This window comes from Zingiber officinale, chromosome 4A (assembly GCF_018446385.1).
Source record: "Zingiber officinale cultivar Zhangliang chromosome 4A, Zo_v1.1, whole genome shotgun sequence".
In the NCBI taxonomy this organism is placed as follows: domain Eukaryota; kingdom Viridiplantae; phylum Streptophyta; class Magnoliopsida; order Zingiberales; family Zingiberaceae; genus Zingiber; species Zingiber officinale.
In genome coordinates this window covers 62,843,690-62,987,868 of record NC_055992.1, presented here as the reverse complement: position 1 = coordinate 62,987,868, position 144,179 = coordinate 62,843,690, and the positions used below count along the sequence as shown (strand labels likewise).

The following is a 144,179-nucleotide window of genomic DNA, read 5'->3' as shown; positions in this document are numbered from 1 at the left end:
GTTCTCTTAAAGAATTGCATGTTGAATATTGCTAGAAATTCATGAACTCTTCATTAAGATTTTCGGCCATGTTAAGATGGATAGCTTAGGAAAGCTTAAACAAAATTTTAACATGCTCAAGACCTCTGTGATATTAAGATATGAACGTGGTTTAATGCTCTCATGCTTAATTAGGGTGTAGAGAATTTAGTTACATGATATATGACTTGTAAGGTCACAAGGGTCCTAGCTTTTTTATGAACCAAATTGGTATATGATGTTCTTAGTAATTTTTGCCATGAAACTTACTTAGGTTTTCCATGCTTTAGGCCACTTAAAACCTAGTTTAGAGAATGGAAGGTTTCGGCCATGAGGAAAAATAAAAGAAAAAGGAAAGAAACCTAGGAAGCCTAAGACACAATGCACATGTATGTTTATTATGCTTGTCTTTATACATGCTATGAAACTTGTATGACTTCCTATGCTTTTAGGCTATTTGAAGCAAAGTTAACCACTGATGGGTCTCGGCCAAGTAGGGTTTAAATGACCTAGAGGCCTTAGAATTGAAACCAATTGTGTTAAAAATGCTTCTTATGGAAATATGATAATGTGTTGATTGTGTCACATGCTTGTATAATTTTTCCATGACCTAAATGGACCATTGTAGGTCTCGTCCATGAAGGGATAGATGCCCTAGAAACCCTAGAACAAAATTTAAATATGCTCATGTCACTCTACATGAAATATGATAAGTAGAAAGCCAAAGTTCTCATGATATATGTTGCTTAATGACCTAAAATGAGGCTAGGGTAAGTTTGGGTCATACCCTTTGTATGATACCTTATTATGAATTTATACATGATGTTAGTTCAAGTTCACATGCTTGTATGCTTGTTTTTAGCCCTAATGAATACTTGTGAAATTTTGGCCATGACATATGTTAAGGGCTTGAAGAACTTAGGAATTAGCTCAAATATGATTACTATGTTACTTGGAAGAAAAATGCTATAAATATGGTTTAAGGTTTCCATGCTTTCATGACATTTGGGACCTTGTTTCACACCTGATAAGGTTCGGCCACATGAAGTTTAGGGACTTGGAGAACTTAGAAACCAAGTTAATCATGCTTATAATGCTTCCTATGAAATTGATGTGATGATAATTTAGGTTCCACATGCTTGGAGGTTATTTTTACCTAAATTGAGATCTAAGGGGGTTCGGCCATGATAAGAACCCAAGGGATTAGGAAGCTTAGAATCCAAGTTAACTATGTTACCATGTTTCTTATGATAGTATAATCACATGATACACCCTTATGCTTAAACATGTATGCTTGTGATTCATACTTTCCATGATATGTCATGTGCTAGAAATATGCATGCTTTTATGATATGCTATGTGGATAGAAATATGCATGCTTTTATGATATGCTATGTGGTGAAAATATGCATGCTTTTATGATATGCTATGTGGTGAAAATATGCATGCTTTTATGACATGATGTATGCCTAAGTGATGCATACTTTTATGACATGATGTATGCCTAAGTGATGCATACTTTTATGATATGATGTATGCCTAAGTGATGCATACTTTTATGATATGATGTGTGTCTAAGTGATGCATGCCCTTATGATGTGTGATATGTATAAGTATGACATGTACTTTACTTTATATGGCTTGTACCAAGGGTGGGCTCCATAAGCGCCCCGAGGTCGATGGAATAAGACTCGGGCCTCGTTAGGGATGGGCTCCGAAGTGCCCCTAGGTCGATGGAGTAAGACTCGGGCCTAGTATGTTTGCCTTGTAGGGTTCAAGACATGCTACCTTGGACCTACATAGGTTGCGCGCAATATGTAAGTGGTACATAGCCGGGATCCCCTTTAAGTTGATAATATGTTCAAGTATATATGTAAGAAGAAATGGTTTTAAAGATCATGAGACATACACATGTTTTTCGGATACATGTTTTCAAAATCATATTGCATATACCTTATGATCATGTTGTGATGATGCTATGATTTATGATATGCCATGATTAGATATGATTATGTTATGTTTCATGCTATGCTTTAAGAGCTTGATATGCCATGTTACCTTATGATGATGCTATGATATGCCATGATTAGATATGATTATGTTATGTATCATGCTATGCTTTAAGAGATGATATGCCATGACTAGTTATGATTTTGTTATGTTGCATGATATGCTTAAAGAGTATGATATGTTATGCCATGACTAGTTGAGATCATGTTATGTTGAGATATTCTTTGATCATGTGATGATTTTCGGTTTTAGTGAGTAGGAAAGAAACTTACTGAGCCATGAGTGCTCATAGCTTACTTTCCTTGTACCACAGATAAAGGAAAAAGCTGGATGAGCTAAAGGAGCAGCAGGAGAGGCAAGGAGATGTGTGTGACGGTGGCTAGGCAACCAAATAAGAACCTGCTTTAAGAACTTTTAAGAATTACGCTTTGGTTTCGTAAATTGTAGTACTATATGGGTAACTTGATGTTATGTTTCTATTTATCTTGTTATCATGTTATGGAAACCATATTAGTGTAGTTCGGATTTGAAAACAAAAGAAAAGTTTTATTAAACTAAAAAAAAAAATTATTTCAACTCTTCCGCTGTAATATGTACATAGAGTATCGTAGCCCCGTCCCTTAGGGTTAGCAGGGAGGGCGGGCGTTACATCACAACCCCAAATCCTCATGAAAGACACCTGGGCATCTCTCCCAGTCCATATCCTATATGGTGTCTTTATCACGGCCTTGGATGGAACTCGGTTGAGTATAAAAGCTGCCGTGTCTAGAGCAAAGCCCCAAAGGTATGTCGGAAGATCGGTGTGACTCATCATAGATCGTACCATATCTAATAAGGTACGATTCCTCCTTCCGGATACACCATTCCACTGTGGTGTTCCAGGAGGAGTGAGTTGGGATAGGATCCCACACTCTGCTAGAAAGTCACGAAACTCATGGCTAAGGTATTCTCCACCTCGATCGGATCGAAGTATCTTAATACTCTTGCCAAGCTGGTTCTGTACTTCATTCTTGAATTCTTTGAACTTTTCAAAGGATTCAGACTTATGTGTCATCAAGTACACATATCCATATCTACTGAAGTCATCAGTAAATGTGATGAAGTATCTATAACCGCCTCTAGCAGCAACATTGAAAGGGCCACATACATCAGTATGTATGAGTCCTAACAAATCAGTTGCTCTCTCGCTATGCCCACTAAAGGGAGTCTTGGTCATCTTGCCTCGTAGGCATGACTCGCATATCTCATATGATTCTAAATCAAATGAGTCCAGCAAACCATCCTTATGGAGCTGGGATAAGCGCTTATCATTTATATGACCTAAGCGACAGTGCCAGAGATAGGTTTGGTTCAGGTCATTTGACTTGAACCTCTTGGTATTTATGTTATAGATAGAGCTCTCAAGGTCTAGAATATAGAGTCCGTTTATCAGAGGTGCACTACAATAGAACATTTCGTTTAAATAGACAAAACAACATTTTTTCTATATTATAAACGAAAAACCTTTCTTGTCCAAACAAGAAACAGATATAATGTTCTAAGTTAAAGCAGGCACATAACAACAATCATCTAATTCTAGTACAAGCCCAGAGGGCAGAGATAGATGGTAAGTTCCTACAGCAATAGCAGCAACCCGTGCTCCATTGCCTACTCGTAGGTCTATCTCACCCGTCTTCAATGCCCTGCTATTTCTCAGCGCTTGTACATTAGTACAAATATGCGAAGCACATCCGGTATCTAATACCCACGATGAAGAAATAGAGAGGTTGACTTCTATAACATGTATACCTGAAGTAGAAATCTTATTTCTCTTCTTCGTAAGATGTTCCAAGTATTCTTTGGAGTTCCTCTTCCAGTGCCTTGCTTGTCCTTGATATAGGTGACAAAGATGTTCAACCATATCGTAAGCGCCCATCAACTCATGTTGCTTCTGAAGCTCAGAGTTCATGGTCACGAGCCTAAGACAGGACACATCTAATGCGTCATCTTGATGCTTCTTGTAAGCATCTCGGTCTGCTCGTGTGGCAGTGGCAGGAGGAGCCTCCGGAATGGGCTGCTCCAAAACGTACAGTTTATGTTCTTTGGTGAGAACTATTCTCAGGTTCCTGTACCAGTCCAGGAAATTTTCTCCGTTGAGCTTGTCCTTCTTAAGGATAGATCGCAGAGAGAAGGTGTTCGTATTCGACGTTATGGTAATCTACAACAGAAATAAATGCAGAAATAAATATCATATTCTTAATCATTTAATTAGGCCTTTAACTAAATGATGCCCCCACTGAATTCTATAATTCATGTGGGACAAGATCCACATCATACTAACCCTTGAGTTAGCTTTGGCTAAAACGCCCAAGACTTAGTCTGATCGGTAGGTAACGATTACCAATTACATCTCTATGCAACTCTTGTTTATAGGATCAATATCCGCATTTATATTAAAACTCGAGTTAGCTTTGGCTAATACGCCCGAGAGTTAATATATATGTGATTTTGACCTATCTTTCCAACCGTTGGAAGAATGCCTATAGTTATACTTGATCCAACTGAGTTAACTAGGAACACTCAATCTAATTGAGTTGTACTCACCCATGCGTTGATAGGCGGGACCAAGATTGTCCCTCCGTACCCTACCAAGATAGTATGTGTTGCTCTGCTTTGGCAGATTCAACAACAACATGCGATCGAGGTAGTGGTAGGTATCACGGCATGGTAGGCATTACGAGTTGATGTGATTTAGATCTAATCTAAACGATGATGCGTATCATATACTCGATAGATCTAATCTAATCGAAGGGTGCATCATGTGCACGACTTAGATCTAATCTAATCGTATGACACTAATTAATTACTTAATTAACTAGCATGCATCACATACACACAAAATAATTAATTAAATAATTAATCAAATAATTTTGTGATTATATCATGGCCCTACTACGATCTTCTCAAGCCAATGAGAAGATCGGATGGTCAACCTAAGGTCAACAGCTTCTCAAGCTTCTTCGTTTGACCACCTTGTGTTGCTTGCGCCCTCCTCGTAACTCCGTCTCGAGTGGACCTTCCTCAGCTCCAATTTTTGTACATTACAATTTTAGAAACTCGAGTTACATTCGAGTCTAAATCTAATTTACAACAAGAATAAAATAGAAGGCATGACGCGCAGGTCGCAAATCAAAATACAGCACACACATCACATGACGGCACGCAGGCCGTATTATGAATTACAACACAAATCCAATCACATTGGGTCTTTTTGGGCCATGACTATCACAAAATTAAAATATAATTCAAAATTATATATTTTCATAATTTTCTGTAATTTTTTTTATAATTTTTACAATTTTATGAGTAAATTTTTCCCGGCGGTCCCGTTTAGCGTTTTCGGGCGCAATCGCGGAACGAATCCCCTTGCGGGGCCAGGGGCAGCGCCCCTACCCGCGATCTAACCATCGCGAGGGTTCCTTTGCGATCTAACAGTGCCTAAGCCCGCTGTCCCAAAAAATTTTGGGGCGAAACTTTGTCGTTTTGGAAAATTCTTCTCGGTAGTCGAAGCCTACAAGTGCCGAAACACTTGTGCTTCGCTTCTACGAGAAAAATACCCATAAAAACTCTAAAAAGCATAAAATTACAGAATATCACAGAACTGAATTTTTTGTCATAAAAACAAAAACTAAACTCGTATAAGCTTCGCACGTGGCTCTGATACCACTGTTGGATTTTTCGGGCCGCGAAAACCGCTTTTCGCGTCGCGGAAACCCTAAAACCCCCTAGCCATTGGATCCGTGCGAAGAAAATTTTCGAAAATATGAATATGAGTTTCAAACTATGATCTACAGTAGATCTATAAAGGAAAAACATTTTATACCTTTGAAGCTTGCCCTCGCAAATCCCGCTCGTCCAACGGTACGCCGGATCTCGAAGTTGTCAACGTAGACAACTCTCTAGTGATATCCACACGAACAAGAAGTGTTTTATAACACTCAAGGATGGAGAAGAGAGCACCACAAGTGTGCTAGCACTTCTTGAGCTCTCGGGTAGGATTTAAAAGAGAGAAAAGAGAGAAAGCAAAAAGGAATCTTATACACTCACTAGTAGTATCCTCCTTTGTGATCTTCACTTTCTCTTATTCTCTTGGAACACAACTCACACACCTTCTCCTTCCATGAAAGCTCACGGCAACAACAGCAAGGAGGAAGAAGCTAGGAAGAAGGAGAAGCAATTACCACACTTGATTGCCATGGAAAAATGAAAACCCCCATCACAAAATGTGGCCGGCCACACATGTAACTCCCATTCCATTTAATGTGGCCGGCCACATTAAATGAAAATGGGATTTGTAACCTCCTTGACAACTTGGAGATGATGTGGTTGCCATGTAGGATGAGTCATCCTCCATGAAGTGGCAATACATCAAGTCAAACTTGATGTTTTAACTTCCCATTTGGTCACACTAAAGTGGTTGTTGAATCTCGTTCACATTTTAATATAGCCGGCCCCACTTTCCCTGACTGCCAGAAGGTTTAACCGCCGACTGTGCACAAGAGCTATGGTCTGATTGAACCATGTGGTTACAATATTGACCTCAAACAAAGAAAGTGGGGGCTCCTATATTCGGATCAAGAGGACCAGACACCAGGCAGGAAGTCCTAGTTGCGGCTAGGCAAGGAAGTCCTAGTAGGTCGGGTGGACCGAGGGGCAGGAAGACATGGTGGGTGCACCAGGCAAGAAGTCCTAGTTGCGGCTAGGCAAGGAAGTCCTAGTAGGTCGGGTGGACCGAGGGGAAGGAAGACCTGGTGGGTCGAGGATCAGACGTGGGAAGCTCATGGTCCTTTGTTTGAGGGGGGGATTGTTGGGGTTGCAAGGTTGCAAACATAGTCCCATATTGGAAACACATGGGAAAGATCATGGGTTTATAAGAGAAAAGATATCTCCATTGGCATGAGGCCTTTTGGGGAGAGCCCAAGAGCAAAGCCATGAGGGTCTAGGCCCAAAGTGGACAATATCATGCTATTGTGGTGATATCTAAATTCTTTTCGATCCTAAACAGTGGTATCAGAGCCACGTGCGAAGCTTGTACGAGTTTAGTTTTTGTTTTTATGACAAAAATTCAGTTCTGTGATATTCTGTAATTTTATGGTTTTTAGAGTTTTTATGGGTATTTTTCTCGTAGAAGCGAAGCACAAGTGTTTCGGCACTTGTAGGCTTCGACTACCGAGAAGAATTTTCCAAAACGGCAAAGTTTCGCCCCAAAATTTTTGGGACAGCGGGCTAAGGCGCTCTTGGATCGCTTAGGAGCAACTCGCGATGGTTAGATCGCGGGTAGGGGTACTGCCCCTAACCCCGCAAGGGGATTTGCTCCGCAATTGCGCCCGAAATCGCTAATCGGGACCGCCGAGAAAAATTTACTCATAAAATCTGTAAAATTATAAAAAAATTAGAGAAAATTATAGAAATATATAATTTTGAATTATATATTAATTTTGTGATAGTCATGACCCAAACGACCCTAATTGAATTTGGAAATGTGTTGTAATTCATAATACGGCCTGTGTGCCGTTATGTGATGTGCGTGCTGTATTTATCTTATTTTTATTTATTTTATTTTTCGCGACCTGCGCGTCGTGCCTTCCTTTTATTCTGGTTATAAATTAGATTTAGACTCGAATGTAACTCGAGTTTCAAAATTGTAATGTAAATTTTGAAGCGGTGGAAGGTCCACACGAGACGGAGTTGCGAGGAGGGCGCGAGCAACACAAGGTGGTCAAAGGAAGAAGCTTGAAAAGCTGTTGACCTTAGGTTGACCATCCGATCTTCTCATTGGCTTGAGAAGATCGTAGTAGGGCCATGACACAATCACAAAATAATTTAATTAATTGCTTATATTTATGTGATGCATGTTTAATTAAGTAGTTAATTAGTGCCTAACGATTAGATAAGATCTAAATCGTGCACATGATGCACCCCACGATTAGATTAGATCTAAATCAAGTATTTGATACGCATCATCATTTAGATTAGATCTAAATCATGTCAACTCTAATGTCTACCGTGTCGTGATACTTACTACTACCTCGATCGCATGTAGTTGTTGAATCTGCCAAAGCATAGCAACACATACTATCTTGGTAGGGTACGGACGGACAATCTTGGTCCCGCCTATCAACGCATGGGTGAGTATAACTCAATTATATTGAGCATTCCTAGTTAACTCGGTTGGATCGAGTATAACTATAGGCATTCTTCCAACGGTTGGAAAGTTAGGTCAAAATCACTTCGCTTCTTCTTAAAATCCTCCAAGTTGACAAGCCACTGCCCGAGCTGCTTAGCATGTTAAGAACTGCTGAGCTAAACCTTAAGAAGGCTAAGCCCAACACTGTTCTGATGGTTCAGAAACATAAGGGCAAGGGCAAGCCCAAAGGCAAGGGAAAGTCCCAAGCCAAGGGCAAAGGCAAGGCACTGAAGCCTAAAGGAGGGGTCGCCAAGGATGCTACCTGCTTCCACTGTGGTCAGACCGGGCACTGGAAGAGGAACTGCAAGGTATACTTGGAGGATCTTAAGAAGAAGCGAAGTGAGACTTCCACTTCAGGTATATATGTTATAGAAGTCAATCTATCTATTTCTACATCATGGGTATTAGATACTGGATGTGCTTCTCACATTTGTACTGATGTGCAGGCGCTGAGAAATAGCAGGGCATTGACAAAGGGCGAGGTGGACCTACGAGTAGGCAATGGAGCACGGGTTGCTGATGTTGCTGTAGGGACTTACTTTCTATCTCTGCCCTCTGGGCTTGTACTAGAGTTAGTCGATTGTTGTTATGTGCCTGCATTAACTAAGAATATTATATCAGTTTCTTGTTTGGACAAGAAAGGTTTCTCGTTTACTATAAAGAACAAATATTGTTCCGTCTATTTAAACGATATGTTCTATTGTAGTGCACCTCTGATAAACGGACTCTATATTCTAGACCTTGAGAGCCCTATCTATAACGTTAATACCAAGAGGTTTAAGTCAAATGACATGAACCAAACCTACCTCTGGCACTGTCGCTTAGGTCATATAAATGACAAGCGCTTATCCCAGCTCCATAAGGATGGTTTGTTGGACTCATTTGATTTAGAATCATATGAGATATGCGAGTCATGCCTACGAGGCAAGATGACCAAGACTCCCTTTAGTGGGCACAGCGAGAGAGCAACTGATTTGTTAGGACTCATACATAGTGATGTATGTGGCCCTTTCAATGTTGCTGCTAGAGGCGGTTATAGATACTTCATCACATTTACTGATGACTTCAGTATATATGGTTATGTGTACTTGATGACACATAATTCTGAATCCTTTGAAAAGTTCAAAGAATTCAAGAATGAAGTACAGAACCAGCATGGCAAGAGTACTAAGATACTTCGATCCGATCGAGGTGGAGAATACCTTAGCCATGAGTTTCGTGACTATCTAGCAGAGTGTGGGATCCTATCCCAACTCACTCCTCCTGGAACACCACAGTGGAATGGTGTATCCGAAAGGAGGAATCGTACCCTATTAGATATGTTGCGATCTATGATGAGTCACACAGATCTTCCGACATACCTTTGGGGTTATGCTCTAGACACGGCAGCTTTTATACTCAACCGAGTTTCATCCAAGGCCGTGATAAAGACACCATATAGGATATGGACTGGGAGAGACGCCCAGGTGTCTTTCATGAGGATTTGGGGTTGTGAGGCTTACGTTATACGTCAAGTCTCTGATAAATTAGGACCCAAATCTAACAAGTGCTACTATATTGGATATCCCAAGGAAACTAAGGGATATTACTTCTACATTCCCAGTCAGCACAAGGTAATTGTGGTAAAGACTGGGGTCTTTCTAGAAAGGGACTTTGTTTCTAGAAACACTAGTGGGAGCGCGTTCGATCTTGAAGAAGTTCAAGAAGCGAACAATAGCACTGATGCCTCGATGGAAATTGAACTGGAACAACAAAGTGTTGTGGATGATGTTGTTCCACAAGGAGTTGAGGAACAACAACCAGTTCAAGTAGACATACCTCTTCACAGGTCTGATAGGGTACGTCGTCAGCCTGAGAGATACTCATTTCTCTTGTCTGATCATGATGACGTTATGCTCATAGAGGATGAGCCTACCACCTATCAGGAAGCTGTGATGAGACCAGATTCCGAGAAATGGCTAGAAGCCATGAGATCCGAAATGGAATCCATGTACACCAACCAAGTATGGACTTTGGTTGATCCACCTGAAGGGGTAAAACCCATTGGGTGTATGTGGGTCTTTAAGAGAAAGACTGACATGGATGTACTAATCTATAAGGGTCGCTTGGTAGCTAAAGGTTTCAAGCAGATTCATGGTATTGACTCTGATGAAATCTTTTCTCCAGTAGCGATGTTTAAGTCCATTCGGATCATGCTTGCTATTGCAGCCTACCATGACTATGAGATAAGGCAGATGGATGTCAAAACCGCATTTCTGAATGGAAACCTTCTCGAGGATGTGTACATGACACAACCTGAGGGTTTTGTAGATCCACAGCATACTAGCAGAGTATGCAAGCTGCATAGGTCCATTTATGGACAAAAGCAAGCTTCTCGGAGCTGGAATCTTCGATTCGATGATGCAATCAAATAGTTTGCTTTCATCAAGAACGAAGATGAGCCTTGTGTCTATAAGAAGGTTGTAGGGGACATAGTTGTCTTCCTCATATTGTATGTGGATGACATACTACTCATTGGGAAGGACATCCCTATGCTTCAGTCTATCAAGACTTGGCTAGGGAGTTGCTTCTCAATGAAGGACTTAGGTGAGGCATCCCGCATTCTAGGGATACAGATCTATAGAGATAGATCTAAGAGATTGCATGGCCTAAGTCAGAGTACATACATTGACAAGGTACTCCTTCGGTTTGCCATGCAGAACTCCAAGAAGGGATTTCTGCCGATGTCACATGGCGTGAGTCTTTCGAAGACTCAAGGTCCCTCTTCGAGAGAGGAGAGAGACCGCATGGATCAGATCCCTTATGCCTCAGCCATAGGATCGATCATGTACGCCATGCTATGTACTCGACCAGATGTCTCGTATGCTTTGAGCATGACGAGCAGATACCAGTCAAATCCAGGTGAAAGTCACTGGATAGTGGTCAAGAATATTCTTAAGTACTTAAGAAGGACTAAGGAATATTTCTTGATATATGGAGGCGATGATCAGCTAGCTGTAAAGGGTTACAGTGATACTAGCTTTCAGACCGACCAGGATGACTAGAGATCGCAGTCGGGGTTCATATTTTGCATTAATGGTGGTGCTGTGAGCAGGAAGAGTTCGAAGCAGGACACAGTAGCTGATTCTACGATAGAGGCCGAGTATATTGCTGCATCAGAGGCAGCAAAGGAGGCAGTTTGGATCCGCAAGTTCATCACTGAACTTGGGGTGGTTCCTAGCATTGCTGACCCCATTGAGCTCGATTGTGACAACAATGGAGCTATAGCACAGGCGAAGGAACCTCGCTCACACCTGCGGACCAAACACATACTACGGCGCTTCCATCTCATTCGAGAGAATATCGAGAGAGGAGATGTGAAGATTTGCAGAGTACCTACAGAGGCTAACATCGCAGATCCCTTGACCAAAGCTTTGGCACAGAGGAAGCATGATGGTCACACTAGGTCATTTGGGCTTAGAGCCTACACTGATTGGCACTAGTGCTAGTGGGAGATTGTTAGCTAGAGCCCTAGAGCCAATCATTTGATGATTGTATTTTGGACTTGTTGTATCATATTCTATCTATATAAATAAAGGCATTTGGATTTTGGTTATTATACTTACTTGTATTGGTGCCAAATAAACTAAGTATAATAATGTCATTGAGTAGACGGTTCTCACCTATATCAATCGGTTAGTTGAACTGATAGTGAGATAATATAGGGAACACTACTCTTAATCATTCATAGTCGAGTATTAACATTCAGGGACAATGTTAATGCAATAAGACTAGCATGTAGGTCAACTCGATGACTTGATCTCACAAGTCATAGATATAGAGATATCAAGTTGACACATGGGTATACATTAGAGAATGTATACTGATTGACCCGCTATGAGAAAGTATCATGGATCGTTATATGAGTGTCATATACTTTCTCATGTGGCTATTAGTATGACTACTAGTCCTTAGACCTGAAGTCACCATAGATCCCTACATAAGGAGTTATGTACTTTGGTTTTGTCAAACGTCACCCGTAACTGGGTGGACTATAAAGGCGATTACTGGGTATATAACAAATTATGCAGAGGGATGTGAGTGATGTAGATGGGATCTATCCCTCCTATATGACGGGAGAGACATCGGTATTCTTGATAGAGTGAGACCACGAAGTGCATGGCCATGCCCAAATGAGTCAATATAGGATATTGAGCTCATTTGATTTAGTGAGTCTACTTGGAGTTCAAGATTTAGATTGGTCAGAGGATGACACGGTCTATGCCTCACATTGACCAATATAGATGTCTAGGATAGAAGGACACTTGTCATATATTGTGAGGAGTCACAATTAGTATTCACAAGGTGATGTTGGATCTCAACATTCTTGTAACTTAGGTAGTAATGATGTGTTGCTAGATACCGCTCATTACTTATGCTCCTAAATGAGTTTAGGGCATTGCCAACGTTACAAGAACCTATAGGGTCACACACTAAGGACAATTAGATGGAGATTAGATTCATATGATGAACCAAGAGGATTAGATTCATTTGATGAATCAAATTGGATTAAGAGTAATCCTAATTGGGCTAACTTGAGTTGGACTCAAGTTGATTCATGTGTTCAATGAGTCTAATTTAGATTATGACTCATTGAATCAATTTAGTTAAATGAATTAGATTCATTATATTAAGTTGGCTTGAATCAAATGGTTGGATTCGATCTACCATGGAAGAGATTTGGTCAAGTTTGACTTGACTTAAGAGGAAGAGGAAGAGTCAAGTTTGACTTGACTAATTGCCACATCATTAGTGAGATGGCAAGATGTGGACTAATGATGATGTGCCACATCATCATAGTGTGCCACCTCATGGGAGTTACAACTCCATTCTCTTTAATGGCTATATTTAATGAGAATGGGGGTTACACCTTGGAGATGTGGCCGACCACTTATCATTGTGAATGAAATTGATTTTTCATTCAAGGCATATTGATTCCTTCTTCTTCCTTGAATTCTTCTTGCTCTCTCCCTCTCCTCTTCTTGCCGTGACCTATCAAGGTGCTAGCACACCTTTGTTTAGGTCTTCTCCACCTAAGTTGTCTATGTGGATACTTCTAGAGGACCGTACGCTTGACGGTCTAGAGATCCGGCATTTTGGACGCGCGGGATATGCGAAAGGCACGCTTCAAAGGTATAAAAATGTTTTCTTCCTTTGTAGATCTACTGTAGATTGAAGCTTTAAACTCGTACTCATATTTTCAAAAATTTTCTTCGCACGAGATCCAGTGACATGGGTGATTCGGGGTTTCCGCGACACGAAAATACGGTTTTCGCGGCCCGAAAAACCCAAGATTCATTAAATCCATGAATCAACTTGAGTCCAACTCAATTAGCCCAATTTGGATTACTCTTAATCCAATTTGATTCATCAAATGAATCTAATCCTCTTGGTTCATCATATGAACCTAATCTCCATCTAATTGACCTTAGTGTGTGACCCTATAGGTTCTTGTAACGTTGGCAATGCCCCTAAACCCATTTAGGAACATAAGTAATGAGCGGTATCTAGCAACACATCATTACTACCCAATGTTACAAGAATGTTGAGATCCAACATCACCTTGTGACAACTAATTGTGACTCCTCACAAAATGTGAAATTGTCCTTTTATCCTAGACATCTAGATTGATCAATGTGAGGCATAGACCGTGTCATCCTCTAATCAATCTAAATCTTGAACTCCATGTAGACTCACTCGATCAAATGAGCTCAACATCTCATGTTGACTCATTTGGGCATGGCCATGCACTTCGTGGTCTAACTCTATCAAGAATACCGATGTCGCTTCCGTCATATGGGAGGGATAGATCTCATCTACATCACTCACATCCCTCTGTATAATTCGTTATATACCCAGTAATCACCTTTATAGTCCACCCAGTTACGGGTGACGTTTGACGAAATCAAAGTACATAACTCCTTATGTAGGGAACCATGGTGACTTCAGGTCTAAGGACCAATAGTCATACTAATAGTCACATGAGAAAGTATATGACACTCATATAACGATCCATGATACTTTCTTATGGCGGGTCATTCAGTATACATTCTCTAATGCATACCCATGTATCAACTTGATTTCTCTATATCCATGACTTGTGAGATCAAGTCATCGAGTTGACCTACATGCTAGTCTTATTACATTAACATTGTCCCTGAATGCTAATACTCGACTAGGAATGATTAAGAGTAGTGTTCCCTATATCATCTCACTATCGGTTCAACTAACCGATTGATATAGGTGAGAACCGTCTACTCAAGGACGTTATTATACTTAGTTTATTTGGCACCAATATAAGTAAGTATAATAACCAAAAACCAAATGCCTTTATTTATATAGAATATAATACAACAAGTCCAAAATACAATCATCAAATGATTGGCTCTAGGGCTCTAGCTAACAGTTTAAATAGATGGAACAACATTTGTTCTTTATTGTAAACGAAAATCCTTTCTTGTCCAAACAAGAAATTGAAATTATGTTCTTAGTCAAGGCAGGCACATAACAACAATCATCTAATTCTAGTACAAGCCCAGAGGGTAGACATAGATAGTAAGTTCCTACGGCAATAGCAGCAACCCGTGCTCGATTGCCTACTCGTAGGTCTACCTCACCCTTCGTCAATGCCCTACTATTTTTCAGCGCTTGTACATTAGTACAAATGTGTGAAGCACATCCGGTATCTAATACCCACGATGAAGAAATAGAGAGGTTGACTTCTATAACATGTATACCTGAAGTAGAAATTTTATTTCTCTTCTTCTTAAGAACTTCCAGGTATTCTTTGGAGTTCCTCTTCCAGTGCCTTGCTTGTCCTTGATATAGGTGACAAAGATGTTCAACCATATTGTAAGCGCCCATCAACTCATGTTGCTTCTGAAGCTCAGAGTTCATGGTCGCGAGCATAAGACAGGACACATCTAATGCGTCATCTTGATGCTTCTTGTAAGCATCTTGGTCTACTCGCGTGGCAGTGTCAGGAGGAGCCTCCAGAATGGACTGCTCCAGAACGTACAGTTTACGTTCTTGGGTGAGAACTATTCTCAGGTTCCTGTACCAGTCCAGGAAATTTGCTCCATTGAGTTTTTCCTTCTTAAGGACAGAACGCAGAGAGAAGTTGTTCGTGTTTGACGTCATGGAAATTCTACAACTGAAATAAATGTAGAAATAAATATCATATTCTTTTAAATCATTTAATTAGGCCTTCAACTAAATGATGCTCCCACTGAATTCTATAATTCATGTGGGACAAGATCTACATCATACTAACCCTTGAGTTAGCTTTGGCTAATACGCCCAAGATTTAGTATGATCGGTAGGTAACGATTTCCAATTACATCTCTATGCAACTCTTGTTTATAGGATCATTATCCGCAGTTATATTAAAACTTGAGTTAGCTTTGGCTAATACGCCCAAGAATTAATATAAATGTGATTTATGTCCTATCTTTCCAACCGTTGGAAGAATGCCTATAGTTGTACTCGATCCAACCGAGTTAACTAGGTACTCAATCTAATTGAGTTGTACTCACCCATGCGTAGATAGGCGGGACCAAGATTGTCCCTCCGTACCCTTCCAAGATAATATGTGTTGCTCTGCTTTGGCAGATTCAACAACACATGTGATCGAGGTAGTGATAGGTATCACGGCACGGTAGGCATTAGAGTTGATGTGATTTAGATCTAATCTAAACGTCGATGTTGTATCATATACTCGATATAGATATAATATAATCGATAGGGTGCATCTTGTACACGATGTAGATCTAATCTAATCGTAAGGGTGCATCTTGTGCACGATTTAGATCTAATCTTAATCGTTAGGCACTAATTAATTACTTAATTAAACATGCATCACATACACAAAGTAATTAACTAAATTTTGTGATTATGTCATGGCCTTACTACGATCTTCTCAAGCCAATGAGAAGATCGGATGGTCAACCTAAGGTCAACAGCTTCTCAAGCTCCTTCCTTTGACCACCTCATGTTGCTCGCGCCCTCCTCGTAACTCCGTCTCGAGTGGACCTTCCACCGCTTCAAAATTTACATTACAATTTTGAAACTCGAGTTACATTCGAGTCTAAATCTAATTTACAACCAGAATATAAATAGGTAGGCATGACGCGTAGGTCGCGTATCAAATATAGCACACACAAACACATGACGGCACGCAGGCCGTATTATAAATTACAAGACAAATCCAATCATATTGGGTCTTTTTGGGCCATGAGTATCACAAAAATAATATATAATTCAAAATTATATATTTTCATAATTTTCTGTAATTTTTCATAATTTTTACAATTTTATGAGTAAAATTTTCCGGCGGTCCCGTTTAGCGGTTTTCCGGCGCAATCGCGGAACAAATCCCCTTGTGGGGCCAGGGGCAGCGCCCCTACCCGCGATCTAACCATCGGGAGGGTTCCTTTGTGATCTAACAGCACCATAGCCCTCTGTCCCAAAATGTTTTGGGGCGAAACTTGGCCGTTTCGGAAAAATCTTCTTGGTAGTCGAAGCCTTCAAGTGTCTAAACACTTGTGCTTCGCTTCTACGAGAAAATACCCTTTAAAACTATAAAAATCATGAAATTACAGAAATTCACAGAATGTTTATTTTTCATAAAAACCAAAATAAACTCGTACACGCCTTCGCACATGGCTCTGATACCACATTTGAGTTTTTCGGGCCACGAAAATCGCTTTTTCGCGTTGCGGAAACCCCGAAACTCCCTAGCCAACGGATCCGTGCGAAGAGTATAGAACAAAATTTTACATGTACGAGTTTACTAACTAGATCTACTCTTAGATCTATATGTTTAGAAAATTACCCTTGATGCGTGCCCTTTTCGAATCTCGCTCGTCCAAGGAAGTGTCGGATCTCAAGATTGTCAACGTAGACAATCCTCTAGAAGTATCCACATGAACAAGATGTGTTCTCTAACACACAAGGATGGAGAAGAGAACACCACAAGTGTGCTAGCACTTCTTGATGCTCTCGGATGGGATTGGAAGAAGAAGAAAGAAAAAGAAGAGAACACACTCCTCTAAAAATCTCTATGTGACTTTCACTAACCTTTCTTCTTGGATTAGACTCACTTTCCTTTCTTCTCCCTTGCTTGAAACCCACGACCAAGAGAAGAGAGGGAGCAAAAAGAGAGCTTGAGGAAGAAGATGATGTGAATGTGAGTGAATGAAAAATTCATTCTCATTCAAAACCAAAAAGGTAACCCCCATTCTCATTAAATGTGGCCATTAAAGAGAATAGATTTGTAACCCCCATGAGGTGGCACACTTTGATGATGTGGCACATCATCATTAGTCCTCCTAATGCCAAATCACTAATGATGTGGAAACTAGTCAAGTCAAACTTGACTCTTCCTCTTCCTCTTCCTCTCAAGTCAAGTCAAACTTGACTTAATCTCTCTCATAGTTGATCTAATCCTACCATTTAATTCAAGCTAATTTAATATAATGAATCTAATTCATTTAATTAAATTGATTCAATGAGTCATAATCTAAATTAGACTCATTGAACACATGAATCAACTTGAGTCCAACTCAATTAGCCCAATTAGGATTACTCTTAATCCAATTTGATTCATCACATGAATCTAATCCTCTTGGTTCATCATATGAACCTAATCTCCATCCACTTGTTCTTTGTGTGTGACCCAATAGGTTCTTGTAACGTTGGCAATGCCCCTAAACCCATTTAGGACCATAAGTAATGAGCGGTATCTAGCAACACATCATTACTACCCAAGTTACAAGAATGTCGAGATCCAACATCACCTTGTGACTACTAATTGTGACTCCTCACAATATATGACAAGTGTCCTTCTATCCTAGACATCTAGATTGATCAATGTGAGGCATAGACCGTGTCATCCTCTGACCAATCTAAATCTTGAGCTCCAAGTAGACTCACTAAATTAAATGAGCTCAATATCTCATATTGACTCATTTGGGCATGGCCATGCACTTCGTGGTCTCACTCTATCAAGAATACCGATGTCTCTCCCATCATATAGGAGGGATAGATCCCATCAACATCACTCACATCCCTCCGCTTAATTTGTTACATACTCAGTAATTGCCTTTATAGTCCACCCAGTTACAGGTGACGTTTGACGAAACCAAAGTACATAACTCCTTATGTAGGGAACCATGGTGACTTCAGGTCTAAGGACTAGTAGTCATACTAATAGCCACATGAGAAAGTATATGACACTCATATAACGATCCATGATACTTTCTCATGGCGAGTCATTCAGTATACATTCTCCAATGCATACCCATGTGTCAATTTGATATCTCTATATCCATAACTTGTGAGATCAAGTCATCGAGTTGAACTACATGCTAGTCTTATTGTATTAACATTGTCCCTGAATGTTAATACTCGACTAGGAATGTTTAAGAGTAGTGTTCCCTATATCATCTCACTATCGATTCAACCAATCGATTGATATAGGTAAGAACCTTCTACTCAAGGACGTTATTATACTTAGTTTATTGGCACCAATACAAGTAAGTATAATAACCAAAAACCAAATGCCTTTATTTATATAGAATATGATACAACAAGTTCATAATACAATCATCAAATGATTGGCTCTAGGGCTCTAGCTAACAGATTGGCACTAGTGCTAGTGGGAGATTGTTAGTTAGAGCCCTAGAGCCAATTATTTGATGATTGTATTATAGACTTATTGTATCATATTCTTATATAAATAAAGACATGTGTTTTTGGTTATTATACTTACTTATATTGGTGCCAAATAAACTAAATATAATAGCGTCCTTGAGTAGAAGGTTCTCACCTATATCAATCGGTTAGTTGAACCGATAATGAGATGATATAGGGAACACTACTCTTAATCATTCCTAGTCGAGTATTAACATTCAGGGACAATGTTAATGCAATAAGACTAGCATGTAGGTCAACTCGATGAATTGATCTCACAAGTTATGGATATAGAGATATCAAGTTGACACATGGGTATGCATTAGAGAATGTATACTGAATGACTCGCCATGAGAAAGTATCATGGATCGTTATATGAGTGTCATATACTTTCTCATGTGGCTATTAGTATGACTACTAGTCCTTAGACCTGAAGTCACCATGGTTCCCTACATAAGGAGTTATGTACTTTGGTTTCGTCAAACGTCACCTGTAACTGGGTGGACTATAAAGGCAATTACTGAGTATGTAACAAATTAAGCGGAGGGATGTGAGTGATGTTGATGGGATCTATCCCTCCTATATGACGGGAGAGACATCGGTATTCTTGATAGAGTGAGACCACGAAGTGCATGGCCATGCCCAAATGAGTCAATATGAGATATTGAGCTCATTTAATTTAGTGAGTCTACTTGGAGCTCAAGATTTAGATTGGTCAGAGGATGACACGGTCTATGCCTCACATTGATCAATCAAGATGTCTAGGATAGAAGGACACTTGTCATATATTGTGAGGAGTCACAATTAGTAGTCACAAGGTGATGTTGGATCTCGACATTCTTGTAACTTGGGTAGTAATGATGTGTTGCTAGATACCGCTCATTACTTATGGTCCTAAATGGGTTTAGGGGCATTGCCAACGTTACAAGAACCTATAGGGTCACACACTAAGGACAATTAGATGAAGATTAGGTTCATATGATGAACCAAGAGGATTAGATTCATTTGATGAATCAAATTGGATTAAGAGTAATCCTAATTGGGCTAATTGAGTTGGACTCAAGTTGATTCATGTGTTTAATGACTCTAATTTAGATTATGACTCATTGAATCAATTTAATTAAATGAATTAGATTCATTATATTAAATTGGCTTGAATTAAATGGTTGGATTAGATCAACCATGAGAGAGATTAAGTCAAGTTTGACTTGACTTGAGAGGAAGATGAAGAGTCAAGTTTGACTTGACTTTATGCCACCTCATTGGTGAGTTGGCATTGAGTGGGCCAATGATGATGCTGGACATCATCATGGTTGCTTAAGTGGGATGCCACCTCATGGGAGTTACCAAGAGTTGTGACTCTTGGCATTCCATGGGAGTTACACACCCATCTTAATGTGGCCGGCCACATGAATGAAGGAATAAGTTTCATTTTGTGATTATTCTCATTCATTCTATCATCTTCTTCCTTGCTCCATTTTTCTTCTCTCCCTCTCCTCATCTTGACGAACCTAACTAAGGTGCTAGCACACTTTAGTTTGGTGATCTCCTTCTTGTGTTCGTGTGGATACTTCTAGAGGGTTGTCTACTTTGGCAACCTTGAGATCCGGCACCATTGGACAAGCGGGATTCGCGTAGGGCGCGCATCAAGGGTATATTCTTTGTTCCCTTTGAAGATCAATGTTTAGAAACTCGTATTCGTAATTTTTCGAAAGTTTTTACTTCGCACAGATCCGTGGCTGGGGGTTTCGGGGTTTTCGCGACGCGAAAAGCGGTTTTCGCGACCCGAAAAACCTAACAGAGTATATAAATTGCCAACCAATGTACCAAAACAGATAACTACCCTATTTTTCTTGAAAACTACTTTATCATCAAAAAACGAAATAGAATATCCATTCATAAATAGTTTAGAAACTGAAATCAAATTCTTTCTAAAACTTGGTACATAAAGATAATTTCTCAAAATCAATGTTTTATTCCTATCAAAAGATAAATAAACATCTCCCACTGCAACAACCGCCACTTTCGTAGCATTGCCCATGTAGACAGTGATTTCCCCTTCATATAGTCGTCGGGTTTCTAGAACCCCTGCATTGAATTGCAGACATGATCAATGGTTCCCGTATCTACACACCAGGTACCGGTAGATAACACCGCTAAATATGTTTCAACAACTAATGAATAAGATACACCATCATTGTTCTTGTTTCTGCGAGGGCAGTCCGTTAAATGAGCCATCATCTTGAGGATATGATCCCATACGGGTGTCCCCTCAGTCATGGTGGTCGTCATTAAGTTTCTCATGGGCTCCTACCTGGCAGCCCGATTCTGGTGTCCAAAGAGTTTCTTGAGATTGAGCATCATGTCATAGGCAGTGGGTAGGGCCTGATGTTGATGTTGCAGCACATTTGACATAGAAGCCAAAATGTAACACTGCGCCATTCATCTGCCTTAACCCATTTCTTATACCTTCCAATCTCCTCTTCACTAGAATCGCTATTAAGCATGCTAGGACAGACCTCAAGAAGTACGAACTTATAACCTTCAGCAGTTAAAACAATGTCCAAGTTTTGTTTCTAATCAATGTAATTGGGACCAGTAAGTTTGTTTTCTTTCAATATCACAACAAGAGGATTGAAAGTCATTTAAAATCCTAAGAATCACAAAATATTTGGTCAAAACTTTAAAATTTAAAATAATATTGATTCCTTAAATAATATTATTTAAATTCACCAACACCTCAAAATACCGTGAATTTTATATGTCACGATATTATGGACATATACAAATTTAAACATTTGTAAGAGGGGGTATTACCCATTAATTTTATTATCTTGTCAACCTAACTTTATAACAAATAAAATTAATAGTTGATTTTTCTTCGGTCACATAAATAATAGCAGTGACTCCGATGGGGAAGATACTATTAAATGCGCCTAAGTGTATACCATTACTTGATACTTAGTCCATTAAACAGGATTGTGCCCCTTCAGATGGAGAAGATCACACAAACTTAAATAATTTCCTATAATCATCCATAAAGGAAGTTTGATCTAGTGATCCGCAAGCAAACTCATCCGGTGTGGAGGAAGGCACTTAAAGTCAACGCGTAAGTTTGAATGCATCACTTATAAACTAGTAATGGAGACCATGGAATTTAAATAATTCCTCTCCCACTTAGTTATTTAAAATGAGGAATTTTAACATGCCCACACACAGCACATATAAACAACATAAAAGGAAATAAATATGAAAAATAATTTTCCAACTATTATGGCATCATCCATAGCTGTCCTCCGTGTGCCACTAACCCTAGCCGCCGCCAACGGGTCATGTCGTCGCATATATCTTGCTTCCTTTTCCGCTGCACCTCTGGTCCTCAAATAGCACCATGCCTTGCAAGGATATGATCCACGACAAAAATAAAATTTTATATTTATCGATCTTATATTCCACAAAGGAATGTACATGTAATTTAGATCGAATAGAATGTAAAATCCTAAAACTAATACAGCTCCTACTGTATTTAATAATTACAATCATGCACACACATAAAATGCCCTCAACATGCTCGAGGGTCCAATCACACACAAACACAATAGAGCCATAATAGTTGGAACTAGGATGTCTGCAACCACAGAGTTAATCTATTTGCACATCCTACTATTATCCTGCCTAAATTTATGTATGAAAAGTGCATAATTTAACTGAAAACCAAACACACAGAGGCAGAAAACTAGCTCTGATACCAATTGTTGGGTGCTACTTGGAATTCCGTTTTGTTTCCCTTGTTCAAAAAATTTGTACAAGAATAGAACTTTTCCTAACAGCTCATGTGCTCTACAGAAGTTACACTTGGATTGCAAATGAAACTTAATATTTTTAATCCAAGTTGTTCTTCAGAAGTTAAACTTGGATTGGAAACGGAACTTAACATTTTTACTCCAAGTTCAACCCATGTGTTCTTTAGAAGTTAAACCATATTACAGAAGTTGATTAAATATCTATTTCAAAGATTGGCTTCTAGGTTAAAAAAGGCGAGACACTTGACCTTCTTGAGTATGGGATCATCCACCACTTCCTAAACAAAGCCTTTCAAAAAAATTGAATATTTAAACTTCTTACAGTAATCTTAGGTTTAACTATAGAGACCACAATAGAAACACAAAATCGATAGCCTCTTGTGTTGGTATTTCAAGATCCATACAAAGAAAAACTAAACTAGTTCGCAGCGGAATAAAGAACTAGTTGTACCTTTCCTTATAGCTAAAGACCTCTTGATCTTCTGCTATATTCCTCTCCTCCTCTTGGATGTCATGTGGGCGACGATCTACCAAGACGAAAACACCTGACCTTCTCCTTTTCCAAGCTTTTAGCCACCAAAGAATACAAAGTGAAGAGGCCTCCTCCTTCTTCTTCTTCTCCTCCAAGCAACCAGCCACAAGGTGAAGGTCCTTCTCTAAGTGTCGCTGGCTGTTATGAAGAGGAAAGGGAAAAGAGGGAAGAGTTGGCCATAAGAAATTAGAAGAGGAGCCTTGGTTGTGTTGTTAGGGAGCACCTCCCTCCTTCTCTTTTATAATCTTTGCTAGTGGCTAATAAGGAAAGTTTTTAATAAAATTCCCTTTTCTTTGCTATTGTAGATGGTTACAAAAAAGGAAAGATTAAAATATCTCTTTTAAACCATTGTAAATAGCTATAAAAGGAAAGATTATAACAAAATTCTGTTTTAAACAAAATCTTCCTTTTATTCCTATAATGATTGGTTACAAAAAAAGAAAAGATTTTAATAAAATTAAAATATCTCTTTTATCCATTGTAGATAACTACAAAAAAGGAAGATTTTAACAAAATTAAAATCTCTCTTTTAATCCATTGTAGAAAGCTATAAAAGGAAAGATTTTATCAAAATTTTGTTTTCAACAAAACTTCCTTTTCTCTTCTTGTATGGTTGGCCCCATGCTTGAGCACCAAGCATGGCTTGGCCATCCCACATCTTGGGCACCAAGAGGGCTTGGCCAGCCCCTTGCTTGGGCACCAAGCAAGGATGCAGCCGACCCCTCATTTGGGTAAGAAGGAAAATCAAAACGGGTGAACACGAGACTTTATAGAGGCTACAACAGGGACCAAGAGGAGGAATTGGTTTTGGCCTCCCGATGAGCTTGAGCTTCCTGTGTTCGACCTGAACACTCAACTCAAGTTCATCAATAATAACCCATACCACTAAAGAGTTATTATTGAACTACCGCACCAATCCCATATTAAATTATGGGCTCCTTCTTATCATGAGTGCATTAATCTCCCTGTGTTTAAGATATCGAATGTCCATTAATTAAATGAGTTACTGACAACTCACTTAATTAATATCTAGCTCCAAGAGTAATACCACTCAACTTCATTGTCATGTCCGACTAAGTCCACCTGCAGGGTTTACATGACAATCCTTATGAGCTCCTGAAGGGGACATCATCAACCTAGATAACTAGGACATAGTTTCCTTCTATAATCAACAACATACCATATAAATAATATTATTTCTCAACTTATCGGGCCTATTGATTTAAGAATAAATCTCATCCATTGATAAATTAAAGAAATAAATACTAAGTATATGTACTTGTTATTATATCGAGATCAAGAGTACTCACATCCATAATAACAGAGGTTATGTTCTTTTATGTAGTCAATATAAAAAGAACAACCTCAAATGATCCTGCTTAATACACACATAGTATCCTAGTGTAATTTTATAGTTAAGATAAACTAGTACCAAATTACACTACAACCATTCCAATGATTTGTCCCAATCCATCTTGGTTATGAGCTACTATTTATAATTTATAAGGAACTAATAACATGATCTTTTGTGTGACACCACACACCACGTTATCTATAATATAAATTAAATGGACAACTGCATTTTACTAAATGCAGACATTTGACCAATATGATTCTCATTTCAAAATAAATGCTCATACAAAAAGCTAGGCTTTTAGTATACATCCTAACAGTCACTAGGGTCCCACGACCATATAGTCTAGATTACATAATCCACTTTCTAACACTAAATTGGGAAAAACTCATTAACCCTTTGAAGCAAATTAGCCTCCTTTTAGGAGGATCGCTCTAGAAAGTTCACTTAAAGGGGTACCCTCTATGACTAAAGGCTCCATAATCATATAATAAGAGCTTCTCCTATTAAGGTGACAAAATCCACCACAATCCATAACACACACAATGCACACATTCAATCAAACAAGAACAAGACATAAAGATATTATAGAATAAGAAAATGACTAAATACATAGTTTACACATCAACATCACATCATAGTTACTTCCTACTGCTAGAATCTAAGAAAATTACTCCATATAAATGGAGATACAACTAAAATACATTGAGGGAAGCATCAAATAACTCCAAATGGAAAAAGGGAGAAGAGAAATCTTAGCGAGATGGTGTCGATGTCTTAGGGAGGATATCCATGCTCTGAGGGTGGACAGATCATCGATGGATCTTGGAACAGAGGATCTAGGGTTTCTCATGGAAGGGAAAACCCTTCTTCAAGGAAGAGGGCGGAGCCCCAAACCCAAGATGAGCCAAAGAAAGGTTTTCTTGACCCTTTTATACCTCCCCAAGCATTCTAGATCTGCCAAATTTGTTAGGTTCAATCAAAATGAAATTTTCTCCTCTTAGATCCAATTTTCTTGGGTTAGACCCTGAATTAAACTTGTAGAGACTAAAGTTATCTACATTTTGATATATAACATGCTCTGTAAATCTAATTGAGCCGAAAGTTATTACTATTTTAAGATTAATCTGTGTGTAATGTAGTCCAGGATGCGACATAGCCGTGCTTAAAAGGCACGACCGGGTTGTGATCAGTGTTGGGGCCAAGGGGAGATAGAGGGGGGAGGGGGATAGCTCACTCGCTTCCTTGATGATGAATTTCAATGAATATCTTGAAGCGAAGACTTCTAATACTAACACAAGGATTTACTTGGTATCTACCTCCTTGAGATAACTAATCTAAGGATCCGACCCTCTCTCACACATACACTATAAAATATCTCCTTCTTAAAAATAATCTAGAGGCGGGTTGGAGAATCCTCGTACAAACTCAAGAACAAGAATATAACTCAAAACAAGGAAACAAATACAAATACAAATTGAAACACGAATTAGCACTTTGAACCTTGATTTGCTTGAGCTTTTCTTGCTTAATAATGTCTCTTGAAGGTGGGAAATGCAGCAACATTTGTCTCCCCCAAATCTCAAGAACCGGTGTTGAAGAGTAGTGTGAGGGATCCTCTGGTCCACAAATTGTGGACCAGGGTATGGTCCACTGCATGAGGACCCTTGATTTGGATGAACCCCACCTTTAAGTAGGTGGGGTCCATCCAAATCAAGGGTCTAAAAAAATGGATCGTCCCTTGGTCAACATAATTTACGCACATCACCTATAAAAGAAGGCTTGATCAGTGTCTTCAGCACATCAATTCCTAATCTCTCCAACCCTCATCTTGTGTCAAAGCAACATCATTGCACCGTTGTGACCTCCGAAAATCAGAGCTTCATTTCAATCTCTCTCATATTGTTAATAAATTAGTTTTTGTTTCTTTACATTCGTGCATTTAATTTCTAAAAGGTCAGTAAAGTGTTACGGTACCTTTACACTCTATAAGAATCCCCTCTGCATCTCCAAAAAGGTTTTTCGGAAGGAGGCCTGCACCAGATCACGAACAAAGTGATAGTTAATAGTCAGATGCTTCATCCGAGAGTCGAAAACAAGATTAGCTAAAAGATACGTGGCACCCAAATTATCAGTAAAAAGCACAGCATGCGTGGTGTCCGGAAAAAGCAGATCTGACAAAAGTGACTTAATCCATTGGATCTCAGTTGCTGTAGAGGCAATGACATGATATTCAGCCTCAGTCGAAGAGCGTGCAACCGTACGCTGTTTGGTAGATTTCCAGGAAATCGGATTAGCACCTAGAAAAATAATAAATGCACCCGTAGAACACCGATCATTTGGATCTCCTGCCCAGTCTGCATCGGAGAAATCATGAAGAGTAAAAGGTGTATCCGCAAGAAGACGAATGCCAAGATCCCTAGTACCATTGAAATACCAAAGTAGACGCTTCACAGCACCCCAATGTGTCTCTAAAGGAGCATGCATAAATTGTGAAAGCTTGTTGACCGCAAAGGAAATATCAGGATGAGTCATATGGAGATATTATAAGCCTCCAACCACTTGTCGAAACTTAGTCGCATCAAAAGATGAAGACCCACCATGCAAAGTAAGATGAAAACCAGCAGTAATAGGAGTGGAGATCGGCTTGGAGTCAAGCTTGTTGTATTTGGAGAGAAGATCAGTGACATACTTTTGCTGAGACAAGAGAAGACCATTTGAGGTTGGGTGAACTTCAATACCACAGAAGAGGGAATGAGCCCCAAGGTCCTTAATCGCAAATTTTGCATGAAGTTTACATACTATGACGTCAACAGAAGAAGCATCACTCCCTGTAATGATTAGATCATCAACATATACAAGGAAATAGATAACAGTATCATCCCGAGAATAAATAAATAAGGAGGTGTCAGCTCGGGATGCGATAAAGCCAAGAGAGACCAAGAAAGTGCAAAGCTCCAAATACTAGGCGCACAGAGCCTGCTTCAGGCCATAAAGCGCCTTATGCAAACAACACACATGATCCAGAAACTCAACACTGCGCATACATGAAGGTTGCGCTATATAAACCTCCTCTGCAAGGTGACCATTAAGAAATGCATTGGTTACATCAAGTTGGCGAAGACACCACCTCCGATTCACAACCAGACTAAGAACAATGCACATTGTTACTGGATTAATAACAGGGTTGAATGTATCATGAAAGTCAACACCAGGGCGCTAATGAAAACTCTTGGCGACAAGGCGAGCCTTATACTGATCAATTGAACCATCAGAATTAGCTTAATGCGAAACACCCACTTATCACCCACAAGATTTTGGTCTGGCGAAGGTGGGATAAGAGTCCAAGTCTGATTACGAAGAAGAGCATCATACTCTTCATGCATGGCATGTACCCAATTCGGATTTTTGAGCGCCTGCGTGACATAGGAGGGTTCACAAGGTTGTGGAAGACTAGTATGAAGAAGATATTTTGGATTGGGTTTGTAGATGACATTTTTGGAGTGAGTTTGCATGGGATCTTGGTTTAGAGAAGCGAAAGGAGGAGAAAGAGTCGGTGGGCTAGAGGGTCGGTTGCCACCAAATAGCGTGGACGACCCAACAACAAGAGGTGATGATGGCGGAGATGATGGCGGCGATGATGACAGCGGTGAAGAAGTTACTTGCGGATGGCTACGGTTAGTGGCAGGTTGCGACATCGGTGTTGGAGGGTCCCACGAGAGAACTGGTGCAGTAGAGAGCTCAGAGTCAATGTCTAATGCTATGGAATCCAAGGAGGAGGTGATGGCAAATCGAAAAACATGCTCCACAAACTTAACATGATGAGATACAAAGACTCTTTTGAGAGCTACATCATAGCACAGGAAGGCACTCTGGGTGAGAGAATAGCCAAGAAAGACAGAAGAGGTTGACTTGGGATCAAGCTTGTGGTGAGAATAGGGGCGCAACCATAGAAAGCATAGACACCTGAAAACTCGAAGCTTAGAAAGATCAGGAACGGTGGTGAATAATTTTTCAAAAGAGGACATATGGGAGAGACCGACCTTAGGCATGCGGTTAATCAAATAGACTGTCGCAGCAAAGGCATAAGGCCAAAAGTGAGAGTGGAATAGATGTTCTGTACAACAAAGTGAGACCAGTTTCGACTATATGGCGATGACGATGTTCAGAGTATCCATTATGTTCAGGAGTATGTGGAGGAGTGGTAAGATGACTAATACCATGTAACACCCCTAGAAAGCCTAGATAAGAAAGTAAGGATAATGAGAGTTTGAAGATAGTGAAAAGAAGGTGTAAATATTCTAAGTTGAATATTAAGATGGGAAGGATTTAGATGATTAAAACTTTATGAAAGAAAATAAAGTTGAGAATATAAATCATCTATATTTATAATACATGGAATTAATGTAAACAAAAGGAAGGAATATGAGATAATATATATGTGTATGAAATATTTATGCATAATGCATAATATGGTGATATATGAATTATTATGTACAAAAGAATATCAATAATATGTTAGAAGAGAAATAGGATTGAACCTTGGACCTCTTGTAAGGAACATGTATAGGATATCAAAGGGGATAGGAGAATTATTGATAAGGAGAGAAAGGACTAAGTAGTTAAGAATAAGAAAGGATTCTTTTTACTTAAAAGGAAAAGGAAGTAAAAAGAAGTAAAAATATACATAACCAAGTTTTGATCCTTGGTTGTATTGTGGATGCATGCATATGTTAACCAAGTGTGATAGGAGAGGATATTGTAAGAGGAGAGATAGGAATTTTAATTAAAGGAAAGAAAAGAGAGAAATTAAAGGAAAGAAAAGAGAGAGCTCAAGAAGCATTTCTCTAGAATATTCTTATCATTAAAGAGGAGAAATAAATAAGGAAGATGAATCAAGTCAAGTTTTCCTCCCCTCATTTTAGTATAAATAGGCATGGAGGGGTGGCTTCATCCTCAACTCACTCTCCTCCTCTTCTCCTAGAGGTGCCGAGACACTCCCTCTTTTCTTTCTTTCTTTTTGTTGCCGAGCAACACAAGAGGAAGAAGCCTCCTCTTCTTCCTCCTCCTCTCCACCAAAAGACCTAGCCACTTCTTCCTCCATTGGTGCCGAGCAAAGCAAGCAAGGAAGAAAGGTCCACAAGCAAGTTCTCAACTCTAGGAAACTTAAGCAAAGAAGGTAAGCTTCCCCTCACCTGTGGTACAAGGCTTTTATGTGATTTTCGGATTTATAAGGATTAGAAAACCTAGGAAAGAATTTAAGAAAATTCGGCTAAAGAAAAGGTTTTCAAATCTAAGATGATTTAAACAAGACCTCATTTCATGATAAGATTTTCTATGCTATGTAGAAAGATTCTTTTCCATGATTTTATACTGATATGATGTATGATCAGAGGAGTATCTAACCCTAAGATTTAACCAAAAATATTTTAAAGAGGCTAGGAAGATTATTGTCTAACCAAACTAGTGCAAGGTTCCTTCTATGAAATGCTAAGGATCTTTCTATAGTTTTCTTGCTTGGAAATTAATTGGAACCAAAAGAAAACTCACTTGTATGCTTCGGACCAGAAAGGTTAAGGGTTAGAAAGACCTTCAAAAAAAAATTTTCCTATGATAGGATATAAAGTTTCTTAAAGGGTGTTCACATTGCTAGAAACTCATGAACTCTTTTTAGGGTTTTTCGGCCATGATAAAAGGGATAGCTTAGATTAGCCTAAATAAAAATATTAATATGCTCAAAACCTCTGTGATATTATGATATGAAAGTTGATTAATGCTCTCATGTTTAATTGGAATGTAGAAAATTAGTTACATGATATAAGACATGTAAGATCACAAGAGTCCTAGCTTGTTTATGATCCAATTTTGTGTATGATGTTCTTAGTAACTTTTGCCATGATATTTACTTAGGCTTTCCATGCTTTAGGCCACTTAAGAAACCTAGCTTAAGGACTGGTAGGTTTCGGCCATGAAGGAAAATAAAAGAAAAAGGGAAAGAAACCTAGGAAATGCTATACATAATGAGAAGAAATGAAATTATGTTATGTAATATGTCATGATATGTTATAGCATAGGAAATACTATACATAATGAGAATAAATGAAATTATGTTATGTAATATGCTATGATATGTTATAGCATAGGAAATGCTATACATAATGAGAAGAAATGAAATTACGTTATGTAATATGCCATGTTATGTTATAGCATAGGAAATGCTATACATAATGAGAAGAAATGAAATTATGTTACGTAATATGCCATGATATGTTATAGCATAGGAAATGCTATACATAATGAGAAGAAATGAAATTATGTTACGTAATATGCCATGATATGTTATAGCATAGGAAATGCTATACATAATGAAAAGAAATGAAATTATGTTACGTAATATGCTATGATATGTTATAGCATAGGAAATGCTATACATAATGAGAAGAAATGAAATTATGTTACGTAATATGCCATGATATGTTATAGCATAGGAAATGCTATACATAATGAAAAGAAATGAAATTATGTTACGTAATATGTCATGATATGTTATAGCATAGGAAATGCTATACATAATGAGAAGAAATGAAATTATGTTACGTAATATGCCATGATATGTTATAGCATAGGAAATGCTATACATAATGAAAAGAAATGAAATTATGTTACGTAATATGCCATGATATGTTATAGCATAGGAAATGCTATACATAATGAGAAGAAATGAAATTATGTTACGTAATGATATGTTATAGCATAGGAAATGCTATACATAATGAAAAGAAATGAAAAAGGAAATGCATGAAAGATTGTTAGGGACATGATATGATAGTTATGCATGATAAGTTATTTTTTGTATGGTTTGTACCAAGGGTGGGCTCCGTAAACGCCCCGGGGTCGATGGAGTAAGACTCGGGCCTCGTCAGTAATGGGCCTCTGAATGCCCTAGGTCGATGGAGTAAGACTCGGGCCTAGTATGTATGCATGGTAGGGTTCAAGACTTGCTACCTTGAACCTACCTATGAAGCGCGCGCATTATGTATGTGGTACAAACTGGGATCCCCTCTAATGATGATATTAATTTCAAGTACTTATAAGTATAAGTTTTCAAATTCATGATGCATTGCCTACATATGTGCTTGAATTATCTGATGATTAGATATAATGTCATGTGATATTATATGAATATGAATATGATACCCTTGTATGTCGTATGCTTATGATACCTCGCATGATATTGATATGCAATGATATGAATTCGGTTTTAGTGAGTAGGAAAGGAACTTACTGAGCCATGAGTGATCATAGCTTACTTTCCTTGTACCGCAGATATGGGGGACGGATATTCGGAACGACGGAGCAGCAGGAGGAGCAGATAGTGATGTGTGTGGTGGTGGCTCGGCAAGAACGATTCGGACAAATTAATATTTTTAGTTATATGATCAATATATGCACATTCGAACTAATCAGAATATGTGATATCATGCTTATTTAAATAAAAGGAATGATTTAAAATTTTCCGCTGTTATAGTATAACTAAAGCATGTACGTAAGTAGTATAAGATCGTAGCGCCGCCCTTGGGTAAGAAGGGTGGGCGTTTACATACCATGAGTAGTAAGAAAGGAGCGAAGGGCTAAGAATTCACCTCCATTGTCAGTGAATAGTATTTTGATAATCATTGAGAACCGATTTTCAACAAGAGTTTTGAATGCAATAAAGGTAGAGTATACATCCAATTTATTGCGTAAAGGATAAAGTCATATATACTTTGTAAAATGATCAACAAAGATAATATAATATTTGAGTCTATCAAAAGATGATACAGGAGATGTCCAAATATCAGAAAAGATAATATCCAAAGGAGCACGAGACGAAATACTAGATTTATAAAAGGGCAATTTATGACTCTTATTAATATTGCATGAAGTGCATGAAAAATTAGACAAAGTATTCACAGGAAACGAAAGACCCAAGGATAAAAAAAATGCTACAAAACATCTAATGACGGATAACCTAAACGACTATGCCATAAGGAAATAGATGACGAAACAGACATAGAAAAGGCGGAAGGCGATGATAGCGTAGACATAAATTTTGGCTAGTAATAGACACTATCTCTATCGACCCCGCTGACCAATGTCGCTCTCATACGACGATCCAACACTTGAAAATAGGAATCAAAGAAAAAAAATGTAATAGGATTAGTAACACAAAGTACTGCGACATAAATCAAATTTTTTGACATTGATGGCATAAATAAAACATTGGAGAAAACTAAAGGAAAAGATGGAGTAAATAAAGAGAAAGAACCAGTGTGTGTAATAGGTAGTCTAGATCCATCACCAATGATGTCGCTATCATTCCCAGAGTGAGGCTCATGCAATGAGAGAGTAACAAGATCAGTGGTGACATGATGAGAGGCGCCAGAGTCAACCACTCATTCCTGAGAATCAGACGAAGGTGTATAATAAACGACAGTGTGCGCAAATGACGCACTATACGTGGGACGCGGAGCACGCGGAGGAGTCGGCAGAAGCATAGCAAGCATCGAGGCAGTCATATGACCGCATGTTGAGAAGTTCGGGCAGCAAAAACCGCTTTTTTGCGTTGCGGAAACCCCAAACCCCAAGCCACCGGATCCGTGCGAAGTAAAATAAAACAAAAATTTACAAGTACGAGTTTCTTACATCTAGATCTACACTAGGAGAAGGAAGTTACCCTCGATGCGATGCCCTTCGCAATCCCGCTCGTCCAATAGTTCGTCGGATCTCGAGATCGTCAAGCGTACGATCCTCTAGAAGTATCCACATGAACAAACTAGGTGGAGAGGCCAAACAAAAAGGTGTACTAGCACCTATGAAGTGTTCGGCCAAGGAGGAGGAGAGGGAGAAGAGAATGAGAGCAAGAGGAAGAAGATGGAATAAAATGCCTTGAATGAAAAAAAAATAAATTCCATTCATCACAATAAGTGCCCGGCCACTATTGTAACCTCCTCTCATTTAATGTGGCCATTAAAATGAGGAGATTTGTAACCTCCATGAGGTGGCACACACATGTTCTAAACATGATGATGTGTAACACCATTATTGGTCACTTAATGTCAACTCACAAATGATGTGGCATAAAGTCAAGTCAAACTTGACTTTTCCTCTTCCTCTCAAGTCAAGTCAAACTTGACATTATAACTACCATGGTTGATCTAATCCAACCATTTGATTCAAGCCAATTTAATATAATGAATCTAATTCATTTAATTAAATTGATTCAATGAGTCAAAATCTAAATTAGACTCATTGAACACATGAATCAACTTGAGTCCAACTCAATTAGTACAATTATGATTACTGTTAATCCAATTTGATTCATCACATGAATCTAACCCTCTTGGTTTATCATATGAACCTAATCTCCATCTAATTTTCCTTTGTGTGTGACCCTATAGGTTCTTATAATGTTGGCAATGCTTCTAAACTCATTTAGAAGCATAAGTAATGAGCGGTATCTAGCAACACATCATTACTATCCAAGTTATAAGAATGTTGAGATCCAACATCACCTTGTGAATACTAATTGTGACTCCTCACAATATATGACATTGTCCTTCTATCCTAAACATCTAGATTGATCAATATGAGGCATAGACCGTGTCATCCTCTAATCAATCTAAATCTTGAACTCCAAGTAGACTCACTAAATCAAATGAGCTCAATATCTCATATTGACTCATTTGGGCATGGCCATGCACTTCGTGGTCTCACTCTATCAAGAATATCGATGTCACTCCCATCATATAGGAGGGATAGATCCTATCTAAATCACTCACATCCCTCCGCATAATTTGTTACATACACAGTAATCGCCTTTATAGTCCACCCAGTTACGGGTGACGTTTGACGAAACCAAAGTACATAACTCCTTATGTAGGGAACCATGGTGACTTCAGGTCTAAGGACTAGTAGTCATACTAATAGTCACATGAGAAAGTATATGACACTCATATAACGATCCATGATACTTTCTCATGGCGGGTCATTCAGTATACATTCTCCAATGCATACCCATGTGTCAACTTGATATCTCCATATCCATGACTTGTGAGATCAAGTCATCGAGTTGACCTACATGCTAGTCTTATTGCATTAACATAGTCCCTGAATGTTAATACTCGACTAGGAATGATTAAGAGTAGTGTTCCCTATATCATCTCACTATCGATTCAACCAATCGATTAATATAGGTAAGAACCTTCTACTCAAGGACGCTATTATACTTAGTTTATTTGGCACCAATACAAGTAAGCATAATAACCAAAAACCAAATGCCTTTATATATAAGAAATATAATACAATGAGTCCATACAACAATCATCAAATGAATGGCTCTAGGGCTCTAACTAACAATCTCCCACTAGCACTAGTGCCAATCAGTGTAGGCTCTAAGCCCCAATGACCTAGTGTGATCATCATGCTTCCTCTGTGCCAAAGCCTTGGTCAAGGGATCTGCGATGTTAGCCTCTGTGGGTACTCTACAAATCTTCACATCTCCTCTCTCGATAATCTCTCGAATGAGATGGAAGCGCCGTAGTATGTGTTTGGTCCGCTAGTGTGAGCGAGGTTCCTTAGCCTGTGCTATAGCTCCATTGTTGTCACAATAGAGCTCAATAGGGTCAGCGATACTAGGAACCACCCCAAGTTCAGTGATGAACTTGTGGATCCAAACTGCCTCCTTTGTTGCCCCTGATGCTGCAATGTACTCAGCCTCTGTCGTAGAATCAGCTACTGTGTCCTGCTTCGAACTCTTCCAGCTCACAGCACCACCATTTATGCAAAATACGAACCCTGACTGCGATCGATAATCATCCTAGTCGGTCTGGAAGCTAGCATCACTGTAACCCTTTACAGCTTGCTCATCATTGTCTTCATATATCAAGAAATATTCTTTAGTCCTTCTCAAGTACTTAACAATATTCTTGACCGCTATCCAGTGACTTTCACCTGGATCTAACTGGTATCTGCTCGTCATGCTCAAAGCATACGAGACATCAGGTCGAGTACATAGCAAGACGTACATGATAGATCCTATGGTTGAGGCATAAGGGATCTGATCCATGCGGTCTCTCTCCTCTCTAGAAGAGGGACCTTGAGTCTTCGAAAGACTCACACCATGTGACATCGGCAGAAATCCCTTCTTGGAGTTCTGCATGGCAAACCGTAGGAGTACCTTGTCAATATATATACTCTAACTTAGGCCAAGCAATCTCTTAGATCTATCTCTATAGATCTGTATGCCTAGAATGCGAGATGCTTCACCTAAGTCCTTCATTGAGAAACAACTCCCTAGCCAGGTCTTGACAGACTGAAGCAAAGGGATGTCTTTCCCAATGAGTAGTATGTCATCCACATACAATATGAGGAAGACAACTATATCCCTACAACCTTCTTGTAGACACAAGGTTCATCTTCATTCTTGATGAAACCAAACTGTTTGATTCCATCGTCGAATCGAAGATTCCAACTCCGAGAAGCTTGCTTTAGTCCATAAATGGGGACCTATGCAGCTTGCATACTCTGCTAGTATGATGTGAATCTACAAAACCCTCAGATTGTGGCATGTACATATCCTCGAGCAAGTTTCCATTCAAAAACGCAGTTTTGACATCCATCTGCCATATCTCATGGTATGCTGCAATAGCAAACATGATCCAAATGGACTTAAACATTGCTACTGGAGAAAAGGTTTCATCATAGTCAATACCATGAATTTGCTTAAAACCTTTAGCTACCAAGCGACCCTTATAGATAAGTCCATCCATGTCAGTCTTTCTTTTAAAGACCCACTTACACCCAATTGGTTTTACCCCTTCAGGTGGATCAACCAAAGTTCATACTTGGTTGGTGTACATGGATTCCATCTCCGATCTCATGGCCTCTAGCCATTTCTCGGAATATGGTCTCATCACAGCTTCCTGATAGGTGGTAGGCTCATCCTCTATATGCACAACGTCATCATGGTCAGACAAAAGAAATGAGTATCTCTCAGGCTGACGACATACCCTATCAGACCTGCGAAGAGGTATGTCTACTTGAACTGGTTGTTGTTCCTCAACTCTTTGTGGAACAATATCATCCACAACATTTTGTGGTTCCAGTTCAATTTCCATCGAGGCTTCAGTGCTATGTTCCGCATCTTGAACTTCTTCAAGATCGATCGTACTCCCACTAGTCTTTCTAGAAACAAAGTCCCTTTCTAGAAAGACCCCAGTCTTTGCCACAACTACCTTGTGCTGACTGGGAATGTAGAAGTAATATCCCTTAGTTTCCTTGGGATATCCAATAAAGTAGCACTTGTCGGATTTGGGTCCTAATTTATCTGAGACTTGACGTCGAACATAAGCCTCACAACCCCAAATCCTCATGAAAGACACCTGGGCATCTCTCCCAATCCATATCCTATATGGTGTCTTTGTCACAGCCTTGGATGGAACTCGGTTGAGTATAAAAGCTGTCGTGTCTAGAGCATAGCCCCAAAGAAATGTAGGAAGATCTGTGTGACTCATCATAGACCATACCATATCTAATAGGGTACAGTTCCTCCTTTCGGATACACCATTCCATTGTGGTGTTCCAGGAGGAGTGAGTTGGGATAGAATCCCACACTCGGCTAGATAGTCATGAAACTCATGACTATGGTATTCTCCACCTCGATCTGATCGAAGTATCTTAATACTCTTGTCAAGCTGGTTCTGTACTTCATTCTTGAATTCTTTGAATTTTTCAAAGGATTCTGACTTATGTGTCATCAAGTACACATAACCATATCTACTGAAATCATCAGTAAATGTGATAAAGTACCTATAACCGCCTCTAGCAGCGACATTGAAAGGGTCACATACATCATTATGTATAAGTCCTAACAAATCAGTTGCTCTCTCACTGTGCCCACTAAAGGGAGTCTTGGTCATCTTGTCTAGTAGGCATGACTCGCACGTCTCATAAGATTCAAAATCAAATGAGTCCAGCAAACCATCCTTATGGAGTTGGGATAAGCGCTTGTCATTTATATGACCTAAGTGACAGTGCCAGAGATATGTTTGGTTCATGTCATTTGACTTGAACCTCTTGGTATTTATGTTATATATAGGGCTCTCAAGGTCTAGAATATAGAGTTCGTTCATCAGAGGTGCTCTACAATAGAACATGTCTTTTAAATAAACAGAACAATATTTGTCCTTTATTATAAAAGAAAAACTTTTCTTGTCCAAACAAGAAACTGAAATTATGTTCTTAGTTAAAGTAGGCACATAACAACAATCATCCAACTCTAGTACAAGCCCAGAGGGCAGAGATAGAAAATAAGTCCCTACAGCAAAAGCAGCAACCCGTGCTCCATTGCTCACGCGTAGGTCCACCTCGTCCTTTGTCAATGCCCTACTATTTCTCAGCGCCTGCACATTAGTACAAATGTGAGAAGCACATCCGGTATCTAATACCCATGATGAAGAAATAGATAGATTGACTTCTATAACATATATACCTGAAGTGGAAGTCTCACTCCTCTTCTTCTTAAGATCTTCCAGGTACACTTTGCAGTTCCTCTTCAATGCCCGGTCTGACCGCAGTGGAAGCAGGTAACATTCTTGGCGACCCCTCCTTTAGGCATCAGTGCCTTGTCTTTGCCCTTGGCTTGGGACTTTCCTTTGCCTTTGGACTTGCCCTTGCCCTTGTGTTTCTAAACCATCAGAACAGAGTGGGGCTTAACCTTCTTAAGGTTCAGCTCAGCAGTTCTTAACATGCTAAGCAGCTCGGGCAGTGGCTTGTCAATTTCGTTCATGTTGTAGTTTAGAACGAATTGACTATAGCTATCCGGCAAGGATTGCAAGATCAGGTCAGTGGTTAGCTCTTGGCCAAGCGGGAATCTCAACCTCTGTAGGTTTTCTATGTACCCAATCATTTTGAGTACATATGGGCATACGGGAGCCCCATCTGACATCTTGCACTAAAATAGTGCCCTTGAGATCTCAAATCTCTCGTGCTGCGCTTGTCCTTGATACAGTTGACGAAGATGTTCAACCATATCGTAAGCGCCCATCAACTCGTGTTGCTTCTGAAGCTCAGAGTTCATGGTCGCGAGCATTAGACAGGACACATCTAATGCATCATCTTGATGCTTCTTATAAGCATCTTTGTCAGCTCGCGTGGCATTGGCAGGAGGAGCCTTCGAAATAGGCTGCTCCAGAACGTACAGTTTATGTTCTTGGGTGAGAACTATTCTCAGATTCCTGTACCAGTCCAGGAAATTTGCTCCGTTGAGCTTATCCTTGTCAAGGACAGAACGCAGAGAGAAGGTGTTCGTGTTTGACGTCATGGTTATCTACAACAAAAAAATACAGAAAATAAATATCATATTCTTTTAATCATTTAATTAGGTCTTTAACTAAATGATGCTCCCACTGAATTCTATAACTCATGTGGGACAAGATCCACATCATACTAACCCTTGAGTTAGCTTTAGCTAAAACGCCCAAGACTTAGTATGATCGGTAGGTAACAATTTACCAATTACATCTCTATGCAACTCTTGTTTATAGGATCAAGATCCGCATTTATATTAAAACTCTAGTTAGCTTTGGCTAATATGCCCAAGAATTAATATAAATGTGATTTTGACCTATCTACCAACCATTGGAAAATGCCTATAGTTAAACTTGATCCAATTGAGTTAACTAGTTACTCAATCTAATTGAGTTGTACTCACCCATACGTTGATAAGCGGGACCAAGATTGTCCCTCCGTACCCTACCAAGATAATATGTGTTGCTCTGCTTTGGCAGATTCAACAACACATGTGATCGAGGTAGTGATAGGTATCATGGCACGGTAGGCATTTGAGTTGACGCGATTGAGATCTAATCTGATCGAGAGGGTGCATCTTGTACACGATTTAGATCTAATCTAATCGCTAGGTACTAATTAATTACTAATTATGCATCACATACACTCAAGCAATTAATTAAATTATTTGTGATTAGTCATGACCCTACTACGATCTTCTCAAGCCAATGAGAAGGTTGGATGGTCAACCTAGGGTCAACAGCTTCTCAAGCTCCTCCCTTTGACCACCTTGTGTTGCTCGCGCCCTCCTCGTAACTCCGTCTCGAGTGGACCTTCCACTGCTCCAATTGTGTACATTACAATTTTGAAACTCGAGTTACATTCGAGTCTAAACTAATTTACAATAAGAATATAAAAATAGAGAAAAGCACGACGCGCAGGTTACGAATCAAATATACAACACGCACATCACATGACGGCACGCAGACCGTATTGTGAATTACAACATATTTCCAATCAGATTGGGTCTTTTTGGGCCATGACTAGCACAAAATAATACATCATTTTAAATTATGTATTTTCTATAATTTTTTGTAATTTTTACTACAATTTTTAAGAGTAAAATTCCCGGCGGTTCCGTTTAGCTGGTTTTCGGGCGCAATCGCGGAACGAATCCCCTTGCGGGGCCAGGGGCAGCGCCCCTACCCACGATCTAACTATCGCGAGTGTTCCTTAGCGATCCTACAGCGCCTTAGCCCGCAGTCCCAAAAAGATTTGAGGCGAAACCTTGCCGTTTCGGAAAAATCTTCTCGGTAGTCGAAGCATACAAGTGTCGAAACACTTGTGCTTCGCTTCTACGAGAAAAATACCCATAAAAACTATAAAAATAGGAAATTTACAGAATATTACAGAATTGCTATTTTTCATAAAAATATAAAATAAACTCGTACAAGACTTCGCACGTGGCTCTAATACTAATGTTGGGAATTTCGGGCCGCAAAAACCGCTTTTTCGCGTTGCGGAAACCCCGGATCCCAAGCCACCGGATCCGTGCGAAGTAAAATAAAACAAAAATTTATGAGTACGAATTTCTTACATCTAGATCTACACTAGGAGAAGTAAGTTACCCTCGATGCGATGCCCTTCGCAATCCCGCTCGTCCAACGGTTCGCCGGATCTCGAGATCGTCAAACGTACGATCCTCTAGAAGTATCCACATTAACAAACTAGGTGGAGGGCCAAACAAAAAGGTGTGCTAGCACCTATGAAGTGTTCGGCCAAGGAGGAGGAGAGGGAGAAGAGAATGAGAGCAAGAGGAAGAAGATGGAATAAAATGCCTTGAATGAAAAAAATGAATTCCATTCATCACAATAAGTGGTCGACCACTATTGTAACCTCCTCTCATTTAATGTGGCCATTAAAATGAGGAAGAGATTTGTAACCCCCATGAGGTGGCACACACATGTTCTAAAAATGATGATGTGTAACACCATTATTGGCCACTTAATGCCAACTCACAAATGATGTGACATAAAGTCAAGTCAAACTTGACTTTTCCTCTTCCTCTCAAGTCAAGTCAAACTTGACATTAAACTCCCATGATTGATCTAATCCAACCATTTGATTCAAGCCAATTTAATATAATGAATCTAATTCATTTAATTAAATTGATTCAATGAGTCAAAATCTAAATTAGACTCGTTGAACACATGAATCAACTTGAGTCCAACTCAATTAGTACAATTAGGATTACTCTTAATCCAATTTGATTCATCACATGAATCTAACCCTCTTGGTTCATCATATGAACCTAATCTTCATCTAATTGTCCTATGTGTGTGACCCTATAGGTTCTTATAACGTTGGCAATGCTCCTAAACCCATTTAGAAGCATAAGTAATGAGCGGTATCTAGCAACACATCATTACTACCCAAGTTATAAGAATGTTGAGATCCAGCATCACCTTGTGAATACTAATTGTGACTCCTCACAATATATGACATTGTCCTTCTATCATAGACATCTAGATTGATCAATATGAGGCATAGACCGTGTCATCCTCTAATCAATCTAAATCTTGAACTCCAAGTAGACTCACTAAATCAAATGAGCTCAATATCTCATATTGACTCATTTGGGCATGGTCATGCACTTCGTGGTCTCACTCTATCAAGAATATCGATGTCACTCCCATCATATAGGAGGGATAGATCCCATCTACATCACTCACATCCCTCCGCATAATTTGTTACATACCCAGTAATCGCCTTTATAGTCCACCCAGTTACGGGTGACGTTTGACGAAACCAAAGTACATAACTCCTTATGTAGGGAACCATGGTGACTTCAGGTCTAAGGACTAGTAGTCATACTAATAGTCACATGAGAAAGTATATGACACTCATATAACGATCCATGATACTTTCTCATGGCGGGTCATTCAGTATACATTCTCCAATGCATACCCATGTGTCAACTTGATATCTCCATATCCATGACTTGTGATATCAAGTCATCGAGTTGACCTACATGCTAGTCTTATTGCATTAACATTGTCCCTGAATATTAATACTCGACTAGGAATGATTAAGAATAGTGTTCCCTATATCATCTCACTATCGATTCAACCAATCGATTGATATAGGTAAGAACCTTCTACTCAAGGACGCTATTATACTTAGTTTATTTGACACCAATACAAGTAATCATAATAACCAAAAACCAAATGCCTTTATATATAAGAAATATGATACAATGAGTCCATACAACAATTATCAAATGATTGGCTCTAGGGCTCTAACTAACACCGCACTGGCGAGCAGAGTGACCTTGGACACCACAAATCTGACAGCGCCCAAGATAACGATTGGGACTGGACACAGCTGGATGTGCATGAGGATGCGCAGACATCCCAGGAGTAGACATGCGTGGCTGATGGGATATAGGCGGAACTTTCTGGTGACCACCACAATAGTTTGAATACCGATCACAAGAATTCCTTGTTGGAGCCACAAGAGCAGTCATTGGCGTCGAAGATGGTGGTGAGACTTTTAACTGGGCTTCAGAGCTGAGAAGCTGCTCGAATAGCTCATCAAAGGTAATAGGGACGTCACAAACTTGCAGGGCATGTGAGATATTGCAGTAATCTTTGCTAAGACCATTCATGACATGAATAAAGAGCTCATCAAAGTCAACTTTGACATTCATAAGTGCAAGAGCGTCAATATTTCTTTTGATGTCCTGCATATAACTCGTGATAGACCTGTTACCCTGTTGAAGGATGGCAAGATTTTGACGATGAATCATAATCCTGCCACGTGAGGGAGTAGCGTAGGTTCCCTCCAGCATCTGCCATGCGTCTCTAAATGAAGTTGATGATGAAATAAATTGCACAAGAGTAGGAGACATTGAACCTATAATAGTGTTGAGGAGAAGTTGATCATGGCGGAGCCAGAGAATATGATCAGGATTCGCCTGAAGGAGCATGACATCTGTAGGCATTATCTGCGCAGGGGGCAGGGACGTGAGCCATCAACAAAACTCAGTAAGTCATATCCAAATAGAAGAGACGCGAACTGCAAGTGCCAGGCAGAATAATTGAAGGTGGTGAGTTTCAACGGTGCTTGAGCATTGACGTTGAGAACCACAAGAGCGGTAGAAGAATCAGGAGTATTTGTGAGAGATAGTCGGCGGGTGATATCATCGGTGGTAGCCATTGTTGAAGGCGGCTGATAGGTATTGTGGAGAAAAGAAAGAGAAGAAGAAAAAAAAAGTTGTTGTTAAGCTTAGAGTTTTGATACCATATTGTCGATAGAATTCACACACATATTATTAATGATAGCATATGGTGTATATAAATACCATTACAAGTGACAATAGAAAAATACATAAATTAGGAAAATAATAAGTATTTCCTAATACTAATTATTCTCTAATAATTAGAAAACAAATAATTATTTTCTAATAATAATTATTCCCTAATAATTAGAAAATAAATAATTATTTATTTATAATAATTATTTTCTAATAACTAAAAAAAAATTATTTTAACTTAAGCAGCTTGACTAGATATATAATAAATAAGGTCCCATAGGTATGGAATCTGAATCATCTAAGGCCCGAGGGGAATGGGAGAGATTATAATAAGATATGAGTCGATTATTAGAAGAGTGAGGATGTTGTATCATTTATTTTGAAGAGCCTGGAGGGTCGAGGTGATAGGGTAGGAGGCTTGATCATTCTTTATGTCTGGAAAGAGTTTTTCTATGTAGTCGGTCAAGAAAGTGAAGAAGGTAGTCGGTCGGGCAAAGAAAAATAGATTTTTTTTTTCACCCTTTGTTGGGGATAGGGCATATGTTGGTTAGGATTTGATAGTCAGGGCAGACCATGAAGTAGAAAACCCCGATTCTTAGTTGGTATAGATAGTGGAAGAGGATGGGGATAAGGGGAGGCTAAGATACTTGAAGACAATAATGGTACCAACCAAGATACGGAAGGAATTGAGTGTGAGTTGGTTTAGGGGTATTTTGTAGGAGGCAAGGATCCGGATATAAACCGAAAGAATGGAGAGACAAAGTCCTCTCTCAAATTGACCAAAAGAAAGGACATGGCATCAGAAGTAGGTCGATGAGGGCGGTCACTAGGCTTAGGAAGGATTAGTTTGATACCTTCAGCCATGTATTCATCATTGTGTGCAGCAAAAGAATGTGATAGAGTTAAGCAAGTTTGAATGGTTTTGAACTAAGAAGGAAAGGCAGAGGAAGTTTTGGTGTTCAGGACCGTGTGGGAAAACCATACCATGGGAGCTTGGATGGGGGAAGAATACTTACTAGGGTTGAAAGAAAGGCAATTGTTGAGGGAAAGACAAAAATCGTAAGCTGGCGACAAAGATCATAAGCTGGCCAAAGAGTTGAGGAAGGGAAGAAGGTTAGGGTTTTTGGTATTTGAAGCAAAGATGAGTGTGAGTGTGGGGGGAAGGGCAAATGATGTGGAGGGGTGTGGATGTCGATGGCATCGAAGGACAAAGATTTATAATGGTGAAATGTGAATAATAAGGCAAGTCAGGGATATGTTGGATTCGAGCTGCCATGAGCAAATGAATCTGTTAAATACATGTTCATTTGAATTTTACAATTAGACTTGATTTATAATGCACTGTCTGGCTAGTGAAAGGGCAACTGAAGATACTCATAATAATATGCAACCGAGTCGAGAAATCCAAAAAGCTAGGGGGCATGGGTTGGGGCAAAGGATGGGTCCAACTAAGCTAGGTCCGGAAGAAATGGGGCATGATGTTCAACCCTATATGTGAATGCTCAGGATCATATGGTGTTCAGGGTTCGGGCATTGGGCATTGGTTAATATTGGGCACTTGGGACTAGAGCTCAAGAGTGTTTGGTGCTCAGCACTTGAAACTTGGTCTCGGGGGAGTTCGGTAATGACGTGGGCAAATATTTTATCTAAAAAAGTGTTTTGGGAAGGAGTGACCGATAATAAAGGTTACTTGTAACGACGAACGTTAGCAGTCACAAGAGGAGGTGACTGTGAGGATTGTTACAAGAGGATGGACAATAATAGCAGCTGGCGACCGTTGAAGAGGGGTATCAGGATGAGAGCTACTACTCGAGATGAAAGGTATAAAAGGAAGGATATGTTTTTTCCTCACCAATGACTTTTTCACTCCACAACATCTTTCCTTGAACCAATTCTTGCTTGAGCATTGGAGGTAAGCATGGGAGGGGTCACGCCAGGACAAGTCGGGCGCTCTTTGACCACATGTTAATCTTGTCAGGAACGTGTTCTCAAGACTCTGAGACAGCATGGGTATCCAAATTCTACACTCTACAAAATTAGTACCCTGTAGGTGAATAATTTGGCAATGGTATAAGCTGCATGATGATTCCAATACCTAGGAAACATACAACTGTAGAGTAACTTCTTAAGCGAGTGGATGACCACATACCAAATAGGTGCATAACTCAATTTCCTTGGAATGGGGTGAGGGTACATCCAGGCTCAGGCATTTTTAACTTTTACTTTATTAATCTTCCAGTTCCTCGAAGAAGAAGGTACCTTGCTATGAAATTAAAGTTTTTGCCTTCACAAATTGTCACAGTTAATATGGTGATCATTGAAGTTTTAGATCAATTTTTAACGGATATAAAATATACATAAATATCTCTGTAGTTTATCTCCTTTTAGATAGTGTGGAACTGAGGTAGGGACTTCAGCTCTTGCTCTAATATGAAATTAAAGTTCCATTCATATGCAAATTAATATAAATTAAGACGATCTTGCAGCTTTTATCAAAAATAAGGAAATCCTGTCGTTCAGACAGCAGCAGCTTTAAGGGTAATAAAATCGGAGATCTTGTTTGTGTAGAAATCTGGTTGTACGGAATTGTTGGGACTTTGAAGCATTTGCAGAGTTGTGACACCTAGAAACAGTTGTGTTTAGTGTGAAAATATGGTGACAAGAAAGAAGGGAAAAAAAAAGGATGCACTTAAATCACCTGATAGAACAAGAAGAGTTTTGCAGCCACCATTTTGCCCAAATAGTATATCAGTGTCCAACCTATCTCCTACCATGCAGATTTGAGATTTTAGAATGCCGAACCTGCAATGATATAGCAATATCAGGCACCCTCTTCTCAGTGAACCAAGCTAATGTGCATCGATGCAGTAGGTTAGGTATGTCTTAGAGAAGATCAACTGCGCAACAGATGGAACTAATGCAAAAATCACTATGGACCATTTGACAAACTTTTAAAGGTGTCACCATTTCCCATGGAGTCTAATTTTTGTTGTTCTAATTTAAAACATAAAGAATTAGATAACTAATAGAAATTTTACAATCAAAATTCTGAGTTAAAATTTAAAAAGAAACAGCAATCAACTACAAAATTAGCAACAATATGATATGCAGTTTTTTTTTAAATTATTTTTATTATTTATTTTAACTCCACCCATGACAAATAAACTCTCTCATATCCCCAGCTCTGATAAAGGAGAAGGATTATATTAAGTTGCCAACTAGCATAAAACAAAGACAAATATTATATATGAATTTATCAAACTATTATGTTAATGTTAGCTTATTTCCTGAATGAACACAGACAACAATATCTATAGGACGGCTACATTTTTATGAGGATTTAGATATAATATTAAATATGCAAAAGCTCTCACACTTGAATAAAAACATTATAAGAATACCGATTATTTTAGATTTGAAATATGGAATGTAGAAACACTCACTAGAAAGTAATAAAAGTAGTACATACGATGATTACGTATGTTACATAAGAAAGAGTAAAATGAGAAATAAAATAATTTTATTGTAGATAGTTCGTTAAGAGACAAAGTAATAGTAGTTAAAAAGGGAGATAGATTTATATCTCTCAAGATAGCGTAAAAGAAACTATTAATCTAATTAGTATATATGCACTCAAAAAAAAAAATGATAATCCCAGTTAGCCTCATTGACTATCTCTAGGGGTGACCGGCCCGGTCTCACGGAAGTTTCCCATCGGCCACCAGGGTAAATCGGGAAGCGCATGCGTCGGCCAGCCTAGAAGCCCAGCATCCTTTGATTACGCCCCCCATTTGGAGGAAAAATTCCTACAAATACGTCGTAGCTGGGGTTCGAATCGCGGGTGCCTGGGAGACAACCTGGATGTCCTATCACGGTACTATGACCCCGAGGACTAGTATATATGCACTCAAGAAGAATTAGATGAATACATCAAACATAGGTTTTAGAATAATAGTAGTTAAAAAAGGAAGATAAGATTAAAACTCTCAAGATAGTAATAGCAAAAGAAACTATTAATTTAATTAGTAGGAGATCGAAATTGACATATAACAATAAAAAATGAGGAATGTGATAGGCTACAAAAGGGATATAGAAATAAAGAAGGAAAAACTATATTAAATTTTACGATAACATATGAACTTATAATAGCTAATATGTATTTCAAGATGGAAGAACAACTAGTTACATTCAAGAGTGAGAACAATAAGTCATAAACTGACTTTCTTATGAACAAAATGAGGGATAGAAAAATTTATACAGGTTACAAGGTCATCCTAGAGAAAACTTAACCATCCAATATAGGTTAGTGACGTTAGATACACACCTCAAGTATAGTATCAATAAAAGAAAAATATGCATAACTCCTATCATCAAGTGATTGAAGTGAAATGATGGAAAATAAAGTATCTTTAGAGAGAGTCAAGAGTATACTAGCAATTCGAGTACATGGCAACTCGAATATAACATGAGATAAGATGACAAAATTTGAAAATGATGACCAAGAGTATACTCAGTAAGTACGAACACTACCAAATAAAGAATTTTGATAGTGAAATGAGAAAACGTTGGAAAAAGTGACAAAAATGAGTAGCTTATAAGTTAATGTACACTTATAAGAACAAAGAAAGCTTAAAAAAGTATGCAGTGACCAAGAAAAAAGTTGAACAAAAATAGTAAGTAAAGCCATGAATGAAGCTTTCAAACATTTTATATCAACAACCTGATATAAGAAGGGGGAAAGGATATTTATATAATAGCTAAAATGAGAGAGGAAAATAAGGAATCCTACCCAAATAAAATGCATTAGTGATGAATCTAATAGGGTACAAGTGAAGGAATTAAGATGCGGGAAAAAAAACGACGAAAGAGGTATTTTTATCAATATTTTAATGAAAATTTATGAGACTAACTTAGCTTAAAAATTTTCAGTAGGTCATAGAAGTATAAAAATTTAAATTTTTATCAAAGGAATCAAAGTTCAAAAATAAAAATGGGGTAGAAAATTGAAAAGCATTTAAACTAAATGATATTTCAATATAGGTATGGAAGTACTTAGGGAAGTAGGGTATTGAATGATTTACAAAATCATTTAACCTAATATTGAGAATGAAGAAAATATCTAATAGTGGAAGGTAAGTATTTTAGTTCCTTTATAAAAAACAAAAAAGACATAAAATTGTGTGAATTATAGGGACCAAGAGTGATAAAAAAATAAGAATACCAAGGTGACCAAAAATTAATTTTGAATTCATACCTAAAAGATTGATGAAAAAAGTTATATATCTCCTTAAACAATTGATTGAAAAGTATAGAAAAAAGAAGCATGACTTACACATGATATTAATTGACCTAGAAAAAACTTACGAGAGTCTTGACGGAAATTATATAGAGGATTTTAGAAAAGCAATGTATTAACATAACATATATTGAAACAATTAAGAATATGAATGAGGATATAATTAAAAAAGTAAACTCTGAGTAGATTAACTGAAATATTTTTTAATAAAGATAAAATTACATCAAGAATCAACTCTAAGATCATATCATTTTACACTAATCGTGGATGAACTTACTAAATACATCCAAAACATTACCATAGTGTATATTGTTTGCAAACGACATTATTTTGGTCATTAAGATATGTTATGGAATAAATGTTAAGCTCAAATCTTGATGAGTAACACTGGAAGTAAAAGAGATTTTAGACTTAGTATAAAAAAGAAAATATATAAAATTTAAGTTTAATAGGAGGCATAACGAAGCAATTGCTAAGATAGAAAATAACAAGTTACCTATAACTGAGAGTTTTAAGTATTTAGGATCATTTTTGCAAAAGGATGGAAGAGATAGAAATATTTCATATAGAATACAAGTAAGATAGTTGAAATGGAGGAAGGTGTTATGTCTTCTTTGTGATTATAAAGTACCTCTAAAGGTTAAAGATGAATTAAACACACGATCAGAAGACGAGAGTTGCATAGATGAATATGTTAAGGTGGACGTGCAGACATATGAAGATGGATAAGAAATGAAATGAGAATATTAAAGGAAAAAGTTATGATTATACCTACTAAGAAATAACTCTAAGAAACATATTTAAAATTGTATGAATATATACTTAGGTGACTAATAATGTCCTAGTTAGGCGACGTGAGATCATGATAAATACACATATTTATGAAGGAAGAGAGATAAAAAAAAATAGATTTAATTAGTAATGATAAAACATGATAAAATTTATTTATATATAGATGATGATATAGTAGTGGATCGAGGCATACAAGGATCCATATAGTCAACTCCGCTTAATAGAATAAAGACTTGGTTATTATTGTTATAGTATGCTATGAATTTTTTTAGTTAGCCAATAACTATTATAACATTACATAGAGCTTAATCAAGCCTGCTAGGGCAGGTCCTAAGCCTGGATGAGAAAGAGTGAGGATTGCATTAGATTATCGACCAGCGTTGAATTCAGGCAAATATTAAAAAAATGGATCCATCAAACTATTGTACTAATGTTATATCTCCATGAGAACTCGGGTGTAGTATTAAATATGCAAGAGTTCGCGTTATAGGGTCCGACTATAACATATTAGCAAGGGTCACTACATCTCTATGAGAACTTAGGTGTAATGTTAGATATGCAAGAGTTATCATACTATAGGTTGGATAAAAATAAATATTATAGAAAAACTAATGGTCTAAAATTTAGAACATGAAATATACGAACGCTCATGGGTAAAGCAACGGAGGTAATGGATACCAAGGTTTAAAATCTCGAACCGTGCCGAGTTTTCGATCCTAGACCGGAACGATACGATTTCAGTATCGTATCGTACCGTGCCGATACTGTTTCGGTATTTTTTTATTTATATATAGTAATTATTAGATAAATATGTTTATTGTGTATAATTTTAAAATAAGTTATATGTTGATTTTATATAAATTCTCAATTATTGAACAACCTAATATTGTTAGAAAAAATAATTAAATATAATTTTATTTTAAAAAATTGATCGATCAATAATTTGAATTAAATTGATATATTATAATATGTTACCTTACTAATACCAAAAGGAGTGACGTGAATAAGATGGAAGCATTGGTTCTTGTAACATTCTACTTAGGTCAACTCCATAATTCTCCAACGCCTAGATTAAATAATCATCCCATGACATGCAATATTGATATTGATTTCTCCACATGTCCATCAGCGTGTCTCAATTCATCACTAGATGTTGGATTTGAACTTGCACCACTGAAATCGGAACGGGTACAGAAACAGGCACATGATAAGGATAAGGATAAGTATACGTCCCTGAGCTCTAGTATGATGGATCATCATATGATGCATCAGAGTTATAATAAGAAGATTGTGAGTATGATGAACTTCGACCAGAATCAATTTCAACTAAACTCTCCCGTATATCTTGATAATTATGAGTTTTCTTTTGTTTGTCACCCTTATATCGAGGCTGATATTGAATAGCGTTACTTTTAGCTCCAGATCATAATCTTGAGTTGCATGTGTGTAATATATCTCACATGTCCATGGCTCCGCCGGTGCTAGAGTAGGGGGAACATAATTTTTACCACTAGATGCATCACCACTGTCGTCACTTCCATGAGTACTTGCACTGCTATCAACATCACTATCCTCATTTCGAACTTCTTGTCGGACCACATTGTCAGAAGGTGATGAAGTTTCATCACTATCATCATGTTCTTGCTCATCAATTGCATAGAGTGGATTTTCTCTAATGCTTAATTGGCCCTTTCTCGTAAAAGCAGGAGGTTTACCTTTTTCTTTCTTTTTAGTAAAAATTGCAGGAATTTTGCCTTTGCTTTTGCCTTTATCTATGGACTTTGATTGGATTTGGGATTGAGATGTTTGAGAATGTCTAGACCTAGATCCAGAAAATCGAAATTCTTGATCAAATGCTTCATCATTATCTTCTTCCTTACAGATATCTCCTCTAGCTTGTATTTTTTCAATTGCTTGAGTAAGAAATTGAGATGGTCGTGTTGGGTCTCCTGCTTCATCAAGTAATGGATTCTCAGCCTCAACAGCGCTCCACCAATCCATCATTGGATCATTTTCAGTTTGGACAAATCCAATATCAAATGGGTCTACATCACCAGACACTTGTTTTTCATTCTCTTTTGTTATTGCTCTTAGTTGAAGACGCATATTATAATGAACGTAGACCATCTTCTCCAAGCGACGATAAGAAAGACGATTTCGTATGAATGAGGGAGAAAGTTGACCAATTTCTTTCACAACCACTTAAAGACGTTGTTTGTGAGAGAATTCGTACTGCAATCTTTTTCAAATTTGGAGTTGATTCTCGATATTGTAACCACCATTCAGCTGTAAGATAAATAAGAACAAAATTAAAATATTATTTATATTTGTTGACAATAATTAGTAATAATTTTTACTATACTTATCTGCATCCATTTTATATCTGCATGACACTGCAATAAGATCGCTAAAAGAACCATATGCCTCTCGAAATAATCGACTTTCATTAATAGTGTCAGCAATTGATTCTCCATTTGTATGCAGTCTTGATATTACATGTCTGAGAGCCACTAATAAATCATCATTTGTGCCAAGATTATAACGATATTGATGTTAGTTAGAGCCCTAGAGCCAATCATTTGATAATTGTTGTATGGACTCGTTGTATCATATTCTTATGTATATAAAGACATTTGTTTATGGTTATTATGCTTACTTGTATTGGTGTCAAATAACTAAGTATAATAGCGTCCTTGAGTAGAAGGTTCTTACCTATATCAATCGATTGGTTGAATCGATATTGAGATGATATAGGGAACACTACTCTTAATCATTCCTAGTCAAGTATTAACATTCAGGGACAATGTTAATGCGACGAGACTAGCATGTAGGTCAACTCGATGACTTGATCTCACAAGTCATAGATATGGAGATATCAAGTTAACACATGGGTATGCATTGGAGAATGTATACTGAATGACCCGCCATGAGAAAGTATCATGGATCGTTATATGAGTGTCATATACTTTCTCATGTGGCTATTAGTATGACTATTAGTCCTTGGACCTGAAGTCACCATGGTTCCCTACATAAGGAGTTACATACTTTGGCTTCGTCAAACGTCACCTGTAACTGGGTGGACTATAAAGGCGATTACTGGGATGTAACAAATTATGCGGAGGGATGCGAGTGATGTAGATGGGATCTATCCCTCCTATATGACGGGAGTGACATCATTATTCTTGATAGAGTGAGACCACTAAGTGCATGGTCATGCCTAAATGAGTCAATATGAGATGTTGAGCTCATTTGATTGAGTAAGTCTACTTGGGATTCAAGATTTAGATTGATTAGAGGATGACACGGTATATGCCTCATATTGATCAATCTAGATGTCAAGGATAAAAGGACACTTGTCATATATTGTGAGGGGTCACAATTAGTAGTCACAAGGTGATGTTGGATCTCAACATTCTTGTAACTTGGGTAGTAATGATGTGTTGCTAGATACTGCTCATTACTTATGCTTCTAAATGGATTTAGGAGCATTGCCAACGTTACAAAAACCTATAGGGTCACACACAAGGGGCAATTAGACGGAGATTAGGTTCATATGATGAACCAAGAGGATTAGGTTCATGTGATGAACCAAATTGGATTAAGAGTAATCCAAAGTAAACTAATTGAGTTGGACTCAATTTGGTTCATGTGTTAAATGAGTCTAATTTGGACTTAGACTCATTGAGTCAATTTAATTCAATGAATAGAGATTCATTAAATTAAAATTGACTTGAACCAATGGTTAGATTTGATCAACCATGGGAGAGAAGTGGTCAAGTTTGACTTGACTTGAGAGGAAGATGAAAGGTCAAGTTTGACTTGACCATTGCCATCTCATTTGTGAGTTGGCATTAAGTGGACTAATGATGATGTGCCACATCATCAAGGCTAGCACATGTGTGTGCCACCTCATGAGGGAGATCAAAAGTTGTGACTCTTGAAATCCCATAGAGGTTTATAAGCCTAAAAAAGGTGGCCGACCACTTAATTCACAAGTGTGAGTTTCATTTGGTTTTGGTAACCTCCTTCTTCTTCCTCTCTACCTTTCTTCTCTCCCTCTCCTCCACCATTGCTGATACTCTAAGGTTGCTAGCACATCTTTAAAGGTTCTCTCCATAGATTTGTTCGTGTGGATACACATAGAGGGTTGTACACTTGACAACCTTGAGATCCGGCGAACCTTGGACGAGCGGGATTTGCGAAGGGCATCGCATCAAAGGTAAACTCTTTTCTTTGTAGATCTAGTGTAGATCTAGGTTAGAGAAACTCGTACACGTAGAAAAATTTTGTTTTATAACTTCGCACGGATCCGGTGGCATGGGATTCGGGGTTTCCACAACGCAAAAAGCGATTTTTGCGGCCCGAAAAAAACCCAACAATTGATATGCCGGATTGAGATAATAACCTACGATAATTAAACATATATAATTATTAATAATAATATTAAAGATTCTTTATCATTATAAAATACGTACCGGCCAAATGAATATATTTTCCCATTTGATTGTCCCATCTTGTAGTGATTATATCAATGTAATGTTGATACTTGGTTGGTAATTGTAGACGCCTCTTAATTTCCTCTTTTGCTTCATGAATTAGGCGATAAACGTTGCCCATTTGTGGCTTCTTGTCCATATCAACTTTACGTAGAACAACGTACAATGGTTCTACTGCTATAAGAATCTCTGCGATATAGTCCCAAAATCTGACAGATATAATAATTTTTTGCACCTCCTTACCTTCGGTCGTGTTAGAATATCGAGAGGCCTCCCAATCCTCAGAAGAGAACATAACCTTTAATCTGACTTTTTTTTTATTCAACGACTTTAACAGGAAAAAGTGACCCAGAATCTCTCCATCAATAAATTTCCTCATTAATCCATGAACCCAATGATAATTATAGAGGAATTTTGTTAAAGATTGACCTTTTTTTACTACCTTCTTCACTACAAGCTTATCGATATCTGCCATCATCAAATCGATACAGTGTGTTGCGCATGATGTCCAAAATAATGTTTGATACTGTTGCTCCAATAACTCTCCAACCCTCTTAAAGTTGGCACCATTATCTGTAATCACCTGCACTAGCTGCTTTGCACCTATCTCTTGAACTACACTATCCATCAAACGATATATGTAGAGTGCATCATGATAGTCTGTAGTTGCATCAATAGATTTATAAAATATCACCTTTCTATTGCAGTATAGTAGAAAGTTGATAATGCTCATCCGTGTAGGTCCTGTCCAGCCATCACATATCAACGTAACCCCATATAAGCTCCATTGCTTCTTGCATGATAAGATCCAAGTCTTGATCTCCTCCACTTGTTCATCTAAATATGGACCGGCAATTTCATATACAGTCAGAGGTTGAATACTAGGACCAGATTTTTAGATGTTGGACACCATGCTACGATAGTATGTGTTGTTTGCTGCATTAGGGGAAATATGATTAAAATGAAAAAATTTAACAATACTTTTACCGATTGATTTCTTCTTCTCTTTTAAATATGTATCATCAATCCTAGTCTATTTGCTAGCTTGGTCTAGGAATGTCAATGGATCAATATCAGCAATATTGACTGCACGTCTTCGTCCCATAGAAGGAAAAAAACGACCAATACCGCCTTGTGTATAAGGAAGACGAACATTTGCACTCCTTCCTAATGTTGATGCAGTAGTTGAGCCACTTCCACGGGCACCAGAGCCACTTCTATATCGCATATTTTGCTCATAGTCATATTGAGTTCGAAAGTCGCTGAGAGCTGCTAAAAAGTCTTCATCATTTGGAACTTCACCATGACCTTCAAATTCATCATAGATTGGTTCTTTAGAGCTTTGGCTATCAATAAGTTCACGTTGTTGTTGTTGTTTATACATTAATGTTTTTTTGCCATCAAGTTCGTCTTTCATTACACGACGAACTTCTTGAGAAACTTTTGGACAATTAGAAACATCCGGATATCCACCAGCAAAATGTTGTTTTAGGCGTGTGACTCCACCGTTGCGTCCAATCATATTACAATGCAAACATTGCCAATGGAATCGATTTTCTAATCGACATGCGTGTCTCCAAGCTGGATCATGAGATTGTTGTTTGGGTGTCATTGCCTATGCATGATAAAAAAATTAAAAATAATACACATTTCTAGGTAATGATCATCATTTTATAACGTTAAGAATATATTTATCATTGTAAATTTATAAATTAAATATATAAATTATAAAGAGCAACTTTCTAAAATTTGAAACAATCTCCTAAAAATATTAATTCACCTTTCTCAATTTAGAATGATCAGAATTGCAATATAAGTGTTTTATTGAATCATAAACATGACAGCATAACTTTATCCAAATTTTTAAAATAAAAGACTTGTAATATTTCTAAACAAATTACAAAATTACAAAAATTAATATTCATGGATCCAAATTTTAAATTAATTCTAAGATAAAAAAATATTATCTATAATAAATATATAAATTAGCATAAAGATGTTACTTTATATATAATAATTATATAAATTAATTAATTAATTAATTAATTATTATTTGTAAAAATATGAAATGATAAAAATATCAAAATATAAATTTAATTTATTAGTTTTTTTTAGATTTTTTTTAGAATTTTTATTTTTTTAGAATATTAGAATATAAATCTGAATTATTATTATTTTTTAAAAAATTTTAAATTAAATTTTAAATAATAAAAAATATTATAATATATATATACCAGATTTCTTATATTTTTTTAAAAATTTTAAACAGATTTTTTATAATTTTTTTAAAATTTTAAACATATTTTTTATAATTTTTTTAAAATTTTTAAATACAATTTAAAACATTGAAAATTAATTTTTCAGAATATTAATTAAAATTTTAATTTTTAAATATATTTTAATTTTTATTGAGAAAAGTTAATTAGGATTTAGAAAAACCTGTTTGAAATACCATAAGCGAATACCATACCAACCATAGGAATTGTTATAAATTTAAATTATATATAATTTCCTTCACCCCTACCCCTAGGGCACACGCGGCACACGCGGGCACGGGCGCCGGCAGCAACGAACAATCACGCCGCTCGACAGCAGCGGATCGCAAGGGTCCGGCGGCACCAGAGGCGTCCGGCGACTCCTTCGGCGTCGCCTGCGATGCATACGAGATGGGAAATCGTACCTCTGTCGTTGCTCGTCTCGCCGCTGCTCGCCTCGCCTCGCCTCGTCGTTGCTCGCCTCGCCTCGCCGTTGCTCACTGCTGCTAATCGATCGCTCGCTGATACGTTTTTATAGGATTTTTGCGAGCGACAGAAGAAATCGAATTGATTCCTTCTGTCGTGCGTGCTGGCAAGCATCAACGAGCGTATCACGCGCCGAAAGCACAGCGCCACGCCTGCGCGTATCACGCGTCGAAATTTCTGCGTGTCGAGTGCCGGTTTCGGCCGGGCGATGGAACGATAAAAATCATCCGTGCCGCCCGGCATGAAACGGTATTCTAAACCTTGATAGATATCATGATTAGAAGAAAAATTAGTATTTTATATGTACAAAAGATCAAATAGGTAAGAGAGAAGACAAAGATGATAGAAAGCTCAGGTTTTAAGTTATGATATACTGGAATAAGTAAAACAAGAAATAAAGTAGATATTGTTGTAGATAGTTTCATTAAAGGATAAAGTTGTAAGAGTAGTTAGAAAGGGGATAGGATTATAACTCTCAAGATGGTAGTAGAAAAAGAAATTATTAGCGTAATTAGCATATATGCACCTTAAGTAAGATTAGATGAACACACCATATGTAGGTTTTGGGACAACCTAAATGAGGTATTATAAAACATTCTGCCAAATAAAATGATTTTAATAGGAGAAGATCTAAATGGACATGTCAAACCAAAAAATAAGGAATATGTTAAATGGATATGTTGAACTGAAAAATAAGGAATATGTTAAGGTACATGGGGTTACGAATTTGAAACAAGAAATGAAGAAGGAAAAACTATATTGGATTTTGTGATAGCATATAACATTATACTAGCTAATATATTTTTTAAGAAAAGAGAAGAATACTTGATCATCTTCAAAAGTGAGAATAATAAATCACAAATTGAGGAAGGATAGAAAAAATTGTAAAGATTACATGGTCATCCCTAATGAAAACTTAAGTATCCAATATAGGTTAGTAATGTTGGATATACACCTCAAGCATAGTATCAATAGAAAGAAAAATATGCACGACTCCTATAATTAAGCGATGGAAGTTAAAGAATGGAATACAAAATATAATTAAGGAGAGGATAGGAGTACAAGTATTAGGAGAACTATATGACTCGAATACGACATAAGACAAGATGATATCAATGTTGAAAATAATAGCCAAGAGTGTACTTGGTGAGTCAAAGGTGTTAGGATCTTCGGATGCGGCTAGAGAGGGGGGGTGTGAATAGCCGACCCCAAATTCTCGTTTCTTCCTACAAATTGAGTTAGCGCAGCGGAAATAAAAGATAGAAACGAAACGAAGAATATCAAACCTCAAACGCGACGATATAACGAGGTTCGGAGATGATACTCCTACTCCTCGGCGTGTCCGTAAGGTGGACGAATCCTATCAATCCGTCGGTGAATGGGACCCCGGAAAACCGGCTAATAAAAACTCCTTCTGGGTGGAGAAACCTCGCCACAATCTCTCTTGCAACAGCAAGATCGGAGTACAAAGATATAGCAAGAAGTCAAGAAGAATATGAATGTAAAAGCACTAGTTTGCTTGCCTTCTCGTCGACTGTTGATGAAGCAGCAACTTCACGGATGCCAACTACAGCAGCAACTGTTGTTGGAGACCCAGCCGAGGGAAGCTCACACGAACCTTCAACGGTAGAGAGCTCAACAAAGCTCAGATAGCAGGAGCAAGAAGAAGAAGAAGAAGCAGAAGAAGAAGAACTTCTGTAGAGGCCCTTCCACCTCGTTATATAACTTCGACCTGCGAAGAAGAAGACAGAAATCTAGCCGTTGTATCTCAACGGCTAGGCCTAGACCGATCAAGCCATAGCCTGATCGGTCCAGGACATCCCTGATCGGTCTGTGGACCGATCAGGCCCTAGTCTGATCGGTCCCCAGACCGATCCCAACTCTTCACAGTGAGGGGTTGCCGATCCCTGATCGGTCTGTGGACCGATCAGGCCATAAGTGGATCGGTCCACAGACCGATCCCCCTATTGATCCCCTATTGTCTCGCTTCTTACTGATCGGTCACCAGACCGATCAGATAACCCACAGAAAGCTACTGTGTGGTTACTGATCGGTCACGAGACCAATCAGATAACTAAGGTATCACTGGATCGGTCGACAGACCGATCCAGACAGCCAAAGTATCACTGGATCGGTCAACAGACCGATCCAATGACTCTGTTGGTTTTAGAGCTTCCCAGCCCTAAACCCTAACGTCTTCCTGGTCCAGAGAACGAGCTACCGAACCCTCTCTGACCTAATCCGGAGAACGAGCTACCGAACCCTCTCCGACTTCCACGTCCGGTCCAGATAACGAGCTACCAAGCCCTCTCTGACCTAGTCCGGAGAACGAGCTACCGAGCCCTCTCCGACTTCCACGTCCGGTCCAGAGAACGAGCTACCGAGCCCTCTCTGACCTAGTCCAGAGCGAGCTCAAGGCCCTCTCAACTTTGTCGGTCCGAGACCGAGCTCGAGCCCTCTCGGACCTAGTCCGAGAACGAGCTGAGCCCTCTCAGACTCCATCCGGTCCAGAGAACGAGCTACCGAGCCCTCTCTGACCTAGTCCGGAGAATGAGCTACCGAGCCCTCTCCGACTCCACGTCCGGTCCAGAGAACGAGCTACCGAGCCCTCTCTGACCTAGTCCGGAGCGCGAGCTACCGAGCCCTCTCCACTCTACGTTCGGTCCGAGCGAGCTCGAGCCCTCTCGACCTAGTCCGGAGAACGAGCTACCGAGCCCTCTCGACTCCATCGCGAGCCAAGCCCTCTCGGCCTGAGTCAGGAGGCGAGCTACCGAGCCCTCTCCGACTCTACGTTTGGTCCAGAGACCGAGCTACCGAGCCCTCTCTGACCTAGTCCGGAGAACGAGCTACCGAGCCCTCTCCGACTCCATCCAGTCCAGAGAACGAGCTACCGAGCCCTCTCTGACCTAGTCCGGAGAACGAGCTACCGAGCCCTCTCCGACTCTACGTTTAGTCCAAAGAACGAGCTACCGAGCCCTCTCTGACCTAGTCCGGAGAACGAGCTACCGAGCCCTCTCTGACCTAGTCCGGAGAACGAGCTACCGAGCCCTCTCCGACTCCATCCAGTCCAGAGAACGAGCTACCGAGCCCTCTCTGACCTAGTCCGGAGAACGAGCTACCGAGCCCTCTCTGACCTAGTCCGGAGAACGAGCCACCGAGCCCTCTCCGACTCCATCCAGTCCAGAGAACGAGCTACTGAGCCCTCTCTGACCTAGTCCGGAGAACGAGCTACCGAGCCCTCTCCAACTCCATCCAGTCCAGAGAACGAGCTACCGAGCCCTCTCTGACCTCCCATGCCAAGCTTCCATACTTGGACTTTTCCTGTGCCAAGCTCCCTGCTTGGACTTTTCCCGTGCCAAGCTCCCTGCTTGGACTTTTCCCGTGCCAAGCTCCCTGCTTGGACTTTTCCGTGCCAAGTCTCCATACTTGGACTTTTCCGTGCCAAGTCTCCATACTTGGACTTTTCCCGAATCAAGTCAACTCAAGTCGGGTCAACCAAGTCAATCTTGACCAAAGGTTGCACCCACAATCCCCCAAGTTCCTATAATCCTATTCTTGTCAAACATCAAAGTATAACTTCTCCATTCTTGTCAAACATCAAAATATACCTCGAGTCAGGTCAACTCGAGTCGGGTCACCCAAGTCAACCTTGACCTAAGGTTGCACCAACAAAAGGGACGTACATCTTGGTGATGAAATAAGAAAGTATAGGAGAAAGTGAAAGAAAAACGAACAACCTATAAACCATTATATACTTGTAAGAATGAGGGCAACTTAAAAAATATATAATAATCAAGAAAGAAGCTAAGCAAGTAGTGAATGAAGCAAAAATTAAAACTTTTGAACACTTATATCAAAAATTAGATACAAAATGAAGGGAAAAATATTACAGAATAGCTAATACGAGAGAGAGATAAGATATTTTATTAAATAAGAAGTATTAAAGATGAATAAATAGAGTACTAGTAAATGATGAGGATATAAAAGAGTGATGGAAGAGATATTTTTTTTCAATTTTTTAATGAAGGTTTAGGAGATCAACTTAACTTAGATAATTTAAGTAGGTTAAATAAGTAAAAAAAATTAAGTAGGTCAAACTTCAGAAGTAGAACAAACTTTAAATGAGATGCAAAATAAAAAAGTAATTGGATAAGATAATATTCCAATAGAGATATGAAAGTGCTTAGGGAAACAAGGTATTGAATGATTTACAAAATTATTTAACTTAATATTGAAAACGAAATACAGGAGGATAAGTACTCTAATTCCTTTTTATATAAGAACAATGGAGACATACACAATTTTACAAACTATAGGGATATTAAACTAATATGGCATACCATGAAACGTGATAAAGTAATAAAAAAAGATTCTGGATCGAGACCACTGTGGTAGAAAATCAATTGAAATTCATACTTGGAAGGTCGATAATATAAGCTATATATCTTCTTAGGTAACTAATTAAAAAATATCGGGACCAAGAAAAATTATATGGAGAATTTTAAAAAAAAGAGATATTAACGTAACATATATTGAATTAATTAAAGATATATATGAGGATATAAACAACAAGAGTGAAAACTTCAGGCAGATTAACCGAAGCGTTTCCCATAAAAATAAGATTACATCTATTAGATCGAGAAAACACTAGAGAGGGCGGGGTGGTGAATAGCATGCTTCGTAGACGTTAGGAATTCGTTCGAAAAACAAAGTTATGTAATGGAAAAAACTAAATTAGAATAGAAGACACGGTGGTTTTACTTGGTTCGCACCCTATGGCTACTACTCCAAGACCCACAATCACTTTTATCGCTTTTGATGGTCAATGACTATTAATCTTCTTCTTAAAAGAGAAGACGACTCGTTTCTTTTACAATGATAGGGTTCGGTAACAAATTTGCCGACCCTTAGAATATTTTAGCATGAAAAGAAACGAGTATAATAAAACAAAATGTAGCTAACTAAGCATTACCAAATGCTAGGCTCATTTGAGCTTGTAGCAGTCTCGCGTCGTTCTTGCATCGTTGAAACAGAGCGCAATAGCATTTGGGAGTCGGAGAGGTGTATAACAACTTTTGGAATGATGTCGTCATTGGTTGGAGCTTTGGCACTAAATGGAAGTAAAGAGGCATACAGAGGATGATCTAAAGCTGTCGTTTGAAACCCCTTTTAAAGATGATTCTAGGGCTTGGACCAACGCCAAGTGCCCCTAGCTTGGCTTATCAAATCCACCTCCGTCGGTGAGTTAGCTGACTCTAGGCGCCTGGACTACTAATGTGGCACCATATGGACGAAGTTCTTCCATCACAACTTTATCCCTTCCCAGACGTCAGGATCCCTCCCGAGCGCTTGGAAGTTGACGTGCACCACATAATCACGACGTGCCACCTTATCTAGACACAACCTGCATTTTGAGCCATCCGAGCACTAGATCCACTCGGGGCGCTCAGACCTCTAGTCGCCTAGATCCACTCTGAGCGCCCGATGTTCCTTTTTTCAACCGCCTCCCATTTTTAGCTTCCTGCATCATAGTTGAAATCTTAAATAGGACCAACACCTACTGCTCTCCTTTCGAGAGTGCACCCTCACTATTCCACTAGGAGAGTTTACCTGGAGTCAAACCTTGGTCCATCCGTCTTGTTTGGACTTTTGCTCAGCTTGATCTCGACCCTCGGGACTTTCCTCTAGGCCTCCGATCCTCGACCCATCTAGACTTTTTGCTTGGTAATTCCTGCCTAATCCATCCGATTAGGACTTCCTTGCCCAATCCCTCCGACCAAGATGTCCTTGCCTAGACTCAACTAGAACTTTCCTGCAAACTTAATAAGCACATCAAACCTCAAAAGGACTTAACTTTTAATCCTTTGCCAATATCAAAACCTAGATTCAAGCATATGATATTTCTTGCACCAACAACATCAAGGATCATCAATCTTTATCTTTTTACACTAATCATGGATGAACTCACGGGAAACATTTAAGATACGGTACCATGATGCATATTATATAGTGTATATTGTTTACAGATGATATTATTGTGTTAGATTAGACATGTGAAGGAGTAAATGTTAAATTCAAATCTTGGCGGAAAACACTAGAAATGAAAGATTTTAAACTTAGAGTAAAACAAAATATATAAAATTTAAATTTAGTAATATTATATGTAATGAGACAATTGTTAAAATAGGAGATGATGAGTTGTCTAAGAGCTTTAAATATTTAAGATTTTTTTGCAAAAGGATAGAGGGACTGAGAGAATGTCTTACATAGAATACAAGCAGAGCGTCAGGTGTTTTATGTGATCATAAAGTACCTTTAAAACTTAAAGGAAAGTTTTACAAAATGACGGTTAGATCTGCTATGTTATATGTTGCTGAATATTGAGTTGTGACTCGAGCATATGAGTAGAAGATGAGAGTTACAGAGATGAAGATGTTAAGGTGGATGTGTAGACATACAAAAATAGACAATATAAGAAATAAAAACATCATAGAAAAAGTCAGAGTTATATCTATTGAGAAAAAACTCTGAAAGATAATTTAAGATGAAACAGATGTATATATGACCAATAAATGCTCGAGTTATACACTTTGAAACAATGAAAAATATGCATATCAAACGAGGAAGAAGACCAAAAAAAACTTAGTTAGTAATAATAAAATAAAATTTAGTTAACTATAGAAGATGATGATATAATAGTGGATAGAGCCTAATGATGTTAAAGAATCTATATAACTGACCCTACTTAATAGGATAAGGCTAGGTGGTTGCTATATAGAGCTTAATCATTAAAGGATAATTTCCATGAAGTCGAGTTCACAAAGTTGAGACCTTAATAAGGATGATATATAGTTTTTGATTGAATATTTCTAATGATATAGTTATAGTTTGTATATAGTTCAACAATACCATAAAATTAATGCAGACAGACTCAACTAGATAAGATTAACACAACAAGGGTGCTTTCTCTTTTGCTTGCTTTTTTTACTCTTATGTTTGCTTAGAAAATGGGTTAAGAATGTTCCTACATTCACTCAAGAACTACTTCCAAAAAGCAAGAGCTCGAATGAAAAAACCCAAACTTTTCTCCTTTTATAGACCACTTACTATTCTGTTCTGAAAATCATCTATCTAGTTTACACCCACTAGTCGACTATTATCTTGTCAATCACTCGTTGTTGCGAAGCCTTTTCAACAATGACTCTTTTCGTGTGCATCAGTCGACTGGTAGCCATCATGATTCAATTGATATATCATCAGTCAAATGTCCTCCAAATGTCCTCCCAAATAGAACCTTCTTTTCGCTAGCTTCTTAACTTAAGTTAACTGTCCAATTGACTCAACCATTGTATTCCACAATAGTCGACTGATTCAAACTATGCAATCCTGAATAAGTAACTTTTGGGTGTGTGGTTTAACAGTCGACTTGATTTCTTCCATCAACCATATCTTCTTTTAGTGATTAGTACTCTAATTCCGACCATTTTGAGACTAAATTTGTGTCATGCTAAGAGATCCCATGACTCTAAGGCTTGCTCGTCTAACTAGTACAAGTTAACCTCGAGTTACCAAGATTTTATCCTTACCTATTCGACTTATCCAACCTCAACCAACTAAAACTTCTCATGCCTAAAGATCATGTCTTTGAGACTTCATCTATTGTTAATATCTAGTCGACCTCAATCTAACTAGGACTTTCACATATTCAGCCTAAGTCAATCTTGATCTGCCAAAACTCTCACTTGGTTAGAGCTCACTCCTATAAGATTTCAACCTTATTTGACATCCAATCAACCTTGACTTACTAGAACTTCTACTTGCCTAGAAGAGTTCCTCCAGGAATTCAACCTTAACACATTAGAACTTCCACTTGCCAAGAGTTCACCATTGGAACTTCATCACTATTAAACATCTTTGACCTACATAAACTTCCATCATTGCTAAGCACCTAATCCTCCTTGACCTACCTAGACTTCTACTTGCCAACACTATGATAGACATCTCCAATGTCAATCCCATATTGAACTTTTACATTTGTGAACTCCATGTTGGACTTTTCCAATGCTAACACCTATTGAACTTTTCATCAACCAATTCTTGTTGGACTTATTAAATGTCAACAGCTATTCGACTTTCCATCTATCAACTCCCTATTGAACTTTTTCAATGCTAACACCTATTGAACTTCAACATTACCAAATGTTTGGTTCACCTCGACCCATTTGAACTTCATACACTGTTAAGTATTTGATCTACCTTGACTTAATTTAACATATCCAAACAATAAACATATTGCTCAAACATTAAAATACAAACCTTGTTCTGTCAACTAAGTTGGATAAGATTGCACCAACACACCGAAGTCACCGAGCTCGCCATTAAGTTCGTTTGTGTGTTCTAGTTGTTAAGACTAATCTTTCCTACTTTAGCTAAATATGAAAACAATATAACTCAATCTATGTTCCCTAGAATTGGATTTTTCTTTTTCAATTTTGCAACTTGGCAAACCATACAAAAGGTCTCTTTGAAGAATCCAACATAGCTAGGATGATAGTGTTTAATTTATTCTGAACATTAACAACTTGTCTCTTAGTGCCATTCTCTTTTCTATACTCTGAAAGATACTAGAGCATAAAGTGAAAACATATGATAAATATCTGAAAGTGTGATCAGATCTTACTTGTCTGATAGGTAATCCATCATAAACGTTGAAGGCTTTCCCACAACAAGTGGCTCTCGTTGGGTTGAACCATAAATCGCACCGACCATAGAACCTCCACCTGAAGTACATAAGATAATAATTCAAAGTAATCTTTGGAAAAGCCAGAAATCGAAGTCATCCACACACAATGGTATAAACCGTCAAGTAGTTCTGTTCATTAATTTTCCTAGACAGTCCCTATTACTAAGAAGTAAAATGATGGTATGGCACACTACAAATACCACAAAAATATCTTGATTTGCTATTTTCCTTGTATCTTCAAATTCTTGTTACTTGCACTCAAGCATAAATATGTGACACGAGTATGCTGTAGGTGCAAAATCTCTCTTTTTTAATAGTTTTATTGTGTGATCAAGAAGGTTGATCAAGAGTTTTAGGGTCAAAGAATCTAGCATAAGATTGAACTATATATAAGACACATCCCTTTGCTATGAGCACGTATTAGCAAAAACATTTGTTAGGTTTTGCTACTATTACAATCTAATTTATAACAAATAGAAATTAGTCAGCAATTTGCATTGTTATTGACACTTTGGCTCCACCACTTAGTGGGGTCACAATCGGAAGAATACAAGTTGAGTTTGTCTAAGGCTGGATGAATGGAAAACATGGTCCAACCATGGTGGGGGGTGACTCAGTTAAGGCATCCATGGCCTTGGCAAGACTATTCGAGTTTAGATAAGGTGGATAATATTATCCAAGCGAATAAGCTTAACTTAAAGTGTTTGTTTACCTTCTTGAGAAGGGGAGATTTAAGGGGGTGTGACTCCTTTTGTCTCATTGGCTCTTCTAGGATTGCTAAGGTTAGAAAGTGTTGGGCAAAGAATGTCATGGATTTTCCAAAAATTATCATAAGTCTTCCTTTGAAATATAGTAGACCTACAGAGAGTATTGGCCAAGGTGTGCTATCATATGTTATAATTATTAGAAGCTGATTTCTATTGTGGATCATTTAGCCTCTCTATATACACAAGACAGTTCTTCACCATGCATGTTCATCTATCTGATTGTTTGTAAGAATGATTTAGGGTTGTTAATTATTTCCCACATCAGCACTCTCCTTCACCTTTAGTGCATGAGACAAGTGACAATGTGCGCTTTAATACAAGAGGTCCTTTTCCTTTCCATTTAAAGAGTCCCCAATAACTTTGTTGGTTATTTTAACTTGTGGTTTAATTAATGTATGGGAAGCTATTCAAGGTAACATTTTTCTTAATAGTGGTTGTCATACTCCATCCTTTTTCTTGCTATGGACATCATACCCCTCGGTTCTTGTAGGTCAGGAAAGCCCTACAAGGTCACTAGGCTTAGATAGGTATTGAAAGAAGATTATTGCATACCTTCCACCATGACCCACTCCAATTTTACAAAACTCTACAGCCAATACCAAATCCCTGCTTACTTTCATTTTCACATCCCAACTCTAGATTATTGAGTTTATAATCCCCACAAGGTTAGATCTCATTTTTTTTCACATTATTGAGGCAAGGCTTCACCGTCACATTCCTACCTTTGTCATCCATCTCCTCAATAAGTGGGACCTATCTGTAAGTGAATTCTCTTCTAATTCCTCGTGTCACCTTATTATCTTCCAAAACAAGGCTAATAGGTTGAACATAGAGTCAAATGAGAATCTTTTTTGCTAGGGTTATTAGATAGTCATCTAGAGTCATATGTCTAATTAAGTTAACAACCTCACCTGAAAGAGGTCTTTTTGTCTTTGGTTTGAATTGGCTCATACCAACCCAATGGTCATTTTGTACTATAGTCCACAACATTCTTTGTAACCTTTTCAAAGAGGATAATAAAAAAAGGTGAGTGCCTCTTGGCATGGGTCTATACCTCTACTTTCCTTCAGTAACCTCACCAAGATGGGCCATGAGGCTTTGGATCTCTAAAAGTTTGCAATTTCTAATCCCATTAGCGTACAACATTCTATCACTTCTCTTTTCCAGATATGGACATGGACTTTGCAATTCCACCTCAAGACAATTATAAGAACTACAATTAGAACCCAAACTTCAAAGTGTCAATAAAAGTTTTCTAGCGCCTAAAACCGGTTTTAGTAAATTTGATTAAATTGAGTTTTAAAATTTTATTTATTTAATTTAATTATGTATCATAACTATACTTATACTAAAGGAGGCTGAGTAATTAACATGCTAAGTAATAAATTAACAAACCCGGCCCAATTGGTTAGAAAACCCCTCTTCCCTACCTTGCAACCTTTAAGGAACCTTGTCGGAGCGCTTAACGTCGTTTCCCCTACGTTTCGCTAAGTATCTTTTCAGGCGCAAAATGCTAAGGCAAATTTTCTAATATGTTTGTCTACACTAGATGGGTCGTAGTGTGGATGTTTTGAGGTTGGTTGCATGCCTTATTGTTAATAAGTATGTTTTTTTTTATTGTTGTAAGGTTTTGATGAAGTTCTACAACCTCTTTGCTCGGAAATTTTCATGCTGGAATCTGTTTTGTTTTGGAAAATTCGGCTGCTGTAGGGATGCTGGAAAGGGAGGGGTTTGGAGGGGCTTAGAAGGAATGGGCAAGGTGAGGAAAAAGGGCTGGAGGGGCTGATTTTGATTTGTTATTCGGTGGATAAATCTTTGTCAATGCTGCGATCGTTCTTTTTCTTTGTGTTGGTTTCCTAGTTGCCTGTGTGTGGACTTATGTTTCCAGAATTTTTATCAGAATTTTGTCCATTTATATAGGCTCGGTAACTAATTTCTTTTAGTCGGTAATGTGAGAATAGGATTTCCTACTATCTGATTGAAACCAGAAATGACTCAAGAAGAACAAAAAATGGAGTTTTAAGTGGTAAATTGATAGAAGGAAAGGTTGAGATGATTTAACATGTTTAAAGGAGATCAATAGGTTCTATACTTGTTAAATCTATTGGATTGGAAGGTTTAAGGTCGAGAGGGTGATTGTCAATGGTTAAATAAAAATATAGATGGATATTGCCAGGGCAGAACCCTTAAAGATTTTACTTTTTATTTATGACTAAGCACATTTAATTCATTTAACATAACATGTAGTAACGACTTTTATTATTATGCACGAAAAGAAAATCGTTTTGTTTTTAGCAATGACTCTTGATGCATGAAAAGTAAACTATTTTGTCTTAGCATGCAAAGTAAATTATCTTAAGATACTTTTGTTGAATGTGGCAATGTGAATTGTAAAGGAGTCCAACTTAGGGGATACTGGAATTCTTTATCAAATCAGAGGAAAAGGGGTTGTGGGATCCGGCTTAGAGGATACCGGAATCCCTACCAAAGCTTGTGGAACCTAGCTTACAGGATATCGGGGAACACAACCAAACCTAGTACTATGGTAAAGATCCGGCTTAGAGGATACTGGAATCCTTACCAAAGCTTGTGGAACCCAGTTTAGAGGATACCGAGAAACACTACCAAGTCTAGTATTAAGGAAAATGTTTGGCCAAATGAACAAAGGTTGAGGTAAAGGAGCCACTTTCAATGAACTATACTCATTTAAAAATTCTGAAGTTTAAGGTTGATGCGAAAGTAAATGTTTGATGTTAGTTCAATACAGTTTGAAGGTGCATGGAATTAAATGGCAGCAGGAATTTAAATTTTCATTTTAAATGTTCAAACTATTTTCTTAAAGATATATTAAAAAGCATGTGTGTGTAGTTATTTCTTGCTATAAAATGTTGAACTTGCTGAGTCTTTAGACTCACAAGTCCATATGGTGCAGGTAATGAAGGGACGGAGGGTCTTGATGGATGATCAGCTAGCTCGTACCAGGTAGTGCACACTAGGTGATTTTTTTATTTTAGTTTATATCATTCTCCGCATTAGGATATGCGGTTTTCCTTCCTGAGTCGACGATGTAGTTGATTGTTAGATGTTTTAGGACCCTTTAATTGGTTGGTTGCACATTTTGATCTTTTGGATATTTATTTATTACTATGATGTTCAGACAGAATTTTTATTGGGTTTCTAGTGGAACATGTTCGAAATGCATGACATTGGAGTTGAGTTATTTAAATTTCGGATGTTTGGTACTACATGCATTTATATATATAAAGTGTTAGGATGTTTTAGTTTTCACCCAAGTAGACATAGTGCCTCACCCTTCCTAGGACTCCCCCCAACTCTAAGGTCTTCTATCGAGGTTGAGATTATTAGTAGCGATATGACGACAAGGATCCAACTTTGGCTAAGGTCCAAAGAATTAAAATTGAGGTTCTTGAGATAGAGATTGAGGTTCTTGAGGTCAAGTTTTAAGGTATCTGGGATAGACATCGAGGTAGCTCACACCGAGGAGATAACAGTTCGAAATAAGGGAGTGATCTCACTCCTTAGGTTGGAGCATCCTTAACCAAGTCACCCTAAGACAAATGATAGTCAACTCTGACTAAAGGTTTACGGATTCAATGTATGACATCCTAAACTAAAGGTCCAAAGAAGTGATGCATGCCTCTGCCAAAGAAGAGAACCCGTCAAGAAGGACCTTCACCCACCCTTCATTGTGATTAAAGTGAACTTTAGGCCATGAAGGGGTTCTTTTCTAGAGTGGAGTAGAGAATGTCTCAAACTTCTTGGAGAGGTTCAATGTATGACACTATGGTCTAGTAGAAACCTCATAGGTTGCTTCTCAGTAAGAGGCAAGAAGAAGAAATTAAGATGGAACTTGCTGGATTCAGATGAGTAGTGGAACAAGTTCCAGCTAGCAAGGAAGTATTATAGTGTAGTCCTCATATCCCCCTTAGCTCGGAAGTATCATGTTATGCCCTTTGCCAAACTACTTCACACTTCGTTAAAGACTCGATGAAAAACTTTCATAAACATATAGCTCAACATAACAAGTTCAGGATGTGAGATATTGAGACACAAAAGAATGCCTTAAGAGGAACCAACCTAACAAAGCTCAACCACCTCAAAGGTGAGGTAGCCCAACGAGACGAGGCCACCTAGGCACTACAAGTCAAGGTGAACATGGATGAGGCATTGCGCCATTATTAGAAAGAGTGGAGCGCCAAGAAGTTTGAGTTGCTAAGCCATTATGAGGAGTCTACCTTGCATGTTTGAGCACTCTGAGCTCAACTACAAGCCAAGAGGCAAAAGATCCTCATCTTGGAGGAGATTGAGGCACTGCTTCAGCTTTAAAAGTGCAGTGTTGAGAAATTTGAGACTACAAGGAGTCTTTCTTGCAAATCTAAGCACTCCAAGTGGAGGTACAAACCGAGAGGAAAAAGATCCTCAACCTAGAGAAGATGAAGGCGCATTAGGTGTCTGAGCTAAAGAACAACATCAACAAGCTTTGGTGGGCCCATGAGTTGATCACATGCCCTCCTATGAGACCGAGGTGAAGCAACACCTAGAATAGGGGTCAAGGCTCTCTATGTTTGACCTACTTACAGTGTCAAAGGATGCCTTCAAGGTGGGGTATACCTTATGTTAGGAGTAGGCCATCTGACCATAGGACTCTTATCCCTATAGGTATAGTGTGTTGAAGGAGACACGGAGTTTCCCAATGTGGCTAGCCACTTTGAAGACAATCAGGCTTTTGAAGGAACTAAAAAGAGATATTTTTTTGGAGCAACAAGAGCAGTGGTGAGCAACTGCTAAGGAGGCTACCAAAAGGATTGTGCTCGGAGAAGAAATATTAACCACAAGCGACGATGAATAGGTTTTGAGTTTTCCTCATCTTTTTGTAGTCATATTCCACTTTTGCTCATTTTGTTAAGCTTGCACTTAAGTATAGTGAAAGAGAGTTTTTATAGGTATACCTTGGTTCATTTTGCTTCCTCCCTCATTCCCATCTCTTTTCATTTCCTGAGATGCTTGGTGTGTCCTTTATATTATTTGACACCCAATAATAGATTATTTATGCAGCTTCAATCTAGTAGAAAACACACCTTACCATGCAACTTTCACCCAAATATAAATCATGGTCGAGATTGGGAAAGCATTGATCTTGACCTCAATCCTTTGTTGGCTAGCCTTTAGTCCTTCCAACCTTAGAGTTTACTTGTATATCGTAGCTCAAGTGGCATGACCTTGACTTCGGCTCTCATTAAAGGAGGTCCTCAAGGTAGCCCCTAATTATCATATGTAATTTAGCTAGTTGAGCCTTCACCTTAGTCCTCACCAAGGAAAGGCCTCAAAGATTATATAGGTCAACACTTCAACTTCAGGTCGACTTCTTAGCTTAGATTGGAGAACTTATGTCATTTTATTTCAAGCACCCTACAAAGCCCTATAAACTGCTTGGATAGGCTGAAGGTCTTAACATTTTCCTTCAGTGTTCCATAGAGTTTATGTATGTCACAATGTCACATAATCAAGGTTAGAGGATTTATATTATTTATTTTATGTCACCTCTCAGAGCTCTAACTTATGGTTAGCTTACATTAGAAAACTTACGTCATGTTCTTTTATGGCACAAGTCTTGATTGTTGATTGACTTGGAACGTCTTATATTCTTTTGTAGCACCCTATAAAGTTGCCTCTTAATTCCCTTAGCATGGAGTGCATATCATTTTTTTATGGTGCCCCCAAGAGCCTTGCAACTTTAGTTAGAGGACTTGTAACATTTTCTTTCATGGCATCTCATAAAGCTTTGCTCCCTACTTGAATTGAGTTGGACTCATGCAATTTTATTTCACGTTGCCCCATACAGCTTTGATTCAAAGTGTTATGTCATTCTCTTTCATGGTGTCTCTCGGGATAATAGTGGGGAAATTATCCCTTGTTATGACAGGGCTCAAAAGTCCAATTTGACATCTTATGTCATTTCTTTTTATTTAGCCTTCAAGTCAAACTTCAATTCATATGGGACTAAAGACATTTTCCCCTTGTACTCTTGACTGAATGTATAATACGATTTTCTTTCATGGGATCTCTGAGTTAGTTGAGTCTCACTCTCCCAACTCATGCTAACTACGTCCTCATCTCCCTTAGCCTAATGTCGATTAGCTTTATTCAAAAATGTTTACTCCTTATACTGCTAACAAAAGATCTTATGTGATTTTCTTCTATGGCACCTCTACTTCTTTGGAGACTCTCTACTCTAGCTCATGCTAATTGAGTCAACTCCCTTGGCCTAACATCCATGAGCTTCAAGCACTTCTACCAGAAGCTTCTCGATATTAGTGAAAGTCAATGTCTTCAAAACACATTAGCTAAAAACTACCTAAAATTAGCCAGGGTTGATTCAGCAAGGTGAAGGGCACACTTGGTCACATGACAACTCAGCTTCGGTCTCACCTATGACAATTTTAAGTGCATATAATTCCGAGTTGAAGCATTGAGTAATGATTACTTTAGGAAATAGTATTAGCAAGTATAGGAACTTAATGCATTGCTTTTACATTTAAAAAAACAAATATGATAGTTTAAATAAATTTGACAAAAATTGAATAGAAAGACTGAAGTTCCCTAAATTTCATATAAAACTTCTTGAAGCTTTCCTCCTTGTGAGTTATGACGATCACCCTTAGTTGGCTGGTGAACCAAGTCCTTGCTCATCTCTAAGGCATTCTTGTAGTTGTCATAAGATTCAACTAGGTTGGATTTAACTACTCTAGGACTCTTAGGAACTTTTAGGGTTGAGAATTTAATTATCAGATGGAAGATTGACACAAATGCTTTTATCTCACTCAATGTAGATTGGTCGAAGATGACACTGTAGCAAGAAGGAAAGTCTACAACTAGGAACCTAGTCTCACGTACCTAAATGTTTAGCTCTTGGATTAGAGTGACAATTAGGCTAATTGTTACAAGTGTTAGAATTCCCTTGATTGTGAAATTAGTTAGCATTGTGATCTCCCCTACAAAGTCGCCCAAGGAGTGGCTTATCATCGCGAACACTTTAAAGAGCAGGTCATTGGTTGAACTGCCAATATTTATCAATATCCTCTTCATTAAGCAATTGCCAATTTAAGTGTCAACTACTAGAGCATCTTGATTGTCTCGAATAATTTTTATAGCCTTGTCCTTAGAATAACTCTCCCCACAAACAGTAGTCTCCTAATGGTCACACATATCCCCTTCCATACTAGCTCTAGGATCGTCCTTGGCACCTGAGTCTGTTGGCCTTCCTACCTTTGGAATAATTTTGTAGATAGTCATGGGTCTTCCATGTCATGTGTATGCATCCATGTCATGTGTATGCATGCATTAGCATCGAGTATATGCTCCCAATAGTAGCCAGGGGTCTTCCATGTCATGTGTATGCATCCATTAGCATCGTGTCTATGCTCCCAATGGAACCTGCAATGCTTCAACCAATTCCTCTTATGGAATAGGCTCTAGTAGAAGAGCTTTTAGCTCTTTATGTTATATCCAAGAGTATCTCATACATGTGTGCAGTGATGGAAGCTCTTTCAAGTCGTTTCATGATTGGAGGATATAGGAAGTAATACTTCTCTCAATCATCTAACCTTTTTGGCTCCTCGCCCTTTGCAATTTTATCTTAGTTGACTTGGTCCTCATAGCATTATCGATCATGGTTTGGCAACTCTTTCCATGAACTTTCTCAAGGAACTTTTATATAGTATGTGAGAATTAAGAAGGCTAAAGGATGAATTTGAATGAGATCATAAGAAAATTGAAATTAGAGTCATCTACTTCGCAAACAATGTTGATGAATTTAAATGAACTTCAGGGCAGCTTATGGGCTTCCTACTTCAAAGTCATTATCAACATTCAGGGCCAACCTACAGCTACTCATGAAGCATGCATTAATGTTTTCTCTAAGATTCCCAAAGCATGAAATGAAATGATCCCAAGGGGAGTATAGAGATCCATTGATGTGTAGCCACTTTGGGAGTTGTGGGAAAAACTAAGCAAAGGAGGGCATTTGACATCCCATACATAGTGTGGATGTGATTAGAGACATTGGCGGTTTTGTCACATCCATCAAAGTAGGGGGGCATGAATGTGTCAAGTGTTGGTGCAATCATACCAATATAGTTTTGCATATAGTTTTGATGTTTGTGCAAAATTCAAGTTAGGGAATTATTGTGATATTACATGTGTCAAGTGTGTAGACCAAAAACTTACAAGTGTTGCACGTGCAATAATGGAAGTCCAAGTAGATCGATGAGGACTAGATACTTGGCAAATGGAAATATAAATAGGTAAAATTAGTTGGCACGAGGAAGTCCAAATAGGTCAAGAACTGGATACTTATCACTTGGAAGCCCAAGAAGATTGGGGACTAGATTCTTGGCAGTATTAAGTCCTAGCAGGTCAGGGAGGTCAAATGCTAGTCATTTGATTCAGTTCCGGAGGCGACAAAGCCTCTAGGTATGGAAGCGTGAGGCTTCTTGACACAATGAAGTTCCGGAGGCAATAAAGAATCTCTTGGCATAAAGATAAGCTCCTACGAAAAGAGTCGAGTGCACATGCACTTGGGGTACATGTGGGACTAAACTTAGGAGCGAACTTAACTTTAGGAGTGTAAGAGCCTAAGAGGTTTCTCCACCTTCGAATTCTCTCCGAAAAAAAAAAGAAAAGATAGCGGAAGTTCAAGGAGTGATTTATTGACAATTATAAGTCATGGAGTAGGATCCAAGGGATTGTCTAAATCGATTGTTTAGTTTGTTTGCTTATTCTTATCTTAAATTGCTTTACTTGTATTTTTCCGTTGCATTAACATTTTGTAGAGCCAAATCCATTTGAGGTGAGAGTCTATTCACACACACACACCCTAACCTTTCTTAGTCCCAAGATCGAGGAACTAGCTCTTCTTAGACATTAAAGAAGAAGGGAGTTTAACGTTGGGAACCTTTCCCTCATAGGCTCCTATCCTTTCCTCAAGCTTTCAATTCAGATTATGCTCTTCTCCTTCTAGAACTCATCTGAATTGTCTCCCTTCGACTCACAACTATTTTAGTCCTCTATTATATTTCTATGATATGCGGGCATAAGACCTTTCTTACTCAAAATTTTCCCTCTCTAACTCTCATCTAAACCAACACACAACTTTCACCCCATGGTGTTTAGTTGCTTGATTCTTGTGCTGAAAGATTTTTCATCCTGCCCAAGGAGAAAGAAGAATCCTCGAGTTGCATTTGCTCTAGGTCAATTATTTTCCAAGAAACCTCAGGCAAATCATGTGTTAGGTTCTTTTCTTCTCCTCTTGAAGTCATGTCTCAGTAAATACTCATAGAAGGTGCCAGTCTAATGTGTTTATATTTTAGCTTGGAACATTTAATGGGGTCAAGACAGGAGGAATAAAAGTTGAATTCTGCTAAGGCCAGAATGAGGGCAAACATGGTCAAGAAAGGGCATGACTAAGTCATAGTAGCAATGACCTTCCGATGTGGATAGGTGTTGCTGAAGTGAATGAGCTTAGGCCAAAGTGCCTGCTTAGCTTTTTGAGAAGGGGAGATTTAATGGTGTGTAACTCCTTTTGTTTCTCTCGCTCTCTGAGGTAGCTAAGGTCACTTGGCAGGACATGGATGGTAGAGATCAGATCCCACTTGCTGAACATGGATAGGTAGAGAACATCAGGTTCGGTCCAGACAAAAGCTGCTAAAAGTCCCCTTTTTAAGTATTGTAGCATGTAGCGAGCCATATTTATATACCTTTGAAACATGCACTGTTGGACAATGGGGCATTGTTAGGATTCTTCGGGCTGATTTTTATTGTGGACTATCAAGCCTCTCTCTATATACAAGGCTCTCCTTCACCATACACATGGCATCTATCCAACCATTTATAGGGTCGATTTAAGGTTGTTTATCATTTCCCCATGAGTTACACATTTATTAAATATAAGTATGCAAGAGTTTTTGAAAAAATATATATAAAAATAAGTTAGCGAATATTTCATCATGATAGGATTCAATGTTCAAAGTTGTGCATAATGTCAATTTTGTAATATTGTAATATTAGCATTTCTATAGTAGAATTAAGGTTGCATTGAGAGCATGTTTAATGTATGAAATGATTCATCATGGGCTTATGTTGGTGAATTAGGATGAGGAGTTACGTATTACTTCATTCTTCTAATTGAATAACTTCATCAAATAGAAATAAGATGTAATTTTAATCTGTAGGGAAATAGGAGAATGTAATGTGACTACGAACAACTTTAAGGTGGACAAAGTAGATTCCACGATTGGATCAAGCTGGAGAACTACAAGCTTCCTATGAGTCAATTGATGCAATCCCTATGAGTCAAGAACACAGAAACAACCAACAGATTGCTAATCATTATTGTTATAACATAATTTGAAGTAATACTTTGAGGTACATCAACATTTAATAATTGCTAACATTGATTATTTCATGAATAACTTTCTGGCAACTTTTAAGTTCAGCATTTTCTCCTTCAAGTATTGAGACTATCACTAACCAGATGTAATCAGTGGAATGCAAAGAATAAATGGACATGTCTCGTGAGGAATTGCTAAAGATTATAGAAATTTATGTTCACTATGTGATGCTTTAGAGCACAAAAGCAAAAGTTCCATAATATTGGTAAAATATCCAAGTGAAGTAACAGGGAAACATTCATTCATTGCCATGAAAAAGTAAAAAAGACTGATTAGGGAGACAAACCAGCCCATTCTTGAGCATCGGTAAGATGGGTTACAGCATCACGATTTGTTGCAATAAAAAGACATCCAGGATTTTCACGGATACAAAGAGTCCCATACCTTCAATTAATCAGGAAAGATTAAGCATTAGTTAGAAAGTCAAGTCTAGAAAAGACAATGTTGTGATAATATTCATCTGTGGGCATAAAATAATTAATGTGAATTGAGAAAGAAATACCAAAATTGTTTGTGAAACACAAAGTGTAGATTATAACAAAATTGTTTGTGAAACACAAGGGTAGATATGCAAGATATTTCCGTGTAATCTAATTGCATCTGACAATTAGTCAACTGAATGGAACAACAAAAACTTGTGACAGGTTCACATTGTTTTATTAATTTAAACCGCCTCTTGTAATTATGGTTGCAAGGTTTCCCAACTGACAAAAAGGTGATGTCCACTTTCAAATTACTATTACCATAGGCAATGGGTCTATCCATCTATCAAGTATGTACCATGCGTCCATAAATTATATTGACAGTCATTATAGAACATTGGACTCAAAATAGAGCATTTGCCTATAAAATGTATGCTCAGATATGGATGTTAAGATTCCATATAATAATGGATACTATAACTTACCAATTAACTTCCACAGCCTAGAAAGAAAACAATTATGCAAGCTCGTCTGACAACCTAGTCATTTATGGTTTAAATGTAAAGAGAGGTAAAGAAACAAAGTAACCTACTGAACTTTATAGTAGTTGAAATAGCGGTCAAAACCAACCACTACTGCTCCAACCTAGACAAAGTAACCAAGAAAATAAGATATCAGCATAAGAAAGCAACTAAATACTGCCATTTGGATTATTATTTTTTTATAATAGCACTATAACAAAAGTGCAAAAAAATTAAAAGAAAACAAAAGAAAAAACAAACAAACACAATGCATACACACAACAGTACATAGTTCAACTTACGTTCTTATCATGCTCCATTAGAAAACCTGGCTTGAGCTCAATCTTTTTATCACCATCTTCCTAAGAACATTTGTGTTTTGTGTTAGAATTGTTATGGAGGGTAACTCATGATAGATCTCATATAAGAAATTAGTAAACATATGAATTCCAAGAGATGTATTGGCTAGATTATCAAGTAAGATGGGGATTACTGAAAATCAAGAACCATCCTTCACACTGAATAAATATCCACAATCATTGTCATTGCTTTATAAAGATTACTTTAAACCCTTACATTGTCTTAACTATCCTTGACACAGATATAAACCAAAGGAATATATTAATCTATTGTTACCAACCATCTAATTTACATGAGTGTAAATATTTAGATCACTTTTTTGACTTATTAATCTATTAACTACAAAATAATGAGTTAAGCATAGTTTAAAATCTTGAGATGTAACCGAATTTTCGGTTTATGATCAAAATGATATGGTTTTAGTATCGTATCGTGTTGATATGATTTCGATATTTTTTAAATATAAATATTTTAATTAAAAATAAAAAATTAATCTAAATATTAAAAATACAAAAAATAAAATAAATTTTTTTAAAATAAAAAAATGAAATTGTTGTGCCTCTACATTATAAATAAATAAATAAATAAATAAAATTTTATTATATATTTTAGAATTAATATATATATATATATTAAATTAATGAGATAGTTTTATTAGGTTTTGATTAAGCCTATTTAGATTATCCTATTCATAACTAAGAGTTGATTAAAATTATTAAATTTACGTTAATTATTACTAAGTTTTTTTATCTTACATTGCGTGAGCGTCCTGTTGCACCCCTCGTGAAGGGCAGAGGTGGGTCATGGCACCCGCGATGGGCCGCTACGAGGTCACGGCTCCCTCCGTGACCTCGCGACAACCTCGTAGTCCCGGTGCCAGTAGGTACTGGTGTTGATCCTCACCGGAACGGTAAATACCACCCGCTTCTGGAGGCATGACTCAGTATTTCAATCCATAAGTGATGTACTATTATCAAAATATAGATATATAGAAATGACTAGTTCTTAGATTACTTCAAATAGAAAAATTATGTAATCTTAAGAAATGTTTCTTTCTACAAACCATTCTTCCTTGGGTTTATCATTTCTAAACAAGATATTTGTATGGATCTTTGATGAGATCAAGGTAATTAATGACTTCTCAAACCAAACACCACCAAAAAAAAAAAAATTTGAAATCTTCCACAATTTTGTCATTTTCTACAAGCACTTCTAAAAAACCTTAAGTATCATTATGGCTCCCATAACGAATTCTCTCTAGAGAGTTTTATTGGACTAAGTATGTATTGGATCGTTGCAATGCTAAAAGGGGGTGAATAGTTCATTGAGTTGAGTATGTAGTGGAAAACTGGAAATATACACTGAACGATTTTACACAAGGATTTTACTTGGTTCATAGCCCTCCATGGTTGCTAATCCAAAGCCTAGTTCCTAGCACTACCACCACTATTCTTTCTCATTGTCGGACAACTTTAAGAGGCAGATAAATGTCTTACAATAGTTGTTTGCCTATAAATTAAGAACAAAATAAGTATAAAGAAGAACAATAAAGAAAAGCTCTATGAGCTATGGTTTAAAATCTTGAGCTGTATCGGAGTTTTGGTTTATGGTCTAAACGATACGATTTCGGTATCGTGCCATGTCGATATGGTTCAATATATATATATATATATATATATATATATATATATATATATATATAAAATAACCTAAATATTAAATAAAAAAATATTTTAAAAAATGAGATCAGGGCACTTCTATATACAACAACAACAACAACAACCAAACATTTTCCCACTAGGTGGGATCGGCTGTATGAATCCTTTTACGCCATTGAGCTCTATCTCCTATTATATCATCATCTATATTTAAATAAATTTTATCTTGTTTTATTGTTGCTAACCAAGTCTTTTTTGGTCTTCCTCTTCCTCGTTTGATATGCATATTTATCATAGTTTCACATCGCCTAACTGGAGCATTTATTGGTCGTCTAAGTACATGTCCGTACCATCTTAAACGTGTCTCTCGGAGTTTTCCCTCAATAGATGCAACTCCGACTTTCTCTCTAATGCTCTCATTTCTTATTTTGTCCATCTTCGTATGTCCACACATCCACCTTAACATCCTCATCTCTGCAACTCTCATCTTCTAGTCGTGTGCTCGAGTCATAGCCCAACATTCAGCTCCATATAACATAGCAGGTCTAACTGCGGTTTTATAGAACTTACCTTTAAGTTTAAGAGATACTTTACGGTCACATAAAACACTCGACGCTCCCCTCCATTTCACTCATCCTGCTTGTATTCTATATAAGACATCTCTCTCAATCCCTCCATCATTTTGTAAAAATGATCCTAAATATTTAAATCGCTCGGTTCCCGGCAACTCATCCTCTCCTATCTTAACAATTGCTTCATTACTTCTAATATTGCTAAACTTAAATTCCATATATTCTGTCTTTAATCTACTAAGCTTAAAACCTTTCCCTTCTAGTGTTTCCCTCCAAGATTCCAGCTTAGCATTTACTCCTTCACGTGTCTCATCTACCAAAATAATATCATCTGCAAACAACATGCACCACGGTACTGTGTCTTGAATGTGCGCAGTGAGTTCATCCATAATTAGTGTAAAAAGATAGGGACTTAGAGCTGATCCTTGATGTAAGCCTATCTTTATTGGAAATGCTTCAGTTACTCCGCCTGAAGTCTTTACTCTGGTCGTTACATCCTCGTACATATCCTTAATTAGTTCAATATATGTTACGCTAACACCTCTCTTTTCTAAAATTTGCCATATAATTTCTCTTGGGACTCTATCATACGCTTTTTCTAAGTTAATGAATACCATGTGTAGATCTTGTTCTTGCTCCCGATATTTTTCAATTAATTGTCTAAGAAGATGTATAGCTTCTATTGTCGACCTTCCAGGCATAAACCCAAATTGATTTCTCCTTCCTTAATCTTTTTTCTATTACTTTTTCCCAAAGTTTCATAGTATGACTCATTAGTTTAATACCCCTATAGTTTGCACAATTTTGTACGTCTCCCTTATTCTTATATAAGGGAACTAGAGTACTTATCCTCCATTGATCAGGCATTTTTTTCATTTTCAATATCATGTTAAATAATTTTGTAAATCATTCAATACCTTGTTTCCCTAAGCACTTCCACACCTCTATCGGAATATCAACTGGTCCAACAGCTTTTCCATTGTGCATCTCATTTAAAGTTTGTTTTACTTCTGAAGTTTGAATTCTACGATAAAAATTAAAATTTCGATGCTCATTTGACCTAATTAAATTATCCAAGTTAAGTTGGTCTCTAAACCTTCATTAAAAAGTTGATGAAAATACCTCTTCCACCGCTCTTTTATTTCTCCATCGCTTACTAATACCCTATTACATTCATCTTTAATACATTTTATTTGACTAAGATCTCTTGTTTTTCTTTCTCTCACTATATCTATTCTATAAATGTCTCTTTCCCCTTCTTTTGTATCCAATTTTTGATATAACCGTTCAAAAGTTTCATTTTTTGCTTCACTCACCACTTTCTTAGCTTCTTTCTTGGCTATTGTATATTTTTTTAAGTTTTCCTCATTCTTACAAATATATAATTCCTTATAAGCTATTCGTTTTTCCTTCACTTTCTCTTGTACTTTCTCATTCCACCACCAAGATTCTTTACTTAGTGGTGCATGTCCCTTTGACTCACCGAGTACACTCTTAGCTACTATTTTCAACTTTGATACCATCTTATCCCATGTTGTATTAGAGTCATCATATATTTCACCTAATGCTTGTACTTCTACCTTCTCCTTAAATATATGTTGCTTCCCATCCTTTAACTTCCACCACTTAATTCTAGGAATTGTATATATTTTCTTTCTATTGATACTATGTTTGAGGCGTATATCCAACACTACTACCCTATGTTGGGTAGTTAAGCTTTCTCCAGGGATGACTTTGCAATCTTTACAAATCTTTCTATCCTTCTTCCTAATCATAAGAAAGTCAATTTGCGATTTATTATTCCACTTTTGAATGTGACTAAGTGTTCTTCTCTTTTCTTAAAAAACGTATTAGCTAATATAAGGTCATATGCTATCGCAAAATCTAATATAGTTTTCCCTTCCTCATTCCTCGTTCCAAACCCATAACTCCCATGTATTCTCTCATATACCTCATTTTTCACTCCGACATGCCCATTTAAATCGCCTCCTATTAAAATCCTTTCATTTGGTGGAATATTTTGTAATATTTCATCTAAGTCCTCCCAAAATCTTAATTTGGTAGCTTCATCTAATCCTACTTGTGGTGCATATACGCTAATTATGTTCATAGTTTCTTTCGCCACTATTATCTTAAGGGTTATAATTCTATCCCCTTTTCTAACTACTCCTATAACTTCATCCTTTAACAAACTATCTACAATAATACCCACTCCATTTCTTGCTTTACTCTTTCCAGTGTACCATAACTTAAAACCCGAGTTTTCTATCATCTTTGCCTTCTCACCTGTCCATTTTGTCTCTTGTACACATAAAATATTAATTTTTCTCCTAATCATCATATCTACTACCTCCATTGATTTACCAGTGAGAGTTCCTATGTTCCATGTTCCAAATCTTAGATTATTAGTTTTCCTATCATATTTGTTCTTATCTAACCTATGGTGTGAGAACTCTTGCCTATTTAACACTACACCCAAGTTCTCATGGAGATGTAGCGGTCCTTGCTGAGACGTTACAGTCAGACCCTGTAACGCGAACTCTTGCATATTTATCACTACACCCGAGTTCTGGAGATGTAGCGGTCCTTGCCGAGACGTTACAGTCGGACCCTGTAACGCGTTCCTTCCGGGGAACAACCTAGCATTAGCACAATAGTTTAATGGATTCATTCATGAAATATTTGCCATAGTTTGACGCTGGCTGGCAACCTAACGCAACCCTCCTCCTTTATCCGGGCTTGGGACCGACCATGACCGGTCATCATGGGCGGAGTTCAGGGCACTTCTATATGATAAATAAAAATTTAAAAAAATATTATTTAATTTTAGAAATGAAATAAATAAATATATAGTGGGATAATTTTATTAGGCTTTGATTAAGCCCCTTTAGATTATCCCTACTATAGTTAGAAGTTGATTAGAATTATTAATATAAGTTTAAATCGTATGTTGTCAATCACACACATTGCGGGAGGTTGTGACGGAGGACCACGACCTCTGAGACCCGTGAGAGGTTGTCGCAGCCTCATAGTGGCCTCTGTGACCTCCCGTGGGGTCGCGGAGGTTGTGGTGACCCACATTGTCGGGTGGCAAGCTGAAGGGTAGATTTATTTCATTTCACCCGGAATTGTATGAAATTTTAAACCATGATATCTCTCCTTCTAGCTTCATAGATGGATCTCAGATGCAAGAAGGTTCTTCTCGGAGTTCTCTATCTCTAAACGAACACATTTGGAGCCTTTATACAAAAGTCAAAGTCGAGCAAGTTTGCTTCAGTTAGTATTTGAAACTTCAGATCTATGATTAATACATACCTGAAATTGAATATTAGTAGACTAATGCAAGTCTATCAATCGACTAATAGTGCGTAGTCGCGTAGTGCAGTGGTATGTGAAAGCTTCTATGTCAGCCAATACTTTTGATCAACTGCCATAATTACTATGCAAACCATGAACTCAGAGTTTAGAATATCAATCGATTGCTATGAATATAGAAATCGATGTCAAAACCACAACCTGATTTATAGTTTGGGTCCATCAATCGTCTATTCATCTCATGCAATAGATTGACCGAAACTCTCACCTGATTTTGTAATTTAACACTATTAGTCGACTGCTTAACCCTATCAATCAACTGATGATGAAAACCCAATTAGATTCTTGGATTGACTCAAACAGTCAATTGTTATCCACTCAACAATCGATTGATGCCAACACCACAGTCTAATTCATGGTATATTAGGTCGTGACTTCTTCATCCTTATCTGGTAGTCGACTAATACTCAAATATTAGTCGACCCCTGCACTATTTCTCATCCATTCTAATGGACGAGTCACACCTATCTTCTTTTACCCTTGTCCCACACTTACTTTCTTTCATACCTAGTACTAGAACCTCGTTTTTCCTAGACTTTCATGCTAGGAGCCTTCTCATCTTCATATCTTCATCGCCTAACATTTGATCACCTGATCTGCTAGAGCTACCCTTTTGCCAAGAATCCAGCCACCAACCTTCTTGGACTTCAATCACCTTACATTCAGTCACCAGACTTATCAAGACTTCCTCTTTGCCAAGAATCCGATCTTTGATCTTCTTGGACTTCATCCTTTCTGTCAAGTTGACTTTTCATTCACACTTGACAATCATATAAGACTTCATGTGTTTTCTTGCTTAAACGATGTCCAACATCAAAACCACATGTAACGCTACGTGTACGGGCATGATTGCACCAACATATGCTTCCACATGCTGTTAAGAGGTTATGAACCGTAAATGCCCCTATTCTTGGGCAGACAAGACTTTTCAAACCATTCAAGGTTTCCTTTGATGCATTTAGAGTAAGGATACAAGATACCATGAGCTAACAAAGGTACACAATTACTCTCTTAAATGAAAGATTCAATAAAATTCGACAACACTACTCCAAGAGTTTTATGATATTTTTCGAGTGTTGAGGCATAGGAGGTAATACTTACGTGAAAACAAGTTTGCATACACTCTCACCTGAAGGAACTAAATTTCATTTAGTCATAAAATAAGTTAGATGTCAAAAACACTAAGGCTACGTTTGGTTGGGTGTAATGTAATCGAGCTTGTAATGTAATCAAATTTATAATGTAATGTAATGTAATCTTGATTACATTACTACGTTTGGTGATATAATGTATGTAATATTTGATTACAAGGGTGATTACATTCTTTTGTTTGGTATCAATTATTTTTTATAAGGAATGTAATTCATGTTATTATAAAATGACAAAAATATCCTGTGACTTCTACCGATGGCCGCTGCACCTCTATCGGAGCTTGCGGCCGTCGGCAGCCGACAATCGGCGACGACGACGGTGGTGGATGGAGACCGGTGGCGGCGGTCGGCGACCGGCGACCGACGACCAGCGGCGGCCGGCGGCCGACGACCGGCGGCGGCTGGCGGCCGACGACCGGCGGCGGCCGGCGGCCGACGACCGGCGGCAGCGGCGGCCGACGACCGGCGACCGACGATCGGCGGTGGCAGTAAGCGACAGGCGGCGACCGACGGGCGGTCGGCGGGCGACAGCTGACTAGGGGTATATTAGGTATTCAAATTTTGGTTAAACAGTGATCTCATAATGTAATCGGATTACATAGTATTTGCTTTGTAATCCAGATTACAAAACTTCACTACCTTTTGTAATCGAGATTACATTACATTACAGGTTTAAAGTTAAAACAAACAAAATAATCAACCTTGTAATGTAATCCTGATTACATTACAAGGCAGATTACATCCTACCAAACGTAGCCTAAGTAGGTATAACCATGTGTGTTCACAAGTATAGGATCAGATCTAAGGACGATGCAAGTTTAGTCCTGGCTAATTGGTAGGTTTGCTTTATATTATTAACTTGGTTGGCAACAATAGCTATAGCCATAATGATGGCGATGGTGGTAGTAGTGGCGATGAGAACAACAATTATTTAGGTGATGAGGACGAATCAAGCACACAATAAATGTGTGTTGCTCTAAGTTGATGGGTGCAAGAAAACATTGCACATAAAGAGAGATTGAGAGAGAGAGAGAGAGAGGAGACTAGGATAGACGAACATGGAGAAAACTAACTTTTTATTGCCTACCCTATTTGATTACATGTATCTCCTTTTATAACTACTAGCTTAGTTAATTAACAGAGTGAGTTCTTTTGTTGTAAAATTCTTATTTTATTATTTTAGCAAGATCCTATATTTCATAGTTATCAATATGGCTACCATGGCTACCAGTGTTTTGATAGCATGGTCATATTAGGCATCAAAACTAGTGAAAAATATCAACATTTTCAAAAATGTTGAATAATAATATATATTAAAAATAAATATTTAATATCACTAAAAAATTAATTGTTGTTAGATGTAAATAGATAAATAAATAAATAATACTATTACTCAAACAACTCTAATATCTAAAATAAGTAAATGATAACATTAGTGTTAATATTTGATTTCATAGTAAAAGAAGTAATAACAAAATTGATAATTATTGTTCAGATTAGTAAATGGTTTTATGTTATTATAGGATTAATAACATCTTCAGAACTCGGGTGTAGTGTTAAATAAATATGTAAGAGTTCGCATTGCAGGTCCGACTGTAATGTATCGATAGGACTGCTACATCTCCATGAGAACTTAGGTGTAGTGTTAAATAGGCAAAAGTTCTCACACCATAGATTGGATAAGAATAAATATGATAAGAAAACTAATAATCTAAGATTTGGAATATAAATATAGGAACCCTCACTGATAAATCAATAGATGTATTAGATACGATGATTAGGAAAAGCATTAGTATTTTGTGTGTACAAGAAATAAAATGGGTAGGCGAGAAGACAAAGATAATAGAGAACTCAGGTTTTAAGTTATTGTACACTGGAAAGAGTAAAACAAGAAATTGAGTGAATATTGTTGTAGATAGTTCGTTAAAGGATGAAGTTGTAGGAGTAGTTAGAAAAGGGAATAGAATTATAACCCTTAAGATAATAGTGGCGAAATAAACTAGGAACATAATTAGTGTATATACACCGCAAATATGATTAGATGAAGCTACCAAATCAAGGTTATGAGACGGCTTAGATGAAATATTACAAAACATTCCGTCAAATGAAATGATTTTAATACGAGGTGATCTAAATGAGCATGTCGGAATGAAAAATGAGGAATATGAGAGGTGGGTTTGGAACAAGAAATAAGGGAGGGAAAACTATATTAGATTTTGCAATAGCATATAACCTTATATTAGCTAATACGTTTTTTAAGAAAAGAGAATAACACTTAGTCACATTAAAAAATGAGAATAATAAATCAAAAATTGACTTTCTTATGGTTAGGAAGAAGGATAGAAAGATTTATAAAGATTGCGAAGTCATTCCTGCAGAAAGCTTAACTACCCAATATAGATTAGTAGTATTGGATATACATCTCAAACATAGTATTAATAGAAAAAATATATATATGACTCCTAGAATTAAGTGGTGGAAGTTAAAGGATGAGAGATAAAATATATTTAAGGAGAAGGTAGGAGTACAAGCATTAAGTGAAATATACGGTGACTCTAATATGGCATGTGATAAGATTGTATCAAAGCTAAAAATAATAGCTAAGAGTATACTTGGTGAGCAAAAGGAGCATGCACCACTAAGTAAGGAATCTTGGTGGTGGAATGAGAAAGTACAAGAGAAAGGGAAGAAAAAACGAATAATTTATAAGGAATTATATATTTGTAAGAACGAGGAAAACTTAAAAAAATATACAATAGCCAAGAAAGAAACAAAAAAAATAGTGAATGAAGCAAAAAATGAAACTTTCGAACGATTATATCAAAAATTGGATACAAAAGAAGGGGAAAGAGACATTTATAGAATAGCTAAAGTGAGAGAAAGGAAAACAAGAGATATTATCCAAATAAAATATATTAAAGATGAATGTAATAAGGTACTAGTAAACGATGAAAAATAAAATAATAGTGGAAGAGATATTTCCATTAACTTTTTAATGAAGGTTTACGTGATCAACTTAACTTAGATAATTTAAGTAGGTCAAATGAATATAGAAATTTAAATTTTTATCATAGAATTCAAACTTCAGAAGTAGAAAAAACTTTAAATAGGATGCATAATAGAAAAACCATTGGACTAGATGATATTTTGATAGAGGTATGGAAGTGCCTAGGGAAACAAGGTATTGAATGACTTATAAAATTATTTAACATGATATTGAAAATAAAAAAAAAATATCTCATCAATGGAGGATAAATACTCTAATTCTCTTATATAAGAACAAGGGAAACGTACAAATTGTGCAAACTATAAGCATATTAAATTAAGAATCATACCATGAAACTTGGGAAAAAGTAATAGAAAAAAAATCAAGGAGACCACAGTGACTGAAAATTAATTTGGGTTAATGACTGAAAGATCGACAATAGAAGCTATACATCTTCATAGATAATTAATTGAAAAATATCGGGAGTAAAAAATAAGATCTACACATGATATTCATTGACTTAGGAAAAACTTTAACAGAGTCCCAAGAGAAATTATATAGAGAATTCTAGAAAAGAGATGTGTTAGCATAACATATATTGAACTAATTAAAGATATGTACGAGGATATAACAACCAGAGTAAAGACTTCAGGCGGAGTAACTGAACCATTTCTAATAAAAATAAGGTTATATCAAGGATCAACTCTAAGTCTCAATCTTTTTACACTAATTATTGACAAACTTACTACGTATATTTAAGACACAATACCGTGGTGTATGTTGTTTGCAGATGATATTATTTTGGTAGATAAAACACGTGAATGAGTAAATGCTAAACTAAAATCTCGACGGAAAACACTAAAGGAGAAAGGTTTTAGGCTTAGTAGAATAAAGATAGAATTTATGGAATTTAAATTTAGCAATATTAGACGTAATAAGACAATTGTTAAGATAAAAGATGATAAGTTGCCCGGAACCGAGAGATTTAAATATTTAGGATCATTTTTGCAAAACGATGGAGGGATTGAGAGAGATGCCTTACATAGAATACAAACAGATTGATTGAAATGGAGGAAAGCGTCGAGTGTTTTATGTGATCGTAAAGTACTTCTAAAACTTAAAAAAAAAATTTACAAAACCGTAGTTAGACCTCTTATATTATATGGAGTTGAATGTTAGGCTATAACTCGAGCACATGAGCAAAAGATGAGAGTTGCCGAGAGATGAGGATGTTAAGATGGATATGTAAACATACGAGAATGGACAGAATAAGAAATGAGAGCATTAGAGAGAAAGTCAGAGTTGCATTTATTGAGAGAAAACTCCAAGAGATACGTTTAAGATGGTACAAGCATGTACATAGATGATCAATAAATACTTTAGTTAGGCGATGTGAAACTATGACAAACATGCATATCAAACGAGAAAGAGGAAGACCAAAATAGACTTGATTAGCAACAATAAAACAAGATAAAATTTATTTAAGTATAGATGATAATATAATAGAAGATAAAGCTCAATTGCGTAAAAAGATCCATATAGCTAACCCCAAATAGTGGGATAAGGCTTGGTTGTTGTTGTAGACTTGTAGTATAGGATTAACCTAAAACTATAGTTAAGTATTATCAAATTAATCCTATTTAATGGAGGAGGATCATCATATAAATAATAATTTATATTTTCATAAATTATTAAACCATTTAGTTATTAAATAATTAAATAGATAATTAATCAATACTACCTGAAATCTCATAGCAGTCCTCTACCTCCTTCTCAAGTTCATGAGTGATTGTCTCTAGAGCTGAGGTCCTTACACTACAAGTTCTTCCCTTCCTCCAGAATTGCTGAGCTCATCAAATCTGCTAAAGCCTCCATGCTATTTCTTTCTTGAGGATTTGAGTTCGCTAAGTGCCACCAAAGAGGATCATGATTTCTTATGCAAGAATAGATCTTCATTCTTATACAACAACTTGATCTCTTCCTCTTTTCTTGTTAGGTCTGGATCTAATATCCAGTTTTTTTAAAAAAAAATTTCTTCCTCTACACTATAATCACTTGAACCATGAAACCTCTGACAATTTCTCTAACTGAAAAGATTCTAAGTTGGAATTGTTGAGTAGGTGAGAAATCAGCTGATTTCCCTCAAAAACATAACCTTCTTTCGATGTTGATATGCTATCATTAATTAATTACAACATATCATTGATTCCTATTGGAATTTCTTTAACAAATCAACCCCCGGATAGATGTCCAAATTGTGGATCACAATCCAACTCAAGTAATCCCTATCTAGGTCAGTTTGCTAACCATGCTATATTTGTTTACTGATATAGCTTCCTTAGATCCTAAGCCAATCGAGTCATCTACGTCCATCACATTTCTTGCACATCAAAATTATGCTTGGCCCTCTACATGACACTCATATATTCTATTGGCGGTGTTCCTAGCTTATGGAGCAAGAGATCAAACTCTACAAGTGTTGCCTTCGTTTGGTGCTTCAAATTTTCTCATACTCTAGTGATGTTAACTATGGTCATTTTCGTGTCCCTTGTAGTAACAATCATCTTTCCTTCTTTGTAAATTTTATGCTTATTGAGTCAAAGTGTGAGGATGAGACCCAACATGCTCAACCATTCAATTCCTAAAATAGAAAATTTCAATAGTGGAATGACAAGGAACTCAGCCATTATACCTTCAATGTCTAAAAGTAGAATTGAGCAGATCCTTGAGTCCTGTAGTCACTTATTAGCAACAAGCACTAAGAAATTATCACCCTCATTCCTCTTAAACTTCATATATCCTCTCTGATAAAGTTGTTTGTATTTCCAGAACCAATAAGGATAGAGATAGAATACAAGTTGACAGTGGCCAATACAAGCATTACTAGGAACTCAGTATTGGAAACTTTAACACGCGGAAAAGGAATTTGGATATAATGATTTTCACAAATACGTAAATGTCTGCAATTGAGGAAAACATATCAGGATCCATAATATATAAGATTCTTGAGATATAGAACTTGCTTCCTCTTTCTCTCCTCTCTATCTTTTCTTGTCTGAATCTCTTTGATGATGAATGATATAACCTTTATATATCTTATCCATGGAAGTTATCCCACGGTTTCAAAAGTGAACTTCTCTTGGAAGTTATTTTATTTATTTTTTTATAACTCCCAATCACTGACCCATTTCCGGATAACTTTAATATTAGATAAAGCTACCTTTATAAAAGCAAGAGAAGAGGGATTCTATATAAAATAGAACCTCATGACTTTAATTACCTTTTTGTCAAACAATCATTACATTAGACCCTTTTATATTAAACTCAATTCTATAACATACATGGGTTATAATAGATTAGTAATAAATAATTTAACAATCTCCCACCGGCCCATGTGGACAAAAAAAAGACAGCCCGGTGCACGAAACTGCCGCCATACGGGGTCCCGGGGAAGGATCTATTGTACGCAGCCTTACCCTGCTTTTTGCAAGAGGCTGTTTCCAGGATTCGAACCCGTGACCTTTTGGTCACGTGGAAATTCAACAATAACCATAATTGCGCACTATACGTTGAAGTTAACAAGTCATTGTCTTTAATTGAATTGATATGATCAGATCATGGTAGGCATAAGCCATTTAACGACATGATTCCTTTCATGTATCACAAAATCAAAACCCAACATTTTAATTAATACTATAATTGTCTTTAATATCTTTTCAAAGACATGTTCTCTTATCACATCAAAAACAATACAAGTATACTATGTGGATAACAAGAAAACAAGCAGAAAGATAACTTTAATTGAATTTAAAAGTGTCATATAATATGAGCATCATTACCATACATTTGTATCCATATTACTATAATGTTACTGAGGACTTATCCATAATACTCATCCTTTGTAGACGGCTAATAAACATTTTGGGTGGTAATCCTTTAGTTAACAGATCTGCTATCATTAAATCAGTTCTGATATGCTACACCTTTTGTTTCTGCACTTCTTCTTTGATAGACAAGTATTTCAAATCCATGTGTTTTGCAGCTTTTGAGTACTTGTCATTTTTAGAGAAGAACACAGCTACAGTATTATCATAGTAAATCCTTAGCGGCCTATCTATACAATCGATAATACCAAGCCTTAAGGTGAAGTTCCGCAACCACAATACGTGAACCGTGGCCTCAAAGCATGCCATAAATTCAGCTTCCATGGTGGGTAGCAATTACAAACTGTTTTTCACTTTTTCATGACACTGCTCCTCCTGCTAGGAGGAAAATATACCTAAATGTGGATTTCCTTGAGTCCATACATCCAGCATAATCTGAATCTGACTAGCCAATCACTTCAAGTTGATCTGATTTTCTATACGTGAGCATGTAATCTTTGGTGCCTGTAAGTACCTAAAAACTTTCTTTGCAGCTTCCAGTGGTTCATTCCAAGATTACTTTGATATTGGCATAACATTTCATAAGTAAAACTGATATACGACCTATACATTAAGCTTCCAACCACTGATGCATAGGAAATAGACTCCATCTCCTTTCGTTCCAAGTCATTTTTGGGACATTGCAATTCACTAAATTTGTCTCCTTTTTGAATTGGAACTATTCTCGGAGCAGTGTTCATTATGAATCTCTCTAATACTCTGTTAATATAATTTTTCTAAGACAATCCCAATAATTCTTGTGATCTTTCACAGAATATTTCTATTCTTATCACATAAAATGCATCACCCATATCTTTTATTTCAAAGTTCTTAGAGAGAAATTTCTTTACATCATGTAACAAAGCGATATCATGAAGCAAGAAGAATGTCATCAACATATAGAACAAAAATAGTAAATTTGCTCGCACTGACCTTTATATAAATACACCAATCAATAGTGTTCTTTACAAAACCATCCGATGTAATGGTATCATTGAATTTAAGATATCATTGTCTGGAAGCTGGTTTCAGTCCATATATTGACTTTTTCAATTTACACACCAGATTTTATTTTCCTATTGCTATGAAACCTTCAGGTTGATCCATATAAAATTCTTCTTCTAAGTCACCATTCAAAAAGACGGTCTTTAGGTCCATTTGGTCAAGTTCCAAGTCATAATGAGCCACCAATGCCAAAACAATCCTTAAAGAGTCCTTCTTAGAAACTAGAGAGAAGATCTCTATATAGTCAATGTCATCCTTTTGAGTATATTATTTGGCGACAAGTCTAGCTTTGTACCTTTCGATGTTGCCTTTCGAGTCACGTTTAGTCTTAAAGACCCATTTACAACCAACTCATCGTGAATCTTGAGGCAACTCAATTGGTTCCATACTTTATTGTCATCCATAGAAATTAACTCTTCTTTCATAACATTGAGCTATTTTTCAGAATTGTCACTTTTCATGGCTTGTATGAATGAGACTGGATCTTTATCAATGCTTAAGTCACATTCATGTTCAAGTGAATAAATGATATAATCATTTGAAATAGTTGGTCTTCTTTGCCTTTTAGATCTCCTTAACGCTATTTCTTGTGTCTCTTCTATCATTTGTTCATTTGTGACTTGCACATTGTTAGTTGGTTCATCATCTATATGTTTATTTTGTGGGTTTTGGATATCATTATTTTGTTGTCTTGACATGTTGTGTAACTGTGATACAATAAATGGGACAATTTAGGAGAAACATGAAGCAAAGAAAGTTTGCCACAAGTTTCTTTAATATTCGTTTTTCATGATTTCTCACTCCCACTTAATTGGACATTCTCAATGAACCGAGCATTTTCAAACTCTATTGTTCTCATACTGTGGTTAGGACAATAAAATTTATACCCTTTTAACTATTCAGGATAACCGATGAAATAACCACTAATGGTTCTTGCATCAAGTTTTCTTCCATGTGGATTATATACTTTTATTTATGCTAGGCAACCCCAAACATAGAGGTGCCTTCAATTAGGTTTCCTTCCCGCCCCTATTTCATAACGAGTCTTAGGAACTGCTTTACTAGGAACTTTATTAAGCAGATATATAACTGTCTTTAATGCATGCATCCACAATAATAAAGGTACGATACTATAATTTAATATACTCCTAACAATGTCCATTAGAGTATAATTCCGCCTTTCAGCTACACCATTCTGTTGCAGTGTACACATATGCCTTGACTTTGAAGAAATTTTGCAAATAGACTAGGACATTGTCCATTCTCATTATATTTTCCATAATATTCACCACCTATATCAGACCTTACGACATTAACTTTTCTATCCAACTGCCTTTCAACCTCATTAACAAATACCTCAAGGATGGCCATTGCTTGAGATTTTTCATGCAATAAGTATTAATAACAATAACGTGAGAAGTCATCAATAAAGGTGATAAAATATTTTTCACCGCTCCAAGATAGAGTCAAAAGGACCACAAATATCAGTGTGTATTATTTCAAGTGGTTGATTACTTCTTGTGGCTGGATTTCTCGATATATGTTTGGTTTGCTTTCCCTTAATACAATCATCAAAATCCAATTGAGGTAATATTTCACTTTTTGTTACCTCATTATTATTTCTTTAGATATGTGGCCTAATCTTTGATGTCATAAATAAGTAAAATTCTCATTATGTGCACTATGTTTACTACCAATTATGTGTTCAACATAAAACAAAGATTCAGCAAATTTAACATCAAGATTGAAACAATATAAACCATCTAAAAGTACCAGAACCATAATAGTACTCATGTTTATATAAAGAAATACACCATCTCCGATCTTAAAGCTAAATCCTACATCATCCAACTTTCGAACAGAAATTAAATTCCTAGCACATATAGGAACATAGAGACAATTTTTTTTTGGATCTAAAGAACAACCGGTGTCCAAGATCAATCTATACATCCCAATTCCTTCTATTCGTGCTTTCATTCTATTCCCCATATATAAAAACTTTTCAATTCCATTTATGGTTTGGATCAAAAGGAGTCCCTACATAACATGCGACACATGAGTAGTTGCACTAGAATCTAACCACCAGGTATTATCAGGCACTTCAAAAATATTTAATTCGAAATTTAGTGAAATATAGTATTTACCTTTCTTTTCGAACCAACTCTTTCTTTTTGGAAAGCCCTTTTTGAAGTGGCCACTGCTATCACAAAAATAACACTTCTTTTCTTTATAGACTCCACTTTCTTTAACTTTCATGAGGGCCTTGCCTTTATTTTTACCCTTCTTACCTGGTTTAGCCTTGCTTCTATCGACTCTATCATAAGTCGACTAATGGATGGAGTGATCCCTTATTTTCTTCAACCTTCCTTCCTCCGAATCAACATAGCCTTAATTTCTTGAAAGTTCCATTTCTCTTTAATAGTGTTATAATTCACCTCGACTATCCAAACTCAGAAGGAAGTGAGTTTATGATAAACTGTACTAGGAATGACTCACTCATATCCATTCCATCAACTTCAACTTTGCTGCTAGATTTTCCATACTTGTCACATGATCATGAATAGGCTGAGACCCATCAAATTTCTTAGTCAACTCACTCATTAAGGTCCCCACAATAGACTTATGATTGTAAGTATTCCTTAATCAATTTTATAAATTCCCTTGCATTGACAGTCTTGGACATAGATGGCTTGACATTTTCAACCATCGTCATCTTCATTAAGTTCAAACTCAGCCTATTAGACCGCACCCAAGCCTCGTAAAGAGTCTTGTCAACTTTTGTACGAGTCTCCGTAATGGTTGTGGGCTTCTGCTCCATTACCAATGTCATATCAAGGCCCATAATACCCCGTTGAAACTGGATTTGTTCAAACTAGTCAACATAATTCAGGCCATTGAACTTAATCATTCCATTTCCCAAGGTAACATATTATTAAAAGCTGCAAATATTTACACAAACTCATACATTAATACTTCAAGTAGATTTAATGGATCAAATTGAAATCAACTTTAATAATGTATTTAAGTTCACCTTTGGATGATACTCAAATGGATAACTATAATGACAATGATGCTAAATGAACATATTTTAATGGGCTAACATCCATACTTAAATAACATGCATGTCATCTTTAGATAATAAATCCTTTAATATCATTAATTATAAGCAATGATGCACCTTTAGGTGATCTATATATGCCTTATAACAACGCATTTTAATTATCCCAAAATATGTCATTCATATTGCTTCATATACAACTATGAAAATATTGGAATCATAAATTTCACGGAGATGATCACTTTGGTGATTAACAAAACCCCAAATCCATAATATATAATTCCAAATTGAAATCATGCATTTGATCAATCAATTACCTACAATACTTTGAATTAATTTAAATTCACAGTATATACGGTTTAAATCATGCATTTAATCAAAATGAGATTTAATTCATAATTTCCTAAAATTGTGAATTAATCAAATACATGTTAATAAAGCAAATGTTAGAAACCTTATGTTAGAAACTTTATGTTAGAAACCATGACCTGTATATGAAAATTTTAAACAACAACCATTATTAAACCTTGACTGTATATGGAATTCCTAAACAACAACAATTCATAAACCATATATGGAATTCCTAAATAGAATTCCTAAACAACAACAATTCATAAACCGAAATTAATTCATGCAAAATCATAAATATCCCTAACTTGGCTCTAATACCATTATTGGAAACTTTAACATGCGGAAAAGGAACTTGGATACAATGATTTTTACAAATACTTAAATGTCTACAATTGAGGAAAACGTACCAGGATCCATAATATAAAAAATTCTTGTTATACAGAACTTGCTTCTTCTTTTTCTCCTCTCTATCTTTGCTTTTCTGAATCTCTTTGATGATGAAAGATATAACCTTTATATATCTTATCCATGGAAGTTATCCCACGGTTTCAAAAGTAAACTTCTCTGGGGAGTTATTTAATTTATTTTTTTTATAACTCCCAATCACTAATGACCCATTTCTGGATAACTCTAATATTGGATAAAGCTACCTTTGTAAAAGAGAGAGAAGAGGGATTCTATATAAAATAGAACCCATGACTTTAATTACCTTTTTGGCAAACAATCATCACATTAGGCTCTTTACATTAAAGTCAATTCTATAATCTACATGGGTCATAATAGATTATTAATAAATAATCTAACACTCAGGAACACCATGAATGCAATTAACAGAGGTTACTTATTCTATCTGCATAAACAACTGCTTGCAATTAAGGTCATGTCATAATGGTTTATCACAATTGAAGCACAAAATCTTGGCACGTCATTTTACCATCGGAACAGTGACTCATCAGATGGTCTGTGGTGGGAGCCATCCATTGGACTGTTGTAGTAGTGGCTCTCTACACACACACATACCCTAGATTTTTTTTCTCATAGAGGTGTGCAAGGCATCATATTTCTGGGATCTTAAGGACCATGTTCCTTCATTCCTACCCTAGGTGATGTAAAAGAATCCAAAGGTAAAGAGTTCATCTGCTTGGCTTATCAGTAAGTGTAAGCGTCTAGAGTTAGTAACAACCACCCAAACTTGCATAGCTATTCATTCATGAAGTGCGGTTGTTAGAGCCTGGTCAATTTTCCTAATTTTGCATCCCTACCTGGTGGTTCAAATTGGATGTGGAAAAGATCCTTGAATTCCACATCGATTTGATTTCACAATATTAAAGTAGATATTTGATATTTCACGGGTCAATATAAAGGCATTCTCTTAATTTCTTTGAAACAACTTTATGTCAATTGACTTATCTCGAGTCTAAGATGTTGTCTAAGTATTCAATGTTCATTTGCTCTATTTTGACACCTTGAGCTATATAAACATTTCCTAGAACACAAACTTTAAGGATCATAGTTAGCAGTGTGTATTCTTATGTTATAATCAAAATTTGTAATCATAATCATCAATACATGAACCTTTAAATGACAAGAAAGATGAAAAAAAAACAGCAATTCATCCATTAGCTTTTGTTTTTCCTTCTCCATTAAAAATTATGTCAAACAATCACATAAAACTTGAGCATACCGGACCGCCGAGATACTGAAATCCAGCAAGTTCTAGCTCCTTGAGAATCCCATCCTCTCCTATTACATATACCTAGAATTTCACAAGACATTTAAGTCTAATATACATCTTTTGGTTAACACGCTTAAGCTAAAATTTGAGAAACCACATAGCAAATTAATCATGTGCATTAGATAGCTTAGCATAGCATCCATTCCCTTGAACTAGGTGCCTAACAAATCGACAACCATCCCACGTCTTATAGATACCATTTTAATTAAACTTGAATAGATCCTTTTCTCGACATCATATTGTTAGCCTAGATATCTTCTTTCTTCACTACATTGCATGATTTCCCAAATCAATATTGGTATTTGATCCAATAATATTATATTATTAAACATTATTTGATAAATTAGATAATTATTTAGTCTTTCATATTATAGGGATTGTGGAGATCTAAATCACATCTGAATCGAGTTTATAGGAATCAATTAATAGTAGTTCCTCTCAATTAAAAGAGGGGAGATGAAACACTTAGTCTAGCTAGTGGTTGTTTATGAACAATGCTAAGGTTAAATGCTTGATCTAGTAACAATCTCGAACAGTTGTGAGCCTACAAAATTTAAGTTTAATTTTAAGAGAGCAACAAAACTCTCTTACCCTCCATGCATGTTTGCTAGGATTCAAACTGATTGACAAAACGATCACTAAATCCATCTTCTCTTAATTTTTTTCAAATTTTAATTGTTTCCTTCCATGTTTTTAGTAAATCTACCTCCTTGTTTGGGCTAATTTAGTTGAATCCCAAGTTTTTTAAACATCTTGTGATCTATGTGAGATAACTGATTCCTCAGGAAAGATCAAATCAGCCCCTTAGATATCTATATCATTATTGATCAATTTTGGCAACCATGCTGCATTATTAGCAGAAGGGAATTCTCTATTATGCAACATAGCAGCAGTCTCGGTTGATAGAGAATTTTCATAGCTTCTCTTCATGGGTGTATATGATAGGATTAGATTCTTGGCGGAGGTGTGTATTGGTACAAGCAGGATGACAATATTATATACTAAATTGAATAACAGCTCTCATGCTTCTAGGTTTTGGCATTGATCCAACATTGTAAGAAATATCATTTTGTTCCCTTGTTGGTCATTCTACCAATTCATATTAATATGCAGCTTGTGTTTAACTGTCAAGTGGCAAAATTATTTGGGATGGAGTGGACAGCCAATATGCGGTACTAAATAATGAAGCATGGGACAGTGAGCCAGTAAAGACCAAGTGAATCTACATAGGCTTTTCAAAATTTAATATTTATCTAACTCAATGATTATGCAGGAATAAGTTCTTAGACAAAAAAAAGGACAAATTGAAGTCATATTAACGAACGAGACTTTCAGGAAAGTTTATGAAGAAAGTCCATATGGGTGTAAGTGATGGTGCCATGGTGGAAATATGTCTTGAAGATGCAAATTTACAACATATATCAGTTTGCCAAAAAATGGATTGATTTTGTTCTATTATGCATGTTAGAAAGCTGATTTCCAAATATATCTCTATAATATGTAGCCCACCTCAACAGCATTAGTAAATATACCATTTTGCATGAGTAAGAGCATACCAGTTTGTCACCAAATAATTCTGAAAAAATAGTATACCTAAATTGTGGCAGCTCAGATATCTAGGTATATTACAGGACTTCAAGATGAAAAATGAGTGAAACAACAATTGGCAACAAGATGAGGTACTGTTAGATAAGTTGCATATTTTTAACAAAAAAAATTGGTGCTTCATGATTATTACTCCTCCATGAACCTAAAAAAGATGTTGCGCCTAGGACAAGTATGTCAGCATGATTGCAACAAAGCACAATGCATTAAAAAAATGTTCAAACCTTCTTGTCCCTGGGGAAGTCAATGGACTTCAGGTAAGCAGCTGCCGCAAAAGATGATGCAAAGATCTCCTCCTATATGGATTTAATCACGATCACATAAATGCTCAAAGAATACTTTGTACTAAAAAGTTCAGACAAGATGGATAATAATTAACACACCTCACTAACGCTCAGACCAAGAGTTTCGAACTTTTTCCCGTACTGCTTCCTTGATTTGGTAGAGTTGTTAGTCACAAAAACCAATCTTTTGCCCTGAATGAGACAAACCAACGCATACTAATCTATTCAGGACCCAACACTCAATATACTTCTCTACGCGTACATGTAGCATAAACCGTGGTTAAGACGAAAGGGGTCTTACCTTGGATCTTAGCATGTCAAGTGTCTCGGGCACTCCATCGATCAATTTATCGCCCTTCCATATAACTCCTGAAAGGCGCACACATGAAAGAAGATAAAATAAAATAAAAAACGAACTTTGCAGAGCCAATATTTCAAAGGGAAAGAAACGGTTGTGATATCACCATCGCAATCCAAGATGAAGGTCTGCACAGAATCGATGAGGTCATCGACATTCTGCAGCCTCTGAGCCGACGCTCTGATCACCGTTCTAGAGTCCATGGTGGACCCCCGGAGTCCAAACCTTCTCCGAACACCGAAGTGGCGAAAAGAACAAGGCAGACGGAGAGTTGAGAAGAGCCGCTGCTGTGTGACGACCGTAGGGGCAACTGGGAATCTGGAGGAGACGAAAGCAGATATAGCAGCAGTTCCTCTGGTCATCAACATCCCTCCGATCCTCTGCTTCTAGCACTCTCAAAAGAAGCAGCGAGCCCGAGTGGATCGAAGCAGTTGTTTATTACTTAGGCGGATGAATCATCATGGTAAGGCAGTGGCTGAGGAGTCCAGTCCAATCTTCGCGGAGAGAAGGGAGGGAATCACATTCAACCACATGTATGATATCTGCATCAAACAATTTCTTTTTTCTTTAAATAAATCCAATAGATAATTTTGAATAGGCAAAAGTTAAAAAAACATCTCAATTTTTTCTAACGATTTAGAGCATCTGTATTCGTATTAAACTTGGAATGTTAATATCGATATGCACACCTTTTTATTGTATCAGAGCATTAATACGTTCAAACCTATAGATTTCAAAAAAAAAAAACAAAAAAAAAAATTAACACGTTCACATGTTAAAAGCATTACGGATGCACTTACCCGATAACATAGCAAACTTTAGATATGTTATGTAAAAAGTATACTTATTTTTAGAATTGTTCAAATCACATATCTTATTTTATTTTCTTTTCCATAATACCCCTCTTTTTTTTTTCTTTTTTTTTTAAACTTAATTTCTTAGTCCTCCCCTTTCATCTCTGTTTCTTCTATCGTCGGAGCACCGATGGCTAATGTACATCTTCATTTCTTTGCCTCCGCCCAACAACGTAAAGAGACACAACAAGTTCACTACGATAGTCAACTCTGTCGATTTTAAAAGGGACACTAGGGGTAATCTTTCCTCCCCATTATATTTCAACTTTTATTTACTCTCTTTTCCTGATCTCCATGGCGATGCGTTGCATTTTTTTAGTATTTAGTCTCTTTTTTGAGTTTCTTGTTATTGTTAGACGCAAAGCTCGACGAGTCGGAGAAGTTGGGCATGAGAGGAAGAAAATGATCGGTTTTGGAGGATTGAACTGACTTTGTCCATTCTTCATCGGAAGACGACTCCAATCACAAGAGTGTTAGTGCATCCCGGTGGTGAAGTGAATTTTTTTATTTTGGATTAAAGATATGAATTTTGTATATTTTAAGATGGTTCTATTTTTTTTATTAATAGTTGTTTGATAAAATATCAAGACGGATGACAATGGAGGAAATTCATCGAGATGGAGATGAAGAAGAATGGATGAGAGATTAGATTTTTTTTAGAGGAAAATATAAGATTGTATATATTTGATCAAACTTCCTTGTATTGTTTAGTTTTATTGTTGATGTTGATATGTGTTTAAGATCAATAATGAATGTTATGTGCCTTTTTATTTGTGTAGGATCATAGATGTTCTAGAGGGGGTGAATAACACGCGTTGTTTTTTCACTCATTTCGGAAAACACACAGAATACGGAGCGGAATAAATAATGAAAAGACAAGCAACGCTAACAAGCTTTCTTTTACTTTGTTCGGAGCCTGTGGCGACTCCTACTTCAAGGCCCGCGATCGTTGATCGTTTTCGTTGGGCAATCACTATAGATTCGAAAATTGAGTACAAGTACAAATATGCAACTTACAAGTATTGCTCAAAATTAAACTTATTACCAACGACTTGGAGAAATAGAACTTCTAGCTTGATCGTCATCAAAGCAACAGACGTTTTCGGAGTGTGCGCAAGAGCTCAAGTTGTTCTTCAAGAATTGTTGTCAAAACACCTAGTCGAGCCCTCCTTTTATAGCGAAGCTTGATTTGATCTAGATCCCTTGATCTCGGGATCAGGTTTGACCCATCGTCGATCAGTCGATCGATCCTCCTGATCGGTCGATCGATCTCGCCTGAATCGGTCTACCTTCCAGTTCTTCTGCTCGGATATACTTTCTTTGTTTGGTTGACCGATCCCCAACACATATGGTCCGATCAACTTAGCTCGGCCACGTCACCGCTTATCCCCAGTTTGATCGACTGATCTCGAGGTTCGGTCGACTGATCTCTCAGTCGAACCTGGTCCACTCGTTGGAACTCTACTATGTTTGCTTGGAGGTTCGGTCGACCGATCCAAGTCGAACATCAACCTGCAGAATCATTAGTCTTCCTACAAAACAGAGTTAGACAAATATATGAATTGAATCAATGACTTGACAGCCTTCGGACTGTCCAGTTCTGACTTCACATTTCCTCCGAAAAACCCTAAATCGAACTGACACCTACTATTCCCTCATAGGGGAACACGTCTTCACCTACTGCTCTCAGGAGAAGTCACCTATTGCCAGACCAGTCCTCCATGTTAGTTAGAGCCCTAGAGTCAATCATTTGATAATTGTATGGACTCATGTATATCATATTCTTGTATATTAATAAAGGTATTTGTTTGGTTATTATACTTATTTGTATTAGTGCCAAATAGACTAAGTATAATAGCGTCCTTGAGTAGAAGGTTCATACCTATATCAATCGATTAGTTGAATCGATAGTGAGATGATATAGGGAACACTACTCTAAATCATTCCTAGTCGAGTATTAACATTCAGGGACAATGTTAATGCAATAAGACTAGCATGTAGGTCAGCTCGATGACTTGATCTCACAAGTCATGGATATAGAGATATCAAGCTGACACATGGGTATGCATTAGAGAATGTATACTGAATGACCCGCCATGAGAAAGTATCATGGATCGTTATATGAGTGTCATATACTTTCTCATGTGGCTATTAGTATGACTATTAGTCCTTTGACCTGAAGTCACCATGGATCCCTACATAAGGAGTTATGTACTTTGGTTTCGTCAAACGTCACCCGTAACAGGGTGGACTATAAAGGCGATTACTGGGTATGTAACAAATTATGCAGAGGGATGTGAGTGATGTAGATGGGATCTATCCCTCCCATATGACGGGAGCGACATCAATATTCTTGATAGAGTTAGACCACGAAGTGCATGACCATGCCCAAATGAGTCAACATTAGATGTTGAACTCATTTGATCGAGTGAGTCTACTTGGAGTTCAAGATTTAGATTGATTAGAGGATGACACGATCTATGCCTCACATTGATCAATCTAGATGTCTAGGATAGAAGGACAATGTCACATATTGTGAGGAGTCACAATTAGTAGTCACAAGGTGATGTTGGATCTCAACATTCTTGTAACTTGGGTAGCAATGATGTATTGCTAGATGCCGCTCATTACTTATGTTTCTAAAGGAGTTTAGAAACATTGCCAACGTTACAAGAGCCTATTGGGTCACACGCAAAGAACAAGTGGATGGAGATTAGGTTCATATGATGAACCAATTGGATTAGGTTCATATGATGCACCAAAGATTGGATTCGAATTAGACTTATTGAGTTAGACTCAATTAGATTCAATTGTTGAATGAGTCTAATTTAAATTTGATTCATTGAGTCAATTTATATTAATGAATTGAGATTCATTAAATTGAAATTGACTTGAATCAAAGGTTGGATTTAACTCAACAAGGAAGAAATTGGTTAATTTTGACTTGACCAAATGGAATTTGAAACATCAAGTTTGATTTGATGTATTGCCACATCATAAGGATGACTCATCCTTGCCACATCACCTCCACCTCATGAGGTATGCTACCTCATGGGGGTTACACTCTTCCCTTGGTTTTAATGTGGCCGACCACATTAATGAAGGGGGTTACATTGTGTGGCCGGCCACACTAATGGTAAGGGGGTTTTGATTTTGTGGAGTTATGTGTGCATTCATTCTATCATCTTCTTCCTTGCTTCTTCCCTCTCTTGGATAGAGGTTGCCGTGACTTCCATGGTGAGGAGAAGGTGGTTGAGTGAATCCAAGAGCAAAGGAAGAGTGAAGGTCACAAAGGAAGGATTCTACTAGTGAGTGTATAAGATTTCTTTTGTACCTTCTTCTTTTCTTCCTTTCCAATCCCATTCGAGAGCTCTAGAAAGTGCTAGCACACTTGGGGCTCTCTTCTCCATCCTTTGAGTGTGAGAGACACTCCTTGTTCATGTGGATATCACTAGAGAAGTATCTATCTTGATACTTTGGAGATCCGACACGTACCTTGGACGAGCGGGATTTTGCGAGGGCACGCTTCAAAGGTAAAATGTTTTCTTTGTAGATGTACTGTAGATCAAAGTATTTTGAAACTCGTACTTGTATTTCGTTCGGTTTTCCTTGCACGGATCTACGGCTTCGGGTAATTCGGGGTTTCCGCGACGCGAAAAGCGGTTTTCGCGGCCCGAAAAACCCAACAGTGGTATCAGAGCCACGTGCAAGGCTTGTACGAGTTTGATTTTTGGTTTTATGAAAACTAAAGTTTCTGTAATTTTCTGTAAAATTATGTTTTTTATAGTTTTTATGGGTAATTTTTCCGTAGAAGCGAAGCACAAGTGTCTCGACACTTGTAGGCTTCGGCTACCGGAAAGATTTTTCCAAAACGGCTTCATTTTGCCCCAAATCCGTTTGGGACAGCGGGCTTGGGTGCCATTAGATCGCAAAGGAGCAACTCACGATGGTTAGATCTGTTGGGTTCTTCGAGCCGCGAAAATCGCTTTTCCGCGTCGCGGAAACCCCGAAGGACCCAAAGCCGTAGATCCGTGCAAAGATTCGTATACAAAATTCGAAAAACTATTTCTTGTACGAGTTCAAAAACTGATCTACTACTTAGATCTACGAGGAAAAAGTGTTTACCCTTGATGCGCGCCCTACGCGAATCCCGCTCTTCCAAGGTGTTGCCGATCTCAAGACCGTCAAGCGCCGGTCCTCTAGAAGTATCCACACGGACAACTTAGGTGGAGAAAACCTCACACAAAGGTGTGCTAGCACCTTGGTAAGGTTCGGCCAAGTAAGAAGGAGAGGGAGAGGGAGAGCTTAAGAGGAAGGAGGAAGAAGATGCACCACTTGAAATGAAAAATCAAAATTCTCCTTCACAATCAAAGTGGCCGGCCACTCTCCATGGTAAAACCACCAAATTAATTGCATTAATTGCAATTAATATGAAACCATTAAAGAGTTGTAACCCCCATGAGGTGGCACTCTAGGATGATGTGGATCAACACCATTGGTCCACATATTGCCACCTCACTAAATGACATGGCAACATGTGTAACCTCCACATTTAATGTGGGCCGGCCACATTAAATGCTATGGAGGCTTGTAACCTCCATGAGGTGGCACACATTGATGATGTGGAGCAATCCTATTGGTCCACATCTTGCCAACTCACTAGTGATGTGGCAAAAAGTCAAGTCAAACATGACTTTTTCTCTTCCTCTCAAATCAAGTCAAACTTGATCAAATCTCTCTCATGGTTGATCTAATCCAACCATATGATTCAAGCCAACTTAATATAATGAATCTAATTCATTAAATTAAGTTGATTTAAACATGAATCAACTTGAGTCCAACTCAATTAGCCCAATTTGGATTACTCTTAATCCAATATGATTCATCAAATGAATCTAATCCTCTTGGTTCATCATATGAACCAAATCTCCATCTAATTGTCCTAAGTGTGTGACCCTATAGGTTCTTGTAACGTTGGCAATGCCCTAAACCCATTTAGGAGCATAAGTAATGAGCGGTATCTAGCAACACATCATTACTACCCAAGTTACAAGAATGTTGAGATCCAACATCACCTTGTGACTACCAATTGTGACTACTCACAAAATAATGACAAGTGTCCTTCTATCCTAGACATCTAGATTGATCAATGTGAGGCATAGACCGTGTCATCCTTAATCAATCTAAATCTTGAACTCCAAGTAGACTCACTCGATCAAATGAGCTCAACATCTAATGTTGACTCATTTGGGCATGGCCATGCGCTTAGTGGTCTCACTCTATCAAGAATAACGATGTCGCTCCCGTCATATGGGAGGGATAGATCCCATCTACATCACTCACATCCCTCTGCATAATTCGTTACATACCCAGTAATCGCCTTTATAGTCCACCTTGTTACGGGTGACGTTTGACGAAACTAAAGTACATAACTCCTTATGTAGGGATCCATGGTGACTTCAGGTCTAAGGACTAATAGTCATACTAATAGCCACATGAGAAAGTATATGACACTCATATAACGATCCATGATACTTTCTCATGGCGGGTAATTCAGTATACATTCTCCAATATATACCCATGTGTAAACTTGATATCTCCATATCCATGACTTGTGAGATCAAGTCATCGAGTTGACCTACATGCTAGTCTTATTGCATTAACATCGTCCCTGAATGTTAATACTCGACTAGGAATGATTAAGAGTAGTGTTCCCTATATCATCTCACTATCGATTCAACCAATCGATTGATATAGGTAAGAACGATCTACTCAAGGACGTTACTATACTTAGTTTATTTGGCACTAAAACAAATAAGCATAATAACCAAACTATTGCCTTTATTAATATAAGAATATGATATACATGAGTCCATACAATCATCAAATGATTGACTCTAGGGCTCTAACTAACAATCTCCCACTAGCACTAGTGCCAATCAGTATAGCCTCTAAGGCCTAAAGACCTAGTGTGACCGTTATGCTTCTTCTGTGCCAAAGCCTTGGTCAAGGGATCTGCGATGTTAGCCTCTGTAGGTACTCTGCAAATCTTCACATCTCCTCTATCGATAATCTCTCGAATGAGATGGAAGCGCCGTAGTATGTGCTTGGTCCGCTGGTGTGAGCGAGGTTCCTTTGCCTGTGCTATAGCTCCATTGTTGTCACAATAGAGCTCAACTGGGTCAGCGATGCTAGGAACCACCCCAAGTTCAGTGATGAACTTGCGGATCCAAACTGCCTCCTTTGCTGCCTCTGATGCAGCAATATACTCAGCCTCTGTTGTAGAATCAGCTACTGTGTCCTGCTTCGAACTCTTCCAGCTCACAGCACCACCATTTAAGCAAAACACGAACCCTGACTGCGATCGGTAATCATCCTGATCGGTCTGGAAGCTGGCATCACTGTAACCCTTTACAGTTAGCTCATCATTGCCTCCATATATCAAGAAATATTCTTTAGTCCTTCTTAAGTACTTAAGAATATTCTTGACCGCTATCCAGTGACTTTCACCTGGATCTAACTGGTATCTGCTCAAAGCATACGAGACATCAGGTCGAGTACATAACATGGCGTACATGATCGATCCTATGGCTGAGGCATAAGGGATCTGATCCATGCGGTCTCTCTCCTCTCTAGAAGAGGGACCTTGAGTCTTCGAAAGACTCACGCCATGTGACATCGGCAGAAATCCCTTCTTGGAGTTCTGCATGGCAAACCGAAGGAGTACCTTGTCAATATATGTACTCTGACTTAGGCCAAGCAATCTCTTAGATCTATTTCTATAGATCTGTATCCCTAAAATGCGGGATGCCTCACCTAAGTCGTTCATTGAGAAGCAACTCCCTAGCCAGGTTTTGACAGACTGAAGCATAGGGATGTCCTTCCCAATGAGTAGTATGTCATCCACATACAATATGAGGAAGACAACTATGCCCCCTACAACCTTCTTGTAGACACAAGGCTCATCTTCATTCTTGATGAAACCAAACTATTTGATTGCATCATCGAATCGAAGATCCAGCTCCGAGAGGCTTGCTTTAGTCCATAAATGGACCTATGCAGCATGCATACTCTGCCAGTATGCTGTGGATCTACAAAACCCTCAGGTTGTGTCATGTACACATCCTCGAATAGGTTTCCATTCAGAAAACGGTTTTGACATCCATCTGCTAGATCTCGTAATCATGGTAAGCTGCAATAGTAAGCATGATCCGAATGGACTTAAACATCGCTACTCGAGAAAAGGTTTCATTATTGTCAATACCATGAATCTGCTTGAAACCTTTAGCTACCGAGCGACCCTTATAGATAAGTCCATCCATGTCAGTCTTTCTCTTAAAGACCCACTTGCACCCAATGGGTTTTACCCCTTCAGGTGGATCAACCAAAGTCCATACTTGGTTGGTGTACATGGATTCTATCTCGGATCTCATGGCTTCTAGCCATTTCTCGGAATCTGGTCTCATCACAGCTTCTTGATAGGTGGTAGGCTCATCCTCTATGAGCACAATGTCATCATGGTCAGACAAGAGAAATGAGTATCTCTCAGGCTGACGACGTACCCTATCAGACCTGCGAAGAGGTATGTCTACTTGAACTGGTTGTTGTTCCTCAACTCTTTGTGGAACAACATCATCCACAACACTTTGTGCTTCCAGTTCAACTTCCATCGAGGCATCAGTGCTATTGTTCGCATCAGTGCTATTGTTGGCATCAGTGCCACTTGTCTTTCTAGAAACAAAGTCCCTTTCTAGAAAGACCCCAGTCTTTGCCACAACTACCTTGTGCTGACTGGGAATGTAGAAGTAATATCCCTTAGTTTCCTTGGGATATCTGATGAAATAGCACTTGTCGGATTTAGGTCCTAATTTGTCTGAGACTTGACGTCGTACGTAAGCCTCACAGCCCCAAATCCTCATGAAAGACACCTGGGCATCTCTCCCAGTCCATATCCTAAATGGTGTCTTTATCACGGCCTTGGATGGAACTCGGTTGAGAATGAAAGCTGCCGTATCTAGAGCATAAGCCCAGAGGTATGTCGGAAGATCTGTGTGACTCATTATAGACCGTACCATATCTAATAAGGTACGATTCCTCCTTTCGGACACACCATTCCACTGTGGTGTTCCAGGAGGAGTGAGTTGGGATAGAATCCCACACTCAGCTAAATAGTCACGAAACTCATGGCTTAAGTATTCTCCACCTCGATCGGATCGAAGTATTTTAATACTTTTGCCAAGCTGGTTCTGTACTTCATTCTTGAATTCTTTGAACTTTTCAAAGGATTCAGATTTATGTGTCATCAGGTACACATAACCGTATCTACTGAAGTCATCAGTAAATGTGATGAAGTATCTATAACCGCCTCTAGCAGCGACATTGAAAGGGCCACATACATCACTATGTATGAGTCCTAACAAATCAGTCGCTCTCTCGCCGTGCCCACTAAAGGGAGTCTTGGTCATCTTGCCTCGTAGGTATGACTCGCATATCTCATATGATTCAAAATCAAATGAGTCCAACAAACCATCCTTATGGAGCTGGGATAAGCGCTTGTCATTTATATGACCTAAGCGACAGTGCCAGAGGTAAGTTTGGTTCAAGTCATTCGACTTGATCCTCTTGGTATTTATGTTATAGACAGGGCTCTCTAGGTCTAGAATGTAGAGTCCGTTTATCAGAGGTGCACTACAATAGAACATATCGTTTAAAAAGACGGAACAACATTTGTTCTTTATTATAAACGAGTATCCTCTCTTGTCCAAACAAGAAACTGATATTATGTTCTTTGTCAAGGTCGGAACCTAACAACAATCGTCTAATTCTAGTACTAGCCCAGAGGGCAGAGATAGATGATAAGTTCCTACAGCAATAGCAGCAACTCGTGCTCCATTGCCTACTCGTAGGTCTATCTCACCCTTCGTCAATGCTCTGCTATTCCTCAGCGCTTGTACATTAGTACAAATGTGCGAAGCACATCCGGTATCTAATACCCACGATGAAGAAATAGAGAGGTTGACTTCTATAACATTTATACCTGAAGTAGAAATCTTATTTCTCTTCTTCTTAAGATCTTCCAGGTATTCTTTGGAGTTCCTCTTCCAGTGCCTTGCTTGTCCTTGATATAGGTGACAAAGATGTTCAACCATATCGTAAGCGCTCATAAACTCATGTTGCTTCTGAAGCTCAAAGTTCATGGTTGCGAGCATAAGACAAGACACATCTAATGCGTCATCTTGATGCTTCTTGTAAGCATCTCGGTCTGCTCGCGTGGCAGTGGCAGGAGGGGCCTCCGGAATGGGCTGCTCCAGAACGTACAGTTTACGTTCTTGGGTGAGAACTATTCTCAGATTCCTGTACCAGTCCAGGAAATTTGCTCCGTTGAGCTTGTCCTTCTTAAGGACAGATCGCAGGGAGAAAATGTTCGTATTCGACGTCATGGCAATTCTACAACAGAAATAAATGCAGAAATAAGTATCATATTCTTTAAAATCATTTAATTAGGCCTTTAATTAAATGATGCTCCCACTGAATTCTATAATTCTTGTGGGACAAGATCCACATCATACTAACCCTTGAGTTAGCTTTGGCTAATACGCCCAAGGCTTAGTATGATCGGTAGGTAACGATTACCAATTACATCTCTATGCAACTCTTGTTTATAGAATCAATATCCGTATTTATATTAAAACTCGAGTTAGCTTTGGCTAATACGCCCGAGAGTTAATATAGATGTGATTTTGACCTATCTTTTCCAACCGTTGGAATAATGCCTATAGTTGACTCGATCCAACCGAGTAACTATGAAGACTCAATCTAATTGAGTTCGTATTCACCCATGCGTTGATAGGCGGGACCAAAATTGTCCCTCCGTACCCTACCAAGATAATATGTATTGCTCTGCTTTGGCAGATTCAACAATACATGTGATCGAGGTAGTGATAGGTATCACGGCACGGTTAGGCATTTAGAGTTGGTTCGATCTAGATCTAATCTAATCGAGAAGGATGCATCTTGTGCACGACTTAGATCTAATCTAATCGCAAGGGTGCATCATGTGCACGACTTAGATCTAATCTAATCGTTAAGGCACTAATTAATTAATTAACTATTAAACATGCATCAGATACATAATAATTAATTAATTAATCTATTTGTGATTTAGTCATGGCCCTACTACAATCTTCTTAAGCCAATGAGAAGATCGATTGGTCAACCTAGGGTCAACAGCTTCTCCAAGCGCCTCCCTTTTACCACCTTGTGTTGCTCGTGCCCGCCTCGGAACTCCGTCTCGTGTGGACCCTCCACCGCTCCAATTTGTACATTACAATTTGAAACTCGAGTTACATTCGAGTCTAAATCTAATTTACAACAAGAATAAAAGACGAGGCATGACGCGCAGGTCGCGAATAATAAAATAAATACAACATGCGAAAACACATCACGGCACGCAGGCCGTATTATGAATTACAACACAACCAATCATATTGGGCTTTGGGCCATGACTATCACAAATTAATATATATAATTCAAAATTATATATTTTTCATAATTTTCTATAATTTTAAAATTAATTTTTACAAGTAAAATTTCCCGGCGGTCCCGTTTAGCGGTTTCGGGCGCAATCGCGGAACGGATCCCCTTGCGGGGCCCAGGGGCAGCGCCCCTACCCGTGATCTAACCATCGCGAGGGTCCCATTGCGATCCAACAGCGCCTAAACCCGCTGTCCCAAAACGATTTGGGCCGAGACATTACCGTTTCAGAAAAATCTTCCCGACGGGTTCGTTTTTAGCGATTTCGGGTGCGATCGCGGAGCAATTCCCCTTGCGGGGTTAGGGGCAGCGCCCCTACCCACGATCTAACCATCGTGAGTTGCTCCGTTGCGATCTAAAGGCACCCGAGTCCGCTGTCCCAAAAGATTTTGGGTCGAAACGAAGCCGTTTGGGAAAATTCTTCCCGATAGCCGAAGCCTACAAGTGCCGAGACACTTGTGCTTCGCCTATAAGGAAAAATTACTCATAAAAACATAAAAATTGAATTTTTATAGAAAATCACAGAAGCTTTTTGTTTTCCAAAAACCAAAAACTAACTCGTACAAGTCTTTGCACGTGGCTCTGGTACCACTGTTGCCGCGAAAACCGCTTTTTCGCGTCGCGGAAACCCCGAAGGACCCAAAGCCGTAGATCCGTGCAAAGATTCGTATACAAAATTCGAAAAACTATTTCTTGTACGAGTTCAAAAACTGATCTACTACTTAGATCTACGAGGAAAAAGTGTTTACCCTTGATGCGCGCCCTACGCGAATCCCGCTCTTCCAAGGTGTTGCCGATCTCAAGACCGTCAAGCGCCGGTCCTGTAGAAGTATCCACACGGACAACTTAGGTGGAGAAAACCTCACACAAAGGTGTGCTAGCACCTTGGTAAGGTTCGGCCAAGTAAGAAGGAGAGGGAGAGGGAGAGCTTGAGAGGAAGGAGGAAGAAGATGCACCACTTGAAATGAAAAATCAAAATTCTCCTTCACAATCAAAGTGGCCGGCCACTCTCCATGGTAAAACCACCAAATTAATTACATTAATTGTAATTAATATGAAACCATTAAAGAGTTGTAACCCCCATGAGGTGGCACTCTAGGATGATGTGGATCAACACCATTGGTCCACATATTGCCACCTCACTAAATGACATGGCAACATGTGTAACCTCCACATTTAATGTGGGCCGGCCACATTAAATGCTATGGAGGCTTGTAACCTCCATGAGGTGGCACACATTGATGATGTGGAGCAATCCTATTGGTCCACATCTTGCCAACTCACTAGTGATGTGGCAAAAAATCAAGTCAAACATGACTTTTTCTCTTCCTCTCAAATCAAGTCAAACTTGATCAAATCTCTCTCATGGTTGATCTAATCCAACCATATGATTCAAGCCAACTTAATATAATGAATCTAATTCATTAAATTAAGTTGATTTAAACATGAATCAACTTGAGTCCAACTCAATTAGCCCAATTTGGATTACTCTTAATCCAATATGATTCATCAAATGAATCTAATCCTCTTGGTTCATCATATGAACCAAATCTCCATCTAATTGTCCTAAGTGTGTGACCCTATAGGTTCTTGTAACGTTGGCAATGCCCTAAACCCATTTAGGAGCATAAGTAATGAGCGGTATCTAGCAACACATCATTACTACCCAAGTTACAAGAATGTTGAGATCCAACATCACCTTGTGACTACCAATTGTGACTACTCACAAAATAATGACAAGTGTCCTTCTATCCTAGACATCTAGATTGATCAATGTGAGGCATAGACCGTGTCATCCTCTAATCAATCTAAATCTTGAACTCCAAGTAGACTCACTCGATCAAATGAGCTCAACATCTAATGTTGACTCATTTGGGCATGGCCATGCACTTAGTGGTCTCACTCTATCAAGAATAACGATGTCGCTCCCGTCATATGGGAGGGATAGATCCCATCTACATCACTCACATCCCTCTGCATAATTCGTTACATACCCAGTAATCGCCTTTATAGTCCACCCAGTTACGGGTGACGTTTGACGAAACTAAAGTACATAACTCCTTATGTAGGGATCCATGGTGACTTCAGGTCTAAGGACTAATAGTCATACTAATAGCCACATGAGAAAGTATATGACACTCATATAACGATCCATGATACTTTCTCATGGCGGGTCATTCAGTATACATTCTCCAATATATACCCATGTGTCAACTTGATATCTCCATATCCATGACTTGTGAGATCAAGTCATCGAGTTGACCTACATGCTAGTCTTATTGCATTAACATCGTCCCTGAATGTTAATACTCGACTAGGAATGATTAAGAGTAGTGTTCCCTATATCATCTCACTATCGATTCAACCAATCGATTGATATAGGTAAGAACGATCTACTCAAGGACATTACTATACTTAGTTTATTTGGCACTAAAACAAATAAGCATAATAACCAAACTATTGCCTTTATTAATATAAGAATATGATATACATGAGTCCATACAATCATCAAATGATTGGCTCTAGGGCTCTAACTAACAAGATCGTGGGTAGGGGTACTGTCCCTAACCCCGCAAGGGGATTTGCTCCGCGATCGCACCCGAAATCTCTAAAAACGAACCCGCCGGGAAGATTTTTCCAAAACGGCAATGTCTCGGCCCAAATCATTTTGGGACAGCGGGTTTAGGTGCTGTTGGATCGCAAAGGAACCCTCGCGATGGTTAGATCGCGGGTAGGGGCGCTGCCCCTGGCCCCGCAAGTGGATCCGTTCCGCGATTGCGCCCGAAACCGCTAAACGAGACCGCCGGGAAATTTTACTCGTAAAAATTGTAAAAATTAATTTTAAAATTATAGAAAATTATGAAAATATATAATTTTGAATTATATATTAATTTTGTGATAGTCATGGCCCAAAAACCCAATATGATTGGATTGTGTTGTAATTCATAATACGGCCTGCGTGCCGTTATGTGTTTGCGCGTGTTGTATGTTTTTATTTTTCCGCGACCTGCGCGTCGTGCCTTTCTCATATATTCTGGTTGTAAATTAGATTTAGACTCGAATGTAACTCGAGTTTCAAATTGTAATGTACAAATTGGAGCGGTGGAGGGTCCACACGAGACGGAGTTCCGAGGCGGGTACGAGCAACACAAGGTGGTCAAAGGGAGAAGCTTGGAGAAGCTGTTAACCCTAGGTTGACCATTCGATCTTCTCATTGTCTTGAGAAGATCGTAGTAGGGTCATGACTAAATCACAAATAGATTAATTAGTTAATTGCTTATGTATATGATGCATGTTTAGTAAGTAATTAATTAATTAGTGCCTTACGATTAGATTCGATCTAAGTCGTGCACATGATGCACCCTTGCGATTAGATTAGATCTAAGTCGTGCACAAGATGCATCCTTTTTCGATTAGATTAGATCTCAATCGACTCAACTCTAATGCCTAACCGTGCCGTGATACCTATCACTACCTCGATCACATGTATTGTTAATACATATTATCTTGGTAGGGTACGGAGGGACAATCTTGGTCCCGCCTATCAACGCATGGGTGAATACAAACTCAATTAGATTGAGTATTCCTAGTTACTTGGTTGGATCGAGTCAACTATAGGCATTCTTCCAATAGTTGGAAAGGTAGGACAAAATCACGTTTATATTAACTCTCGGGTGTATTAGCCAAAGCTAACTCGAGTTTTAATATAAATATGGATCTTGATCCTATAAACAAGAGTTGCATAGAGATGTAATTGGTAATCGTTACCTACCGATCATACTAAGCCTTGGGCGTATTAGCCAAAGCTAACTCAAGGGTTAATATGATGTGGATCTTGTCCCACAAGAATTATAGAATTCAGTGGGAGCATCATTTAATTAAAGGCCTAATTAAATGATTTTAAAAGAATATGATATTTATTTCTGCAAATTTTCTGTTGTAGATAACCATGACGTCGAATACGAACTCTTTCTCCCTGCGATCTGTCCTTAAGAAGGACAAGCTCAACGGAGCAAATTTCCTGGACTGGTACAGGAACCTGAGAATAGTTCTCACTCAGGAACGTAAACTGTACATTCTGGAGCAGCCTATTCCGGAGGCTCCTCCTGCCACTTCCACGCGAGCAGACCGAGATGCTTACAAGAAGCATCAAGATAACGCATTAGATGTGTCTTGTCTAATGCTCGCGACCATGAACTCTGAGCTTCAGAAGCAACAAGAGATGATGGGTGCTTACAATATGGTTGCACATCTTCGTCAACTATATCAAGGACAAGCAGGGCACTGGAAGAGGAACTTCATGGGATACCTGGAAGATCTTAACAAGAAGAGAAATAAGATTTCTACTTCAGGTATAAATGTTATAGAAGTCAACCTCTGTATTTCTTTGTCGTGGGTATTAGATACCGGATGTGCTTCGCACATTTGTACTAGTGTACAAGCACTGAGAAATAGCAGAGCATTGACAAAGGGCGAGATAGACCTACGAGTAGGCAATGGAGCACGGGTTGCTGCTGTTGCTGTAGGGACTTATTTTCTATCTCTGCCCTCTGGGCTTATACTAGAGTTAGACGATTGTTATTATGTGCTTGCATTGACTAGAACATTATATCAGTTTCTTGTTTGGACAAGAAAGGATTCTCGTTTATAATAAAAAACAAATGTTATTCTGTCTATTTAAACGATATGTTCTATTGTAGTGCACCTCTGATGAACGAATTCTATATTCTAGACCTTGAGAGCTCTATCTATAACGTTAGTACCAAGAGGTTCAAATCGAATGATATGAACCACACCTATCTCTAGCACTGTCGCTTAGGTCATATAAATGACAAGCGTTTATCCCAGCTCCATAAGGATGGTTTGCTGGACTCATTTGATTTTGAATCATATGAGATATGCGAGTCATGCCTACGAGGCAAGATGACCAAGACTCCCTTTAGTGGGCATAGCGAGAGAGCGACAGATTTGTTAGGACTCATACATAGTGATGTATGTGGCCCTTTCAATGTCGCTGCTAGAGGCGGTTATAGGTACTTCATCACGTTTACTGATGACTTCAGTAGATATGGTTATGTGTACTTGATGACACATAAGTCCGAATCCTTTGAAAAGTTTAAAGAATTCAAGAATGAAGTACAGAACCAGCTTGGCAAGAGTATTAAAATACTTCGAACAGATCGAGGTGGTAAATACTTAAGCCATGAGTTTCGTGACTATTTAGCTGAGTGTGGGATTCTATCCCAACTCACTCCTCCTGGAACACCACAGTGGAATGGTGTGTCCGAAAGGAGGAATCGTACCTTATTAGATATGGTACGGTCTATGATGAGTCACACAGATCTTCCGACATACCTCTGGGGTTATGCTCTAGACACGGCAGCTTTCATTCTCAACCGAGTTCCATCCAAGGCCGTGATAAAGACACCATATAGGATATGGACTGGGAGAGATGCCCAGGTGTCTTTCATGAGGATTTGGGGTTGTGAGGCTTACGTACGACGTCAAGTCTCAGACAAATTAGGACCCAAATCCGACAAGTGCTATTTCATTGGATATCCCAAGGAAACTAAGGGATATTACTTCTACATTCCCAGTCAGCAGGTAAAGACTGGGGTCTTTCTAGAAAGGGACTTTGTTTCTAGAAAAACTAGTTGGAGCGCGTTCGATCTTGAAGAAGTTCAAGATGCGAACAATAGCACTGATGCCTCGATGGAAATTGAACTGGAACCACAAAGTGTTGTGGATGATATTGTTCCACAAAGAGTTGAGGAACAACAACCAGTTCAAGTAGACATACCTCTTCGCAGGTCTGATAGAGTACGTCGTCAGCCTGAGAGATACTCATTTCTCTTGTCTGACCATGATGACGTTATGCTCATAGAGGATGAGCCTACCACCTATCAGGAAGCTATGATGAGACCAGATTCCGAGAAATGGCTAGAAGCCATGAGATCCGAGATGGAATCCATGTACACCAACCAAGTATGGACTTTGGTTGATCCACCTGAAGGGGTAAAACCCATTGGGTGCAAGTGGGTCTTTAAGAGAAAGACTGACATGGATGGACTTATCTATAAGGGTCGCTTGGTAGCTAAAGGTTTCAAGCAGATTCATGGTATTGATTATGATGAAACCTTTTCTCCAATAGCGATGTTTAAGTCCATTCGGATCATGCTTGCTATTGCAGCCTACCATGACTATGAGATATGGCAGATGGATGTCAAAACCGCGTTTCTGAATGGAAACCTACTCGAAGATGTGTACATGACACAACTTGAGGGTTTTGTAGATCCACAGCATACTAGCAGAGTATGCAAGTTGCATAGGTCCATTTATGGACTAAAGGAAGCTTCTCGGAGCTGGAATCTTCGATTCGATGATGCGATCAAACAGATTGGTTTCATCAAGAACGAAGATGAGCCTTGTGTCTACAAGAAGGTTGTAGAAAACACAGTTGTCTTCCTCATATTGTATGTGGATGACATACTGCTCATTGGGAAGGACATCCCTATGCTTCAGTCTGTCAAGACCTGGCTAGGGAGTTACTTCTCAATGAAGGACTTAGGTGAAGCATCTCGTATTCTAGGAATACAGATCTATAGAGATAGATCTAAGAGATTGCTTGGCTTAAGTCAGAGTACATACATTGACAAGGTACTCCTTCGGTTTGCCATGCAGAACTCCAAGAAGGGATTTCTGCCGATGTCACATAGCGTGAGTCTTTCGAAGACTCAAGGTCTCTCTTCTAGAGAGGAGAGAGACCGCATGAATCAGATCCCTTATGCCTCAGCCATAGGATCGATCATGTACGCCATGCTATGTACTCGACCTGATGTCTCGTATGCTTTGAGCATGATGAGCAGATACCAGTTAGATCCAGGTGAAAGTCACTGGATAGCGGTCAAGAATATTCTTAAGTACTTATGAAGGACTAAAGAATATTTCTTGATATATGGAGGCAATGATGAGCTAACTGTAAAGGGTTACAGGGATGCCAGCTTCCAGACCGATCAGGATGATTAAAGATCACAGTCGAGGTTCGTGTTTTGCTTGAATGGTAGTGCTATGAGCTGGCAGTGTTCACAGCAGTTCTACAACGTTTCCATCTCATTCGAGAGATTATCGATAGAGGAGATGTGAAGATTTGCAGAGTACCTACAGAGGCTAACATCGCAGATCCCTTGACAAAGGTTTTGGCACAGAGGAAGCATGATGGTCACACTAGGTCATTAGGCCTTAGAGCCTATACTGATTGACACTAGTGCTAGTGGGAGATTGTTAGTTAGAGCCCTAGAGCCAATCATTTGATGATTGTATGGACTCATGTATATCATATTCTTGTATATTAATAAAGGCATTTGTTTGGTTATTATACTTATTTGTATTAGTGCCAAATAGACTAAGTATAATAACGTCCTTGAGTAGAAGGTTCATACATATATCAATCGATTAGTTGAATCGATAGTGAGATGATATAGGGAACACTACTCTAAATCATTCCTAGTCGAGTATTAACATTCAGGGACAATGTTAATGCAATAAGACTAGCATGTAGGTCAGCTCGATGATTTGATCTCACAAGTCATGGATATAGAGATATCAAGCTGACACATGTGTATGCATTAGAGAATGTATACTGAATGACCCGCCATGAGAAAGTATCATGGATCGTTATATGAGTGTCATATACTTTCTCATGTGGCTATTAGTATGACTATTAGTCCTTTGACCTGAAGTCACCATGGATCCCTACATAAGGAGTTATGTACTTTGGTTTCGTCAAACGTCACCCGAAGGTGGACTATAAAGGCGATTACTGGGTATGTAACAAATTATGCAGAGGGATGTGAGTGATGTAGATGGGATCTATCCCTCCCATATGACGGGAGCGACATCAATATTCTTGATAGAGTTAGACCACGAAGTGCATGACCATGCCCAAATGAGTCAACATTAGATGTTGAACTCATTTGATCGAGTGAGTCTACTTGGAGTTCAAGATTTAGATTGATTAGAGGATGACACGGTCTATGCCTCACATTGATCAATCTAGATGTCTAGGATAGAAGGACAATGTCACATATTGTGAGGAGTCACAATTAGTAGTCACAAGGTGATGTTGGATCTCAACATTCTTGTAACTTGGGTAGCAATGATGTATTGCTAGATGCCGCTCATTACTTATGTTTCTAAAGGAGTTTAGAAACATTGCCAACGTTACAAGAGCCTATTGGGTCACACACAAAGAACAAGTGGATGGAGATTAGGTTCATATGATGAACCAATTGGATTAGGTTCATATGATGCACCAAAGATTGGATTCGAATTAGACTTATTGAGTTAGACTCAATTAGATTCAATTGTTGAATGAGTCTAATTTAAATTTGATTCATTGAGTCAATTTATATTAATGAATTGAGATTCATTAAATTGAAATTGACTTGAATCAAAGGTTGGATTTAACTCAACAAGGAAGAAATTGGTCAATTTTGACTTGACCAAATGGAATTTGAAACATCATGTTTGACTTGATGTATTGCCACATCATAAGGATGACTCATCCTTGCCACATCACCTCCACCTCATGAGGTATGCCACCTCATGGGGGTTACACTCTTCCCTTGGTTTTAATGTGGTTGGCCACATTAATGAAGGGGGTTACATTGTGTGGCCGGCCACACTAATGGTAAGGGGGTTTTGATTTTGTGGAGTTATGTGTGCATTCATTCTATCATCTTCTTCCTTGCTTCTTCCCTCTCTTGGATAGAGGTTGCCGTGACTTCCATGGTGAGGAGAAGGTGGTTGAGTGAATCCAAGAGCAAAGGAAGAGTGAAGGTCACAAAGGAAGGATTCTACTAGTGAGTGTATAAGATTTCTTTTGTACCTTCTTCTTTTCTTCCTTTCCAATCCCATTCGAGAGCTCTAGAAAGTGCTAGCACACTTGGGGCTCTCTTCTCCATCCTTTGAGTGTGAGAGACACTCCTTGTTCGTGTGGATATCACTAGAGAAGTATCTATCTTGATACTTTGGAGATCCGACACGTACCTTGGACGAGCGGGATTTTGCGAGGGCACGCTTCAAAGGTAAAATGTTTTCTTTGTAGATGTACTGTAGATCAAAGTATTTTGAAACTCGTACTTGTATTTCGTTCGGTTTTCCTTGCACGGATCTACGGCTTCGGGTAATTCGGGGTTTCCGCGACGCGAAAAGCGGTTTTCGCGGCCCGAAAAACCCAACACTCCAGACCGACTGGACTTTTGCTCAGCGCCTGATGCTTCTAGTCTTCATGCTGGGCGTCTGCTCCACGACCCGTCCAGACTTCCACCCGGTCCGCGACCACTAGGATTTCAACCTACACTCTCCGACTCTAGGATTTTGCCCAAAGTGCTCGACCTGCCAAGACTTTTCGCCTAGGGTTACTACGCCCTAGGACCTAGCGTTACCACCCCCTTAGGGTTTTCCACCTGCCAAACCGCAGCTAGAACTTTTGCCTAAGAACACTTAGGACTTTCCTGCAAGCTCATTCAAATTTGTTAGATTACAAGTAACCTTAACTTTGAACCCTTTGTCATTATCAAACCCCAAGTTTGATTGTCTGATGTTTCCCGCACCAACAATCTCCTCTTTTTTTTATTATGGCAACATAATTCAAAGTTAAGTAAAATATATAGTAATAATTTATGAAAGAAATGCAATAATAAGAAATGCAACATTTAGACTAAGTTAGGCAATTCATTCAATAGGGAATAATTTGTTAGCTCCCCCTTAACCACTTAATTTTAGCTCTCCTTAATTACTTAACTTTCACTTTTTTCTCCCTCTTTGTCATATATCAAAAAAAAAAACTAAGCAATTTTCAAAAACTTAGTTTAATAAAAATACTAGGATAAGAATTTGTGATAATAATTTCAAAAAATACTAGTATTTCCATAGAGACTTAGCTTTATCAACAAAATTTTACTAAATTTAAGCTTTGACAATAATTTCTTGTAATAATACATAGCTCTAAAAACTTAGTTTTAAAAGGATTTTGATGAAAAGTATAGGTAAGTACTTAGTTTTAAAGAATTTTTAGATAAACAACATAATTAAGCACTTAGAAAATTTAGAAATCTTTGAAAGGACTTAGCTTTTTTCAAAAAAAAATTAAGTATTGAAAGGAAATGCCTTTTAACCATACTTAGCTAATAAAGTGATGTCTTTGAAAAACTACTTAGGCAGAACATTTTATCAAGTACATAGCTTTTTTTTAACAATGACTTAGTTATAAACTTAAGCTTTGAAAATTACTTAGTTAAAAAAATTTAGCTAATCTTAAATTTTGAAACGTTCTTAGCTTTTTCCAAAAATAACTTAGGTAAATTTTAACTTAGAAAATAATTACTTTGATAAATACTTAGTTTAATTTAGTAATGCTTTAAAAATACTTAGCTTTTTCAATAAAGACTTAGCTAAACTTTGAAAATAATTATTTTGTCAAATACTTAGCTTTCAAAAGAAGTTGATAAAAACTTAGATTTAAAATGATTTTGATAAACACTTAGCTTTATAAAGATTTTGAAAAAAAAACTTAGTTAAAAGTACTAAACTTAAAAAAGATTTTGAAAGCTTAGCTTTTAAAAAGATTTTGATAAAAACTTTAGCTTTAAAAATATTTTGATAAAAACTTAGCTTTAAAAATACTTTCTTGTAAAAATACTTAGCTAAGTAAATGATTTCTTTGAAAAATACTTTAACAAATACTTAGTTTCTGTCTTTCCAAAAAATAATTTATTTTTCTTTTAAAAAATAGTTAAAAAAATTAAACTTTCTCTTTCAGAAATATTTTAAACTTTTGAAAAGTTTAACTTTGAAAAACAATGCTTTAACAAAATAAAAATAAAAATTAATGTCTTAAACCCTTAATTAATGTCAAAAAAATTTTAGGGTCATAGAGTCCAAGCATGTAAATCAAAAATATGAAAGTTATTATTTATTTTTTCTAATTTTCCATCTCATCCATTCTAGGTTATCAAGCATGTTCAGCTTATGTGTATGTGTGAGATGGAGTTAAGTTAAGTTGATCTTATCTTTAACTTTGAAAAATATTTATGATATAGAGGTATATTTCAAAAATAATTTAAGTTAAATTTGGATTTTTAAAAATATTGAATTTGAGATTTTAAAATATAAGTTTGAATTTGAAAATATTTATGTTTGTTTTTTGAACAATATTAAAAATAATTATGATTAAAATTTTGAAAATTAAATCACTTGAAAATAATTAACTTTGATTAAGGATCAAAATTAATTTTTAAAATTAATTATGATTTGAAACTAATTAATTTTTAAAAATTAATTATGATTTGAAAATAATTAATATTTTAAAATTAATTATGATTATAAATTAATTATATTAATTAGATTATTAATTAAAATGACTTAGTTTAATTGAATTAATTTTTAGTTAACTTAATTGAGTTTAATTAATTTGGATTTGGTTAACTACTTTATATTTTAAACCTAGATTCATCTCTCCCATTTCTAGATTTTCAATCAGGAAACCTTAATAGTTTTATGAGATGGTTAATTTAATTTTCAATTTAAATTTCAATCTAAGAATTGATTAATATTTTGAGTTAGACTAAGGTTTAACAGTTAGTCAATTAAATATCTATTTCAATAATTAGCTTCTAAGTTGTGGCGAGGCAGTAGACTTTCTTGGGTATGAGATCATCCACCACTTCTAAACAAATCCTTTTAAAGAAATTGAATATTTAATTTCCTTTCTGAAAATCCTTGGTCTAACTAGTCAAATGTGAATCAAGCCTAAGTCCTTATCTACCCTAGTCTAAGCATGTATAGTGAAAGTAATAAAGCAAGCATCAAACAAATCTATCTATCAATAAAAATAATCTTTCTATCAACTCCCCCTGGATCATAGCCTCGATGAGGTTTATCAAGGTAGTGGATTTGATCCTTGAGAGTCCAATATTGACCAAGTCCAACTTGATTAATCAAATTTTACTTAGGGACCCATGCTTGGACTAATTTTCTATTTGTTCTGTTGACCAGAGATAAGTATGATTTGAATTTGTATTTAGTATTGTATCTAAGTTCAGATCTATTGTATACGACCTTTTGTTTTCCAAGAATCATATCAAGATTCTTGGAACCCAAGGTGAACCGTTCCAATGTTCCCTTTAGTTCCTTGACTTGATCTTTCATATTAGAATTTTCTTTCTCAAGCTGTTAAACTTGAGTTGAAGTTTTAGTTTGAATAGGTTCGGTCAAGGGGCTTAGGCTAGTTATTTCCTTAAGGGTTGTTAACTCCTTTTGGAGTGACTTGACTTGGATATTTGACTTAGCTAATTTGCATATTAAATAATTAATTAAATTATACAATTTATCTACATGAGAAGATCTTACAGTGTCGTTCGACCCTTCGTTTACTTACCTTCGTGTCGAAAGTGCCCTCATGCAATTCGATCAATTTTTCCCACAACTCCTTTGTACTGTTGAAGGGACCAACCCGGTTCAGCTCTTCTTTGATTAGGCCGCATTAAAGAGTTTGTGTTGATTTTGCATCAGCTTCAATCTTCTTGCGAGTTGGTGCGCCCCATTTGTCGCAGGGGACAAGTGCTCCGATGCTGTCGACTGGTAGGGAGAAGCCCGTTTGAATGATGATTCACATCTCTACCTTTGTCTTCAAATACTCCATCCTGCCCTTCCAGTAGCCGAAGTCTTCACCTGAGAAAAGAGACGGATGAGCTGTGTTGTAGCCTTCTTGGTGGGCCATTAAAATAAGAATCTCGCACACAACAAAAATAATAACAAATGTTCCAAGACTTAGTCTTGGATTAGCAATGCAAGAGAAAGTCAAATTAAAATTAAAATTAAAATTAAATTTAAAAAACTTAAATTAAAAAATTAAAACTTAAATTAATAAACTTAAAATTAACTTAAAATTCAAATTAACTTAAAATTCAATTAACTTAACATTCAAATAAACTTAGAATTCAAATTTACTTAAAATTAACTTAACATTAAAATTAAATTAAATTAACTTAAAATTCAAATTAACTTAACATTTAAATTAAATTAACTTAATTAAATTAAATAATTTTTTTTTAAAAAAAGTCAAAAGTAAGAAACCAAGGGGGGGCACACCTCGTATTCGACTCAGGCCCCCGCCCCACCACCCTGCTCTAGGCGCTCGGACCTTGTCCGGGCGCTTGGACCGCCAATAAAAGGGGAGGTAGGGCACCCCCAAAGACTTACATCTCCACCTTTTTATTTTACAAAGGCCTTCACCGAGCTTTAACGCAAAAGGAATAAAACTTTAAATTTTTTATTCCTCCTTCAGTTATTATGCCGCTGCGGAACAACCGAGGTCGTCAATTCTATTATTTTCATTAATGATGCCTTAGTAAATTTTCTTTCCCTTCCTAAGTTTTTAATTTGTTTTATTTTAGTATTTTATTCTTAGTCCAATTTTCTTTGATAAATTAGGAAATGTTCTAATCTGGGTGCTGGGCTTTCTACTACTAGTACTGATCCTAGGTTTCCTATTGAGGAACTTAGGATTAGGTTTGCTACTACTATTTACATGCTTATATAGACTGGGTGTTTAGATAGATAATTTTTTATGCGTTCATACATTCCTGCTGTAGAGGTCATTGACTACTACAACTTGCAGCATCTGGCTTACTGTACCAGTTTAGTTAACATAGGTTTATGTGCTGAACTGTACAACGACCTTGTTAGAGTAGATGACCTTACATACACCACTAGGGTAGCTGGTATTGATATCACACTATCCCTGATGTACGTAGATTATATACATTTGTTTAGCATGTTTTAATGCATATTTACATATTTTACGCATGCTTTGTTTATACACTTTCATACTCTTTGACTTACTTTCAGCATAAATACTTTTCTTTGTTGGGAGATCTGCTCTTGTGTATTTTCTATCTTTAGGAGTCAAATTTGGAGAAGAAATGATGTTCATGGTTGATCTAGGCAACAAGCAAAGGAAGATAACATTGACCATGTGAGCCACACAGCTGTGCCAAAGGAGCAGGGAGGAAAATGGCCTTGGTCGTATGGAGCAGACAGGCTGTGTAACTTCACCAGAGGAGGAGAATGACATGACCGTGTGGATTGGCACGGTCGTGTCATCCTAGCAAGCACAACCAGAACCTGGTCATGTAGATCTACACGACCCAAGCAACTTCTCCACATGACCATGCAACATTTCCAGAGAAGAGGCAAGCCCAGGCTGTGTGTGCCACACGGCAGTGTGAGGTTTCCAGAGGCAAAGATTGGCACGACCGTGTGATCCAGCCAGAGGCAGAGAGTTACACGGCTGTGTGAAGGCCACACGACCATGTGACCTTGGCCAAGGGTAGAGCAGCTGGGGTCGTGTGTGCCACACGGTCGTGGCACGGGCCGTGTGGTGCCCGTGCCCTGCACTATATAAGGAGCTTCTTCCTCTTTTCAAAGGGGGGATTGTAGGATCGAAAGCGCTAGAGGGGGGGGGGGAGAATAATGTTCGTGGCTTTCATGTTTGTTTTAGAAAACTATCGAGTAATACACAGTGGAAAAATAAAACACAAACACAAATGCCATGGGTTTTACTTGGTTTAGAGCCTGTGGCGACTCCTACTCCAAGGCCCACGCTCATTGAGCATTTACTTCGGGCAATCACTATCAATTCAGAAGTTACAATTTGAAGTACAATATAAATGAAAAACTTATACTGACAAACAAGAAATTAGTAAACTTGAAGCTTCTGGTCGTCCGAGTCGAGTTGCAGCTTTATCAGATCATCCTTTGAGCAACACACGGAAGAAAGATTGCATTTTCAATTGTTGTTCCTACTGCTGGTCGAATCAGACATATATATCCTGTTGAGGGCGCCCTCAACCTCATTGAGGGTGCCTCTAATCCCCGGGTTAGTCGTGCGTGGATAAGCCGTGCTTCGTCACTGCTTATCCTCCTGAGGCACCTCCAAGCTCCATGGAGTCCACCCTCCATCAGCATCCAGGGCGTCCTCAACCTCCATGGGGGCGCCCTCCATCCAGTGTCCAGGGTGCCCCCAAGCTCCATGGAGGGTGCCCTTGTGCCTTGCTGAGGGGCTGTCAACCACGTGACTCGAGGCGCCTCCAAGCTTCATGGAGGGCGCCCCGGGACTATTCATCCAAGACTTTCTTATTCACTTTATGTCCTGCAAGGTATGTTAGTCTACAAACAAAGTATACCCTGCAAAATAGAGTTAGCACAATAAAATAAGACAAATAAAAGTAATTTTGACAGTTGCTGGACTGTCCAGTTCTGACTTCAGATTTCTCCTCAGGAAACCCTAGGTCGAACCGACACCTACTGTTCCATCACCGGGGAACGCGTCCTTACCTACTCCACTCAGGAGAGTTTATCTGTTGCCAGTTGATCCTTCAGATCAATTGGACTTTTGCTCAGCATCTGAAACTTCCGGTCTTCATGCTGGACGTCCGCTCCACGACCCGTCTAATCTTCCACCCGGTTCGCGACACCAGGATTTCAACTTAGGGTTACCACCCCCTAGGATTTTACCTGAAACTCTCGACCCACTAAGACTTTCTGCTTAGGGTTATCACCCACTAGGACCTAGGGTTACCGCCCCCTAGGGTTTCCCTTTGCCTAACCACAGCTAGGACTTTTCCTCACCTAGGGTTACCACCCCCTAAGACCTAGTGTTACCACCCCCTAGGATTTTCCACCTGCCTAACTATAACTAAGACTTTTACCTAAGTACACTTAGAACTTTTTATAATCTCATTCAAACTCGTTAGATAACAAAACAACTTAACTTTGGACCCTTTGATATAATCAAAACATAGGTTTGATCATCCGATGCTTCCCACACCAATAGAGATGCTCTCCTTTTTGGGGAGATCAGGTTTGGGGCCAATCTCCAGCCATGATCCAGCGTTCTTAAGCCATTTTCATCTCAGATTCAACTCCAGAAGTGAGGGATTGGTTCCGAAAATTACTCATCGTCACTAGATAAACATTTCTATTCTCTTCTCTCGATTTGGATTGAAATGTTTGTGATCTCTTTGTCTTCAGATCTCTATCTTTACATTATCGAGTAGATTCATTGTTCTAGGACTAAGGGAGTATTTGTGGTGTGATTTGATGTAAGAATCTCATGGATATGTCAATTTCCTATATCAATGATGTTGTTATATTTTGTATCTATTTGATCTTGTGTGAATTATTATGTTTGGATCTGATTTCCATCTTGATTGGATGTTTATATAGGGTTTAGGGCATCTATTTTGAAATATTTTGAAATGAGAATCACTTTGGTTAAATATTTGCATTTTATATTTATATATATGTCAATGCAGTTGTCCATTTAATTTATATTGTAGATAATATGGTGTGTGGTGCCACATAGAAGATCATGTTATCGGTTCCTTATAAATTATAAATAGTAGCTCACAACCAAGATGGATTGGGACAAATCATTAGAATGGTTATAATGTAATTTAGTATTAGTTTGTCTGGACTATAAAATTATACTAGTACACTATGTGTATATTGAGCAGGACCGTTTGAGGTTGTTTGATTTGTACTGACTATAGAAAAAACAAAACCTCTATTATTATGGATGTGCATCCTTTTAATCCCTATATAATAATAAGCACGTATACTTAGTATTTATTTCTTTAACTTATCAATGGGTGAGATTTATTCGTTAAATCAATAGGCTCGATGAGTTGGGAGATAGTACTATTTATATGGTGTGTTGTTGATTATAGAAGAAATCCGTGTCCTAATTATTTAGACTGATGATGTCCCCTTGAGGAGCTCATAAGGATTATCATGTAAACCCTGCAGGTGGACTTAGTCCGACATGATAATAAAGTTGAGTGGTACTACTCTTGGAATCATATGTTAATTAATTGAGTTGTTAGTAACTCACTTAATTAACGGACATATGATATCTTAAATACAGGGAGGTTAACACACTCATGATAAGAAGACGCCCATATTGTAATATAAGATTGGTGTGGTAGTTCAATAATAACCTTTTAGTGGTATGTGTTATTATTAATGGACTTGAGTTGAGTGTTCGGGCCGAACACAGGAAGCCCAAGCCCATCAGGAGGCCTAAACCAATTCCTCCTCTAGGTCCCTGTTGTAGCTTCTATATAAAGTCTCGCATCCACCCATCTACTTTTGATTTTTGGTAAATCTTGCTTTCCTAAGGTCGGCGCCACCTCCTCCTCCTTGCTAGGGCCGGCGCCACCTCCTCCTCCTTGCTAGGGCTGGTGCCACCTCCACCTCCTTGCTAGGGGCCAGTGCCTCCTCCTTGCTAGGGTCGGCGCCTCCTCTTGCTTTCCTTTGTGGGCGGCGGCTTGCAAAAGAAGAAGAAGAGGAGAGGCACCCCATCCTAGCTATTCTCTTGGTGGTTGACAGTTTGGAAACAAAGAAGGGAAGGGTGTTTGTTATCTTGGTAGATCGTTGCCCACACGACATCCAAGAAGAGGAGAGAAATACAACAGAAGATAAGATGTCTTTGACTACAAAAGAAAGATACAACTAGTTCTTTGATTCCGCTGTGTAATTAGTTTAGTTTTCTTTGTATCGATCCTGAATACCAACACAAGAGGCCAGTGATCTTGTATTTCGATCAAGGTGTACTTTGATCCATCAAGAACTTGCTTGCTTGATTGCTTGATTGATCAAACACATGTCTGATCAAACATGCGGGTTGTTAGGAAAAGTTCTGTACTTGTACAATTTTTGTACAGGGGAAATTGAAATAGAACGAAATTCCAGCGCCTTCAATTAGGACACAGATTCCTTCTATAATCAACAATACACTATATAAATAGTACTATCTCCCAACTCATCGGGCCTATTAATTTAACGAATAAATCTCACCCATTGATAAGTTAAAGAAATAAATATTAAGTATACATGCTTGTTATTATATAGGGATTAAGAGGACGTACATCCATAATAACAGAGGTTTTATTCTTTTATGTAGTCAGTACAAATCAAACAACCTCAAATGGTCCTGTTCAATACACACATAGTGTACTAGTATAATTTTATAGTTAAGACAGACTAATACCAAATTACACTACAACCATTCAATGGTTTGTCCCAATCCATCTTGGTTATGAGCTATTATTTATAATTTATAAGGAACCGATAACATGATCTTCTGTGTGACACCACACACTATGTTATCTATAATATAAATTAAATGGACAACTGCATTGATATATATATATAAATATAAAATGCAAACGTTTGGCCAAAGTGATTCTCATTTTAAAATATTTCAAAACAGATGTTCATACAAAAGCTAGGCTTATAGTATACATCCCAACAACGAGCTGTACAAGGCCCATGCCCTGCTCAATTTAAGGGGCTTTTCTCCCCTGTTCATGCATCTTTGACTTAGGGTTCACCCCCATTCCTTGGGGAAGGATTCTCCCCCTTAGGGGAACCCTAAAAGCTTCATCCTCGCTAATCTTCATCGATCCATCCACCTCCGGAGCAAGGGAACGCCTCCAAGGGCGCCACACTTCATGGTTAAGTATTCTCTTCTTCCTCAATCCATGTTTTGAGTTATAGATATTATATTTATTGTCTTTTAGTTGTATCTCCCTTGTAATGGAGTAGATATCTAGATTTAGGATGTAGGGAGTAGTTATATTGTGATGTTGATGTGTGAACTTGTTTATAGACATTTTCCTATGTAATGATGTGTTTACTACTTGTTCTATGTGTTATGCCATTTATATGTTTGACAAAATGTGTGAATGGTGTAAACATATAGACATGAGAGGTTTATCTCTATGTTAAGGTTGCTACTAGACTAGATAACCGGGGTGATCCTGTAGGGAAGCTGAGAAGACGGACCTGCCGGTGTGTCGTGTCTGGAATATTGACCGCATTCCCGTGACCCGGTGGTGAGCTGTCTTTTGTGTTGACCGAGTCGTCAGAGGAGGTCAACGCTACCTGCGGCCAGCGCCTGGTTGCCTTGGTCCCCCAGTATCCCGATGCTCGAGGCATATCCCAAAAATATATAAGTAGCCAAACACTAATAGCAGAATAGGGAAATAAATGCAGGAAAGGTACAATGACATACCGTGGCCTCGGATGGCACCCTCGGATGGATGGGTGGGCTGATCGAGTCGTCACGACCCTGAATATCAGATAAATGTCCACTAGGTGAGTAGCTAGCTCCGGTGATTCAAAGCCGGACGTGATATGGATCCGCAAGATGATGCACGGTCTGACTACATCCTCGGCTCTCGCAAGCCAGGATACAATAGCGGCACGAAGGCCGAACACTCCATCGGCTCGTAGGCCGAGATATAACAGCGGCACAAGGCTGAACACTCCATTGGCTCGCAGGCGGGGATACAATAGCTGCATGGTACGATACCTGAGCCCTCGGACGGTGGCTGCTCGGAGGGTGACGACGACTGCCCGAAGGTGTCGGTGGCTGCAGCAGTGGCTTCCAGAGATGACGGTGCTGGACGTCGGAGTCGCTGGCCACCAAAGGTGGCAGTGGCAGTGGCTGTCAGAGGTGGCGACATTGGTTGCCGGAGGTGACGATTGCCGCTAAGGATGGCTGAGGGCGGCGGTTGCCGCTGAGGGCGGCGGTTGCCGCTGAGGGCGGCGGTTGCCGCTGAGGGCGGCGGTTGCCGCTGAGGGCGGTGGTTACCGCTGAGGGCAGCGGCTGTCGCTGGGGTGGCGCTCACCACTAGAGGCAGCGGCCACTGGGGGCGGCGCTGGCTGTGCTCTGAGGTGGTGCCAGCGTGGAGAAGAGGTAGCAGCCCTCCGCCTAAGGCAGCCGGAGGTGTCTGCCAACACAAGGAGAGGGAGAGAAGGGAAGGATAGCCCTGGTGGCTGCCTGCGTGAGGAAGATTGGCGACAGAGGCCTCCTGGACCGTGCGTAAGGCGCTGGCCGTGCTCTGAGGCGGCGCCGGCGTGGAGAAGAGGCTCCTCCCTCGCTTGCGAGCTTGGTGGCAACCAATAAACACCCTCCTCTTCTTGGTGGTGGCATGGAAGTGAAGAGGCTGGAGGGAAGGAGATAGAGGATAAGAGGAGGGAAGCGCCGGAGGCTTCATCAGCGTCGGCAAAGGGCGTCAATAGGAAAAAAGCCTTCCTTGGCTGGCGGCGGAGCCCCCCTCTCCCCCCACCCGTGAACAGTGCTTATAAGCACTAAAAACCCTAAAGCCTTATCCTCGAAAATGATGAAAATGCCCCTTTCCCTCTCCTTAATTCCTCTCATGCCCTAAATTATATCCGGATCATGGGGGATCCTTAGTGATAGAGGATATCTATTCAACTGAACATATTATGCCTTTAGTGATATAGGGCGTCGATACTTACCTACTTTCTAAAGTCAAAAGATCTTAACATAGAGACTAATTTTTGTTAGGAAATTCTAATTGACGTAGATACTCCAGTGCTACTGTTAGCAATATGGCTGTGTAATCTAGAAACATATGATTGGGAATCCTAGTGACAGGGATTCTCTCTTAACCAGACTTCCTGGGTCACTTCTCTACTTAATGGCATTGGAATTTAGGTAGACTCTCTGGTGCAACCTACTTGGGGTTTGTGCTAGGCTTTAGTTAGAATTCCTATATAAGTGTAAGCATATAATTAGGTAGATGAACAATGCACAGAGACATTAATTAGCATCGTAACAAAATCAAAATCCTAGTATTTATCATCCATCCCCTTCCAAGATCACCTATTCTTATTCTCTCTCTACTCTCTCTCTCTCTCTTCTTCCCTTCTCTCTCTCTTTCTTACATTTATGAATGACCTTCCGATTGTCTAGATAATTTGTTGTACGAAGTTAATTAGTGCTTAATCAACAATCCCTGTGGGATCGATATTTTATTACTGACGGCGTAACCATGCATTTGTAGTTTTACCTTGTTGCGATCTGTCACCTTACTAATGTCGCCGGGAGCAGTTGCGATCCGTGGCTGACGCCAGACCCCGAATACATTTGGTGGTTAGTTCTCTATTTTTGCTTAGCGGGAGAAGAGGTTGGAATGGTTGATGGCATGGGTATTGGTGAAGGAGAAGACGACTAAGAAACAAAAACAGTACTGGTGATATATATATAAAAAAAGAAGAAAAACTTAGGTTTATTTTTTTATTGCATGGTATAACAGTGTTATGAAACAAAACCTTTAGTGTTTTGTTTATTAATGCATATGACTTTTGTTAATGAATGCTTCAATCACGTTGGGAGAATTAATTTAACTGGGGTACCGGACCTGACTGATTTTTAACCCAAACCAGACTAACCAATTTGGTCTAATAAATCCTCCATCTAATTCAAATCATTAGTTGGTTTAACCTGAGCAGTTTGGTCCAATTAGAATTGGTCTAATTTAAAATGATTTGTTTAATTAGATCGGATTGAATGTAATTGGGTTTATTTGATTAATTGGGCTTGGACTAAATATGACCAAATGACCAGATTTTTTCTATTGGGTCAAATTTGATCAAATGAATTAGATTTGTTCTAATAGATCAAACTTAATCTAATGGACATTAGTTTGATCTAATGAACCTGAGTTTGATCAATAAGTTTCAGATTGGCTTAAATGAGCTTAGATTAAACAACAACAGAACATAGGTACAAAAGATCCCTGTCCAGTTAGATTAGTTCTAATGAGGATAATGGACAAAATTCAAAGTTCAATTTCCCAATTGATCGATCCAGTGTTTCAGTCCATTGGAGCTTTTCGTATAAAGAAATTATTTTTTCTTATTTGCTTATGGATTATGTATATTTTCTATGCATATGGAAATTGAAATGAACTAATTTTGTTACTGGTTTGTCAATTTTGTACTGACATTATTATTTTTCAATTCTAGATGCCTTAGATGATATACATGATGACTCGTCATGATGTGTGACGAAATGAGCTACGAGGGGAGATTCAAGAGATTGACGATTAGAATGTATACTAAAAGCCTAGCTGTAAAATACCGGAAAATAGGCGAATATTAATAAGGGAATTTTCCGGAATTTTTGGAAATTTTTTGGAAATTTTTCGGAGCTCGTACAGATGAGTTAACGGGGATAAAAACGGGGCCCGGAAAAGCCTGTTTAGGCTACCCTGTTTTAATGAGGAAAAGTTTTATTTCCTTTTCCTTTATCTTTTCTTTTTCTTTTTCTTTTTCTCTTATTCTTTTCCCCGTGCTCGACACCTTCTTCGCCCGTTCCTTTTCTCCTTCTTCCTCGCGCCGGTTTCCTCTCCCAAACCCGATCTTCTCCTCATCTCTCTCGCGTGCACACACTCTCCCCTCTGCCGCCAGCGACGAGAGCCGCCTCTTGTTGGTTGCTACTCGGAAAACCTATAGGTTCCACTGTACAAAAATTTTGTACAAAGGTCTGAACCTTTTCCTAGCTACCATGTGTTCTTTTAAATTAAATTTTGGATTGCCTGCGGAACTTAACACGTTTGATCCAAAACTTAATCTATTTGTTCTTTTAGGTTTTGACTTGGATCTCCTGCGGAACTTAACACGTTCGACCCAAGTCTCCTTAAGTTATTAATTCCATTAAATATTAATTTCCATAATTGGTTCCCAGTACTGACGTGGCGAGGCACATGGCCTTCTTGGATATGGGAGCAACCACCACCGACTAGACAAAACCTTTTATAGAAAGCTAATATTTAATTTCCTAAAATAACTTTAGGTTAACCAAAGAGAACAATCAAATCACAAGGAAAAGAAAAACAAAAGAACACAATATCGAAAAACATATTCGAAATTCTAGAACGTAAGCCTCTTGTATTTGGTATTATTTCCATAAATAACTAGCATGATGCGGAAAGGAAAAATTACTAGTTATACCTTGTAGAAAAACCTCTTGATCTTCTACCGTATTCCTCTTCTAACCTCGAACGTTGTGTGAGCAACGATCTTCCGAGATGAGAAACCACCAACCACCTTCTTCTCCTCCAAGCAAGGTTCGGCCACAAAGGAAAAACTTCACCAAGGAGGAAAACCAAAATACTAACCAAGCTCCAAGAGATGCTAGCTTTCTCTCCTTCTTCTTCTTCTTCTCCGAGTAGTATCCGGCCACCACAAAAGCTCCAATGGAAGAGAAGGGTTCGGCCACCACAAGAGGAAGAGAGAGAGAGGATGGCCGGCCACACCAAGGAACAAAAGAGGGAGAGGAATAATAGATGTTGTGTCTCATGAAGGCACCCTCACCCCTTCTTTTATATTCCTTGGCCTAGGCAAATTAGGAAATTTAATTACAATAAAATTTTCTTAATTTTCCTTGACATGAATTAATTGAGAAAAATAAAATAAAATTTCCCAATCAACTTGTGATGGCCGGCCACAATCAAAAGAGCAAATTAGGAGAGTTTCAATCAACAAATTAAAACTTCCTAATTTGTTTCCGAAAATTTTAAAAAATAAAATTTCTCTTTAAAAATCTCTTCATGGTTAATAAAAGGAAATTTCTATAATTTTAATTTTATTATCATGTGAATAATTTTAAAGATAAAATAAAATATCTCACTAATCTACAAATAAGGAAAGAGATCTAATCTCTTTCTTTAATCTTTTGTAGATCTTTTATAAGAGAGATATTTTAATTTAAATTCTCTTTAATAAATTATTTTTTCCACATAATAAAAATTAAAATTAAAATTCCTTTTTAATTTAATTTGGCCGGCCCCCACTAGCTTGGGTTCAAGCTAGGGCCGGCCACCCAAATTCATACCTAGGCCGGCCCTAGCTTGTTTCCAAGCTAGCTTGGCCGGCCCCTATTGGGTGGGAATAGAAGGTGGGTATAGGTGGGTATAGAACTCTACAAATAAGAGGCTACGATAGGGACCGAGAGGAGGAATTGGTTTTGGTCTCCCGATAAAATTAAGCATCCCGTGTTCGCCCCGAACACACAACTTAATTTTATCAATGATAATTCATTCCACTAGAGAACTATCATTGAATTACCGCACCAATCCCAAATTACATTTTTGGGCTCCTTCTTATTATGAGTGTGTTAGTCTCCCTGTGTTTAAGATATCGAATGTCCACTAATTAAGTGAGTTACTGACAACTCATTTAATTAATATCTTAGTCCAAGAGTAGTACCACTCAACCTTATCGTCATGTCGGACTAAGTCCACCTGCAGGGTTTAGCATGACAATCCTTATGAGCTCCTCTTGGGGACATTCTCAACCTAGTATCTCTAGGACACAGTTTCCTTCTATAATCAACAACACACACTATAAGTGATACCATTTCCCAACTTATCGGGCTTATTGATTCATCGAACTAAATCTCACCCATTGATAAATTAAAGAAATAAATATCAAATATATGTGCTTGTTATTATATTAGGATTAAGAGCACACACTTCCATAATAACCGAGGTTTTTGTTTCTTTATAAAATCAGTATAAAAGAAACGACTTCAAATGGTCCTACTCAATACACTCTAAGTGTACTAGTGTAATTATACAGTCAAGATAAACTGATACCTAATTACACTACGACCTTCTAATGGTTTGTTCCTTTCCATTTTGGTCGTGAGCTACTGTTTATAATTTATAAGGTACTGATAACATTATCTTCTGCATATGACACCACATGCTATGTTATCTACAATATAAATTAATTGAACAACTACAAACAAATGTAGACAATTTGACCAAATGTGATTCTTTATTCATAATGAATGTTTACAAAGCTTAGGCTTTCAGTATACACTCCAACAATCTCCCACTTATACTAATGACTAAGCTACCATATCTTCTACCATACATCTGATTCCCATTCCCTCCACATGCCGATCGAAAACTTTCGCCGGAAGGGCCTTAGTGAAAGGATCTGCCAGGTTATCCGCTGATGCAATCTTGGCGATGACAACTTCTCCTCGCTTCACGATATCTCGTATCAGGTGGTACTTGCGCTCTATATGTTTACTTGCCTTATGAGCTCGTGGTTCCTTCGAGTTTGCAATTGCACCGCCATTATCACAATAAATTGTGATGATTTTGGGCAAACTAGGAATCACATCTAAGTCCATTAGAAAGTTCCTGAGCCATACTGCTTCTTTAGCTGCCTCAGAGGCTGCTACATACTCAGCTTCCATGGTTGAGTCCGAAACGCATTTCTGCTTAACACTCCTCCATGAAATGGCTCCACCTCCTAAAGTAAACACATATCCTGATGTAGACTTACTGTTATCCCTATCTGATTGGAAATCTGAATCCGTGTAACCCACAGGGAGCAGATCGTCTGCTTGTTAAACTAGCATATAATTTCTAGTCCTTCTCAGGTACTTCAATATATGCTTTACCGCAGTCCAATGTCCTTATCCAGGATTACTCTGATATCTGCTGACCATGCCCACGGCAAAACAAATATCAGGTCTCATACATAGCATTGCATACATTAGGCTTCCTACAGCCGAAGCATAAGGAACTGCTTTCATGTCCTCTATCTCTTTCGACGTCTTTGGAGACATCTCTTTAGATAGAGCTACCCCATGTCTAAAAGGTAAGAAACCTTTCTTGGAATCCTGCATGCTAAAACGAGCAAGGATTGTATCTATATATGAAGCTTGGGACAGACACAACATTCTTTTCTTACGATCCCTTATAACTTTGATCCCAAGAATGTGTGCACAATCTCCTAAGTCCTTCATATCAAATTGTTTGGACAACCATACCCTTACGTCTGATAATACCTTGACATTGTTGCCAATTAACAAAATATCATCTATGTATAGTACAAGAAATACCACCACGTTTCCGTTACACTTCTTATATACACAAGACTCATCCGGACTTTGAATAAATCCATATGATGGATTACTTCATTAAACCGGATGTTCCAAGACCTTGAAGCTTGCTTCAGTCCATAAATGGACCGATTGAGCTTGCACACTAGATGCTCTTTGCCTTTTTCAATGAACCCTTCTGGTTGCTTCATATGGATGTTCTCTTCAAGACTTCCATTAAGGAAAGCTGTCTTGACATCCATTTGCCAAATCTCATAATCCATATGAGCAGCAATGGATAAGAGTATCCGGATAGACTTAAGCATGGCTACCGGTGAAAAGGTTTCCTCATAATCGATTCCCTCTTTCTGAGTGTACCCTTTCGCAACAAGCCTAGCTTTGAAGGTTTCTACCTTCCCGTCTGTCCCTCTTTCCTTTTGTAGATCCACTTACATCCAACGGCTTTTACACCATCAGGTGGTTCTACAAGCTCCCAGACCTTATTAGAGTACATAGACTCTATTTCAGAATTCATCGCCTTTTGCCAAGATGCTGCATCTATATCTTGGAGTGCTTCATCATATGTCCGGGAATCAGGTTCATATTTACCCAGGATAAAGTCCGAAGACTCTCCCAAAAACATGAATCTCTCAGGCTGCCTCACAACCCTCCCACTACGACGAGGCACTGTCTGTGGTTGTGTATCATGTGTGACACGTGTTGCAGTCTCTTGTGGTACTTCATCTTGTACTGTTGGTACTGAAGTAGACGTGTCCTCTCTAAGTTCTTCTAAAACAACTTTGCTACTGGGCTTGTGATCCATTATATAGTCTTCTTCTAAAAACTGGGCATTGGTGCTAACAATGACCTTCTGGTCTTTAGGACTATAAAATAAACCACCTTTCGTTCCTTTGGGATATCCTACAAACACGCGAACTTCTGTACGAGATTCTAACTTATCAGCATCTGGTTTCAGCACATGTGCTGGACTACCCCAAATCCGAATATGTCTTAGACTGGGCTTTCGCCCATTCCACAATTCTATGGGAGTAGAAGAAACTGATTTAGAAGGTACTAAGTTCAGAAGGCGCTGCTGTTTCCAGAGCATATCCCCAAAATGAATTTGGTAATTCTGAATAACTCATCATTGATCTAACCATCTCCATAAGAGTCCTATTCCTTCGTTCTGCTACACCATTCTGTTGGGGTGTTCCAGGTGCAGACAATTGGGATTGAATCCCGGCCTCTGATAAGTAATTCCTAAACTCTCCTAAGAGGTATTCGCCACCACGATCTGATCGTAGTGTCTTGATACTTTTACCTAGTCGTTTCTCCACATCAGCCTTGTATTCTTTGAACTTATCAAAGCACTCAGACTTGCGGTGCATTAGGTAAATGTATCCATATCTTGAATAATCGTCTATGAAAGAGACAAAATATTCAAAACCTCCTCTTGCCTGGACAGACATAGGACCACACAAATCAGAGTGAACCAATTCTAACACTTCTTTGGCTCTATACCCCTTGGCCTTGAATGGCCTCTTGGTCATTTTACCTTCCAAGCAAGATTCACAAGTTGAAAAATTTTCCAACTCAAATGAACTCAAAAGTCCATCGGCTATAAGCCTCTGAATCCTACTTAAGTTAATATGACCAAGCCTTAGATGCCAAAGATATGCTTGGTTCATTTCCGAAGGTTCTTTTCTCTTATTAGAGTTAGAAGATGAGTTATAAATTTCCATGTTTTGCTTTATGGAAGAAATTGGATTTAAAGTATACAAATTGCCAACTAATGCACCAGAACAGATAATCACTTTATTTCTTTTAATAATTACATCGTTACTGAAAGAAACTGAATATCCATCTAAAAACAGTTTAGAAACTGAAATTAAATTCTTTCTAAAACTGGGTACATAAAGACAATTTCTTAAAATCAAATTTCTATTTCTACTAAAAGATAAGTAGACGTCTCCCACTGCAACAGCTGCCACCTTAGTAGCATTGCCCATGTAGACGGTAATTTCTCCTTCAGATAGTCGTCGGGTTTCCTGGAACCCCTGCAAAGAATTGTAGACATGTATCAACACACCAGGTGCTGGTAGATAACACCGCTAAACATGTTTCAACAACTAGAGTATGAGATATACCTTTGTTTTGGTTCCTACGAGGACAATCCACCTTCCAATATCCTGCAGATGAAGCACTTGCCCTTCTGCTTCTTCATTCCACCTTTAAATCCCGTACTCGAGATTTATTCACTTTCTTTCTTGAACCGACTTGTTTCTTCTTCTTCTTTCCTTTCGGTTTAGAAGTAGAACCATTTTCAGCATAGTGAATTTGAGCATTGTGACGAAATAATCCTTCTGCTGCTTGAAGTTCTGTCAGTAGTTCCGCTAATGAATAAGCCCTCTTATTCATATTATAGTTCAGGCGAAACTGCTCAAAACTTCTAGGTAGCGTTTGGAGGATCATATCGATCTGGGTTTCCCCATCAATTTCTCCTCCAAGGATCTGTATCTCGTTCAGATAAGCCATCATCTTTAGGATATGATCCCTTACAGGAGTACCCTCTTGCATGGTGGCTGTCATTATCTTTCTCATGGCTTCTTGCCTAGAAGCCCTATCCTGATGACCAAAGAGTTCTTTGAGATTGTTCATAATATCATAGGCTGTTGGTAAATCTTGATGCTGATGTTGCAATACATTTGACATTGAAGCCAAAATGTAACACCGCGCCATCTCATCTGCTTTTACCCATTTCCTATGATATTCAATCTCCTCTTGGGTAGATTCACCAGTAGGTGCATCAGGGCACTGCTCAGTCAGTACAAATTTATAGCTTTCAACAGTAAGAACAATGTCCAGGTTTCTTTTCCAATCTATGTAGTTTGGTCCAGTAAGTCTATTCTGTTGAAGTATGATGGACAATGGGTTGAAAGACATCCTAAGAATCACAAATAACTTTTGGTCAGCACTCTAAATTTAGAATAATATTGATTCCTCAAACAATACTATTTTAAATTAACCAACACCTTCAAAACACCGTGAATTTTGTATGCCACGTTAGTGTGGACGTATACAAATTCAACATTTGTAAAAGGAGGGTTTTATCCCATTAATTTTATTATCTTGTCAACCTAACTTTTTGACAAATAAAATTAATAGTTGGTGTCTTTTGGTCACACAAATAATAGCAGTGACTCCGATGGGGAGGATACTATTAGATGTGTCTAAGTGTATACCATTACTTGACACTAAGTTCATTAATAAGATTATGCCCCTTCCGTTGGGGAAGATCACACGCTCTTAATTAACTTCCTATAGTCATCCAAAAATGGAAGTCTGTTCTAGTGATCCGCAAACAAGCTCATCCGTTATGGAGGAAGGCACTCAGAGCCAACGCGCAAGCTTGTTTGCATCACTTACAAACCAGTAATGGAGACCATGGGATTTATTTAAAAATCCCTCTCCCACTTAGTTATTTATAAATGAGGAATTTTAACTATGCTAGCCTACTAAAACTTGTAAACTAACATGCACACACAACATAATATAAAAGCAATAAATAGAAAATTTAATTTTCAACTATTATGGCTTTTATCACTAATTGTCCTCCGTGTGTTGTCATCCCTAGCTGCTGCCATATTTGGCCACCGCCACCGGATCTAGCTGTCGCATCCATCTTGCTCCTAGTTCCGCTGCGCCTCTGGTCCTTAGAAGGTTCCACGCTTTGCAAGATTCGATCCGCGACATAAATAGAATTTTACATTTTGATCCTATATTCCATAAAAGGAATGTACATGTATCTAGATCAAAAATAAAATCCTAATAAAACTAAATACAGCTCCTGATGTATTTTAATACAATCATGCACACATAGATAAATGCCCTTGACATGTCCAAGGGTCCAATCACACACAAATAACTAAAAGCCATAATAGTTGGATCCTGCATCCACAAAGTTAGCACATCCTACTATTAACCTGCCTAAATTATGTATGACATGTGCATAATTAAACTAAATACCAAATACACAGAGGCAAAACCCTAGCTCTGATACCAATTGTTGGTTGCTACTCGGAAAACCTATAGGTTCCACTGTACAAAAATTTTGTACAAAGGTCTGAACCTTTTCCTAGCTACCATGTGTTCTTTTAAATTAAATTTTGGATCGCCTGTGGAACTTAACACGTTTGATCCAAAACTTAATCTATTTGTTCTTTTAGGTTTTGACTTGGATCTCCTGCGGAACTTAACACGTTCGACCCAAGTCTCCTTAAGTTATTAATTCCATTAAATATTAATTTCCATAATTGGTTCCCAATATCGACGTGGCGAGGCACATGACCTTCTTGGATATGGGAGCAACCACCACCGACTAGACAAAACCTTTTATAGAAAGCTAATATTTAATTTCCTAAAATAACTTTAGGTTAACCAAAGAGAACAATCAAATCACAAGGAAAAGAAAAAACAAAAGAACACAATATCGAAAAACATATTCGAAATTCTAGAACGTAAGCCTCTTGTATTTGGTATTATTTCCATAAATAACTAGCATGATGCGGAAAGGAAAAATTACTAGTTATACCTTGTAGAAAAACCTCTTGATCTTCTACCGTATTCCTCTTCTAACCTCGAACGTTGTGTGGGCAACGATCTTCCGAGATGAGAAACCACCAACCACCTTCTTCTCCTCCAAGCAAGGTTCGGCCACAAAGGAAAAACTTCACCAAGGAGGAAAACCAAAATACTAACCAAGCTCCAAGAGATGCTAGCTTTCTCTCCTTCTTCTTCTTCTTCTTCGAGTAGTATCCGGCCACCACAAAAGCTCCAATGGAAGAGAAGGGTTCGGCCACCACAAGAGGAAGAGAGAGAGAGGATGGCCGGCCACACCAAGGAACAAAAGAGGGAGAGGAATAATAGATGTTGTGTCTCATGAAGGCACCCTCACCCCTTCTTTTATATTCCTTGGCTTAGGCAAATTAGGAAATTTAATTACAATAAAATTTCCTTAATTTTCCTTGACATGAATTAATTGAGAAAAATAAAATAAAATTTCCCAATCAACTTGTGATGGCCGGCCACAATCAAAAGAGCAAATTAGGAGAGTTTCAATCAACAAATTAAAACTTCCTAATTTGTTTCCGAAAATTTTAAAAAATAAAATTTCTCTTTAAAAATCTCTTCATGGTTAATAAAAGGAAATTTCTATAATTTTAATTTTATTATTATGTGAATAATTTTAAAGAGAAAATAAAATATCTCACCAATCTACAAATAAGGAAAGAGATCTAATCTCTTTCTTTAATCTTTTGTAGATCTTTTATAAGAGAGATATTTTAATTTAAATTCTCTTTAATAAATTATTTCTTCCACATAATAAAAATTAAAATTAAAATTCCTTTTTAATTTAATTTGGCCGGCCCCCACTAGCTTGGGTTCAAGCTAGGGCCGACCACCCCTAGGCCGGCCCAAGCTTGTTTCCAAGCTAGCTTGGCCGGCCCCTATTGGGTGGGAATAGAAGGTGGGTATAGGTGGGTATAGAACTATACAAATAAGAGGCTACGATAGGGACCGAGAGGAGGAATTGGTTTTGGTCTCCCGATAAAATTAAGCATCCCGTGTTCGCCCCGAACACACAACTTAATTTTATCAATGATAATTCATTCCACTAGAGAACTATCATTGAATTACCGCACCAATCCCAAATTACTTTTTTAGGCTCCTTCTTATTATGAGTGTGTTAGTCTCCCTGTGTTTAAGATATCGAATGTCCACTAATTAAGTGAGTTACTGACAACTCATTTAATTAATATCTTAGTCCAAGAGTAGTACCACTCAACCTTATCGTCATGTCGGACTAAGTCCACCTGCAGGGTTTAACATGACAATCCTTATGAGCTCCTCTTGGGGACATTCTCAACCTAGTATCTCTAGGACACAGTTTCCTTCTATAATCAACAACACACACTATAAGTGATACCATTTCCCAACTTATCGGGCTTATTGATTCATCGAACTAAATCTCACCCATTGATAAATTAAAGAAATAAATATCAAATATATGTGCTTGTTATTATATTAGGATTAAGAGCACACACTTCCATAATAACCGAGGTTTTTGTTTCTTTATAAAATCAGTATAAAAGAAACGACCTCAAATGGTCATACTCAATACACTCTAAGTATACTAGTGTAATTATACAGTCAAGATAAACTGATACCTAATTATACTACGACCTTCTAATGGTTTGTTCCTTTCCATTTTGGTCGTGAGCTACTTTTTATAATTTATAAGGTACTGATAACATTATCTTCTGCATATGACACCACATGCTATGTTATCTACAATATAAATTAATTGAACAACTACAAACAAATGTAGACAATTTGACCAAATGTGATTCTTTATTCATAATGAATGTTTACAAAGCTTAGGCTTTCAGTATACACTCCAACACCTCTCCTCTTCTTCCTCATCCCCTGCCCCTCACGACGACAGCATTCTCAGCCCTAGCACCGCCGCCCGACCGCCTGCCCTAGCCAGCCGATGCCGACCCCAATCGCCGGTGCCCTAGCCTCTGCCCCGACTCCAGTGACGCTGATTCTTCTCTCCTCTGTCCAGCCGAAGCCTCGTCTGCCGTAGCCCTTGCTGTGGAGTTTCCAGCGCCGCCGCTGCAACTCACAGAGCCTCCCTTCCTTTTCTCGCGGACACCTGGAGCCGCCGAAAATCGAGCATCCGAACCCTAGGTTGGGTCCCTGAGCGCTGGCCGGAATTTCTCTTCTGGTGTCTCTGTATGACAGTGCCGAAGACAAGGAGTTGTGCCCTAGTTTTGCTTTTCACAGTGGTTCTGTCTTCATTGTGATCTGCCCTAGCAGAATTGGGAAGGTAAGGGCCATACCTAGCTGTGGAATTAGGTTTGTGGCTAGATCTCAGTTCATGTTTTTCTTTGCTTCTAATCTAGGTCACGGATTGGTGAGGTTTGGTGTATTGTGGGGTGTTTTTGATTTTTGGCAGCAA

The 144,179-nt window shown here is 38.0% G+C and overlaps 1 protein-coding gene across 2 annotated transcripts; it reads right to left on the bottom strand.

The window, feature by feature from the left end:
* Positions 1-45,610: 45,610 nt before the first annotated feature.
* Positions 45,611-100,491, bottom strand: LOC121969957 (phosphoglycolate phosphatase 1A, chloroplastic-like). Of its 2 annotated transcripts, XM_042520289.1 has the most exons (11): positions 100,092-100,490; positions 99,929-99,996; positions 99,727-99,819; positions 99,568-99,639; positions 97,688-97,759; positions 77,867-77,926; positions 77,636-77,688; positions 76,908-77,005; positions 65,323-65,422; positions 46,016-46,119; positions 45,611-45,940 (listed from the first exon to the last, which is right to left on the bottom strand). In XM_042520289.1, the coding sequence occupies exons 1-11, from the start codon at positions 100,351-100,353 to the stop codon at positions 45,834-45,836; spliced, it is 1,089 nt and encodes a 362-aa protein (XP_042376223.1). In that variant the 5' UTR covers positions 100,354-100,490; the 3' UTR covers positions 45,611-45,833. The 2 variants fall into 2 exon arrangements, with proteins under 2 accessions (XP_042376223.1, XP_042376224.1); XM_042520290.1 differs by lacking the exon at positions 97,688-97,759 and having other exon boundaries at positions 100,092-100,491.
* Positions 100,492-144,179: the final 43,688 nt, after the last annotated feature.

What these genes read in the sequence shown, in the direction of transcription:
- LOC121969957 (XM_042520289.1), bottom strand. Translation starts at nt 100,353, where the DNA reads ATGTTGATGACCAGAGGAACTGCTGCTATATCTGCTTTCGTCTCCTCC. An exon ending in TTGACATGCTAAGATCCAAG is followed by an intron (nt 99,820 to 99,928) that starts GTAAGACCCCTT and finishes TGTCTCATTCAG; the next exon opens with GGCAAAAGATTGGTTTTTGT. An exon ending in TTCAACTACTATAAAGTTCA is followed by an intron (nt 77,006 to 77,635) that starts GTAGGTTACTTT and finishes GATTAATTGAAG; the next exon opens with GTATGGGACTCTTTGTATCC.